The sequence below is a fragment of the Eptesicus fuscus genome, chromosome 1, assembly GCF_027574615.1.
Source record: "Eptesicus fuscus isolate TK198812 chromosome 1, DD_ASM_mEF_20220401, whole genome shotgun sequence".
Lineage (NCBI taxonomy): Eukaryota > Metazoa > Chordata > Mammalia > Chiroptera > Vespertilionidae > Eptesicus > Eptesicus fuscus.
In genome coordinates this window covers 123,904,651-124,016,181 of record NC_072473.1, presented here as the reverse complement: position 1 = coordinate 124,016,181, position 111,531 = coordinate 123,904,651, and the positions used below count along the sequence as shown (strand labels likewise).

Genomic DNA, 111,531 nt, shown 5'->3' with positions numbered 1-111,531 from the left:
ATTCGGTGACACATCTAAGTCAGAATGTAGTTATTGTTGCAAAAATATCTACAATAAAGACACACGAGGCTCCCGGTCAACAACAAACCAGAAGCGAAAGAAAGACATTTATCTTAGATGAATGTGCCCAGATTTCAGCAATCAGAAAAGCTGTTTTGATGTCCACACGCAGGTAGGTTTTGTGACATTTTAAAATGTCCAGTTGATTGCTGTTTCCTTCAGCCAGGGTGATAAACTAGATTCTTTGAATAACCTTGCTGATAAAAGTAACCGAAATCGCTTAACAAAAGATTTAACAATCATCTTTTCAAAGGCTCCAGTGAGATGGTGAAACGGTAAGGAATCCGAATCTAAAAAAATTAAGTCAAGACAGGAACCCGGAGAGGTAAACAGCATACCGAGGTTAACCTTCACCCTGAGGGTATCTGTGGACCCTGCTGACCTTGAGTTTTAGATTTTATGGCCTCTCCCCACGGCGTGAAGGTGAGCCATGCAGGTATGTCATCATTGCCAGGCTGAGCCAGAGATCCCGCCCTTCACCCACCGCATCTCCAGGAACGTGGCTTCTTTCCAAACCTGGGACGGGAGGGAGGGGCGCATGTCTGCGCTGCGTGCTTGTACTCACAAGGCAGCGCCACGTGGATTCGCAGCTGGAATGACAGTTCCCGGGAAGTCCAGACATTCCTCCCCCTGAGAATTTCGTTTGAAATGGTTCTGGGTTGGAGTATCCCTGGATCCTCTCCAGAAGCCAATGCCAATCCTTCCTGGAGGAGCCCACCTGTGATTCAGGTCTCAAAGTGTCCCCACTAGGGATGTGAGGGTGATCTGGCTGCGACATCTGTCACCCCATTGATCGCCAGGGTTGATTCGGCTGATCTGGCTGGCTAGGCGGGTGTCCCCCTCCTCCCTCAACGATCCATGTGCGTCCCTCCCGAAGCTGCACGCTCCCCCCAGAGGAGAGGACCGGTCTTCGGTCAAGGGTATACGAGTAGCTGCGCTCCCCTGCTAGAACCTCCAAACAAGCTCTCCAAGTGTCCCCACTAGGAAGTTCTGAGAAATAAAAGGGAAGAATAACGAAACAATACTTCTACCAGTGAAAAATGAAATGATTGAATTTAAAAAGTCACTGAAGGACTGCCACTTTGGGGAGTGATAAATTGGTTCATTCATACCTACCTGATGAGGACAATTAGGAAAGCTGGAAAAATAGCCTGGCCGGGTGGCTCAGTTGGTTGGAGGGTCATTCTGTACACCAAAAGGTTTCGGGTTCGATCCCTGGTTAGGGTGTGTATAGGAGGCAACTGATCGATGTTTCTTTCACACATATCTCTCTCCCTCAAATAAGTAGATTAAAAAAAAGTGCTTTAAAAGAATAAAATAACTAAGGATACATTGTCCAAAGATATAAATGACAATATGGCAGAGAAATGAAACTGTAAAAAAGAGCCATTTGAAAATTCTAGAAGTAAAAATGACAGTAACATGTGCAAACAGGACCAGATCTGGCTTCTTTCCCAAGCAGGGGGTGAGGTGTTCCTCATGTCCCTGTCCTTGAAGGACCTTCTTCCCCCACCTTTGTCACCATGCTATTCATTATGGCCAGTCCTGCAAGAGACCTGGTGCCAGGCTCTGCCACAATGGGGGCCACCCTCACCACCACATTGCCACACCAGGGAGAGGCAGACTCAGAGAGAGTCCGGGCAGGAATGTTGCCTGTGGAAGGAGGGTCTTTTGCTACAGTTTGTAATTTATTTTCTAAAGTCTATTGTAACAATTTATTTAAGTTTGAAAAAGTAAGTCATGCCATAATCAGTTTGGCTCAGTGGATTGAGCGTCGGCCTGCGGACTGAAGGGTCCCAGGTTCGATTCCGGTCAAGGGCATGTACCTTGGTTGCGGGCACATCCCCAGTAGGGGGTGTGCAGGAGGCAGCTGATTGATGTTTCTAACTCTCTGTCCCTCTCCCTTCCTCTCTGTAAAAAATCAATAAAATATATATTTAAAAAAAGTAAGTCATGCCCTACCCCCACTAAAAATAATTTTTCAAAGAGAGAGAGAAATAGTGGCTTAGAACTTTCCAAAAATGAGGAGGGGAGAGCTAAACTCAAAACAAAGATTAAGGAAGGCTTAGAAACTCCATGCAGAATAAATGAAGAGAAATGCACACCTGGGAACATCTGGGTAAAATAGCAAAAAATTATTAATTGTGAAATGTTGAAAGCTTTACATCTGAGATCAGGTACAAGGTAAGGTTACTGTCTAACACCAACTTTATTTGACATTGTATTTGAGTTCTGGCCAGTGTAGTAAATACAAAAATTTAGAAATTATTTACCAATGATATGATAGTTTATGTAAAAAAAAAAAAACACCCAAAGAATCTATAGATAAGTTAATTAAATAAATAAAATCTAGCATGGTTTCTGGATAGAAAATCAATACATAAAAATAAACAGAGACAGAATTTATAAAAGAAAGAAAGATAACACACTATCATAACACATATGACTATCTAAGAATAAATCTAATAATAACATGTAAGAAAATTATGTAGAAATGTATAATAGTTTGAAAGACATTGAAGGAAAGATAAAAAATAGAAATATAGTCTATGTTTCTGGACTGGAACATATTGTTGTTTTTTTAAAAATATATATTTTATTGATTTTTTACAGAGAGGAAGGGAGAGGGATAGAGAATTAGAAACATCGATCAGCTGCTTCCTGCACACTTCCTACTGGGGATGTGCCCGCAACCAAGGTACATGCCCTTGTCTGGAATCGAACCTGGGACCTTTCAGTCCGCAGGCCAGACGCTCTATCCACTGAGCCAAACCAGTTAGGGCGGAACATATTGTTTTCCTTTTAACGTATAAAAACATAACTTCAGCCCTGGCCGGTTTTGCTCAGTGGGTAGAGCGTCGGCCTGTGGACTGAAGGGTCCCAGGTTCGATTTTGGTCAAGGGCACATGCCTGGGTCGCAGGCTCCATCCCCACTAGGGGGGCAGGAGGCGGCCAATCCATGATTCTCTTTCATCAATGATGTTTCTCTCTCCCTTCCTCTCTGAAATAAATAAATTATATTTAAAAATAAATTAAAAAAACATAACTTCAAATTTAAGGTTACAGGAATAGTAGAAATAAAATAGAAAGGAACATCTTCAACCGGATAAACCCACAGCTAACGTTATACTTAATAGTGAAAGCACAACAATTTTCCCCATAAAGTCAGAAACAAGACAGAGATGTCTGCTCTTATAACTTGCAGGCAACATTGTATTGGAGGTTCTAGCCAGGGAAATTATGCAAGAAAAAGAAATAAAAGGCATCTAGATTGGAGAGGAAGAAATAAAACTATCCCTAATCACATATGACATGATCTTGAATATAGAAAATCCTAAGGAATCCACTAAAAACTATTAGAACTAATAAACAAGTTTAGCAAGGTTGCAGGATATTAGGTCAATGTGCAAAAACCTACTGTGTTTCTATACACAGCAACGAGCAACCCAAATATAATGAAGAGAACAGTTATATTTATCAAGAATCAAACAGAATAAAATACTTAGGAATGAGTTTAACATAAGGACAAGACTGTACAATAGTATAGTTTCGAAGGACATTAAAGAACATCTAAATAAGTAGAAAGACCTCCCATATTCATGGATCAAATAATTGATATTAAGATGGAAATACTCTCCAAATGGATCTACAGATTCAATGCAATGCCTATCAAAATATCAGCTGACATTTTGATAAGCCAATTCTAAAATTCACATGGAAATGCAAGGGATCCCGAATAGCCAAAACAATCTGGAAAAAGAACGCCAAAGTTGGAAGACTTGCACTTTTTAATTTCAAAACTTACTACAAAGCTATGGGAATTAAGACTGCATAGTACTGGCATAAGGATAGACTGATAAATTAATGTTCTAGAATTGAGAATCCAGATATCATCTCTTATGTTCATGGGCAATTAAGTTTTTGACCAGGTTGCCAAGACAATTCAATGGGAGAAACAATTGTCTTCAACAAATGGCGGGGGACAACTAGATATCCACATGCAAGAAAATGAAACTGGATTCCAACCTCACGCCATACAAAAAAAGTAACAAAATGGATCAGAAACCTAAATGTAAGGGATAAGACTATACTAGTAAAACTCTTAGAAGAAAACATAGGTGTAAATCTTTATGACCTTGGATCAGAAGGGAATGGTTTCTTAAGTTGTGACACCAAAAGCACAAGTGATAAAAGATAAAATGGATAAATTAGACTTCATTAAAAGATTTCTGTGCTGCAAAGGATACCATCAAGAAAATGAAAGGACAATCCACAGATCGAGGGAAAATATTTGCAATGTATCAGAGAAGGGACGTGTGTCTAGACCATATAAAGAAGCCTTATAACTCCACAATAAAAAGACAAATGACTCAATTCAAAAACTGGACAAAGAATTCAAATAGATATTTCTCCAAAGGAAATGTGCCAGAACCCAACTAGCACATGAAAAGATGCTCAACAGCATTAGTCATTAGGAAAATGCAAATCAGAATCATCATGATATATTACTCTACACCCACTGAAATGGCTGGAATGAAAAATGGCTGGACAAAACATGTTGGTGAGAGTACAGAGAAACTGAAACCCTCATACGTTGCTGGTGGAAATGTACAGTGGTGCAGCTGTTTTACAGTTTGGCAGTGTCTCAAAATGTTAAACATAGAGTTACCATGTGATCCAGCAATCTCACTCCTAGGTGTGGTCCCAATAGGTAAATTGTATGACCTGTGAATTATATCTCAATATAGCTGCTAAAAAAAGAATAGTAGATAGATTTCTTCTACACCCTTCATATAGATCTCTCAAATGTTGACATTTTACTGTTTGTTTTATTCTTCTCTCTCTCTCTCTCTCTCTCTCTCTCTCTCTCTCACATACACACACACACACACACACACACACATGCGTGCACAAAGATACACACAATTATTTTCTGAATATTTCAAATCAATTGAGATACTATTCCCATTTCTCTCTAAATACTTCAGTGTGTATTTCCTAATAACCACACTACAGTTATCAAAACCATTAAACAAACATCAATACAACACTACAACCTACAGATCTTGCCAGAGTTTGTCAATTGCCCCAGTGTCCTTTCTAGAAAAGCAGTGACTCTGATCATGCATTGCCTTCAACTGTTATATCTTAGTCTCCTTCATCTGCCTCAGTTGTGTTTTATGACATTGACACTTTTCAAGGGCACAGGCCAGTTCTTTTGTAGAATGTCCCTCTGTTTGGGTTTGTTTGATGCCTCCTCACCATTAGATTCAGGTTTTGTAGTGTTGGTAGGAGTGTCTGAGAAGTGATGTGTCCTTGGTACATCAGATCTGTAGGCACAATGATTGTCCTATTGCTAGTGATGGTCACATTGATCACTTGGTTAAGGTCATGTCTGCTAGGTTTCTCCACTGTCAAGTTGCTGTTGTTTGCTGTTATTTTTCATCTGTGGGGAGACGTTTTAAGACCATTCCTTATTAAACCTTCACCCACTAGTTTTTTTTCCACCCATTAATCATTTTTGCTTGAACCAAGCATTACTACGATGGTTGCCAAATGGTGACTTTCCAGTTCCGTCACTCCTTCTATATTTATGACTTGGCTTTCTAGGGTGAAGAAGAGCTTTCCTCCTCCCCACTTATTTATTTATATAAATACTAGAGGCCTGGTGCATGGATTCGTGCACTGGTAGGGTCCCTCAGCCTGGCCTGCGGAGATCGGGCTGAAACCAGCTCTCCAACACCCCCTGAGGGATCCTGGATTGCGAGAGGGCGAAGGCCAGGACCTCTAGTATGCATAGAAGATCTTTGGTTAATCTCTTCCTGCCCTCTCCCCTTCTCTCTTCACTCTGAGATTCATCAGTTTGTTCCATGTTTCCATAGCTGTGGTTTCCGCTCCTGTGTTGAGTGTCTGCCCCCTGGTGGTCAGTGCGCATCATAGCTACTGGAGAGCCGGTCGGCCAGTTGCTTAGGCTTTTATATAGCTGATCGCTTAGGCTTTTATATATGTAGATGGACTCAGGGATTTCTTACCTTCTGGAAGAACAAGATGTTCTAAGCTCCTCCAGACTTTCCCTGTCCCCCATCCCTAGAACCAGCCATTTAGCCTAGGATTCCTAGTTCATTTTGAGTGGATAATTGCACTTAGAAACCTATTTGGAAATTACACACACACACACATACACACATATACATACGTATATATATATATATACACACATTCATGCATATATGTAGATGTATATATACCTATGTGTGTATACTTCCACACATCTGTATTTATCATCTATCTATCTATCTATCTATCTATCTATCTATCTATCTATCTCATGTTTCTGTCTATCTATCATCTATCAATTATCTATCCATCCATCCATCTATTACCATGAGTTCCATGAGTTCATACTGACACCTCTAATTTCAGGTATATTTTACCCTTCTTTCCACTTGCTTACTTATTTTTTTAAAAATATTTTTTTATTGATTTTAGAGAGGAAGGGAGAGGAGGAGAGGAATAGAAACATCCATGATGAGAGAGAATCATTGATCGGCTGCCTTCAGCATGTGCCTTGACCAGGAATCAAACTGTGACCTCCTGGTTCTTAGAGGTCGCCGCTCAACCACTGAGCCACGCCGGCCGGCCCCACTTGCTTACTTGTAACATCTTTGTTGCTGAGAAAACTGGCTCCCATCCTCTACAATATATTTATGTGCTCGTTCAACCCAAGAACACTCAGAAAGTACTTTCAGAATTGTCCGCTCAAGGCTTTGCAAAAAAAGAAAACTACTCTTTAGAATCCAATATTGGTTTCGAGTTCCTTTGTCCTTAGCCCGAGGGCACATGGTCCAAGGACGGCATTGGAGAGGTCCCTGGGTTGGTTCCTCTCTCCCACTCCAGGGTGGGTACTGTATTGTGTGGTGCATTGCTTGGTCCATTTGTTTCCATTTGTATTTCATTTAGGACATTTCCACTCTCCTTGTGATTTTATTTATTTTAGATAATTTGAAGTTCAGATGCTCTCTGCCTTCCAGTTCTGCCAAGGGCATGGGTTTTATGTGGTTTTATTTGTTCTAGTCTTTATTTTTAAAAAAATTAATTTTTATTTGGAAGCTCGGTTGAGAGCTCCAGATTTACTTGGCTGCCATTACCTTGGCTACCCAGAATTCTCCCCCTAAAATCGATGCTTTGAATGTGCCAATTCTTTCCAATTTGATTTAGAAATCGAATGCAATTGTAATAGAAGGGCCACGTTTAAATGGGGGCAGGAGAAGGTGGTTCTTAAATTTATATGGAAGAGCAAACGGCCAAGAATAGTTTAGACACTTGCACACATCTGCATTTATCATCACTCCTTCTATGTTTATTATTTGGCTTTCCACTGTGAGGAAGGAGGTGGGGGGGGAATTGCCGTAGCAAATTCTAAGAATTGTTCTAAAGGTATCGAATTAAGGCAGCACAGCATTAGCGAAAGGACAGGCAAATAGACCAACGGGATAGAATAGAGAATTCGAAAACAGACAAGCCACATGTAGAAACTCAATTTATGACAAGCTGGTGGGAAGGAGATGTTTTTCCATAAAAAATGCTTGGACAAATAGTTGTCCATATGGAAAATAAAATCTGACAACATCAGCTTCTGGCAAGCCTGGGAAGCACAAAAAAAAAAAAAAAAAAAACACACTCAGATACTAAGGTGGCCTGGGAACTGATAAAACCACTTGGGAGGTGATTTGTATGTTCCTTTGCCAAGTGGAGGATGCAGATCTCCCGGGGCCCAGGGCGTTCTCCCTGGATGTGATCACCGGAGAAACTTGTGCTGGCCGTCAGGGCGCCTGTCCACGAACGGGCAGAGTTGCAACAGCATGGAGAGTACAAACAACCGCCTATCAGGCCGATCAGGGGGGGGCAGACTGGTGGAGATTAGTTCTGAAACAGAGCAGAGGCTCAGAGGACACATGGATTCCAGCTCTTATGGAGCAGCGGGGCCACGTCTTGGGAATTTTCATGTTCTACGTAAAAGCGCTTTGCAGAAGAATTCGAACAGCATGATTCCATTGAGGTAAAGTTCAAATCAGGTGAAATGAAACTATATATTGTTTGGGGATGCATACAAAGGCAGGGAAGCTATAAGTGAAAGCACTGAAGTGGAGAGGGGAGAGTGTGTGTGGGGAGGAATGAGAAGGTCCTTCACAGACAATGTCACCTTTCTTTTTCCCAAGCTGGGTGGTGGGTATGCAAGGGCTCATGGTATTGCTCTTTCTACTCACCTTTATTTTTTAAAATATATTTTTATTGATTTCAAAGAGGAAGAGAGAGAGAGAGAAGAGAGAAATATCAATGATGAAAGAGAATCACCTGCACGCCCCAAACTGGGGATCGAGCCTACAACCCCGGGCATGTGCCCTGACCAGGGATGGAACCATGACCTCCTGGTTCATAGGTCGACGCTCAACCACCGAGCCACACAGTTTGGGGCATGCATATTTTTAAAAACATGTTTTCATTGATTTCAGAGATGAAGGGAGAGGGAGAGAGAGAGAGATAGAAACAGCCATGATGAGAATCATTGATGGGCAGCCTCCTGCACGCCCCACATTTCGGATGGAGCCCGCAACCCAGGCATGTGCCCTGGCTGGGAATTGAACCATGATCTCCCGGTTCATAGGTCGACGCTCAACCACTGAGCCACACCGGCGAGGCTACTCACGCCTATTTTGTAACTTTCTTTGGCATCTTCTCAGTTCTAACAGAAACCATTTTAAGCCCCGAAAGTTCTGCTGAATTACCCATGGAGAGGCACCGTGAGCAGGCAGCGGCTGGGAACCTCAGAAGTTATCTTTGGGCCCTCGTGCCTCCCCAGGGAGCTTGACCTTGTGCTCTGACCCTGTAGTCTTGGTCACCGCAGCTGGTACCCTGGCTAGGCTGCCACCGTGGGCATGGTACTAAAGTGCTTCTGAAGCACCTGTTTGCTAAATTGTAGCTCAAGTGCCTCCCCTTCCTGGCCCCCTCCCCCACCCTGATCCTTAACTAGTGCTCACATGGGATCCAGCAGAGGCCCCGAGACCCTGCTGGGGGCCCCTGAGCGGCCTCCGTGCTGGGCCACGGGGTCAAGCTTGAGGAACGTTTGTACTTCCTCTTGAGGACCCTGCTCTGCAGCGAGGCCCAGCACCCCCCGCTCCTGGAGGAGAGAAGACTCAAGGTTACATCCAGCCACCGGATCCATTTGCCACCCCATCCACCCGCAGCCAGTTTGCCTAACAACCAGCTCACCTAATTACCAGGTCACCTCCAGGCCCCAATTTGGAATTCAAATGAAGGAACTTATTTCCACCGCTTATTCTAACAGCGACTCCAGCTTAATCAGTTCTCTAATGATCAATTTGCCTAATTAAAAAAAAATTAAGCATTTTGAAACCAATTCACCGAAGGACGGCTCTGTCACTACGGCGTGTTTGCAAGGACTGCTGCGCCGCTGGGTTACCGGTTACTGGCTCGCCCGCAGGCTGTTTTTTCTGCTTCTTTCAAAATCAGACTGCATTTAGCTGTAAACAGGCCTCCATGTTGCAGCGTTTTCTAGAGCTGCCCATTCGCCCTTGGCCTTAGAGTTGCCTGCCTCGGGTTGTCTCGTGAAGGAGCCGGTGGGAGCGAGGTACATGCTGTGTCACACAAGATTGAGGTTCACAAAGTAAAATGGGCTTGGGAGACAGAACGATGTGCAACATATCTTAATAAAATACACTGTGCCGACAACAAACAACTTTAGGAAAAGATCTTTAAGCCAACAGGCAAAAAAAAAAAAAAAAAAAAAAAAAGTCCTCCCAAGTGTTTCAGAGAAGAGGACATAGAAAAAGACAAGCAGGCCCGGCCAGCGTGGCTCAGTGGTTTGCGCATCGACCTATGAACCAGGAGGTAGTGGTCCGATTCCCAGTCAGGGCACATGTGGGCTTGATCCCCAGTGTGGGACGTGCAGGAGGCAGCGGATCAGTGATTCTTTCTCATCCTTGAAGTTTCTATCTCTCCCTCCCTCTTCCTTCCTCTCTGAAATAAAAGAAAAGATTTATTTATTTATTTTTTTTAAAGAAAAAGATAAGCAGAAGATGTCGCAAATGTGCTAAGCACCTTCCTGCCTTCTCTTGGCCTCTGGACCCAACGGCTTTGCTGTCAAAAGCCCTTTTTGATCCTGGGCAGCTCACGCCATCCTCCTCTTACGTAAAAATGGGGCAAGACTGCCGAGTCCTTCAGATAGTCGGAGGCCCGTTAATCCATGCGCTGTTTACTATGGAGCTGGCCCGGAGATCCACGTTAACTGCCTTAGAAACACGGATTAAAACAAGCTGCCCAGGAATGCTTTGTTATCTTTTGTTTGTTTTTGAAAAATCCTTACAATGCCAAACAGCTGGGAGAAAATAAGGCCCCGGCATAGACGTGGCCCCAGCCTGCTGCATCTGGAGGCCTGCACCCAAAGCAGCCCCAGCGCCTCCCTGGGACGTGTCCATGCCTTTTCCTAGGCCTGGAGGGCTCTATCTAGATCTCTAGATCCTTCTCTCCCTCCAGCGCCATCCCCTGGAAGGATTCCTTGTTCTCTTCAGGGAAGCCCAGTTCCAGGCTGCCTCCCAGGCAGGGAGAGGTGTGGGGATCAAGGTCTGGGGAGAGGGGGCATGCGGCCCTGGGAGTGGAAGCGCGTGCTGGACTCATGGGTGGGCGCCTGTCAGCCTGTTGGGGTTCCTGGAGGCAGCGGGCTAGCTGGAGGGGCTGCCCAGATGAGCCAGGAGAAACCGAGGATGTGTGCTGGGAAGGAAAAGTCGAGGCACCCATCCCCAGCTCCCCTCTGCCCCAGGTTGGGGAGGCTGCCCAGGCAGCTGGCCTTGCAGGGGATGTCCACCTAGAGAGGGGGCTGCGGTGTGGACACAAGTGGGGCGCCAAGCGGACAGGGCTGGCCAGCCTCAAAGAGTCCTTAGCAAGGAGGGGGCTGAGCCCACCCTGAGAAAGGGGTGACCCCCCCCTCCTTGGCAGAAGCCACAGGCAAAGATGGAGCACCCTCCTCCCCTCGACCTTGGGCCGGTGCCCGAGGAGGGGGGCTGGGAGGGGAGGGGAGGTCAGAGCACCCCGTCTCCATTCCGGTCCATTCTAGTCGTGGGGATGGGGAGGGGGAGCTTTGAGTGGGATGTGAGTCTCGGCTGAATTTTAATCACCCAAAGGACCAGAAAAGTTAATGGTTGGGGGTGAGGGGGTGGGGGCGGGGGGAGGTGCCAGCACACACCGTGACTGGCATAAACAAACCCTATTGTGAGTTCCACCAGTGGGAAGGCCGGTGGAGCCCCAGGAAGTGCCAGAGGGGCTGCAGGCCCAGGTCTGATCCCTTGTTCAGGGGCCCTGAGTGCCCCTCACAAGACCTTGGGGTGGCCTCCTTGCCCCTCCCCTCAGGATGGGGCCAGCAGGTGGGCCTCACCTGGGGCAGTCACGTGGGCAGAGCAGGGAGCGGCAGCTGAGTGCAGGGGCAAGGGGCCTCCTGAAGGCAGTCAAGACGGGCATCTGGGGGCAGGAGGGCAGCATCGCAATGGTCCCTCTACTTTCCTAAAGTGGAGCCAGGTTGGCTTTCGGCCCCTCCCTACCCCATCATTTAGGCTACGGGGGCAGCGTGGGGAGAGACTGTGTGGCCAGAAAATCACCAGGCTGGGATTTGGGGACAAACAGCAGGGCAGAGGTGAGAGGGTCCCTGAGTCCGCGCTGGGGCAGCCTGCAGGTTGCGAGACCAGAGGCCTCTTTTCCTCGCCCCCCCCCTCCTGGATGGGTGGTGGGCTGTCAGGGGCAGGCAGGCCTATGGGCAATTCCTGGGCCCTCGGGGCTTCCAGCTCAGACATCCTAGCAATTTCCTAGGTCCCAAACGTCAGGGCACAAAAGGGCCGGATTTCCGAGTTTGTTGTGCTGTGCAGGCTGGGGACGCCCCCCCCCCCCCAAGACACCCCTCCATGGGGAGCATGGCCAAGGGGCTCTCCCCTTGTTGTGTTTCTCTGGCCACCCCTTCCTGGGAACCCGTGTCCAGTGCCCAGTCCAGCAGTGCCTTCTCCCCGAGCCTGTGCTGGCTTTAACATTTTTTGATATTTTCTGCCGGAGCCTCTCGTCCAGGCCTCTTGATCTGTGTGCTCAAGGAGTGGGAACTGCCTTGATATTTACTCTCCGGCCAGTGGGATCTCTGGAACCAGGGTTTTTTGTTTGTTTGTTTTCTCGCCCGCCTCTCTTTTGGCCGCACCAGCTGCACATCCAGGCGGCTCCAGCATCCCATTGCGGGAAATGGCTTCCCCGGCACCGGCTGCCTGGTAGCTGAGTGGAAACCATGGCAACAGGAAGCGGGGAGGATCTTCCCGTCACCCCGTAGAAAGGGCAGCCTATTTCTGGGACCTGAGCCCAGTTATTCACTAGTTTTGCATTTTGCTGTGAATTTCAATGCTGGTGAGCCGGTGCTGAGGGCGCTGGGCCCGAGTTTGGGAGGGCTGATAAGTGACCTGCGCCCCTTCTGTCTCCAAAAGGGACAACTTGTGGCCCCCTTCGAGGCCGTTTGTAGTCACAAGACTTGGTCTCTAGCTCCCGATTGATTCCCTTCTTCAGCCAGAACAGGAGAAGATAGATGGGTGCCTGGGGGCGACTGAGGTGAGACCAGGGCCCACTGGGGACTCCCCCTCTATTCTAAGAGCCTGCTTGCCTGTTTCTGCCCACAAGGCAGGGTGAGGAGGCTCTGACTTGGGGAGACAGTCACATTCCTTCAATCTAGCGACAAGCGCCTCTCAGCACACGTACCCACACGCGCGCGCGCGCGCGCACACACACACACACACACACACACACACACACACACTCACGTGAGTGCGTGCAGGAGCACACGCACGCAGCGCCCTCCGGTTGTGTGGCTTTTGGTGCAGACGACTCTGCCCCCTAGCGGCAGACTGCAGACAGAGCGCGGGGCTCAGCGGCCCGCTGCCGCCCTGACTCACTGGGATTCCTTCCAGCCTTGACTAAGGTAAAGGGTCTTTGGAGATGAAAGGAGACACACAGGAGACTGATCCTCGGATGCTGGGTCCAAAGAGAACACCGCAGGCTAAGCTTGGGGCAGGACAGCATGGGAGAACGTCTGAGAAGGGGAGAGCAGCTGGCTCGGGTCTGGCTGTTCTTTCCACCCGCTACCCTCTCCTTGGGTGATGGCAGCTCAGGCCTGTCCCTTTAGGCTGCTCCAAACTGGGGACAACTCCTTAATGCTCCCCGCTTCACCAACACCCAACTCTTCACCCATTCTGGGGTGTTTAGATCCCAAATAGTTTTTAAAATATATTTTGATTGATTTCAGAGAGGAAGGAAGAGGGGAGAGAGAGAGAGAAACATCAATGATGAAAGAGAATCATTAATTGGCCACCTCCTACACGCCTCACACTGGGGATCGAACCCACAGCCTGGGCATGTGCCCTGACCGGGAATTGAACCGTGACCTCCTGGTTCATAGGTCAACACTCAACCACTGAGCCACGCCAGTTAGGCCCAAATAGTTTTTAAATAATTCACCTGTGGTAGGCAGAATTTTGGCGTCTATGAACTTTGCCCTCTTATGTCATACTCATGAATATGCTACATTGCATGGCCTTTGCAGATGTAATTAAGGCTACTAACTGATTGACCTGAGCACAGGAAGATTAGCTTGGATTATCAGCTGGGCCCCATGTCGGCACAGGAGTGCTTGCAAGCAGAGCTTCACTGACTGAGACCAGAGGGGAGTGAGAAATATTCAAGACAATGAGAAGGACTCCATCTGCCATTGCCAACTTGAAGATGAAGGGGCCTCGTGTCAAGGAAACTGTAACCTCAGTCCTACAACCTCAAGGAACTGGATTCTGCCAACTTGAATGAACTTGGAAGCAGAATCTTCTAGAGCCTCCAGATAAGAGTACAGCCCGCCTGACATTTTTTGTTTGTTTTGTTTTTATTTTGAAATTATTATAGATGCATAGGAAGTTCAGTTTAGTGAGGCCCTGTGTACCCTTCCCCCAGCTTCCCACAATGGTGACATCTTATATAACTACTAGAGGCCCAGTGCACGACATTTGTGCACTTGAGGGGGGGGTCCCTCAGCCTGGCCTGCACCCTTTCGCAGTCTGGGACCCCTCAGGAGATGTCCACCTGCCAGCTTAGGCCCGCTCCTGCCGCAATCAGACATCCCCCGAGGAGTCCTTAGCACTGCTGCAGAGGTGGGAGAGGCTCCCGCCACTGCGCTGTGCTCGCCAGCCATGAGCCCAGCTTCTGGCTGAGCGGTGGTCCCCCTGTGGGAGTGCACTGACCACCAGGGGGCAGCTCCTGCATTGAGCATCTGCCCCCAGGAGGTCAGTGCACATCATAGCAACTGGTCATTCCACCATTTGGTCGATTTGCATATTAGCCTTTTATTATATAGGATAGTGCAATATCAAACCTGAGACCCAGGCTATTACCTTCACTCAGGACAACCTCCTTTACCTTCTTGCTAGAGTTGCTCCAGGGCAGTAACAATCTAAGGGTTCCTTTCTGGCTTTTATTTTATTTTTTAAATCCTCACCTGAGGATATGTTTATTGATGAGGGAGAGAGAGAGAGAGAGAGAGAGAGAGAGAGAGAGAGAGAGAGAGGATCCTGTACATGCCCCAATTGGGTACCATATCTGCAACTTAGATATCTACCCTGACTGGTAATCAAACCCACGACCTTTCCATGTATGGAACATAGATCCAACCAACTGAGGCACACTGGCCAGGCCATGGCCTTTGTTTTAAAAAAATACATCTTTATTGAGATAAAATTTACATACCAATTCATCCAAAGTACAAAATTTGATAATTTTTAGAATATTCACCACTACCACCATATTGTGCAAGCATCGCCTCTGTCTTATTCCAGAATATTTTTATCAGCCCCCCCGCCTCCCGCCAAAGCCCATACCCATCAAGTAGTCACTCCCTATTCCCCCCTCCCCAGCCTTTGGCAACCATGAATCTCCTTTCTGTCTCTGGATTTGTCTATTCTGACCTTTCATATAAATGGAATCATACAATATATAACCTTCTGTGTTTGGCTTCTTTGAAGTAGTATAACATTTTCAAAGTTCATCCATGTTGTAACATGTATAGTATTTCATTCCTTTTTATGGCCAAATAATATTTTGTTTATCCATTCATCTATTGATGAACGCTTGCATTGATTTCACTTTCTGGCTCTCATGAATAAATCTGCCATGAGCATTCATTTACAAGATTTTGTGTGGCCATATGCTTCCTTTTCTCTTGGGTCTATACCTAGGAGTGGATCTGCTGTGTCATATGGTAACTCTATGTTTAACTTTTTGAGGAACTGCCAGACTTTTCCACAGTGGCTGCACCATTTTAAATTCCCACCAGCAATATAGGAGGGTTCCAATTTCTCCACATCCTTGCCAACACTTGTTATTACCTCTTTTTAATTATAGTTACTCTAGTGGGTGTGATGTGGTATCTCATGGTTTTGATTCGCATTTCCCTAATGTCTAGTGATGTGGGCACATTGTAGATAGTCTTCAGAGAAATGTCTACTCAAATCTTTTGCCTCTTATTATTTGGGTTATTTGTCTTGTTATTGAGTAGTAATGGTTCTTTATATATTCTAGATATAAGTCACTTATCAGCTATATGATTTGCAGATAGATTCTCCCATTCTGTGCATTGTCTATTTACTTTCTTGCTGTGTCCTTTGTTTAATTTTGTTGAAGTCCAGTTTATCTATTTTTTCTTTTGTTGCTTATGCTACTGGTATCACATGTAAGAAGCCATTGCCTCATCTAAGGTCACAAAGATTCGTGCCTCTGTTTTTAAAATATATTTTTATTGGTTTCAGAGAGGCAGGGGGAGGGAGAGACAGATAGAAACATCAATGATGCGAGAGAATAATTTATCGGCCACCTCCTGCACACCCCCCACTGGGGATCAAGTCCATAACCTGGGCATGTGCCCTAACCAGGAATCGAACCTGTTACCTCCTAGTTCATAGGTCGATGCTCAACCACTGAGCCACGCCGGCTGGGTTCGTGCCTCTGTTTTTAAAGGAGTTTTATAGTTTTAGCTCTTACATTTAGGCTTATGATCCATTTTGAGTTAATTTTTCTGTATGATGTGAGTTAGGGGGTCCAACTTCATTCTTTTGTTTGTATCTATCCAGTTGTCCCAGCACCATTTGTTGAAGAGATTTTTCCCATTGAATACCTTTCTTGTCACCCTGTCGAAAATCAATTGACCATTGCAGTATGGGCTTATTTCTGGGCTTTCAATTCTATTCCATTGATATATACACTGAGTGGCCAGATTATTATGATCTCTGAATTCATAGTAATCTGGCCACTCAGTATTATCTATATTAGAGGCCTGGTGCATGAATTTGTGCATGGGTGGGGTCCGGCCAGCCTGGCCAGGGGGAGGGGACATGGGTGGTTGGCCGGCCTGCCTGCTGGTCGAACTCCTGGTCGAGGGGACAATTTGCATATTAGCCTTTTATTATATAGGATATACACTGAGTGGCCAGATTATTATGCTTTCAGAGGTCATGATAATCTGGCCACTCAGTGTAATTCTATCTATACAAGATTGTGTCATCTGCAAAGAGAGAGAGTTTTATTTCTCCCTTTCCAGTCTGAATGCACTTTACTATTTTGTTTGCTTATCTTCACCCTAACATTGTAACTCTTTTGAGAGTTGCCTTCATATCACTGGAGGACTGGCTTCCATATCTGTTTCTTCATGTAGCAATTTAGACATTCTCTACTGCCTGCCTGCCAAGTGAGTTGAGGATTTGACTTCCTTGCCCAGTGAACAAATAGCAAATAGCAAAGACAAGCTCTATGACCTTACCCATCCTTTTCCCTGCGTCCCTTTCGAGGTGTGTGGCAGTGGTGCGCAAAGAATGACACCTGAGGCAATGGGCGCAGGTGCCCTTAGAGTAACCCTGCCAAATGAGTGTCCTGGGGCTCTGCCTCCTTCCCTACACTCCTTTCTACAGGAACTTGTACATACAATGGACCACCCCACCAGCTGGTTTTGCTGGCGTGGCTCAGGGGTTGAGCGTTAACCTATGAACCAGGAGGTCACAGTTCGATTCCCCGTCAGGGAACATGCCTGGGTTGCAGACTTGATTCCCAGTGTGGGACATGCAGGAGGCAGCCGATCAATAATTCTCTCTCATCATTGATGTTTCTATCTCTCTCCCTCTCCCTTCCTCTCTGAAATCAATAAAAATATTTCTTAAAAGTGTCTTCCTGTTTCAGAGGAATGTGTCCATAAACTTGGCTCATCCAGTCAGAGTCTCCCTATGGACTTTGTACCTTGGAGGTGGAGTTGGTCAGATGATGGTGGGCACACAGGAGAGTCTGGGCTATGCTAGCTCCATGGCCAAAAGAACAGGAGTAGAGAATTCAGGAGGAGGAGGAGGAGGAGGAGGAGGAGGAGGAGGAGGAGGAGGAGGAGGAGGAGGAGGAAGGGGAGAAAGGCAGTAGCTCTGGCCCTGAGCCTCAGCCTTCCCAACCAGTGGTTGAGCATCAACCTATGAACCAGGGCTTTGCTGGCAGTAACCCCAAGACACACCCAGAGGGCTGCAATTCCAGAGGGACAATGACAGTACACAGGAGAGAGGGGCCTGGCGAGGATGATGTCACTTTCCAACCTCAGTGGGGGTTACTTGAGGTAACAGGTAATGGCATCCACATGCTGGACGACCTTGATCTTCTCAGATCTGATCTCTTCATCTTCGTTCTTTCCATCTGTTTGACTCCCACTGCCCTGGGATGAAGGTCATGCCTTCTTGGGCCTCTTCTCTCCACCAACAGGGCTTCTGGGGCAGGGGGCATCTATTAGAAGCAACACCTTTATAGTGTCAAGTTCATCAGTAGAAGTCAAGGGGAAGACTTAACCACCCACTCCCCTGCCCCCTTGTATGAGTGTCCTGGGGCTGCTTCAACAAGTGACCACAAATCTGGGGCGCAAACAACAGGCATCTCTTCTCCCCCAGTCCTGGAGGCCAGATGTCTGAAATCGAGGTGCCTGTAGGGCCGAGCTTCTTCCAGACACTCCAGTGGAGGGTTCTTCCTCGCCTCTTCCAGCTTCTGGTGGTTGCAGGCATCCCTTGGCTAGTGGCCACATCACTGTAATCCCTGCCTCTGTCTCCACATGGCCTATGGGTTAAGGAGGTCACCTGTAAGATGGACTCTGGTCAAGATGTCCCCATCGTCCCTTACTACAGAGTGAAGGAACACTTTAGGCCTGGGTGATCCCCATCTCCGACAGCCTACTTAAGTTCCTCCCCCACAAGGAGCCTTCTATTTCAGAACTGACACTATTAGCCTCATTTTGAGGATGTACCCAACCCCCTCTGGTCTTCGCTACACTTCCCTGCACTCTCTGTCTTATTGGTACCCAGAGTCCCTGGGCCACCCTCACTGCAGCGGCACCACTGCTGATGTCCTGTGGCTTCTCGGCTTCTGCTCCGCGGGTCTGGGACTTCACAGAGCCTGGGCTCTCTGAAGAACTCCCTGGCTCCATCCCCATGTTGCCATCTCTCCGCCTGCACTGCTCTGCCCTCTGACCCGCTTTGCTGGCCCGCCTGCTGGCTCTTGTTTTTGAGACCCTCTCTCCCCACAGGAGGTTTTTTTTTTAAAAAAATATATTTTTATTGACTTTTCACAGAGAGGAAGGGAGAGGGATAGAGAGCCAGAAACATCGATGAGAGAGAAACATCAATCAGCTGCCTCCTGCACACCCCCCACTGGGGATGTTCCCGCAACCAAGGTACATGCCCTTGACCGGAATCGAACCCGGGACCCTTCAGTCCGCAGGCTGATGCTCTATCCACTGAGCCAAACCGGTTTCGGCAGGTTTTTGTTTTTGATGGCACAATTGTTTCTGGTAACTTTAAAAAAATATATTTTTATTGGTTTCAGAGAGGAAGGGAGAGGGAGAGAGAGGGAGAGAGAGAAGCATCAATGATGAGAGAGAATCATGGATTGGCTGCCTCCTGCAGGCCCCCTCTGGGGATCGAGCCCTCAACCCAGACATGTGCTCTTACTAGGAATCAAACTGTGACCTTCTGGTTTATAGGCCGATGCTCAGCCACTGAGCCACTCTGTCTAGGCTGTTTCTGGTAGCTTTTAAACTAACAGCTTTATTGCCCTAGCCTCGTGGTCGGCAAACTGCGGCTCGCGAGCCACATGCGGCTCTTTGGCCCCTTGAGTGTGGCTCTTCCACAAAATACCACGGCCTGGGCGAGTCTATTTTGAAGAAGTGGCGTTAGAAGGAATTTAAGTTTAAAAAATTTGGCTCTCAAAAGAAATTTCAATCGTTGTACTGTTGATATTTGGCTCTGTTGACTAATGAGTTTGCCGACCACTGATCTAGCCGATTTGGCTCAGTGGATAGAGCATTGGCCCTCGGACTGAAGGGTCCCAGGTTCGATTCCGATCAAGAGCATGTACTTCCATTGCAGGTTCAATTCTTGGCCCTGATCAGAGCATGTGCAGGGAGGCAACCAATTGATGTGAGATATCTCTCTCTCTCTCTCTCTCTCTCTCTCTCTCTCTCTCTCTCTCCTCCCTTCCACTCTCTCTAAAAATCAATAGAAATATAGATCCTCAGGTGAGGATTAACAATAAGAAAAATAACAGCTTTGCTGAGATATAATTTATGCATTTAAACTGTACAATTCAATGGTTTTGAGTATATTCAGAGTTGCGAACCCATCATTATAATTCCAGGGCATTTTCATCCCCCCCCCCCAAAAAAAACACCCTGTGTCTATTGGCAGTCACCCCAATGCTTCTCCAGCCCCTGAGCCCCGGGCAAGCACTCATCTACTTTCTATCTCTGGATTCATAGCAGCTGCTCGGGCATAGCTATTGCTGGGGTGGGCTCTCTGCCCTCCTGCACCTCCTGGGACTCTTGCCACCTCTCCTGACGTCCAACTTGGTCCCACACAAGATCTTGTGGGTACTTAGAGCTGGCTCCATCTCTCTCCTCTCTCCTCTCTCTCTCTCCTCTCTCCTCTCTCCTCTCTCCTCTCTCCTCTCTCCTCTCTCCTCTCTCCTCTCTCCTCTCTCTCTCTCTCTCTCATATCTTCAGCCCGGCCAGCGTGCCTCAGCACTTGAGCATCGACCTATGAACCAGGAGGTCATGGCTCGATTCCCAGTCAAGACACATGCCTGGGTTGTGGGCTCAGTCCCCATTGTGGGGTGTGCAGGAGGCAGCCGATCCATGATTCTCTCTCATCATTGATGTTTTTGTCTCTCTCTCCCTCTCCCTTCCTCTCTGAAATCAATACAAATATATATTTTTAAAAAACCTAAATTAAATCTTTATTGTTGAAAGTATTACCTATGTCCCCTCCCCCCCCATGGACCCCTCCTAGGCCACCCCACCCCCACTCCGCATTTTTCTCTATCTTGAGCCTGTTTTTACTCAAAACTCTGAAAAAGGAAATAATCCCAGGCAACAAATTAACAAAGAAGCATAATCCCCCCAGTGTCCTCACTTGTAAGGAAATTCCCAGCGTCTTTAATAAAAGTGAACCCTGACCTGCCAGGTAAAGGGAGCTGCGTGCTGGCAGCTGGTCCGGCTCCTGTGGGGCTAGGGGAGGGAAGGGCCCCGATCAGACTTCACTCTCACAAAGGTTGCTCTGTCTGGAGTGTGGGGGGGAGGGGGGAGGGCAGGCTACTGAAGGGAGACCCTGTCTGCTTTGTCCCAGCGCCAGGCCTGATCACGGCCCACGTGGGCACTCAGTCAACAGGGAGGGAGAGGGGGGGGGGCGTCAGGAGAGCCTGCCCGCGCCCACAAGGGGCAAGTGTGTAGGGCAGGAGGGAGCGTGTCCTGGCCACTCTGTGGGAACAGGATGGACCCCCCGCCCCAGATTTGGCTTGAATGTGGAGACTGGTGATGCCACACCCACCAAGAGGTTATGAAAAGGGTCCCTCCTCACATCCCGAGCTTTCTGGCGGAGAGCAGGGCAGGTCCCCACGCTGGTCAGAACATGGCTTGAGAGGTCACGGAAAGGAGACGGGCGGGGCTCTTTGTCAAGGTTGGGGCTGGGGCCGGTCCTGTATGTGGTTTTGAACTCCCAAAGGAGGGAGCACCCAGGCTTTCTGGTCAGCTTGCCCAGATGTGAGCTCAAGGGGGGTGGGGGTGGGCAAAGGGATGAGGCATCACAGCTGTGGGCAGCCAGCCAGCAAGACAGCAGAGTTGGGAGCCAGGATCTTGATTTTGGAGCGGCCCACGGCGAGGGCTGCCGGGAGGAGGCAGTTGGGAGGTGGCACATGACCTTGGCGGGCACTCTATGGCCTGAATGCGTGCGTCTCCCCATGCCAGATCATATGGCGAAACCCTAACCCCAAGGTGATGGTGTTGGGTGGGGGGGGGCGGGGGGCTTTGGGGCTGATTAGGTTAGGAGGGCAGAGCCCTCAGGAATGGAATGATGAGATTCCAGAGGGACCCCTTGTCCCTCCCACCATGGGAGGACGTGGTGAGAAGAGGTCTAGCTGCAACACAGAAGAGGTCCTCACCAGGACCCCATCATGTTGGCACCCTCATCTTGGACTTCCATTCCCCAGAACGGTGAGAAAGCAATTTCTGTTCTTTATTAGCCATCCAGTGTGTGGTATTTTGTTATATAGCCTGAACCGTCTAAGATAAGGATGGGGGTGGGGTGGGAGACAGTCTCATGCATCAGGGGCCGGATTTGAGGGACCAAGGGCAGAGCATGCGGGAGGGCATGGAGTCCAGGGACACAAGTGGTTCCAGAGACTCGGAGCTGAAAAGGGTGGCAGGGGCGGGGAGAGGGACCCGGATTGAGGCTGCTGGGTTTGCTGATGGCGGGAGGGGAGAGGCTTGAGCACAGAAAGTGCTGGTGGAAAGGAAAGGGGCAGCCCTAACCGGTTTGGCTCAGTGGACAGGGTGTTGGCCTGCGGACGGAAGGGTCCCAGGTTCGAATCCCGTCAAGGGCATGTATGTGCTTGGGTTGCCGGCTCCGCCCCAGCCCGGGCGCAAGTGGGGGCGCGTGCAGGAGGCAACCAATCCATGTGTTTCTCTCACATGGATATTTCTCTCTGTCTCTCCCTCTCCCTTCCACTCTCTCTAAAAATCATTGGAAAAATATCCTTGGGTGAGGATAAAAAAAAGAAAGAAAGGAAGAAAGAAAGGAAAGGGGCAGAGGTGGGAAGAAGGGGTGAAGTGGAACTTGGTTCTCAAGTATTGAGAAGGTTCCAAGGACAAGTGGTAACTGGACTTGGACGAGGCTGCTCCTCGGGCGGAGGCCCCTGGGGAAGATGGGAGAGGCTCGAGCACTTCGGATATCGTCCCATCTTTGAAGATCTCCCAGGCCTAGCCCGGCTGGTGTGACTCAGTGGTTGAGCTTCGACCTATGAACCAGAAGGTCACGGTTCGATTCCCGGTCAGGGTACATGTCCGGGTTGCAGGCTCAATCCCCAGTGTGGGACGTGCAGGAGGCAGCCGATCGATGACTCTCTCTCATCATTGATGTTTCTCTCTCTCTCTCTCCCCCCTCTCTCTTCCTTTCTGAAATCGATAAAAATATACAAAAAATAAAAAATAAAAATATGTTAAAAAACAAAACAGCCAAAACCGGTTTGGCTCAGTGGATAGAGCGTCGGCCTGCGGACTGAAAGGTCCCAGGTTCGATTCTGGTCAAGGGCATGTACCTTGGTTGCGGGCACATCCCCGGTATGGGGCGTGCAGGAGGCAGCTGGTCGATGTTTCTCTCTCATCGATGTTTCTAGCTTTCTATCCCTCTCCCTTCCTCTCTGTAAAAAAATCAATAAAATATATTTAAACAAAACAAACAAAAAACAAAACAAAACAGAGATTCCCAGGCTTTCCTGGGACCCTGCTGGGCACAGCCTTCCTCTGTGCCCTGAATACCTCTTCCTCTTCTCTGCTTCCTCTGAGCTTCAGCCTGATCCCCTCCTTCCCTCCCTCCCTCCCTCCCTCCCTCCCTCCCTCCCTCCTTCTCTCCTTTCTGCCCTCCTTCATGTGATCCACAATAGCAGGATGGGCCCCAGGAGGAGGGTTAGATAAGGCATTGTGGCAAATACCATACAATCCTCTTCTGATACGATCGTCTGCCCCACCTCTATTGCTTGCCTTCTCTGTGCGGGGCCTACGGATGATCCCTGGGGAACGTCAAGGGTCCAGGAGTTGGGGAGAGAGGGGGCATGCCACATTTGGGAGTGGTGACAGGTGACAGGGAAGGGAGGGTCCCCGCAGTGGGTGTGCCCTGCTGGTAGGAGAGGGGGTGCTGCGTAGGGGTTTGCGGGTTCCCATGGGTGGCTAGTGAATTATTCATTTGTCAACCACTGCACCCAGGCTGCCTGCCAGGAGGATGCCCCGTGACCCAGGGCTTGAAAAATTAATGTGTTCATTGAGTCATTCCCTCGACTCACATCCACGGGCACCTACTGCTTGCTGAGCCCCAGCCTCTTCACATCACGAAAGGCCCAGGGGAGCAGCGAGAGTCCCAGCTGCGCTGCTTAACTGGCGAGCACAGTGGGCGAGGAGGTGACAGGCCGGGGCCAGAGGAAAGAGGGCTACGGTTTGGGTGTGGGCACGTGTGTACATGTGTGCACCTCTCTGTCAGTGGTGGGAGTGCCTGATGGGCACGTGTGTGTTTATGTGTGAGTGCATGGAGAGCAATGCGTAAAGTGCATGAATATGGGAGGCTGGGATCCCCAAAGACCCACAGCTCCTTTAGGTGGGTGCTCCAGGCTCTCTGGGTTTCAATCTCGGGCTGGGCCAGAGGCAGCTGGGGAGAAGGATGTGGGGCAGGAATTCCTTCACTGGGCTGAGCATGCGCAAAGACCCTCAGCTGGGGCTCCATCATCGTCAGGGAGCTGCCCTAGGTCCTCGCCATGAGTGGCAAAGTGGTGGCACCTGAGGCTGGCGACCCCACAAGGACTGGCATGTCAGACCTAGGCCGCCCATTCAGCCTCACATTTTAGGAAGCTTGCTCGGGTGGCTGACATTGTGGGCTAAGGAGTCGCGCCCCCAAAAGATGTGCCCACGTTCTGATTCCTGGAACCTGTGAACGTGACCTTATTGGCAAAGGGGTCTTTGCAGAAGTAATGAAGTTAAGGATCTTCAGATGAGACCATCCTGGATTACCCTGGTGGCCCCAAATACAATGTGTCCTTATGTGAAGGTGGAGGCAGAGATGGGAGTGATGTGGCCACAAGCCAAGGGATGCTTGAGACCACCAAAAGCTGGAAGAGGCAAGAAAGGTCCTCCCCCATGAAAGATGAAACAGAGGGCCGGAGACCATGGGATACCAGGACACAGGCTTTATTGGAGAAGACCCTGCCAGGCTACCTTCCAAAGAGAAAGAGCACATGCGCTGGGGTGAACAAGCCTTTTGAGGGGAGGAAAGGAAGGGATGGGGCTTAGGGCGCTCAGCACACGCTGATTGGTGGTTTCATATAAGGCACATGATTAGGCACCTAGGGACTTAGGAATCAGGGGCTTAGGGTATTTGGCAGGTGCTGATTGGTGGTTCAATGTACAGTCCACATAAGGTGTTCAGGAGTGTCCGGCTGCAGGTGGAGTTTACGTCATACTCCATCCATCTGTTGGGGGAAGGGAGGGTCTATCACCCCAGAACTTCTGGAGGGGCCATGGCTCTTCAGGCACCAGTTTCAGACTTCTGGCCTCCATAATTGGGAGACGGTAAACTCCTGTTGTTTTAAGCCCACAGCTTGTGGTCATTTGTTTCAGCAGCCATGGGAAACAGCTGGCTGATGTGGATAGAAGACTGGGGGAGCTGGTGGGGTGGGGGACTGAGGAGGGGAATGAAGGCTGGGTGGGTGGGGGTGAGTGGGAGGTGGAGCCATCAGGAGGTGGAGCCTTGTCACCCAGGCAGAAGGGCTTGGGAACAGTGACTTTTCCTCTCAACTTCCCAGCTCTCTCAAATCAGCAATGATTTGACTCCATCAGAATGACCCGAGTGAGGCTGCGAGTTCCTTTGGTGCGCCACACACACACCTATAACGCCCGATGCACCATTTCCTGTGTGTGCCAGACACCAACGAAACGTGGCATGGCTCTGTGAGTTGAATACTCAACATTCATCCGGCAAACATGGAAAACTTTCTACTGCGGGCCGGGCTGGAAAGGCGAGCAGCAACCAGATCCCCAAGGGCTGCGGGGCTGCTGCAAAACAGAGACAAACACCCCTAACGCCCTCATTCTGCGCGCAGCACCTCCTCCGGGGCTCATCTGCCCGCCAGGGCACTAAGGCAAACCTGGATTTGGCTTTTTACGAAACTGACACTGGATCACACGCCATTTCCTGTTGGGAGCCGCCCAAGTCTCAGCGTGAACTCCCGTAAGCGCCCTGCGCCTAGGGCTGGGCTTGGCAGACGCTCCCCGTCCTACACTGCGCTGGGCCACCAGCCCGGAGCGACACCTTAGTCGGACCCCAGCTCAGGTGCCTGGGGGTGACCTCGTTGCGCCCCAGAGGTTCGGGCGTGCAGCTCCCTTAGGTTGGGGACTGGGCTGCGGGCCCCACGTTCCCAAGGGCAGGGCTAGAGGCAAATGGGGGCGGAGCGTGCGGGGTCCCAGGGCGTGACGTGCCTCCTGGAGGCGGGGCCTGCGTATTCCGGGGGCGGACCTGAGGCTTTCGGGGGCGGGGCTCAGGGGGCGCGGTGGGCAGCCAGGGGTGCGAGTGGTCAGGCTGCAGCGGCCTCTGCGCCTGCGCCTGCCGGGGCTGGAGCCTGGGCCCGCTCCTCCTCCCGCCTTCTGCGCGCCGCCGCGCGCTCGCCCCCGGAGGGGGGGGGGGGAACCGGGGTGGCGGGCCGGCCCGGGCGGGGCGGGGCAGGTGGGGCCGCCGGGCGGGGCAGGGCGGCCGCGCCCGCCGCTAGGACCCCCGCCGGCGGCGGCCACGCGCTGGGGACTCTTGCCCTTCCCGCCGGGGGTCTGGGGCCTCCGGGCGGGGCCCCATGGAGGACCTTAGCCAGGACAGCTGCGGAGGGGAGGACGCGGCGCCGGGCGCCAAGGGGTGGCCCGCACCCCAGGCGAGGGTGCACTTCCGTGTGACAAGGTTCATCATGGAGGCAGGTAACCGTGGCGGGGAAGAGAGTCAGTCCCACGCGGGCGGGATGTGGAGGCCAGGGTCTGCGGGTCGAGGCCAGCGTTGTGGGGGGCCCCCGATCCCCGGAGGAGGGGACCCTCACCACGCGGAGCCCGCGTGGCTGGGCAGGGGGAAGAGATCGGGCCTGAACCGGGCCTCTGCCTTCCGCCACGCCCTGGGTACTAGGGCTTTGAGTTGCGAGGCAGACGCGGGCATTGTCATTTCACCACCCTGCGCTCAGGCCCAGAGAGAGGAACTGGCCCCAGCTAGAAGGTGGCCGAGTCGGGGTGCCCGCAGCTAGTTGAGTGTACTGTGCCTTTTGCCACTCCTGTCCCGCCGCACACAGGGACACTGCATGGCACTTGGTTGCGCCGAGCCTTTTGAGCACGTGCTTGCAGAGGCTTGTGACAAGCCTTGTTAGAGAGATCCTGTCACACCGGGGACCCAGGGCGCCCACGGTGGTTTTGGGCGCCCCTGATCCCAAGTTAGGCAATGAAACAATCGGATTCCTGGAGAGACATTGTTCAGCTGTCAAAAGTATCTAAATCAGCTGGCAGACGGTTGCTTTCTACGTTTGTTACTTTGTGTGCACTTTGAGGGAGAGGGGGTTGGATGGGTCTCAAGTCAAGGCGGGCAGTTTGTGGAAATGATGCAGAACCATAATATTTCTAAGAGTTGCAAAGTGTATCAGGAAGGGTGGCAGTGTCCCCTCAAATGCTCTATTCATCTGCTCCGAGGGTCCATGTAAACCAGGAAAGCAAGCTGCCTTTTGAGAGTTGGCTGCATAAAACAAGACTTGGTGGAAGGTCAGATGAGAAAAACCACCGTATTGTCATCTCTGGGAATAAGGGATCCTATGTAGGAACTGTTGATGTAACTGAAATTTAAATATATTTTTTAATATTTATTGATTTCAGAGAGGAAGGGAGAGAGAGAGAGAGAGACAGAGAGAGAGAGAGAATCATCAATCAGCTGCCTCCTGGGCCTCACACTGGGGATCGAGCCCGCAACCCGGGCATGTGCCCTGACTGGGAATCGAACCGTGATCTCCTGGTTCATAGGTGGACGCTCAACCACTGAGCCACGTGTTGGCCAGGCTGAAGTTTAAATCTTGAAATACTTAAAGCTCTTTAGGTATCACTTTTGAAGGACTTCTCTATTAAAACGTATTGCCTATACCTTTGCCTTCTGTTCGAAGCTGAATACTGGTCCTCTGGAGATGTTCCCATTCTCAGCCCCGGAACCTGCAATTGTTGCCTTATGTAGCAAAAGAGACTTGACAGGTGGACTTAAGCATCTTGCGCAGGGGGAACTATCCTAGATTATCTGACGGGCCTGATATAATCACACCCATCCTCAAAGAGAGAGGCAGGGGAGGGACAGGCAGAAGAGAAGGCCGGGTGATGATGGAAGCAGAGTTAGAAGGTGCTACACTGTCTGTTTTGAAGGTAGAGGAGGGGGCCACAAGCCAAAGACTGCACGTGTGTCCAGAAGCTGGAAAGGGCAAGGAAACAGATTCTCCCCTGGAGCTTCCAGAACGAACCAGTCCTGCCAAACACCTTAAGCTTAGCCCCCCAAGTCTCATTTTGGACTTCTGACCACCAGGACTGTGAGAGGAGAAAAAAGTGTGTTGTTTTAAGCCACTGAGTTTGTGGTAACTTGTTAAAGTAGCAGCTGATACAGTTTCTCAGGCAGATTATTGTTGGTGGTTCTCCACCTTCTTTTAATTTATTGGCTGCCATTTAACCTTCTCTTGTGAATCCTGGTCATTTGTTTTGGTTCTCTGACCCATTGCAGTGATTTCCTTAGAAGCTCTAAGGGTGGAGTGGAGGGAGAGCTTTAACCCGGAAGCAAACCACCTTGTTATGTTTTTGTTTATTTTGTTTGCCTGTTTGTTTTAGAGAGAGAGAGAGGGAGAAACATCGATGTGAGAGCCGAGCATCCATCAGCTGCCTCCTGCCCATCCCGTTCCTGGGATCAAGCCCGCAACCAGGCATGTGCCCTGATGGGAATCGAACCAGCAGCCTTTTGGTGCATGGGATGACACTCAACCAACTGAACCACCCGGCCCGGGCAGCTGTGCTTTGTTTTTGGAGTTCTGTTCCCTTGTCAGTGTGTCAGTTTTCCTCCCTGGGCCTGGCTGTGGCTTTTCTCCTGCTGTACCTGCAGCTGCCTTTGGCAGGCACTCTGCTTGCCTTTTCTAACCTGCAGACTAGGAAACCGGTGCTGAATAAAACCTTTAAAAAAAAACATATTTTATGGGCTTAAGAGAGGAAGGGAAAGGGAGAGAAAGACAGAAACATCTATGATGAGAGAGAATCATTGATCAGTTGCCCCCTGCACGCCCTACATGGGGGATCAAGCTCTCAACCTGGGCATGTGCCCTGACTGGGAATCGAACCGTGACTTCCTGGTTCATGGGTCGACGCTCAACCACTGAGCCACACCAGCCGGGCAAGTATAATCTTTTATTTGGGGGGGGTTAAATTGCTCTTTTAGAGAGAGAGGAAGGGAGAGACAGAGAGAGAGAGAGAGATAGAGAGAGAGAAGGAGAGAGAGAGAGAGAGAGAGAACATCAATGTGAGAGAGAAACAGCAATTGGTTGCCTTCTGCACACGTCCCAACTTGGGGATGGATGGAACCTGCACCCTGGTGATGTGCCCTGACTGGGAATTGAACCCCCCACCTTCTGGTGTATGGGACGATGCTCCAACCAACCGATCCACACTGGCCAGGGCCTGAGTCTAATCTTTACACTGAGTGGCCAGATTATGATCTCTGAATGCATAATAATCTGGCCACTCAGTGTATATCCTATATAATAAAAGGCTAATATGCAAATTGTTCCCTCGACAAGGAGTTCGACCAGCAGGCAGGCCGGCCAACCGCCCATGTCCCCTCCCCCTGGCCAGGCTGGCCGGGCTCCACCCATGCACGAATTCATGCACCAGGCCTCTAATATATATATATACATACATACACATACACACATACATACACACACACACACACACACACACACACACACACACACACTGAGTGGCCAGATTATTATGAATTCAGAGATCATAATCTGGGCACTTGGTATATATTGATCAATTGATTGGATTTGTTGGGGTGACATTGGTTAACAAACCCCAGGACCAGTAACCCCAGGACCTGTGGTATCTGTCTGATGCTCAGAGGCCGTTTTTTGCTCCTGCCATCTTGGCAGGATTTTGGTTAGCTGAGCAGAGGGAGCGGTGCTGAGCTCTAGTTAAGCGCTTGCTGGCAACACACACACAACAGTGGGGGTGGTCCTTTCAGGATGCTGTGCAGAAGCTGCGATGCCAGGAGCTAACTGGGCAGTAGTCTCATTGCTTCACCTGTGTGGTCTGCAGAGCTGAGGCTGGGGGTGACCTGGGGGCGTGGGAGAAGGGCAGGGTCTGCTGAGTGACTGGAGCTTTGAGCACAAGCCTTAGGGGCCTGTTCGGCCATTAGAGTCTGAGAAGGCTCCCTCTAAGCCCCTCAGGCCGAGGACTCCATGAAAGACCCACCCAGTCTCTGCTGGCTGGGCTCCAAGGTCTTGGTCTTGTCCCAGCAGGTCTGTGCCTTAGGGCGCAACCCAGCAGCTCCCCTCACCCTGGAGGAGGGGGTGGGCACTGGGTTGAGGTATCTCCTGCCTATTTTCTCTCGGTAGGTGTCAAGCTAGGGATGCAGTCCATTCCCATCGCCACCGCCTGTACCATTTACCATAAGTTCTTCTGCGAGATCAACGTGGACGCCTATGACCCCTACTTGGTCGCCATGTCTTCCCTTTACTTGGCTGGCAAAGTGGAAGAACAGCCCCTGCGAACACGTGACATCATCAACGTGTCCAACAGGTGACAGCTTCCGGGCCCAGGCCTTTGGGGACACTTCCTGGTGTCCACCCGATGGGGGAGGGCAGAGAAGGGTCCCACTGTGCCCTGCCTGCGAGGCACTAGCAGTCACGCTTCGAAGGAAGCACCTGGGTGGCCTTGAACCCGGGCTGGAAGTACTAGCAGCAAAGGTGGCAATGAGCCTGGTCGGCTTGGCTCAGTGGCTGAGCGTTGACTTATGAACCAGGAGGCCACAGTTCGATTCCCTGTTGGGACACATGCCCGGATGATGGGCTCTATCCCCGGGGGGGAGGGGGAGCATGCAGAAGGCAGCCGATCAGTGATTCTCTCTCATGATTGATGTTTCTAGCTCTCCCTCTCTCTTCCTCTCTGAAGTCAATATATTAAAAAAAAAAAGTGGGCATGAGCTGGTGTCAGAAGCCTGGAGGGGGTCTGTGGGAAAGAAGTTTGGACCAGATAATGGGAAGCCTCAAAGGCCAGGTGGAGTGGGGAGGGGGTTGGTATGAAGAAGTCTGGGTGTCAGGGTGAGGGAGGTGAGGGAGGCGTGGCTGGAGTAGAGGGAGCTTGGAGAGATGTGTTGAACAAGTTCATCTGGTCCAGTGGTCGGCAAACTCATTAGTCAACAGAGCCAAATATCAACAGCACAACGATTGAAATTTCTTTTGAGAGCCAAATTTTTTAAACTTAAACTTCTTCTAACGCCACTTCTTCAAAATAGACTTGCCCAGGCCGTGGTATTTTGTGAAAGAGCCACACTCAAGGGGCCAGAGAGCCGCATGTGGCTCGCGAGCCGCAGTTTGCCGAACACGGATCTGGTCCATTGGACAGGAAAGAGGTCAGCCCATCATACAGGGGAGTATATGGACCCAGCTGGGCAAACGTCTTATTTATATTTATTTATTTATTTATTTTTAAAGATCTTTTTAATTGATTATTAGAGAGAGAGGAAGGGAGAGGGAGAGAGAGAGAAACATTGATGTGAGAGTGAAACATGGATCGGCCACCGCCTGCACACCCCCTACCGGGTATCGAGCCCACAACCCGGGCATGTGCATTGACTGGAATGGAACCAGCGACCTTTCTGTGCACGGGATGATGCCCAACCAACTGAGCCACACCGGCCAGGGCTCCTCTTATTTATATGTAGACTAGAGGCCCGGTGCACGAAATTTGTGCACGGCGGGGAGGGGGGTGGGGGGGGGATGTTGTCCCTCAGCCCAGCCTGCAGTCTCTCCAATCTGGGACCCCTCAAGGGACCTTCATTTTTTCCTTCAAGAGTGTGGTGGAAAAACCCTAGATTACCTTCTTGGAGTCTTATAACCCAAATTACCAAGAACACTGCAATTGGTGGCCTACAGGGAGCTTAGCCAATGAGTTGTCAGAAAAGGTATTTACTCTCAGAATGGTTTGGCTCAGTGGATAGACTGTGGGCCTGCAGACTGAAGGGTCCCAGGTTTGATTCCTGTTAAGGGCATGTACCTTGGTTGGAGGCATATCCCCAGTGGGGAGTGTGCAGGAGGCAGCTAATGGATGTTTCTCTCTCATTGATATTTCCAACTGTCTATCCCTCTCCCCTCTTCTCTGTAAAAAAAATCAATAAAAAATTTTTTTTAAAAAGGTGTATCCTCTGCAGCTCATGCAGCCCCTGGGTTGTGTCCACTGGGCTAGGGGCATGTCCCTGCCACCCGGTGGTGGCTGCCGGGGTCTCCGCACACCCCAGAGGCCAGCAGCCATCCCCCTGTGGAGGGTGCTAGGCTGGGGGTGTGGACACAGACCACCACTCGGTGCTGGAGCTTGGAAAGCCTCTGGGGCGGGGCGGGGTGGGAACATCCCCGTCTCCAAACGCCCCAAGGCCAGCAGCCAGCCCCACCATGGGCTCTAGGCTCAAGTCTTACAGGTACCCTGGGCAGCACGCAGCGGTGGCCGCCAGGGTCTCGGCACACCCCAGAGGCCAGCAGCCAGGCCCCGGTCCTGGGCGCCTGGCTGGGGGCGTGGCCCCAAACTGCCGCTTTGTGCGGGAGCCTTTGCAAGCCGCTGGGGGTGGGGCGGGAACATCCCAACGTGGGGATGTTCCCACCCCGCCAGGTGGCTTGGCGCCTACACCCATAGGCTCTGAGTGGCCAGGGGGTGTTCTGGGACCCCTGCCGCTCAGGACCTAAGTGCGGGCCTACAGGCTAGGAGCGGCCTGGGTCCAGAGGATGTTTCCTGGACCCAGGCCTCTCAGCGCCCGCATATGCAAATTAACCACCATCTTGTTCGTTCTGATTGGCTGTGGGCGTAGCGAAGGTGCGGTCAATTTGCATGTTTCTCTTTTATAAGGTAGGATGGTGAGAGAAACCCAGTCAGAGCTGCTAAGGAGTGTCTCTGGTGTTCCTGTAAGGCAGGGGTGGGGAACGTCTGGCCCGCGGGCCATATAAGGCCTGCAAAATCTTTTGGTCTGGCCCTGCCAAGGCATTAGGGCTGAGTTAATGAAATGTTTGACCAAATAAAGCAGGCTCATCTTTTTAAAAATATTTTTATTGATTTCAGAGAGCAAGGGAGAGGGATACAGAGATAGAAACATCAGTGATGAGAGAGAATCATTGATCAGCTGCCTCCTGCATGCCCTGCACTGGGGATCAAACCCGCAACCCGAGCATGTGCCCTTGACCAGAACCAAACCTGGGACCCTTTAGTCCGCAGGCCAACACTCTATCCACTGAACCAAACCGGCTAGGGCTAAAGCAGGCTAATTTTTTTAAAAAATTTTTTATTGATTAAGGTGTCACATATTTGTCCTCATCCTAAAGCAGGCTAATTTTTAAGTGGATCATTTTGTATGGCCTGTGCATGATGTAATAAATATCCACATGGCCCTTGGCAAAAAAAAGGTTCCCCACCCCCTGCTGTAGGGGAAGGATGTGGGGTCCAGCCAGTGGGCAGGCTGCGTCCAGGCCCTCAGGACCCAGGAGAAAGTGATTTATGGAAAGTTACTGACTAGCGGGGCCTCTTAGCCGTTCCAGGAACTCTAATCATTAGGGAAGAAAACTGTTCTGTGCTGTTTCTCTTTTAATAAACAGGTTAGAGAAAAAGCACTCCCCATCCACTAAAAGCACGGCAGGTTCACAGTGTACCTCAAAAGACTAAGAGGAAAACAGGAGAGGGCGGCAAGGGAGGGCAGCGGGAGTCCACCCGTAATTGCCAGGCCCCCAGCAGGGGGCACTGGCAGAGGGGAAATTGTATTGATCGCTAACTAGACATGGGGGCCAGGTGAGGTTCTGTGGGAACTGGAAAATGAGTGAGGAGCTAGGAAGGATGAGTCATTGGCAGAGAGGTTTTTAGTTTATTTTTTTAGAGAGAGTGGAAGGGAGGGGGAGAGACACAGAGAGAGAAACATTGATGTGACAGACACATTGATTGGTTGCCTCCCACATGTGCCCCAACCAGGGCCGGGGATCGAGCCTGCAGCTGAGGTATGTGCCCTTGATTGGAATCGAACCTGGGACCCTGCAGTCCGCAGGCCAACGCTCTATCTAGGGCCAGAGAGCCTACATTTATACATTTTTAAAAAATATTTTTTTTATTGATTTCAGAGAAGAAGAGAGAGGGAGATAGAAACATCAATGATGAGAGAGAATCATTGACTGGCTGCCTCTTGCACACCCCCTACTGGGGATCGAGCCCACACGCCGGGCATGTGCCCTGACTGGAATTGAACCTGGGACCCTTCAGTCCACAGGCCAATGCTCTATCCACTGAGCCAAACCAGCCAGGGCCTACTTTATATTTGACATCTTGCTGGGTGATATGGGACAGCCCATCAGGACTAAAACTAGAAGCTGGCTTGTCTCTTCCATTGGTTACTGTTTTTATCCTGTACATTAGACTGTAGATGAAGAACAATTTATAAAAACAGAAGTAGCCCTAGCCAGTTTGGCTCAGTGGATAGAGCATTGGCCTGCGGACCCAAGGGTCCTGGGTTCGATTCTGGTCAAAGGCACATACCTCAGTTGCAGGCTCCTCCCCGGCCTGGGCCATGGTTGGGGCACGTGCAGGAGGCAACCAATCGATGTGTTTCTCTCACATCGATGTTTCTCTCTGTCTTTCCCTCTCTCTTCCACTCTCCCTAAAAATCAATGGAAACATATCCTCGGGTGAGGATTAAAACAACAACAACAACAAACAGCAACAACAACAAACAAAACAGAAGTAGAATGACACTATGTTAATCGTAGGGCAGAAGGATATTGGAGTTTAGATCTGGACATCACGTGACTTCAGGGACATCACGTGACTTCAGGGACTGCTCAGGGCCACTTCCCTGGCTGCCGTAAACACCGCCATTTCTCCGCAGGTACTTCCACCCGGGCAGCGAGCCCTTGGAGCTGGACTCCCGATTCTGGGTGATCCGGGACAGCATCGTGCAGTGCGAGCTCCTTGTGCTGCGGGTACTGCGCTTCCAAGTCTCCTTTCAGCACCCACACAAGGTACGGATCTCTATGTTCTTTATACCGGAAGTGCACCCCTCAAATCCTTGAGAGCACCTGGGGGATGTTAGAAGGGCAGGGTCCCAGCTGGGCACCGGGGCTCCCGATGGCACGCAGTGACGGGCTCAGGCAGCCTCTCCTGTCCCACTCGTGGAGTTTTCTGTGGTTCTGCCTTTCTGCCTGCTCAGCTGTGGCCACGAGCCGGGATCCGGGCTGTCCTCTGAAGCCCTTGATGATCCCGTGACCCACATATACTGTGCGCTCAGTGAGCCACACGAAACAGGCCTGGTTTGTGACCTGCTAGCGTTCCTGTCCCCAAGAGCGCTGCTCTGCCTCGGAGTTTGCATCCAGTTCAGTTTTTTTTTTTTAAATATATTTTATTGACTTTTTACAGAGAGGAAGGGAGAGGGACAGAGAGCTAGAAACATCGATGAGAGAGAAACATCAACCAGCTGCCTCTTGCACACCCCCTACCGGGGATGTGCCCGCAACCAATGTACATGCCCTTGACCGGAATCGAACCTGGGACCTTTCAGTCCGCAGACCGACGCTCTATCCACTGAGCCAAACCGGTTTCGGCCAGTTTTTTTTTTTAATTGATTTTTAGAGAGAGGAAGGAAGAGAGAGACAGAGAGAGGGAGAGAGACATTGATGTGAGAGAGTCACATCGATTGGTTGCCTCCCACATGCGCCCCAGCTGCCAGGGATCGAACCTGCAACCGAGGTATGTGCGCTTGACCACTGCGCATATCGGCACACTTTTGACTGCTAGAACAAATAAATCCCAACGGAAGAACTGTTTCAAACAGCAGCAAAAAGAACACGTTAAACCCTTAAAGCACTTGGCCATTGTGGGTGGGGGTGGGGGGGGATTGGGGGGCTCTGTGCCAGGATTTTGTTTCTTTGTAATTGAATTTTGATTGAGGTAAGTGTAGATATATAAGCAGTTGGAAATAACACAAGAGACTCCCCATTTAAGATAGACACTTCGCCCTGTCTCGCTGAATGGAAACATTTTGTAAAACGAATACATTGTAGCAGCCGGGGCGTGGACATTGCTACAGTGCCCCGTTCCTGGTGTTACCTGGTCATTACTTGTACTGCGCTGGTGCCATACAATATAATTTATGCTCGTGTGTCATGTATCCACCACCCCAATTAGATACAAAATAACTCCTATCACCTCAAGGATCCCCTCATGTTGCCCTTTTTTTATAATCTCACCCCTCCCTTCCACACCACGAACCTACTCCTGGAAACCCCCCAGCGGCAATTTTGAAAGTTGAGTTTCCTGGCGCCGGCTCGATGCAGGGGCAAGGCAGGAGGGCTGGAGCCCCACAAGGCAGGACTTACTGGTGTGTTCAGTTGAGCAGGAGGTTCAGGCAAAGCAGCCGTCTCCCCAGGGCGGGAGCTGATATAACTGAACTGGAAGTTCATTGACGAAGAGCTCACAGCCATGGGCGCTGTTGCAAAATGCAGTCACCTGCCGCTAGTTCCCCCGAAAGCAGGGTCCTGTCTCGGCTGGGCACATGGGCGCCACGCTCTGTTCTGTAGATGAGGGTGCTGTCTCCGGAGCTTATGTTTGAGGGGGGTACGGGGGACAGGGGTGGGCAGTGATGCTGACAGTGGCCAGAGCAGGGCCATGTGATGGAGAAGGATTTCGCGGGGGTGGCCATTAAGAGTGGTCCAGGCAGGTTACAGGAGTGGGGCCTGGGGGACAAGCGTGGGTGGGCACGGGGGGCCTGGGGCAGGAGTGGAGATGATTTCAGGCTGAGGGATCAGTGGGTGTCAGGGCCCTGAGCTGGAGGCACCTGGCGGTCAAACACAGCAGGGAGGTGGGGTGCGGGCGACGAGGCCGAGAGGGAGGCCGGGCTCGGATGCCAGTGGAAGGCACTGGGGCTTTATTCTAAGTCAGTGGTCGGCAAACTGCGGCTCGCGAGCCACATGCGGCCCTTTGGCCCCTTGAGTGTGGCTCTTCCACAAAATACCATGTGCGGGCGCGCACGTACAGTGCGATTGAAACTTTGTGGCCCATGCGCAGAAGTCGGTTTTCGGCCTGGGCGAGTCTATTTTGAAGAAGTGGCGTTAGAAGAAGTGGGGGTGTCGGTCCGTCGGGTGACGGGAGATGCCGCGCATGTGGCTCGCGAGCCCGCGGGTTGCCGACCACTGTTCTAAGTGACACAGAGCACCACTGGAAGGCGTGCTCAGGAGGTGACTCGGGCCGATCTGTATTTTATACGCATCGAGACGGCTTTCGGGAGAGTGGCTGGCGGGCAGCGGCAGCGCAGTGCCCCACAGTGAGGAGGCGGGTGACTGGGGGCCACAGCCCTGCGAGCCAAGAGGCTGACTGGCGTGTCTTTGCAGTACCTGCTCCACTACCTGATTTCTCTCAAGAACTGGCTGAATCGTTACAGCTGGCAACGGACCCCCATCTCCGTCACTGCCTGGGCCCTGCTGCGGGACAGCTACCACGGGGGGCTGTGCCTCCGGTTCCGGGCGCAGCACATAGCGGTGGCGGCGCTCCACCTGGCCCTGCAGGTCTATGGGGTCGAGGTGCCCGCCGAGGCCGAGGCCGAGAAGCCATGGTGGCAGGTGAGGTGACTGCTCAGTGCACTGGCATGTGTCCCCCTTTCCTTTGCCTCAGGACTTCAGAAGTCCCTGTCTCTTCGTAGCGATGACCCAGCAGAGAGATGTGGGCCACTTGGGAACATGGGAGCTCGAAAATGCCCTGTCATTTCTGAGTTGAAGGCAGGGACGCTCCCCTTGGCACTGTGGGCGTTTGGGGCTGGGCCATTCTCTGAGCTGAGGGATCCTGGGCACTAGGATTTTGAGCAGTATCGCTGGCCTCCGCCCACTCAGAGCCAGGGGCATCTCCCCACTAGTCATACCAACCAAAGATGTCTCTAGATATTGCTAAGCGTCCCGGGGTAGGGGTCCCCCTAAGTTGAGAATTACTGAGCTCAGTCAAACACTTTTATTGAATGGAGTGGATGCTTGTCATAGGTCAGAGGTTAATAAACTTGGCTTCGCATCACAAGAATGGGGGGGGGGTGCTGTAAAACAGCGGTCGCCAACTGGTGGTCTGTGGACCACTGGTGGTCCATGAGGTCTGAAAAGTTGGCAACTGCTGCTCTAAAAAGATGGAGGGATGATGGGTAGGTAGATAGATGATGGAGAAAGATAGGTAGATAGAAGATGGATAGATGGATAGATTAGATAGATGAATGATAGGTAGATAGGTAGAGAGCTAGTTAGATGGATGGATGGGTGAGTAGATTAGCTAGATGATAGGTAGAGAGAGAGGAGATGATGGTGGGTAGGTTCCCCTGCCTCCCCTAGACCTGCTGAATCCAAAGTGACATTTGTAGAGGGCAAGGTGACATCTGTCCATCAGAAGGGCTATAGTCAAGGACTTCTGCCCTCTGTCAGATTTCCCCCGAGTGGTCCCCTTATTTTAGAATGGGATTCTGAAACCATTTTCTGTTTTTTTCTTTCCCATACTTGGTCTGCTGCTCCTCTCTTCATAACACCTCATTGTCTAGCCTTGGTCTAAAACAAGCATGTCAAACTCAAAGGCTAACACGGGCCACATAAACAAGGTTGAAGTGTATGTGGGCCACAAAAAAAACCCAAAAGCTTCCATTTTCATAGAAACATAGGTTTATTTCAATAGAGACACACAAAGGGCTGAAATACATGAGTCATCGTTAACATAAAATAATAGAACATTTTAATAAAAAGTAATATTTTTTCTTGAACATTAACTTACCAGACACTGAATAACTGAACAATTTAATAAGTGTCACGCAAATATATCCATTTTTTTGTTCTCTGAAAGTGAAATATTTCCTGTTGTGCACACCAAACAAGTTAGTCCAAGACTAAAGACATGGCCATGGGCTGCTAAAATATTCGCTGCTAGTATTAGTGGAGAGAAATGGTGCGCCTGCGTGTAAGGCGCGTAAGGGAAATGAATGCAACACGATTATAGTCACCAGTCATTAGCAAACATTGTAGTTTGTTATTAATAATTTATAATAATAAAAGCATAATATGCTTATTAGACCAGACGTCCTTCCAGACGAAGCCAGGGCTGCGAGGGCCTAGGCAAGCCACCACAGCTGCGAGGGCCGAGCCCTTTGCACGAATTTCGTGCATCGGGCCTCTAGTTATGTATAACAGGATATTGTAAAAATTAAGTTACAAAATTTTTATTAAAACATTTCTTACATACCATTATATTGGCTAGGCTGCAAAAATATTCGTTGTGGGCCGCATGCAGCCTGCTGGCCTTGAGTTTGACATGCTTGGTCTAGAACAGTGGTTGGCAAACTGCAGCTCGCGTGCCACATGAGGCTCACGAGCCGTGGTTTGCCGCTCTGTTGACTAATGAGTTTGCCGACCACTGACCTAGACTCTCGATTCCAGTAATTACAGGCTGTTGTTGTTCCTTGTGATTAAGCCCCTATCCCAGTGGTCAGCAAACTCATTAGTCAACAGAGCGGCAAACCACGGCTCGCGAGCCTCATGTGGCACGCGAGCCACAGTTTGCCGACCACTGGTCTAGAATAAGGTTCTATGTAAGCAGAATTCGAGGTAACCGGAGGTGTCTCCTTTTGGTGTATCCTCCTCCTGCACAAACCCACAGTGGCCAGAAGTCTTCTAAATGCGTCATCGATGATCTGTTTCCCATAAGGGAGTGTGCCCCATGGGTGCCGTCCTGGGCCAGCTCCTCACTACCCCTCTCCCCCCTCTCCCCCCCTTGCAGCTCTTGGCTTACATGGGCCCTCCCCCTTCCTGACACTCCCTCCCCGCAGTCTGCTTGCCCTCCATGGGAGTCCACAGTTTTTCCTGCTCTTTGCTCTGCTGGCTTTTATTGTCTACCGAATTCCCCCCACCGCCCCTCGCCAGACTATAAGCGCCTGGAGGCCAAGGGGTCTTGTCTGCTTTATCAACTGCCTCGCGTCCAGTGCCTGGACCTGGCACATAGTAGGTGCTCACATGTCTGAACAAATGTATCCATAGTCTGATCTTGGGCCAGATGCACCCCCATAGCATGGCGATGGAAGGGCATCTGTATGCACAGCAAGTATTGCTCCACGCATGGGCTTCTCGGGGCTCCCAGATCCCATGCCTGCAGTGTCCCTGCTCTGTTGCAATCAGGTGGTGGCAGAGGACCTGCCAGTCCCTGGCCCTGTTTTCTCAGGATACCTGGTGGGCACGGAGGCCTCAGTCCCTCAGCTGCTTGGATCTGCAATGTCGTCACTGGTTTCCACTGTCCCTGCGTCTGTCCTCTGTGTCTGCCTTCCTGCACTCCTTCCTCTTCACTTGCTCCTGGCCGTCCCTGGGCGCCACTGTACCACCCGCCTCTGCTTCAGACTCTCGCTTCATGCTCTAGGCTCTCGCGAGAGAAAGGCGCCACGGAAGCGGCTCCACTAAGACCCTGTTTTCTGGGCACCACAGACTTAACCAGTAATTGTTACAACTGGGAAGAAGCGGCTTCTTCGGGGTGGGGCGCTCAGGTTCACCCAAGTCTTCACCTTTTCTGGATGATTCCGGGCCTGGTGCACTGTGTGCATCCTGGGCACCCTGTGAGCGCCAGCTCCCCCTGGCGCCTGCCTGCCCCGTCCTGACACTCATGTCTGATCTGTAAACACTGTCTCTGCTCGCATGCTCTCCGCCGCCACTGTTCGCAGCAACCGCCTCTCTGTTGTCGCTTGTCTGCTGGGGGCTGGGGCTCCGCCGTGCAGTCAGGAGGCTTAGCAAAGCTTGACGCGTTTGCCCACCAGAAGCCTGCGCTCCACGGTGCCTGCGGCCGCCGGCCTCTGTGCCAGGCCGTGTCCAGCCTCTGGGTCCGTGAGGCACCGCCTCCAAGTTAGTGTGTGGGAGTGCGTGTCAGTTTCCGTCCTCCTTAAGGCTGCATACTAGGCCATGGTCTGGGTGGACCACATTGCGTATGTCCAGCCCTCCATGGAGGGGCGCTTGGGTGGCTTCCAGCTTTTGGCCCTGGACTACTTTAGTTTTTTTATTTTATTTTATTTATTTATTTTTTGCCTCAAAAAGTGACATTTACTCAAAGGAAAAAAAAAGAAAAAGAAAAAGAGAAAAAAAAATGACAAGATGTCCATCCCTTGGCACCCTTCCCTCCCCGCTCCTGCTCCTCCTCAGCCTGCCAAGGACTGAGAACACTGGCTGGGATGAGGTAGCAGGCCAGCCCCTCTCAGATGAGGTCAGCAGCATTGAGGGGCATCCTGATGGAGGTGTAGAACAAGCATGTCAAACTCAAAGGCTAACACGGGCCACATAACCAAGGTGGAAGTGTATGTGGCCACAAAAAACAAAAGCTTCCATTTTCATAGAAACGTAGGTTCATTTCGATAGAGACGTGCTGAATACAAAGGGCTGAAATGAATCATTGTTCACATAAAATAATAGAACATTTTGATAAAAAGTAGTATTTTTTCTTGAACATTAACCTACCAGATACTGAATAACTCTACAGATTAATAAGCGTCACGCAAATAAACCTATTTTTCTTGTTCTCTGAAAGAGAAATATTTCCTGTTGTGCACACCACACAAGTCAGTCCAAGACTAATGACGTGGCAATTGGCTGCTAAAATATTCGCTGCTAGTGTGAGTGGGGAGAAATGGTGCGCCTGCGCGTAAGGCGCGTAAGGGAAATGAATGCAACACAATTATAGTCATTAGCGAACGTTGTAGTTCGTTATTAATAATTCTGTATAAAGAAAGTTATGAAATTTATATTAAAACGTTTCTTACATACCATTATATTGGCTGGGCCGCACAAATATTCGTTGTGGGCCGTGAGTTTGGCATGCTTGTTGTAGAAGGTCTTGATGTCTCGAAGAGTCCTCTTGTCTTTGGTCCTGGACTACTTAAAAAAAAATTTTTTTATTGATTTCAAAGAGGAAGGGAGAGGGGAGAGAGAGAGATAGAAACATCAATGATGAGAGAGAATCATTGATCGGCAGCCCCCTACTGGGGATCAAGCCTGAAATCCGGGCATGTGCCCTAACTGGGAATCAGCCGTGACCTCCTGGTTCACAGGTCGACGCTCAACCACTGAGCCACACCAGCCAGGCATGGACTACTTTTTAAAGGTCACTTCTCGGCTTGAGGTCTCCAGGAGTACACAGGTAGTGGACCCTGCCAAGCAAAACTAAAATGAGTGTACAGCCCTGTCCGGTGTGGCTCAGTGGATAGAGCATCAGCCTGCGGACTGAAAGGTCCCAGGTTCGATTCCGGTCAAGGGCATGTACCTTGGTTGTGGGCACATCCCCAGTAGGGGGTGTGCAGGAGGCAGGTGATTGATGTTTCTCTCTCATCGATATTTCTAGCTCTCTATCCCTCTCCCTTCCTCTCTGTAAAAAAAATAAATCAATAAAATATATTTAAAAAATAAAATAAAATGAGTAGACACGGCGGGTGCAGGAGAGACGGGGCGCAGCTTCCAGGTCCCGGCACTGGTGTGACAACGTGCACGGGCGCTGCCCTCAGGAGAGCATCCCGGAGCAGCAGTGTGCAGGGACTTTCCTGGGAGTGGGTCCTGCAGGCCTGGAGCGCCCACATGGCTGACCGTGGCCTCAGTCTCCAGCCCCTGGAGGTCAAGGTCATATGTTGGGCCCAACCCCCCTCCCCCTCAGAAAGCACTGTCAGCATAGACTACCTGCAGGGCGCTCGCCCCGGCAAACCAAGGCCTCCTCCTCAGGCAGCGCTGCCAGGTACCTAGAGGTCAGGTACCTAGAGGTCCCTCCCAGGAGCTGAGGGCCAAGGCCAGAACTTCCCTGGGAACATGCAGGGTCAGCCCTGAGCTGCACCCCATCCTTGATTTGGGCCCCTGGGGACTCGCCTTACAATTTTGTCACCTCTCCGGCACAGTTAAAGGGATGGCTGGTCCACCCTATAGAGAAGGGGCCAGCCTAGGTTGAGGTGGGGTCCAGGTGACCCAGCCTGCTTATTTCTGGAAATGGACTCCCACCCCTTTCTCTCTTAAGATGCCCAGAGACCCCCCCACCCCCGCCCCTGACCTGAGAGGGCCCGGGCGGGGATGGTTGGGAGGCAGGAGCATGTGCTCTGGGCCCAGCTCTATGACCAACTGCCTGTGGAACCTGGGACAGGCCCCCTCTCCTGTTGGAGCCAGGTGATCACCCAGGCCTTTTCCATCTGGAATGTTCTCTGCTTTGTGATCAACCTTGGCAGATGGGGACTGAACTGGCTATGCAGCGAGCTGCCGTCACCTCCAATAGCAAGTCCTCGTGCCGTCCACCCCGCCCCCGTGCAACGCGACTCGACACTTAGCGACAGGATCCTCGGTTCACACAGAGGGAGTCTAATCAGAACCTGTTTTCCTTCTCCCTTCTAGGTGTTTAGTGAAGACCTTACCAAGCCAATCATTGATAACATTGTGTCTGATCTCATTCAGATTTATACCATGGACACAGAGATCCCCTAAGGCCCTGGTCCAGGCCAGCCCAAAGAGAAGCCTGGGACGCCCGGCGGCCAGGGGGCGGCGCCACCACATCGCCGTGACCGCCGGTCCCCAGAGGACTGGCTGGGAGGACTGGTTTTGTGCTGCTGGAGACGGGCCGGTGAAGGCGATGACATGCTGCCACTTTGATTCTCAGGCTTTGACTGTCCCCGGCAGCCATGGTCCAGATGGTGGACGGGAGCAGCACCTCCCGCGGGCAGGAGCGTGCTGTGGGCGGCTCTGAGGCGTCCGGGTCTGCTTTTGTCCTTTGGAAGGACGTAGACTGCAGTCGAGGTTTTGGGATCAGTGGAAGGAAAATCAAAGAACGGATGGGACTGTGTACCCCAGGGGATTTTTTTTTAAAGGCCAGATTTATAGAAAGTATAAATGAATTAACATAGAGGAAATTTTATTTTGTTTAATAAAAGATATGACAAACGCACAGAGTTTCTTTGCTTTGTAGCCAGTGCTGCCGAGGGCGGTTAGGGGTGCTGTCCTGGCTTGGTTTCCCCTCAAATGCTCTGCTGTCCACGTGGGATTGTCCCTGGTGCTCCTGAGATGGTGCTAGGGCAGGCCCTGCATCGCCTCCTGAGGGCATGATGGCACAGCGCATACCCATGTCATGCTGGTGTCTTAAAGGAGCCTACGTGTCATCATTCCTCCTCCACTGGGACATTCACAGGGCTTGGGCTTGGCAATCATCCTGCTTGGTGGAATGAGCATACATTTTGGAAAGGGGGCTTAGGGATTATCATTTGGGTTAAAAAAAAACAAAACACGCCAGATCTGACTAACATATAAGTAGGAAGTTATACACTTTTTTCTAAGCATTAATAAACTTTTATTTTTTAATCACCTGAGGATATGATTTTTTAAAATATATTTTTATTGATTTCAGAGAGGAAGGGGAGAGGGAGAGAGTGATAGAAACATCAATGATGAGAGAGAATCATTGATCAGCTGCCTCCTGCGTGCCCCACACTGGGGATGGAGCCTGCAACCCGGGCATGTGCCCTGACCAGGAATCAACCAGTGACCTCCTGGTTCATAGGTCGACGTTCAATCACTGAGCCATGCTGGCCAGGCAAACTTTATTATTTTTTAGAGCAGTTTTAGGTTTATAGAAAAAATGATCAGGAATTACAGAGATTTCCCCCAAACACACACACTGTTTCCCCTCTTATTTCCTTGCACTGGTGTGGTACATTTGTTACAATCGAGCCAACATTGATACATTATTATTAAAGCCCATAGTTTACATTAGGGTTCATTCTTTGGGTTGTAGATTCTATGGGTTCTGACAAATGTATACTGACATGTATCCTTCATGACTGTATCATACAGAAGAGTTTCACTGCCCTAAGAATCACCTGTGCTCCATTCATCACTACCTTCCTCCAAGTCACTACAACCAGTGATCGTCCAAAGCTCTTATGCTTTGTCTTTCAGAAGTTCATATAGTTGGAATCACAGAGGATGTAACCTTTTCAGGTTGCCTTTTTTCACCGAGCAGGATACCGAGTCTAGATGGGGAGTCTAGAGAATCGCAGAATCATGACACCCCATCCCCATCCTGACTCCCACTCAAAAGGCACCTCTTTTTTTTTTTTTAAATCCTCATATGAGGATAATTTTTCCATTGATTTTTAGAGAGTGGGAGGGAGAGAGAGAGAGAGAAACATCGATTGGTTGCCTCCTGTACTGACCAGGCCTGGGGATCGAACCTGTAACGGAGGTATATGCCCTTGACTGGGAATTGAATAAGTGACCTGTGGAAACCTCTTTCATGTCCCGCGTGATTCAGGGTTCCGGTTCAGGGTTCGGGTTCTGGAGAAGGCCACACACAAATGAAAAAGAGACTAGAAAAGCATTAATTTGGGAAATGGGGGCCAGGCGGAAGTCCACCTCTAGTGGGAGGACTACTCCTCGCTCTGGCTTTTCCATCCCTTTTATTAAGATTAAAATGATAGGATACACCCATATGCCCTGGGCAGGAAACTCCAATAAAAGCCAATCAGTGAATTTAGGACTAACAGGTGGGGGCTGCTTCAACTACCAATATCTAGTAATTAGCTCTGACCCTTTAGAGCAATTAAGGCTGACCAGCCCTCCGAATTCCCTGTCTACAGCTCTCTATTATTAAAACAATGATCGGCTTCCGGCAGTGACCTTCTGGTCTATGGGTGGATTCTCTAACCATTGGGCAAGATGGGCCAGGGTGGCACCTCTTTTAAAAAAATAAATATGTTTTTATTGATTTCAGAGAGGAGTGGAGAGGGAGAGAGATAGAAACATCAATGATGAGAGAGAATCATTGATCAGCTGCCTCCTGCATGTTCCACACTGGGGATTGAGCCTGAAACCTGGGCCTGTGGCCTGACAGGGGTTGATGCTCAACCACTGAGCCACACCAGCTGGGCTCTCCATGAAGGATGGTTCTTGGGTGCATTAGAGAAGCAGACCAGCCTGGGTTCTCTCTGGGAACCCCCACTGGGCTCAATGCACACTGGTGGGACCATCCTATCAACACATGATGGCATAGGGTCTGGAGGACTGTCCCAGGCACTTCCCTTCATTTGGGAGGTTGTTACCAGGGGAGTGTGGGCTGTGGACACTGGCTGCCATGCCCGGTGTGGGGATGGCTGGAGTGCCTGGAGCCCACCAAGGTGCTTTGGAGCTCTCCTCCCTGGTTGGGGGCACAAGGAGGGGTCACACACTCGTGACCAGTCAGGCAGTGGGGCTTGCTTGAGTTTACGAAGTGACCGTGCTATTTATCTTCAGGGTCAGGGATCCAAGCACGTGTCCCCTTTTCTTCTGTGTCCTTCCCACATGTGTACACCCAGCTTTGCCGGGAGCCCTTGGAGCACAGGGCCGGCGCCCAGGCTCAGGGCCCAGGGCTGGGACTCTGGGCTTGGAGGGTAGCAGGTGAGGGGCCCAGCCCGGCAGGCCTCTGAGAACAGCTTCAGCGCTCTTGCCAGTCCTTTCTGCTTCTGCTGTTTAAAAAGCACTCGCGTCCAGCTGGCGTGGCTCAGTGGTTGAGCATCGACCTATGAACCAGGAGGTCATGGTTCCATTCCCGGTCAGGGCACATGCCCGGGTTGTGGGCTCGATCCCCAGTGTGGGGCATGCAGGAGGCAGCTGATCAATGATTCTCTCATCACTGATGTTTCTATCTCTCCCTCTCCCTTCCTCTCTGAAATCAATAAATATTAAAAATAAAATAAAATAAAATAAAAAGCACCTTGCCTCTGTCATGCCCTTCTTCCCTGAAACCGGGCACAAGCACCCCCGACCCTCCGTCCCCCAGGCCTTGCCTGTGCTGTGTTGACAGGGCCCTGCCCTTGGCCAGCACTGACTATTGATTTGAATGGAACTAAGAGATGGATGTGTCACTTTGGGATTCCCTGTCGTCTCGGCCCTGGCGAGATCACAAGCTCCGACAGAAGCTTCCATTTCTTTGCATCTCCTCAGGTTCAGCTCCAGGAAGGCAGCTGCCCCATGCACTTGACCGGAGGCCTGCTCTCAGCTCTCAGAAGGCAGAACCCCTGCTCTAGATGGGAGGGCTCTCCAACTATGCCTGCTCCAATGTGTCCACTTCCCACATCCGGCCCAGGGCAGGTCAGAGCCAAGGGGATGGTTGGGTAAAGCTCCCTAAGGAATCAATGAGTATCCCCACATGCCGTTGATAGCTACCATGCTGACCCAGGAGAGCATGGCCTAGAAAGCTTTGGGTGGCGGGGGCTAATGCAGTCTCTGTGAGGATTTTGTGGGTCTAAGTTTTCTTTCCTTTCTTTTTAATAAAAAATATATTTTTATTGATTTCAGAGAGGAAGTGAGAGGAAGAGAGAGATAGAAACATCAATGATGAAAGAGAATCACTGATTGGCTGCCTCCTGCACACCCCCTACTGGGGATTAAGCCTGCAACCCACGTATGTGCCCTTGGTCGGAATCGAACCTGGGACCCTTCAGTCCACAGGCCGACACTCTATCCACTGAGTCAAGCCAACCAGGGCTAGGTTTCCTTTTCTTATGACAGAATACCAGGTGAATGGCTTTCTCTCTATGGGACTCAGTTTCCCACTTTTTAAAAAAAATGAGTTTTCTTGATTTCTGAGAGGAAGGGGGAGGGAGAGAGATAGAAACATCAATGGTGAAAGAGAATCATTGATTGGCTGCCTCCTGCACGCTCTCTCTTGGGGACTGAGCATGTGCCCTGACCGGGAATTGAACTGAGACCTCCTGGTTCATAGGTCGATGCTCAATCACTGAGTCACACCAGCCGGGTGAAGTTTCCCAATTTATAAGTTGAGCAGGTTGGACCAAATCATCTCAGACTGTGATTGCTATTTTGAAATCTCTTGACAAAAAAAAAAAGGGGAGAGGAGAAAAGCAATAATAATAATAATAATAATAAGAAGAAGAAGAAGAAGAAGAAGAAGAAGAAGAGAAGGAGAAGGAGGAGGAGGAAAAGGAGGAAGAAGGAGGAGGAGGAGGAGGAGAAGAAGAAGAAGAAGAAGAAGGAGGAGGAGGAGGAGGAGAAGGAGAAGGAGAAGGAGAAGGTCCCTTGATCTGTTTGTGGCCTGTCACACTGTCCTGGGGACTTGCTAGCTTTGTTGAGCCCTTGGAAGACCGGGTTGGCGTCCAGGCTCAGGACCCAGGGTTGGCCTCTGGGCTTGTCATCTCAGTGTGTGTCACTCTGTGTGTTTTCCTGATGTGACCGGGGCTGGAAGCTCCACCTTCAGCATGTGTTGTCACTGGAGTAGAGATGAAGGGAAGGTATTGGGATGTATGTGATACTGTCCAGGAATATGTGACATGCCAGTCCTGTTTTGTAAGGATACTTGGACACAGGATATAAATGTGGTTTTTGTTTGTTCATTTGGGCTTCCTATTACTGTAAAAAAATAATGAGGATTAAAGATATATAATGTCCCCTCTCCTTTATTTTAGTGTCAAAAAGATCAGCAACAAGCCCAGCCAGCGTGGCTCAGTGGTTGAGCATCGACCTATGAACCAGGAGGTCATGGTTCCATTCCCATTCAGGGCACATGCCCGGGGTTTTGGACTTGATCCCCAGTAGGGGGCATGCAGGGGGCAGCAGATCAATGGTTCTCTCTCATCATGGATGTTTCTCTCTCTCTCCCTCGCCCTCTCCCTTCCTCTCTGAAATCAATAAAAATGTATTAAAAAAAGAAGAAATATGAAAATAATTTAAATAAGGTCAGCAGTGAGAGATTGAGAAGATTGTCTAGGACCAGAAGCTCCCAAGAGCTTTTCAATCCAGAGCACATCTTCATGACTGTAAAGTGATGAGACTTACTCGGCATGTCAACCTGGTAGAAGGAAGAGGGCAGCCAGGTCCTGTGAGGGACTTGGTCCATCTCTTCATTTCCAACTGTGATGGGGTGAATGGTGTCCCCCAGAAGAGGTGTCCACATCCTAACCCCTAGGGATGGGACCTTATTTGGAAATCGGGTCTTTGCAGGTGTTGCCAAGGTGATATGAGATCCTACAGGAGTGTATGTGCGTGTGTGTGTGTGTGTGTGTGTGGGGGGGGGACTAGTGCAACATGACTGGTGTCCTTAGAAGAAGAGAGGAGACACACAGAGAGGGAGAAGGCCATGGAAAGACACAGATGCACAGGGAGAAGTTCATGTGACAGTGGAGGCAGAGACAAGTGATGTGACCATAAGCCAAGGACTGCCGGCCACTAGCAGAAGCTGGGAGAGACAAGGAAGGTCGCATCCCTCCAGCCTTGGAGTAAGCACGGCCCTGCCCACTCCTTGATTTCAGACTCTTGCTTCCAGAATTATGACAGGATAAATGTTTGTTGTTTGAAGCCCCCCAGTTTGTGAAACTTTCTTATAGCAGCCCCAGGAAATTCCTCCACGGGCCTTCCCCAGGCTACCAGGACACACCCTGGCTCCCAGGGCATCATTGGGTGGTGAAGACGGTGTCAGCTTTGTGGAGGGATGGGTGTTGTAGTGTTTCCTTGCCCCAAGCCATTTGGTTAAGTACCATTTCCCTCCAATGTCATATTTGATAGTGTGAATCCATGGAAAAGAATCCACAGACACAAATGGATGATTCTTTTGGGGGTAGCAAAATATCTCTCCATCAAGTGCTATCGTGCTATGGCATTTGGCTCAGTCGAGACTTACTTAGCTTCATGGTTCAAGGTGGACTCACACATCAATGAAGAAGCAAGGGCTCTTTGTTATTTGTTTGCTGTTTTTAGCTATTTGTCTTTTTTTAGAAATATAGATTCTGGTGGTTGAGAGGGAACGGAGAAGCTATTTTTCTCCTTTCCTGGCACCTTCCCTGGAAAATGCATCCTCTGGCACTGCCAAGTCTAAAAGGGTGACGTGCGCAGTGGAAAAATAGGAATACGAGGAAATGAGATGCGGGAGTCTTGATGCTGTCACCGCAGTGGTCATTTGCAAGTCCCAGGTCAGAGCTGACTCTGTGACTCTGCTGGGCGCAGGCCACAGATCACAGATGTCCCCTCGCACAGGTGTTCAAAGACACCTGGTGAGTGAAGGAATGAATGGGTGCATGACCATGGAGCAAGTGAATGAGTGAAATAATGGTTTTTCTTGCCATGGCTTTGGGTTAAAGAGGAAGTCTGATTGGAAGCCTTGGGTACGGCTTGGTGTGTGTGGGGGTATAAAATAGTACAAGTGCTGTGGTAAACAGTTTGGCAGTTCTTAAAAAAATTAAACATATAGTGTTACTGTATAATCTAGCAATTCCAACTCTGAGTATGTGCCCAAACAGGTTGAGAGTAGGAACTCAAACACATATTTGTACACCAGTGTTCACAACAGCTTCATTCACAGTAGTCAAAAGGCAGAAGCAACCCAAGTGTCCATTGTTGGATGCATGGATGGACAAAACAGAGGCTATCCATGCCATGGAACAGGGATCCTCAAACTTTTTAAACAGGGGGCCAGTTCACTGTCCCTCAGACCGTTGGAGGGCCGGACTATAGTTTAAAAAAAACTATGAACAAATTCCTATGCACACTGCACGTATCTTATTTTGAAGTAAAAAAAAACAAAATGACAAAAATACCCACATGTGGCCCGCGGGCTGTAGTTTGAGGACACCTGCCATGGAATGTCATTCACTCTTGAAAAGGAAGGAAATTCTGCCCTAGGTGGTTTGGCTCAGTGGATAGAGCATTGGCCCACAGACTGAAGGGTCCTGGGTTGGTTCCAGTCAAGGGCATGTACCTTGGTTGCAGGCTCCTCTGCAGCCTGAGCCCTGGTTAGGGGCTCATTTGGGAGGCAACCAATCGATGTGTCTCTCTCACATTGATGTTTCCGTCTTTCCCCCTCCCTTCTGCTCTCTCTAAAAATCAATGGGAAAACTATCCTCTGGTGAGGATTAACAAAAAAAAAAAAAAGGAAGAAGAAGGAAATTCTGATACATGTTTCTACATAGATCAGTGGTTCTCAACCTTTCTAATGCCGCGACCCTTTAATACAGTTCCTCATGTTGTGGTGAGCCCCCAACCATAAAATTATTTTCGTCACTACTTCATAACTGTAACTTTGCTACTGTTATGAATCATAATGTAAATATCTTTGTTTTCCGATGGTCTTAGGCGACCCTGCTAGCGGTTCTCAACCTGTGGGTCGCGACATTAGAACCACTGCTGTAGAGCCTAAGACCATCGGAAAACACAGACATTTACATTATGATTCATTAACAGTAGCAAAATTACAGTTATGAAGTAGCAACGAAAATAATTTTATGGTTGGGGGTCACCACAACATGAGAACTGTATTAAAGGGTCGCGGCATTAGGAAGGTTGAGAACCACTGACATGGATGAACCTTGAGGATATTGTGCTAAGTGAAATAAGCTAGTCACAAAAGGACAAATATGATTGAATTCTGTGAGGTTTCTGGAGCAGTCAAACTCATAGAGATAGAAAGTAGGGCGGTTGGTGCCAGGGGCTGGGGGAGGGTGCTGGGGAGTTAGTGTCTAGTGCGGACAGAGTTAGTTCAGTTTGGGAAAATGAAAAGTTCTGTGCGTGGATGGTGAGGATGGATGCACAGCAATGTGAATGTGCTTAATGCCAGTGAACTGGTTAAAGTGATTAAGATGGTAACGTTTATATTGTATATCTTTTACCATAATAAAAAGAAGAGGTAACCTGGCTGGCGTGGCTCAGTGGTTGAGCGTGAGCCTATGAACCAGGAGGTCACAGTTCGATTCCTGGTCAGGGCTCATGCCCAGGTTGTGGGCTCCATTCCCAGTGTGGGGCGTGCAGGAGGCAGCTGATCAATGATTCTCTCTCATCATTGATGTTTCTATCTCTCTCCCTTCCTTTCTCTGAAACAAATAAAAACATAGTAAAAAAAAAAAAAAAAGAGGGAGTCTACCCATGTGTCAAGGTCCTGGTGTTGGGCTTGATTTGCTGGTGTTGGATTGTTGTGGTCATCTCTGGTCCCCCACCTTCCTCTGAGGACACATCAGGGAGGACATTCAGGCCAGGCCTTTCCAGGTCAAGACAGTTAGAGGACCACTGTGCAAACCTCTGCCAGGAGCGCATCTGGCCCCACAGGGTGGGTGAACCCCTTCGATAGGATCAAACGGGCGGCCATACACTCAGGGGAACCCCGCCACTCCCGGGGCTTGGCTCAGCAGGCGAAGCAGACGAACACACCTCTCTTTCGTTCCAGATGAGAATCCACCAAATAAATCACACGCGTTACCCAGACCAGGATTGTAGAAGCCTTTCATTTTTTTATACACAGAAATTTTGGTCTATTCTTTAATTAGGAAATTCAACTACAGACTTTAAATTAGTATGCATCTGTGGTGTTCCTCGTTAAGATATTTTTTTTTTGTTCATCTTTATAACAGGCAGATAAAAATGTAAAACATATTTAATAACTGAACACGGTTGACCAAGCCATTCCATATAATATAATGTTTTATAGAGAGGGGCTCCCTGGTGACACAGGTCCCTCGGTCTGAAGACGACAGAAGCCAGAGCAATGAGCCGAGGTCACAGCCCCCCCCTTTTCTGAACCACACACCCCACGGAAAGGCAACCTAGGACTAAACAATCGACATGTACAGTAGGCAACTTTGTACAGCAGCAGCGAGGGTGCTTTAAATATATGTGGACCGTCAGTTCTACCAGTGTATCTACAACAGAATGAAAAGAAGCCCATGGGTGGAGCGCGATGGAGCTCATCTTCTTCAATGGAAACCTTTCCAACTTGACTTCTTGGTTAAGAACACAGACCCTCACCAAATTGAGTTGCCCTTTTTGTGGTGGTCGAAACAAGGACATAGGGAACAATGTACACATGGGTGACATTCTTGATGTGCCCTTTGGAAGAAAGGGATGGCTTTAAGTTATCTGGAGCTGGCATTTGAAGTGGGATTTTCTTTTTAAACCGAAATTCCTTTGCCCGAGGTTTGACTACTCCTGCTCAGGGGTGACGTGGCATCCATGCTCACGGCGCAGCCTGAGCGTGTTTTGGCCGCCAGCGCGGATGCTCACGATGCAGGTGGAGGTAAGACAAGACCCGGCCGGTGGGGAGCGCATGGGGGGCGTGATGGGCGGACCAGCCTTGCCACCAGTCCAGCTGCTGCTCAACTGCTGAGCGTGCCCATCTGCACCTGCAGTTTCCATTCTGACCCTCTGTCCCTCAGTCCCCAGCCGCCCCCCAGTGGCTTAGCCCCAGGCCCCAGTGACAGGCACACGGAGGAGCTGTGCTTGGACCCCGACTGTCTCCCTCTGGGAATCATGAGACAGGTGAATTCCAATGTTAAAAGGATCTCTGCTTTCTCTGCATTTCCCTCCCTGGCTAGGGTGCATTCGGGGAAACTGAGGCTTGGCACACTGGGTGCCCACACTGCAAGGAGAGGCTCCCGAGGGAACCATCTGGGGAGCCCAGGCCCAGCTCTCCGTGCCTGCAGATCAGGTGTTCGGCCCACGTGGTGAAGCTGACCTCCTCAGCCTTCCAGACTCACGAGAAAGCGCCACAGGTGGGATTAGAGCAACTGCCACGAGGTGCCATGGCTCCCAGGGGCTTTGCCTCGGCATCTGATTCCCTGATGTCGCTGTAAGTGGCTGCAGACACAAATCCATGCGGTTGTGGGTACTAGTTGTTGAACGAGAAGACTGGGGTCAGAAGAGCGCTAGGTGGGTTGTGACTGAGAACTTTCCGAGCAGTGTTATGGGAGCCTCGGCAACTACTTGGCATTTGCCAAAGCAAAGAATGGGAGTCCGGTGGGAGGTGCGAGAGGGCTGGGTCCGTATTGCAGCCACATCAGCTCCTCTTGGGTTTTGATGGTACCTCTTCTTCCACTGGTTTCTGTGTGACTCTTGTCACTCCTCCCCCCATTCTGGGTCCCCACATGGGGTCAGAGGCAGCCGGGGGCAGAGCTCTTGAACTTGGATTGTGGACAGAGAAAGCCCAGCAGCCAGAATCCAGCACTTGGAATTGAAGTTGAAATCAAAGGAAACTGAAAGCAAAGTGCCCCCTTCTACCTCCTGGGAGGGATCATCCTCATCAATACTTTGGTATTTTCCTTTTAAATAAAAATTCCATCAAAAGGGATATTCTTTTTTTCCTCTGTAGGCAGAGGTCTCAAAGTGCAAATGTTCCAACTGTAACCGCTTGCACCTTAACCTCGCCCTTCCCCTGACCTTCTGCTGGGAATCGTGATGGTGACCTTGCCCGGGATGGTGCCAGGAGGAGGGAGGGTGGGGGAGGAGAGGGGAGGAGGCTGAGAGCCTGGGGCAGGGCAAGCGACCAAAAAAGAGATTCTTGCAGTCTAGTTCCCTGAACAAATCAACCTGCCACAATAAATAATGAAATTTCAAAAGAAGAACATCTGCTAAGAGCAATGGAAAGATCATGCCGATAAATAGTTCCTTATTCCTTAAATATGCACGTATATGCCTATACGCACACGCACGCACACACACACAGACTGCATGTGTCCCGGGGATGGGGTGCTTGGCGGTTCGCATACGTTTGCAGGCGGCTCTCTCGGGCGGGCTGTCTGGTGAGGGGCATCCTTCCCAACCTTGCAAAGCAGTGCTCGCCTGCTTTCCTGTTGCATGAATCTGTTGATGCAGTGGCTCTCCAGTGGGTGCAACAAAGTTGCCAAGAAACCGAAACCAACCCCGTGCCCCACCGCACAGCCCGATGACAGAAATCTGGTGGCACTGTAGTTAAAAAAAAGCTTCGATAGAAAAAAGTGGGGAACACGGCTCTTCTTGTTCTCTAGGTTTTCCTTTGCTCTCCTCCTCCTCCTTCTCCTCCTCCTCCTCCTCCTTCTCCTCCTCCTCCTCCTCCTCCATCTCCTTGGTCCCAGGTAAGAAGCCTTGAATTGTTTGGCTTCTTGCAAGTGCTGTGCGAGCGAGCAACGTGTCCAGCCGCTGTGGCTGTGCCCTCCTGCTGCAGGCCTGTGTGTCCCGCCTGGGTGCCCGTGTGTGCGGGGGTGGGTGGGGGGGGGTGCGCGTGCGGACAGCAGTTATGCTTAGAGGGACGTCTCCACGCTGTGGAGCGGGCTCCCGGGTCTGGAAGAAAACACTGACGAGGTAGCTGACTTGGTGCCATGCGTGGTCAGGTAGATGCCGCTGTCTATGGCGTTGTTGTTCTGGTTGGGGGAGGGGGGCGGGGGGGCCCGCAGGCGCTCCTCGTTCTCATCCACGTCCGTGTCATCTATGAGCGGGATGTTGTGGGTGTAGTCATTGATCAGGAATTCGGGCGTGGCCATGAAGTTATGGATGGAAGTCTTGGATTCCGGTTTCTCCAGGCCTTCGTAGAGCGAGCTACGGAATGCTTTCACCACTCGGATCTGGAGCAGGAGGTGGAGGGACAGGGGCCCGAGGGGGGTGGGGAGGGGATAGTGGAGGGAGGGAGGGAGCAAGGAGGGAGGGGAGGAAAAAAAGAAAGAAAGTAGACAATCAATGGCAGGCCAGGTGCTGGCAAGTTCCACCCACATCCATGGCATGGGGTCACCGTGTGACAAATGCTCATCCATTGGAATGGACCGGTTGGGGTGGCTCTGCCTGGCTGTGGTGAGGGTTTCAGTTTGGGTCTCAGTCTTGTCAACTGACCCACATGCAGGACATGTGGCGGTGGCTTTCCTTAGGCTGACCCGGGCAGATATTCTGGAAGCCCTGAGTGACAGAAGCACCGGGCTCTTGGCTGCCACCTCCCCTTTCCCTGCGCTGGGGCTCGACTGGATTAGGTGGCCCCTGGGGTCTCAGCCAGATCTGAACTCCAATTTGGTGGAACAGAAAGGTGATGCAAAAACGGGAGAACACTAGAAGAGGGCTCCTCGCCTTCTCTTACCAGAAAGTCTACGGGTGCATTGCCAACCTTTCTTGAGTGGGTCTCCCTGCCTGGCTTCTCTAGGGATCTCTTTGCTTCCCTCCCAGCTCTCTTGGCCATTAGCCGGCACCCACCATGCCCATGCCATTCAGCCATCAGCGTCCCTGCTAAGTTCAACAGCGTTTCTGTGTCTCCATCTTTTTCGATCCCTCAGGGACACTCAACACAGCCAACTGCTCCTCTTTCTGGAAACTTCTGGCTTCCCAGACATTGCCCATGCCTGGCCCCCTCCTTCCTCGCTGGCTACTCTGACCCCATCTCCTCCATTGCTCCTTCCTCTGGCCTGGCCCTGGCCCTCCTCTCTGTGCACACCCCCAGGTCCACCTCCTGGGGCATAGCTCTGGATATGGCTCTGGGACTCGCCTGATTATAACCAGGGCCTGTGGCCCAGGCCCTTCTTCAGAGCTCCAGCTCCAGAGCTTTCCAGGCCCCCATCTGGAAGCATCCAAGACTGAAAATGGCTCCACTTTTGAGTGGCACCCACTAAACCTGTCCTGTCCTGTCCAGATGCTTTGATCCACGCTGGCAGTTCCTTGTGTCTCTTTACAGCATCTGGCCCGAAGTTTGGTGCATTTGACTGGCTCATCTTTTCCTTAGCAGACCCTTCCATCCACGCATCTCCTGCCACCAGAGGCTCTTTGCAATCGGGTGCTGCCTGCCCCTCCAGCCTTTCCCATGCTGTGTTCCTCTCCTCCTCTTCGCTCTCCAAGGCAACTTCTTTCTGTCCTTCTACTCTGACTTTTCTATGCCTCCTTCCCTGGCCACCCCGCTAGCATCTGCAGACCTCAGGTCAACATAACTCCCCACAGGGAAGAGCTTCCCACAATGCCCTGCTCCCCCCGCCCTGGCGGCCCTCTGACCCTGCACCTCCCACAAGATCCTGCTCCCAGAATTAGCCACTGGGTCTCTCTGACCCCTCCCTTCACTGGTGCTCCACCCTCGCTTACACATGGGCTCAAGTCTCATCGGGCTTCCAAGCCACCGAGTTGCTGCCTCTCTTTGCTCACTTCCTGGCCCGCAGCCTGGGCCCGAGCTGGCTGGCCTTCTGCTGGGATGGGGAAGCCAGCCCCGCCTTATGTAAGAGGGTGAGCACCACGTGAGTCCCAAAGTCATTCCAGCCCCAAGGTGCTAGGATTTGGTTTTCTTGGTTTAGATAAGGTGTTGGCGAACTGTGGCCCAAGGGCTAACTCTGGCCCTTGGCCTGGGTTTGTAAATAAAGTTTTATTGGTACAAAGCCGGCACTCTTCATGTATGCATTGTCTATGGCCGCCTTCGAGATCCAAGGGCATTGTGTAGGTGTGACAGAGACTTGGCCTGCCAAGCCCTTTTTTTAGGAGAAGTTTGCTGCCCCCCTCATTTAGACCATGAATCACGGTGTTGACAATGAGTCCCTTTCAACCCTCAGCATCCGCCAGGTGCTCCTAGATCACTTTAAACCAGGCAAACCTCACAGCCTCTCAAGTGCAAAACACTGAGCCAAAGAGATGTATAAAATGGGCATTTTCTACCTCCATATATGAAATCAGGTTAGGATTTTCTCTGAATTTGGTGAAGCCACATCTTCTGGATGGCAGACGGCTGACTATTTGTACCTTAATTCCCCCCAGAAATCGAGAATCATTTGCCAGGTTTAATAAAAAGAAACCGAATGTCCTTCTTTTGTAGCCATTGTAGATAGACTTCACTATTTGGGCCTTTTCTGCTGCAGAATTCAGGGGGAGCCACCATGACATCTGTGGTGGCTGCGTGCTGGTGTGGGATACCCATTTCAAGCGGTGGGCCACACCCCCAAAGTCACAGAAATGAGAGCAAGTTGCTGCCTGTCAATGTTGCCCTTGACCCTGGGGGGGGGGGGGGCCCTTTCGTGGTGGTTTTGCCAGCCATGATCCTGTGACTCTGGCTACACCCTTTCCTCTTGCTGTGCCCATCCCCTCACTCGGAGCTGGGTCACGTGATCAAGCCAGGGCCCTGCTCAGACCCTCCTCTGGTCTCCGTGTGCCTGGTTGAACTCCCAAGTCTTTGCCCAGGAAGGGTAGTCAGCCCTCCCCTCCCAGCTTCTGCTGCTCTAAACCGGAAGTTTCCTCCAGGGCGCTCCTCCTGGGTGGAATCAGAGACTCACTTTGATGCCTGTCTTGTCCCTGGCTTTGGGGGAGGGATTGGGCCTGCCTATTGCCAGAACCTGGCACCGAGCAGGCTCTCAGTCACCAAGAGGGGGGTCCAGGGCTGTCTGCTCAAATGTTCCGCTGCTGGGGGCTTTCAGCTGGTCGGCAGGTTCCACTCCCCTGCGTGCAAATCTCAGGCTATTAACAAAGAGGTTGACTTTTGTCTTATGATGGGGGGGGGGCGGGGGGGCGTTTCAGGCCACTCAGCACTGCAGGGCATAGTCCATTCCCGAATCACTGGCTCGGTGAGAAGTGGCAAACATTTCTAAGAGACGCCCGCCCTGGAGGCCCAAGCTGGTACACGGGTCCCAGGGATGTCCTCACAGCGCGTGGAACCAGTACCCTTCCCCAGCACATGGCCCTCACTGCCTCCTCAGGCTCCTCTCCTGGCCTGGGGTAGTCCCAGGGTGGGGTCCTCAGGCCACCCCTCCATCTCTACCACTTCTACAGGGACCTCAGACCCTCAAGGCTGTCTGTTAATGCCACCTACAGCCCACAGGCAGCCGTGATGCCAAGCACACCCTGTACTGCCACCACCCGTGTCCGAGGCCGGGGCCCGCCCCTTCCCAGTGCGCTAGACGTATGTGCCTGCTGCCCCTCACCTCTCTTTGGATGGCCAATGGCCATTGAAGAAGGCTGCGGAGCGCCCTCAGCCTGGCCCTGCCCACTCTGGCCCTCGCTTAGCCTTCCGGTCCCAGGGCAGGGCTCCAGCTGTGCCCCATGGGCCCTGGTTCCCAACCTCTTCACGGGAGAACCTCCCACTGCAGGCCTGCCAGGCCCTGGAGGCCCCTTGGGCTCCACCAGTCCTGAGGGCAGAGATTCCACCTGCCTGGACCCTCTGTCTTTTCCTGGGTGGCAGGCATCCCCTCTGACTACTGAGTCAGGCCCTGCCCTCCCCCACCTGGCCCATGGGGACTTCAACCACCCCAGCAGGAGAATTTTAAAGAAAAAGGATCCCTGCTGGTGTGGCTCAGTGGTTGAGCATCGACCTATGAACCAGGAGGTCACAGTTTGATTCCTGGTTAGGGCACATGCCTGGGTTGAGGGCTCAGTCCCCAGTGTGGGGCGTGCAGGAGGCAGCCGCTTGATGATTCTCTCTCATCATTGGTGTTTTCTCTCTCTCCCTCTCCCTTGCTCTCTGAAACCAATAAAAATATATTAAAAAAATAAACTAAAAGGAGACATGGAAACAGTCCCCATTAAGGATGAATGACTGAGGGTGTGACTGAGGCCTCTGGGAAGGCCAAGGAGGATCCAGCTGGGCTGGGGTTGGGGGGCTCCCTGTGTCACCTTGACTGAGACACGATGTCCCCCCACACCTCTGCTCCCTCCTTTACTGCCTGGCCCTGGACCCACTCTAGGATGTTGCCCAGCCACCTCCCTGTCCCTTGTCTAGGTTACTCATCTGTCCCATCTTGAAAGAGACCCTCTCTTAGTGCCAAAGTCGCCTCTGGCTGCTGGCGATGGCTTGGAGACAGTTGTTGGAACTCACAGCCTCCATTTCACCCTGCTTTCTACTGCCTCCACTCCCTGGGGACCCCCCGCTGGGCACCCAGGGCATCCCCTTACCATACCCCTGTTTCCCAGCCTTCCTTGGGTCTCCAGGTCCTCCTTTTTCCTCTCCCCATCCTCTCACGACCAAGGGCCCAGGGCTCATCTTTGGGCCTTTTGTCTACACCAAGCATGTCAAACTCGCGGCCGGAGGGCCGCATGCCTCGTTTAGGCAAGCAGCCTGCTGGCCTCGAGTTTGACATGCTTGGTCTACACCAGGCGTCCTCAAACTACGGCCCGCGGGCCACATGCGGGTGTTTTTGCCATTTTGTTTTTTTAGTTCAAAATAAGATATGTGCAGTGTGCATAAGAATTTGTTCATAGTTTTTTTTAAAACTATAGTCCGGCCCTCCAACGGTCTGAGGGACAGTGAACTGGCCCCCTGTTTAAAAAGTTTGAGGACCCCTGGTCTACACCCATGCGTTTCCTGCTGCTCAGATCTGCCCTGCTCAGGACCAGATCCCCACCAGCCCCTCCCACCGCTCTCTCCACACACTCATAGCTCCCCCTGCCTCTTCCACTGCAACCCACCCCCATGCCTCCTCCTTGGCCTTCCTGCTGTTGCCCTCGACCTCCAGAGTCTATTTTCAGCACAGCAGCCTGAGCAATCCTTTCAAACAGAAGCCGGAGCCTGCTACACCCGCCACTGATCCAAGCCCTTCAGTAGCTGTGCCTCCCACGAAGGAAAACCGGAAGTCCTGACAGAGCCTGTCTCAGCCCTTCTCCTCCTCTTCCTCCTTTGCTGTCTCCAGCCTAGGCCTCCTGGCTGTTCCCCAAGTGTGCCAGGCACACTCCTGCCCCAGGGCCTTTGCACGCCCTCTGCTGGGAAGGCTCTTCCCCAGTGAGCCCCGCCCCAGCTCCCCTTCACCTCGGTCCCTCTTTAAGGTCGCAACCCACCTGACCCCTCGGCACCCCTGCACCACTTCTGATCCATTTTCTCCCCAACAGGGCTCACCCTTAAACAGCCCACACATCCAATTATCCTCTCCTCTGTCTCCTCTCTCTGGAACACAAGGCCCCCAGGGGCAGGGGTCTGTCTGTCTGGCTCACTGATGTCCCCAGCACCTAGCATGGCACCTGCAACCAGCAGGGGTTCAGAGGCGAGTGCTGAAAGCAGGGGGCCCACCTGGCCTGGCAGTGTCTTCCACGATGGCTTTGCCAGCCCAGGGGCTCTGTACCCACATCACTAGCTAGCTTGAGTCCCCCCTCCCCCCCCCAAGCCATTGCACCTGCCCAGGGCGTTCTTCCGCCAGACCCTCCCCTGCAGGCCTGTTCTCCTGAGTTGGCACTTGGTTCCCATGTCCAGCCCCTGTCCTGGACACAGCCTCTGTCTAAAACAGCACTCCTAACGCTCTTCCTGCTCCGCTTTCTTCTCTTCGGAGGCTGTGAGCATCTGACTTCGTGTAAACTGGCTTCTCTGCTTGTGTTTACTGCCCAAGCCCTGCCCCACACGTCAGCCCTGGCCTGCCTCCACCTGAACTGGGAGTCCCATTGGTGGGGACGGTGGGGGACGCTCCAGACTCACAGGACCACCCACGGCTGCTTGTGTCAGACTCTGCAAGGGGACCCTACTCCTGCGGAGGGGGTGAAGGTCCCTGCTTTTGGGTGGACCTTCAATCCCTTGAGTTGGCGATGCAGGTGGGGGTGGGGGTAGAGAAGGGCCGGGGAAGCAGGGAGGCAAGTCAAGGACTGAGGGAACGCCCACCCCATTAAAGAAATGCAAAAAGGAACCGAAAGGAAAGAAGAGAAGAGAAAAACAATAGCAAAGGCTCCTGAACAACGATGACAACAGTCACAACAAAAACTATGCCTGATGCCTTCTGGCCTTGCCCCGCTGTGCTGTGGGAGAGGCAGGCTCTGGGGGGTCCCCACGCTCTCTGCCCTCTTCTCACTGAATTCTTCTGACTCCTGCTACGCCCTTCCGCTGCTCTCTCAAAGCCCCCCACATTTGACCAACATGCCTGTCTCTGTACCAACCACGAATCCAGAACCTTCTGCAGGGAGAAAGAACCTGTGGCCTCCCCTGGCATCTGAGTTTTGGATTTAGAGCAAATTCTGGACGCAGCAGCCAGGGGGCGCTGTGGGAACTGTTTCCCAGGCCCAGACACCCCTCCGCCCCTTGCAGGTGTGAGCATGAACCACGACTTGAACACAACACGAAGAGGTGTGGGGTGACGTGGCCACGATGGAAGGGGCAGCAGGGGGAGGGCTCCCTGTCCTCGCCATGGGATTAGGAACCGTGAAAATGCAAACTTCAAAAAGCTGGCCCTTTCCTGAGGGAATTGAACCCAAACCAAATCACAGACACAGCTTTGTGGATGTCCGCAAGCCAAAGTTGTGTGCAGATTGCCCCCTAGCCGGTGTGCAGGCGTGTGTGCCAATGTAAGCAGGACGTTGCGTTGAGCTGACCCACGCACGGCGAGTCCCGGGCTTTTCAGGGGATCAGCCGCGCCTCTCATCCTGGCCATGTCCAGTTGCAAGGCCTCGCGTCAGTTTCCTGAGCTCCCTGGGCCCTGGGAGTCAGCCTAGAAGTGCCTACTGGGGAGGGCTCAGAGCAGGGCTTCCGGGGTCTGGTCTAGGCTGTGAGCTGCCGTGTGCTTTTAGGAATTGCCCGAAAGTCCCTTGCCTGTGGTTGCAGGAAGGCTCGGGACTGGCAGGGCTGATACTGTTCCTAGCGTGGAGACCATGCCCAGTGTGCAATAGCCAAGAAAAAATGCCAATATGCTTTTCCCAGAAACCCGAGTGGGGAGACTTGGCTGTAAATATATGAACTTCCTGAGGAAGGAGCGAACAGGCTGCCGCCCTTGAGTGTGTGTGATGAGCGTGTTCTTTCTGGGCTCCGGAAGGGTGTGTCCAAGGCAATCCCGGGCCCTCACCTGGCCTGGCTTTGCCAAGTTGGACCGAAGGTTGCAAAAGCCAATGAAAATAAAGCAACTGCTGCCCGGCTGCTGTGGCTCAGTGGCTGAGCATCGACCTATGAACCTGGAGGTCACGGTTCGATTCCCGGTCAGGGCGCATGCCCAGGTTGTGGGCTTGATCCCCGGTAAGGGGCGTGCAGGATTCTCTCTCATCATTGATGTTTCTCTCTCTCTGTCCTCTCCCTTCCTCTCTGAAGTCAATAAAAATATATTTTTAAAAATTAAGCAACTGCTGTGATCTGTTTGGGGCACGGTTAATCAGAACTAAAGAGCCCCAAGGGAGCCCTTCTGGCCACATCTTAGCAAACGCACTGCCGGCGCCTGTCCCTTTGGCAAGGCCGGGTCAGGAGCCCTGTCATGAACCACTGTCACAGTAAACGTTCGAGTATAGAGGCCCGGATGTGGCTTCAGGAAGGCTCAGCTGCCTGTTGGCATGGGAGGGCCGTCGGGGCAAGTTGGTGGGGAGGGGGCTTTGGATGTGTGGCCGGGGAGGGCCTGCCGGGGTGTGTGTGTCTGTGTGTGTGCCCACTCACACCTGGAGGCAGCCATCTGGCGCCTGGACTTGCCGCTCATCGCTGGCCACACCTTAGGGCCATGGTCGGCAAACTGCGGCTCGCGAGCCACATGCGGCTCTTTGGCCCCTTGAGTGTGGCTCTTCCACCAAATACCACGGCCTGGGCGAGTCTATTTTGAAGAAGTGGCGTTAGAAGAAGTTTAAGTTTAAAAAATTTGGCTCTCCAAAGAAATTTCAATCATTGTACTGTTGATAATTGGCTCTGTTGACTAATGAGTTTGCCGACCACTGCCTTAGGGGATCCTGACACTCAACTGGGGAATGTGATTGGGGCAGGAAAGGGGTGACTGACGTACCAAGAGGGGATAGGATTTTGTACTCCTTGGTTTAAAAAAAGACTGAAAATAGTTATTATTAAAGAATGCTCTCTCCTGACCTACTCATATGGGCCAGCCTCAAGGCCACAGCTGAGGTCCCATGAGATGAGGTGGTGGCTATGTATGGGAAGGTGCTACACGCTGGCCTGAGAATAAAGCAGCCATGATGGGAAGTGGTCCCCAGGCCAGGGAGGGTGGAGAAATGGCTGAGTGAGTAGCAGGGAGGCAGCCAAGGTCCCCCCCCCGCCCCACACTGGGAGGTCATTGTGTGTGACTGAGGGAGGGTGTTGGGACTCCTGAGTGGGCAAAGATGCGCATGTGCGCGCAGGCATGGGGTGCCCAGGGGATCAGAGGTCGGCTATGAAGGGTGGGTAGGTGTGGATGTGGGCATGCTGAGTCCCAAGATTCATAGCCTCTCTGTTCTCCTGTGGTCACCCCTCCAGGGATTGCTCCTCTCCCTCTGGCTCCAAGGATAAGCTCCAGATACTCCCTGCATTGACGCTATGTGCTGGGGCCTGAGGCCACGGATCGCTCTGGCTCTCAGGCTCCTTGTCCACACCCTGCACTGGGCTTTCCCCTTAGAGGGCCTGAGGCTCCCACCGGAAGTGGTGTCGGCCCAGGGGCCCGGGTGTGTGGAGACACTTGCCCCAGCACGTGGGACAAGTGTGGACTGGCTGGGAGGTGGGCAAGGAAGACAGGAAGCTTTGCACAATCACGGGAATTTTCCTCGGGGAAACCTTGTGACCTGCGACCACCATCCCTCCTACAATGCTGCCTCTCGCTTAGGCTGGGAGCTCTGTGGTGGCCGGCACCCTGCCTTCCTTCTGGCAAGTTCCAAGAGAGGGTGATGGCCTTGGGCTAGCCCCAACCGTGCTAGGCCTTCCCCGAGGAGGGTGCTGGCTTTGGTGATTTCCTGGGGTCCTCGCAGCTCGGACTGGGGGCCGGTTCAGAGATCCAAACCGATCTGCCACGCGGTGATGGCACGGAGCAGTTTGGGTCGGCGGCTTCCAGAAACAGGTGCATCCCCCGGTGTTGCCTGGTCTTCCAACCAGCATCTCTCTCCACAGTGGGGTCCTTTGTTTCTGAGGTGCTGCCACTTAACTGGGGTGAGCCTTTTAGGCCGACCCTTGTGAGTCAGGACATCGGGACGCCCTTGCTGTCACAGAAGGTGCTCAGCTCTCAGCGGGACTGCCACCTGCTCCTTGCCCAGAGGCACGTGGTGTGGAAGGGACAGTGGCCCTTCGTCTGGCCACGTGCTATGTAGGCTCCCCTGGAGTGGCTCGCGACCAGGGGGAGAGGTGGCTCTGCTGGGCTCCTGGAAGTGGGAAGATGGGGGTGGGGGTGGGGGACAGGTGGCTGCAGAAGAAAGGAAGGTACTAGGAGCTGAAGAAGAGGAGAGAGAGAAGCCGCCCCCTCCCTTCCCCCCCCCCAGGGAGTGAGCCAGAGGAACTCAGAGGGAGCCAAAGCCAGCAGGCCTCGCCAGGAGCACAGAGGGGAGGCCCGGGCTGGCGCACTGGTGGGAAAAGGCCAGCGCTATGGAGAGAGCCTCAGGGGCATGCGCAGTGGGGTCCGTGTTGGCTGCTTTCCTCACAAGTCAACAGACAGGCAGGTGGATAGACAGGAAGGGCAGAGAGAGATGGCAAAGGGACACGTGGAGGAAGTCAAGGGGTGGGGGAGAGACGGGTGTAGGTCAGCGTGTGTCCCTCAGGCAGACCCGCGTCCCCTCGGGTCCCCTTGTTCTCAGGAAGGAAGGTGCCGCCCAGCCGGGGCTTGGCTGAGTCTCAGGAGGCCGTGACCACTCCTGTCCTTAACTGACTGTGGCCCAGTCTCTCTGGGATGAGGCCACAGCTTTTCAGTTCACCTGTGACATCTGTTGGCCACTAGCTGTGGCCCAGCGAGTGTGAGAGGGAGATGGGCGAGTGTGTGCCTGCGGTTTGGAGAAGGGACGTGTGTGTTTCCAAAGGGGACAAGGTGGCCCGGCGGGGACCGGTGAGGCTCACATCCCTTCCTTAAAGGGTAGAGTGGCCTGAAATGACAGCTTTAGCAAGAGGAGGGAAGCCCCTCCCCGCCCCCACCCCAACTGGGACCTCTCACCAGTTCCTAAAAAAAAAAAAAAAAAAAAAAAAGAACAAAAGAAAAGGAAAAAGGACAAGACAAGACAAAGGAAACAAGGGAAAGAGATGAAATCAAGTAAAAGGAAATCCCAGGGTCTGGTGGGGGAAAACGGCGTGGTTAATGGTCCCATCTGCGGGCAAGTGGTGTGCTCACCGGGGGAGAGCTGCTGGTCTCACTGGAAGGAAAGGAAAGAGGAAGCATCGAACCATCCCGGCAGGGGCTCTGGGCTCATACTCGAAGGTTTACTGTTGGGTTTTGGAAAATCTCCAGTTTGTTACAAGAAGCAGGAGGCTCTGGGTGGGAGCAGGGGGCCCACACCGTTCCCTGGGCTGGCGGGTTCCATGGTCTAGTGGCTCGCCCTTTGTCTTTGTGAAAAGATGTGAGTAGTTACGGGAGTTTCTACCTCTCCAGGCCAGCCCCTGGGTTCTCTTGAAATGTGACGGACACGGCAGAAACATGGACCCTATAGAAGGGAGCTGATTTCTCCCAGTTTCTCAAAGGGAGGAAGAGAAAGGGTGGACCAGATCGGAGGAAGACCTGCCCATGCCCAGGCCTGTTTGGAAAGAGTGATGGTACGTTGGGAACTGATGGGAATGGAGGAAAGTGCAGGCTGGGGGCGTGAGGGAGGCTCCAGCTCGAGGTAGGCCTCAGGCACCTCTAACCCCCGGGTGGGGAGGGCTCGGGGCAGGGCCCACGGGGCAGGTAGCACCCGAGCAGGAACAGCTGGCCACCACCAAGCCCGTCTAGGAACACGTGACAGAGGTCCCCCGAAGCTCACATCAGGCCTAGTGCCTTGGGAAAGCACCTCAAGGCAAGTTCTGAAAGCTGACACTTGAGTCCCAAATAGGAGGGCTGGATTCTTCCGCTGCCCGTGATGCCCCGGAGGCACCTGCCATCCCCTCCAGCCCTGGAAGGTGACCCTGAGCCTGCTTGCCTCCCTTTCGCTGCCCCACCGAACACCGACCGAGGTCCCCCCTCCACCCCCGACACCAGACACCACCAGAAAGCAGCCCAAGTTCATGAAGAACCGTCGGCAAGTGCAGACAAGTTCAAGAAAAGAAAAACCAATGACAGAAGGAGCACTAAATGCAAACCCAAAAAAAAAAAAAAAAAAAAAAAAAGGACAGAAGGTCCAGCAGTGCCATGGATTCAGTACATTTCATAAGAGAATATGGCTTTGGAGAGACACACCATCTGGGCGGGAAGGACTGGACAGGGCAGTAAAGGAAGAACGGAAAAGCCACGGTGAGCGGAGGATGCAAGACTGGAAAAAAGAGAAGGAAGAGTTGGAGAGGCTTTTTCTCCCCCAGAGATGCCATTTATGAGAGAAAAGGGGACTCAAGACTCACTCCCAGCGGCACTGGTGGGATTGGCAGCAGAGAGAATTACGTGAGTAGGGGTAGAAAGATTGGTTACGTCATGGAGCTGGCTGAGGACCGAAGACCGCCGGCGCACGGCACCCTGAAATGAACCGCTTCTCTTGAAGGTACTCACTACCTCCATCTGTGGGAGAGAAAATGAGATAAAGTTTGGCTTGCACTGTTGTCCGGGCTAGCGCGCGGGGGTGGGGCTGGGCGAGGACAGGGACCACACTGGACACATATCGTGACAGCAAAGCCTCATCTAGGTCGCCCAGCTCCCTGGCGGGGCCGTGGCCGTGGCCGTGGCCGTGGCCGTGGCCGTGGCCCAGGCCGGCCTCTGTGTCATCCACCGAGAGAGGGTTTTGCTGAGCAAATTGATTAGCACTCAGAAGACTGGGAGGGCGGGCGGTTAACAACCAGGCACACTGCAAACGTTTAGGCATTTGCATTCACAGTAAGCTCATGGCAAGCCACTCGTCAAGAAGTACCTGTGTCTGCCATACTTTGTTATCCTAGGTCAGTGGGTCTCAACCTTTTTTTCCGCCCCAACACACCTGAGGGATATGACATGCTCCTATTAGAAATAAGGCTTCTGGTGGCACCGCAGGGGGACAGGGGCCCTTCCCTGGGCCTGTCCTTCGTTTACCCTGCACCTCACCCTGCCAGCCTGCCCTGCCCTGCCCTGCCCTGCCCTGCTGGGAGGTGTGGTCATCATGCTTCTCCTAAGATCATCCAAGTGATCGAGGGGCACCCAGGGGAAGCCTTGGTGGAAGAATGGATTGAAAAAGAGGGGGAGCCTGGCCAGTGTGGCTCAGTGGTTGAGCATCAACCTATGAACCAGGAGGTTCAATTCCTGGTCAGGGGCACATGCCTGGGTTGTGGGCTCCACCCCCAGTGTGGGACGTGCAGGAGGCAGCCAATCAATGATTCTCTCTCATCACTGATGTTTCTCTCTCTCTCTCTCTCTCCCTTCCTCTCTGAAATCAATAAAAATATATTAAAAAATGAAAGATAAAAAGCGGGGGAGGGGCCACAGGCAAGACAGGAGGGAGAGCAGAGAGCCTGGACTCTGGGGAGCAGACAAGGTTTTTTGCTTTGTCCCCCACCCTTTAAGTCCAAAGGGAAGTGGGTCTTTGGAAAAAGAGAACCATATGGGTGAACTTGCTGGGAGTCAGGTGTCTTTGGACTTCCTGATCCGGCCTTGGACAGGCATGGGGGCTGGCAGGGATGGACAGAGCCGGGTGTGGGGCTTCCAGGAACTGCAACTGAGTGGCCACAGTGAATGCCTACCGTTGTGAGACCATGTGCCTGGATTCTGGGAGGCCAGCCGGGGTGGCCCGCTTTTGGCCACCTCTTTGGGAATGCCCTCCGTGTGGGGGTGGCTGGGGGAATCTTGGGTCTTAGAAGGTGGGTTTGATTTGTGGAAAGTGCTCTGGAGCTCATTGGATGATGTGAACAGTGAAGCAAGTATGCATTTCTGGAGCCTGGAATGCACTGTCGATCTGATTTGGGCCCAACGACCTGCCCCACCTTCCAGCCCCTGCGGTAGCTATGAGGTGGCCACCAGGTTCAGCGGGGTATCTGACATGGGGCAGGCTCCTCGGAAGAAGGCAGCTTGAGTGTGAGACTCCCCCTACCCCAACCCAAATGAGCACGCCACGGGAAAGACTTATTGTCATGGATCTGGCCGCCGAGCCCCCCCTTCTGCCCAGCACATCCCACTCTTGAGTAGGGGACCCTCAGGACCAAGACTGAGACCCGTGAGTAAGGCACGCTGAGCCCCGTGGGGGTTTGGCACACTGCTGGGCGTGCCTCCATACACTAAAGGAAGATGACCCATGACCCAGGCCGTGATGTCGTCGTCCCTTTGGGGGAGGGGAGGTGGCTCCTCCCTACATTGAGCAGATGCTTCTAAGGCTATGGACGTAGGTCTGTCTCAAGAGGGGACTCTTGCTGTGGCAAAGGTGACGAGGGAAGGGGAAGATGCCTTTCTTGCCTCTGATTTGGCCTCTCCATGTGGTGTCCAGATGGGATGATGGTACCAGGCAAAATACTGCAAAATTGTCACCCATCCTCCACCCCCGGAAGCCCAATTGCTGCCGAAACTTCTCGTTGGTTCATAGAGAATGTGCAACACACCGCGGCATGAGCGCTCCAAAAAGCTCCGTGCTCTGGGTTTCAAGGATTCTCTCTTTATTGTGGTGCATTCATATGTTAGTATGAAATGATGGTGAGCGCAAGTAGCAGGTTAGAAATGCCCCCACTTAGCAACATGAAGAGCTGTGCTGGCCTCCGAAGCCTGGGCAGGGATTTTGTGGCTCACAAAATCCAGAAATCTAGGGCCAACTACCCAGACAATGTTTCTCTTAGCTTGGGGTGTACATACAACCCGGGGGAGCTTTATTTCTGTTTTTTTTTTTGTTTGTTTGTTTTTTCAAGCAGGCAGTTTGAATCAAAAAGAACAGACACTGTTGAAAAGTGAGCTAAAGTAACCAGTCGGTTCGGCATTGTTGAGAAGGGTGGTGAATCTGACGTGACAAGTTCAAGATCTCACGGAGGAAGGAGTGGATCAGGGCGCGGAGACTTGGGCCCCAGCAGGCCCACGCTCTCACTGGGTGACTTTGGTTGAGTCCCTTCTCTCTGGGCCCTGTTTCCTCTTGTGTAAAGCAGGGATCTGACCGGCCAGTGTCTACATGGACACTGGGAGTCCCAACAGCCTGGAAGTCAAAGACTGCGACTGCGGGGACCACTGTACTAGCCAGGCAGCAGCGCCTGCGCAGAGCCCACAGGCACACAGGATGTAGACGCACAGGTGGCAGGGGCTGACCTCCCCTGAGATGCCTCACATCCGGGCAGGGTGGCTGTCTCAGCTGCTAGAAAAGCTAGGCTCTACCTCAGGTTCACTGATGGACACGAAATGGGCTGACCAGGGCAGGCAAGGTGCTGCTGCACTCCCTCCCACCCCCACCCCTGCCAACGCTCTGCATGATGGACAAGAGCCCGTCAGGGCCACGCCAGGGTGGGTGGGGCTTATAGCTGAGTGGCCAGAAGGCAATGGGGAGACCTGGGCATCTGGCTCCAAAGGCTACTCCTGTTCTGCCAGGTGCTCAGTGTTCTGCCCGACCTAAGACATTCTTCCCTGGCCACATGGCTTAGGGACTTGGCACAGAGACCTGGCCCCCTGCCGCTCCACTGCAGAAGCCCCTCGGACCCCTGGGGAGCCCCTTAAACATGGAGTTCTCTGGTGCCACCTCACCCAGCCCTGAAGCACCCTGAACTCTGGGGGCGGTCCTGCACGCTGCAGCTTTGGGACACTCCCTGGGGGAGTCTGCTTCTCACTGACTCCAGCGCCCTGGGCGGGGTGCACAGATGGCTGGCCATGGGGAGAAAGAAGTGCCGTGAGTGTGTGTGCCGCGCATCCACGAGGGTCCACGGTGGCGGAGGGAGTGGACTCTGAGAAGGCTTCACAAGGCTTTGAGTGGGCAGCTGCAGGATGAGGGGGGCCCCCCCGAGGGGACACAGCGGGAGCTGGGGAGGCCTGGAGCCCGGACCGGCGGCCAGCACGGAGGCGCAGCGAAGCGGGGGAGCGGAGCGCACATCTGGAAAGGCAGCAGGGGTCACAGGGGCGCAGGGAGTGTGGGGTGACACCAAGAGGCAGGGGCTCGAAGGCCACTGTCTGGACCCTGGACTTCACCCTTAGGACAAGGGGGAGAGGCTACACGGGCGAAGGTGTGGAGAGTGGCGCTGGAGGGGCGGAGCTGAGCAAGGGCTGGCGGAGCCGGCAGGAGGCTGGGAGCTCGTGGCCACAGTTGAGACTGGAGCCTGGGGAAGAGAGGAGGGGTGCCTGAGGTGGAGACCCATGACCCCCCAGGCGCTGTGCGGAGCAGCTGCCAAGCTGTGTGCACCGAGAGGTAGCACTGGGCCTGGGGCTTTGGGCACACTGCGTGGAACAGTCTTTGGGACGAGCCTGTGGCGATGTGTGCTGGGCTGGAGGGCAGACATGGAGAGAGATGTGTCTCAGGTCCTGCCCAGGCCGAGGGGGTCCAAGTTGCCTAAACAGACTCTGGAGAAGGGCCGAGCAGTCCGGGGTCCTTCCTTCTGGTGGGACCCCAGGAGGAGAAGCGATCGGAGCCAGGTCAGGGGCAGTGGGGCTGGGGGTCCTGGGCTGGAGGTGGGGGGGTGGTGGGTGGTGGGGGAAGCAGGAAGCCCAGGAGGGGCGGGGAGTGGCTATGCTGAGCAGAGGCTGTGTTGTGAGGGGCCTGGGGTGGCAGCAGGATTAGGGACTTGCATTCGAGGAGGCCGCGTTGAGCCGATGAACCATGCCGAGGCCCGGGTGTGCGGGGAGACAAGAAGAGGCTCTGAGATGTCCCTGGGGCTCTGGAGTCACAGGTCAGGAGCTGGGGGGCTGGGAGGAGGTGAGCTGGGGCTGCAGGGCTTGTGGTCTGGGCCGAGCCCAGGGTGGGTGCTGGGAGGCATCTTGGCGAGGGCACGGCGCTCCGCGGTTCTAGGCTGGACGGAGGAGGCGGTGGTGAGTGAGGGGCGCCGGGAACTGGCCGAGAAGAGACCAGCATCCTTGCGGCCTGGTGGGGCAGGGTGGCGGGGGCTGGATGGAGCTGAATGAACGGGACTGCGGGTGACTGGAGGGGGCAGAGGGCTGAGGGTCAGGCAGGATCCCTGATCCGCACATGGGGCAGCTCTCACCCGCTCCTCCTTCCTTCCCTATCGTGTCCGACGCCCCCGGGTCCGGGGGGGATTTTCAACACACGAGGGCCACAGCAGGGTGGACCGATGTCTCAGCGGGAGGCGGGGGTGGCAGGCGGGAGCAGAGAGCGAGGTGGAGAGGGGACAGCAAGCCGCCAGGGACAGCAGGGATGACGGCGCTTCCGGAAGGGCGCTGGGAAGAAGCTTCGAAGCAGGAAGGAAGGAGGGACAGCCTGACCCCGAGAGCCGGGAGGATGCCTTGTAGACCTTGACGTGAGCCTCTGGGATGCGGAGGGCAGAGGCTAGGCTGCGATGGGATCACAAGTGAGCGCGTGGGAAAACCATGGAGAGACAGCGAGTATGGAACATTCTGGCAAGAAGGCTGGCTTGGGAAGAGCTGGGGGCAGAGAGCGGGGCAGGCCCTGGCGGGCGGGCTCTTGTGAAACCTTGGCCAGGGCTCACGGCTGGGCAGTCGTGGCTGCGGGACTTTGGTCGAGGACAGCAGCCCTGATAATTGTAGAGTGGGGTGACCAGACAGGACCAACTTGGGGGCCAGAGTCCATGTCCCAAACGACATCGTTCCACGGAATCCCCAGCATAACCCAGTGAATGGTGAGCTGGCATCTCGGTCATCCCCAGACTGTCCCTTCCCTGTGACCTGGGGCAGTTCTCGCCACATACAGCGAGGCCCAGCAGCTCCTCAGAGCCCCCAGAGACACAGCGACTGGTCACAGTGCACACCTGCAGCTGACACCTGTCCCCACCACGGGAGGGCCACCTGGGCCACCTCAGTGCCACAACTGCCAGCGGGTCTGTGTGTGGATGGCATAGGGACACTAGCAACTGCCCTCAGTGATCGTGGCCGCGAGACCCAAGGCTTTGCCTGTCTCGTCCCGGGCTCAGCGCGCCCATTCGCTGACTACTGCTTTTGCTTGCCACCCTCCGGAAGCAGAAAAGCCGAGTGGCCTAGCGCGTGGCAGCTTACCTGCGTCTGGATCCGGTTGAGGCCCCGGAACCAGAGGATTTGGCCTCTGCGGAGCTCCCGCTCAGCGTGGTCAATTTCTTCTTCCCCCTCGGCCAGCTCCTCATCAGTCATCTCGTCCTTCCCAGGCCCGTGCCCCGCCTCCTTCAGGCACTTGAGCTGGCTGGTGGGAATCGTGGCGATGACCTGGGGGCCAGAGGCGAGGGACAGCAGGCGGGGGGTGGCCATCAGAACAGGGCTGGGCTTTTCAGGGCGAGAGCTCTGCTGGGCCCAGAAGGGACCCAGGCTGCCCAGCTCCCTCTGACAATGGCTGAGGCAGGTGTCCGTGTATCCCCACACCCAGGACTGGACATCCCTTCCTTGTCCCGGAGGCTTCGTGCCTGGGCCACTTGTGCCTGGTTGCCAAATCCACACTCTAGAGGGAGAGCCAGCCTCTTTCCTCTGAGGGGCTTGGTTTCTCGTGTTCATCAAAGAGAGCCGATCCAGCCTGGCCGGTGTAGCACAGTGGTTGAGCCTGGAGGTCACGGTTCGATTCCCAGTCAGGGCACATGCCCGGGTTGCCGGCTCCATCCCCAGTGTGGGGCGTGTGGAAAGCAGCTGATGAGTGATTCTCTCTCATCATTGATGTTTCTATCTCTCTCTCCCTCCTCTCTGAAATCAATACAACTATCTTTATAAAATAAATTTAGAAAAAAAAAGAGAGAGCAGACCCAGAGCTGGCCCTGGGGCAGCTGGTGTGCATGCCTATGGCTCCTCCTTGTCCCCCAGCCAAGCAGAGGGCCATAGGAGCAGCTGGCGCAACCTTCCCAGGTGGTGTGTGAACTAAGGGATCTGCCTTACCAGACTGAGCTCTGGCCTTGGCCCTCAGCTCCTGGGAGGGACCTCTAGGTACCTGACTTCTAGGTACCTGGCAGCGCTGCCTGAGGAGGAGGCCTTGGTTTGCCGGGGCGAGCGCCCTGCAGGTAGTCTATGCTGACAGTGCTTTCTGAGGGGGAGGGGGGTTGGGCCCAACATATGACCTTGACCTCCAGGGGCTGGAGACTGAGGCCACGGTCAGCCACGAAGGCGCTCCAGGCCTGCAGGACCCACTCCCAGGAAAGTCCCTGCACACTGCTGCTCCGGGATGCTCTCCTGAGGGCAGCGCCCGTGCACGTTGTCACACCAGTGCCGGGACCTGGAAGCTGCGCCCCGTCTCTCCTGCACCCGCCCTGTGTCTACTTGATCTTGGACTTCCAGGCCCTATTGCTGTTGGAGAATAACCTGCGCTGGCTAAGCCGCCCAGTCTGTGGTATTTGTTGTGGCGGCCTGAGGTGAGTATAACACACAGGACAGGGTGGATCCTGGGCTCAGCATCCTACGTACGCAGTGTTCTAGATTCCGGAGAAACACTTTCACAGGCCCGGGTGCCCCTCCCTTTCTTCCTGACTTAATCATCTGGTTCTGTGACACCCCCCCCCCCCCCACCCCAAACACACACACACATGGCTTTGACTGCAGCCCACAGAGCTCGAGGTTTCAGGGTTTCACTTTCCATCAGCTCAAAGTATTGCCTCATTTCCCTCACATTTTCTCTTGCCCGTGGAGGATTTAGCAAGATGTTGTTTGTTTTCGGATAGGTGGGGATTTTCCAAGGCACCCAGTGTGAAGGGATGATTCTCAGGTCCTAGCATGAAAAGGGGAGTGATGGGTGGTTTTGCCAAGGCCCTGTGACATTCCCGCCGTGGCCCTTTACCTTCTTTCTGCTGACACTGTCGCTTGTGGCCTTGCCACCTGAGTCGTGGCATGTCCCACGTCTGAGCCCTGCTGGGTGGTGCCACCAACCTGAATATGCCACATGCTTTCCCAGGCTTGGGCTCCAAGGCTCTGGAGCTAGGAGCAGGGGCAGGGGCCCTCAGCTGCCCACCATTCCCTGGCCTTGTGCCCATCACCAGGACGGCTGCAGAGCAGATGCGAAGGGGGCGGGACTAGGAAAGCTGATAAGACCGGGGGAAGGGGGCGGGACTAGGAAAGCCAATGAGACGGGGGAAGGGGGTGGGACTAGGAAAGCCAATGAGACGGGGGAAGGGGGTGGGACTAGGGAAAGCTGTTGAGACTGGGGGAAGGGGGCGGGACTAGGGAAAGCCAATGAAACAGGGGGGAGGGGGCGGGACTAGGGAAGCTGATGAAACAGACACTCACCTGGCCCCAGACCAGCTCCCCAACACCAACAAACAGGCACCAGAGCCACTGCTCCGTGGACAGTGGGGAGCAGCTGAAGGGCTTTCCACCAAACTGGACAATGACAATCTGCAGGAGAGGGTGGGAGGGAGGCGGGTCCAGCCGGCACACCTATTCATACCACCCTCCTCCTCTAGCACTCGAGGCCCATCCCATCCTGCCCTGCGGGCTGGCTCCGCCCTGCTCAGAGGCTCAGAGAGGCTGTTGCTTTTCCCAGGCAGATGGGCTCAGCGGGTGAACCGCATTTCCAGCTTCTGTAAATTTGATTCTTTAAGATTTACGCGGTGTGCATATGCTGGACACGCCTTGTTCTGGACAGCCCGGGGCACCCCAGAGTCACCTCGCCAGGCCCCCTGCTCCCTCATCGCCTCCTCCTTGAGAGAAAGTCTCCACCTAGTAGCGAATTTTTAAAATACCGACCAACCACCTCCACCACTGGGCTCTCACATTTCAGGCCACTTACACCCCCGCCCGCCCGCCCCATTCACCCAGGGCCAAGTTCCAGACAACCAGGGACAGCCCTCCCCCCGCCACCCTGAACCCTAAAATCACTTGTACTAGCCCGTCCTCAGCCTGCTCACCCCACTTCACAGCTCCTCTTTCTTTAAAAAAATTTTTTAACCTTTATTGTTGCGAGTATTATGGATGTCTCCTCTTCCCTGCTATTCCCCCCTCCACCCGGTTTTTGCCCAGCTTCAGGCCTTCACCACCCTATTGTCCACAGACAATGCATATATGCATATAAGTTCTTTGGTTAATCTTTTCCCGCCCCCCTCCTTTTCTCTGCCCCCCCTTCCCTCAGCCTCCTGACTGGCCCCCGTGGCCTCCAGAGCCGGGCAGACCCCTCCTCCAAGAACTGTGAAGGACAAGTATTCTGGCCTGTGGGCCTCACTATATGTCACATGTTTTATGAATATACCCTCTGTTCAAATGCTCAGCCCTCCTGGGAAGCAGACTGGCCAGCCTGTCACAGCACTGTGGCAGGCAGAGGCCTGTGTCAGCACTGGGGACAAGGGCACCTCCAAGGGAAACGGCCGTGTTAGAAATGGCCATGGCAGACCCATCGGGACCTGTGAGAAGTTCAGGTCTGAGGAGGCCCCTTCAGCCCCTGTGGATCCAGCAGCTGGACCCAGGATGAGGCCTGTTTTGATTCTAAAGAAGCCAGGCCAACCCTGGCCTGTTTGGCTCAGTGGATAGAGCATCTGCCTGTGGACTGAAGGGTCCCAGGTTCAATTCTGGTCAAGGGATCCTTCCGGTCAAGGGCATGTACCCCAGATGCAGGCTCCTCCCTACCCTGGATCCTGGTCAGGGCACGTGCAGGAGACAACCAATCGATGTGTTTCTCTCACATCGGTGTTTCTCTCTCTGTCTTTCCCTCTCTCTTCCACTCTCTCTAAAAACCAATGGAAAAAATATCCTCGGATGAAGATTTTAAAAAAAAAGAAAAAGAAAAAAGAGGCCAGGCTGGCCGATGTGGCTCAGTGGTTGGGCATCGACCTGTGAACCAGGAGGTCACGGTTCAATTCCCAATCAGGGCACATGCCTGGGTTGTGGGCTTGATCCCAGTGTGGGGCATGCAGGAGGCAGCAGATCAATGATTCTCTCTCATCATTGATGTTTCTCTCTCTCTCTCTCCCTCTCCCTTCTCTCTGAAGTCAATAAAAATATTAAAAAATAGTAAAGAGGCCAGTAGCAGGGGGACATGCTCCCCGCCTTTCCCAAGAGTGGCCCACTCCCCCTACCTGAATGGCGAAGGTGCCCAGGACGATGGTGCAGAAGATGGGGTTGCCGAAGATGCCATGGAAGACGTTGCGCTCGCCGTGGATCTTGCGGGCGTTGATCTCGTTGAAGAGCTGCATCATGACGAAGGTATTGAAGATGATGGTGTAGTGCTCCGAGGGCGGCGAGTGCAGGGGCGCGTTCCTCCCGCTGTCGATGTCGAAGAAAAGCTCCCCTGTAAGCCAAGGGCCACATGAGAGGAACAGGGCCCCGAGCCAGGCACAGCCCTTACCCCTTGGCGAGACAGCCAAGGTCAGCGGCAGGACCTGGGCAGGGGTGAGGGATGGCACCAAAACCTGAAACCTGAGTCTAGGAATGAAGAAATTAAGACAGGCCTGGCCGGCGTGCCTCAGTGTTTGAGCATTGACCTATGAACTAGGAAGTCAGTGTTCAGTTCTGGGTCAGGGCACATGCCTGGATTGTGGGCTCAATGCCCAATGTGGGGCATGCAGGAGGCAGCCAATCAATGATTCCCTCTCATCATTGATGTTTCTATCTCTTTCTCCCTCTCCCTTCCTTTCTCTGAGATCAATAAAAAAAATATATATATATTTTTTAAAAAGAAGTTAAGTCCTAGCTGTTTTGGCTCAGTGGATAGAGCATCGGCCTTCAGACTGAAGGGTCCTGGGTTCAATTCTGGTCAAGGGCAATTCTGGGTTGCGAGCTCGATCCCCAGTAGAGGGAGTTCAGGAGGCAGCCGATCAATGATTCTCTCTCATCATTGATGCTTCTATCTCTCTTTCTCCCTTCCTCTTTGAAATCAATCCTATCTAATAAAGAGGGAACATGCAAATTGACCATCACACCATCACAAAGATGGCAGTGCCCATAGCCACAAGATGGCGGCGCCCAGTCCCCTCAGCCCTGCTGGAGTCCCCCAGTCCTTTCAGCCCAGCTGGGGGAAGGGCTGCAGGCACACAGGGTGCGGCCAGACCCACCCTCAGCCTCCCAGCCTCCCGAGGCCACCTGAGGCTCAGGTAACCAGGGCCAGACGAGGCTTGCGCTGCTGGCAGTGGCAGCAGCAGAGGTATGATGGGGGCGTCGCCTTCCCCTGATCGCTGGTCACCTCCCGCCCCTGAGGGCTACAGGACTGTGAGAGGGGGCAGGCCTGGCTGAGAGACCCCCCTCCAGTGCATGAATTTTCATGCACCGGGCCTCTAGTAGAAATATATTTGAACAAAGGAAAACAAAGAAATTAAGACAGAGCTCTGGCACATCTTTTCTCATTTGCCTGCTGGGTCAAGTTGGGGGTGGGCTGGGAAAGACACAGGGGGCTGCAGGGTGGAGGGCAGCCCAGCCCTCCTTTGCCCTGCCCTGCCCTAGGACAATGCAGCTGGGCTAGGCCCTTGGGCAGGCCACAGGGCTCCTGCTCCCAAGAAATCATAGAAAAGCTCCACAGAGGGTCCCCAGATACTGACATTTGGGGGCCCCCGCTGTGACTCCTGCACACTGAGCTTTGATTCTGCTCCCAGGAATATGGGCTGAAAACCTCACCTCACCAGGCTCTGGAGTACTGTGATGGGGACCCAGGCCACCCATAGTCCAGGGTCGCAGATACATGGGGAGCACCCTGGTGTAAGGGAGAGAGGCCACAGACACACAAACCAGCAAACCCACCCCCAGTATAATGAAAGGAATCTGCCCTAGCTGATTTGGCTCAGTGACTAGAGCGTACCTCCATTGCTGGCTCAATCTCAGGCCCTGGTCAGGGCGTATGCGTGAGGCAACCAATCAATGGGTGTCTCTCACATGGAAGTTTCTCTCTCTGTCTCTCCCCCTTCCCTTCCACTCTCTCTAAAAACCCATGGAAAAATATCTTCGAATGAGGATTAAAATGAGGCTCCACAGAGCCTACCCGACACAGAAGAAACTCAGAGGAGGACTGGACAGCCAGCACTGGCACCAGGTTCCCAGGAGCAGCTAGTGTGCCGGAGGGCTCGGTGCCCTCCATGTCTGGGCTACAGGCAGAGCCAATGCCTGGGAGCCCTGTGATTATCGCCCTGAGCACCCTCTGCCCATCCTCTCCCCATCAGTTCTTCCCTTTACTGTTCACACTCCTGTCTCTGCCTCTCTCCCCTCCCCTGCCCTTGCCCCCTTCTTGCCCCCTTCTTGCTTTCTGACCCCCTCCGCCTTCCTCTCCTCCTTCTCTTTTATCCCTTTCCCTCCTCTCCTTCTCCTCTTCATTTCCCCTTCTGCGCCCCCTCCTCCTCTCCACCCCTTTTCTCCTTCCTCCTTCTTCCCCTCTTCTCCCTTCCTCTTCTCCATGCCTCCTTCTCTCCCCTCCAGCCTCCCTTCTTTGTATTTCCTCTTCTACCCCCCCTTTCCTTCTCCTACCCCTTCCTCCCTCCCCCTCTCCCTCTTCCTCTCCCCTTTCTCTCCTGGTCCTCCTCCTCTACAACTTCCGGCAGAAGCGCTCTGGTCATTGTCTCCTGGAGAAGCAAATAGTCATGGGGTGAGTGGACAGGTGGGTGAGTGACCTGGTCTGGGTGTATGTTGAGACATGCCACCCGCTCTATGGAGCATTGGACAGTTTCTCAGAGGCTCAGGGGCCTGTGACACCTGGGTGGGGCACACACAGAGGGGCAGCAGGGAGGTGAAGGCCAAGGGGTGGGTCCTGCCTGGAAATCGAGTCCCCAGGTGCTCATCTGTGCCTTCCACCCCCAGACAGGGCGGGAGCCCAAAGGGCCAGTAGCAGCGCAGTATGCCCAGGGCCAACCTACCCACGAACAGCAGCGTGAAGATGATGGTGAGCTGGTAGACCGCGTGGCCCAGAATGTTCTTCATCATGGTTCGGGAGATCAGGGGCTTGTCCCGGCCATATGGCTTCCGCAGCAGCAGCGAATCGGTGGGCGGCTCTGTCGCCAGGGCCAGAGAGGCAAATGTGTCCATAATCAAGTTCACCCACAACATCTGCACGGCTTTGAGAGGAGAGTCCTGTGGAGAGGAGGCAGTCACCCCAATGTGGTGCGGGGAACCCTACAGGCCCACAGCTCCTGGGAAGCAACTGAGCTCAGGGCAGTATCACTGGAATTTTATTCAAGTGAAAATGCAACAAATTCGACCTTCCTATAAAACGCGACATCTCCATTCCCGTGTTTCCTTTTTGAAAAAAATATATACTTTTTATTGATTTCAGAGAGGAAGGGAGAGGGAGGGAGAGAGAGAGAGAAACATCAATGATGAAAGAGAATCATGGATCGGCTGCCTCCTGCACGCCCCACACCTGGGATCGAGCCCACAACTCGGGCATGTGTCCTGATGGAGATTCGAACCGTGACCTCCTGGTTCGTAGGTCGACGCTCAAACACTGAGCCACGCCGGCTGGGCTCCATCCCTATGTTTTTCTAAGATTAGTTGAGAGTTTTCACTGGGCTGATTCCTGCTCTTAAAATGTTGCCAGTCTCCTCTTCTTACCTGGTGGCAGTGATCTAGAAGGTGTGGCCCAAATTGTTAGCAGGAGGTTGGCAGTTGCCCCAGCCTGTGAAAGAGCCTGACTAATGGGTGATCTCCCAGTCCCCCACATTCGAGGAACAGGAAGAGGCAGAAACTCTGCACCGGGCCTTCCTTCTCTTCCTCATCTCTGAGTTGTTGGTTAAAAATAAGACCCACAGAAGCTAGACACCAAGAAGCCCATACTGTAGGATTCTGTTCTCATGAAACTTCCAGAACTGACAGATCCGCAGAGACAGAAAGCAGATGAATGGGTGCCTGGGGCGGAGGAAGGGGAGAGTGGGAGTGGTTGCTTAGCAGGCAGGGTGATGAAAACGTTCTGGAATGAGACAGTGGTGATGATTGCACGACATTGTGAATGCACTAACAACCACGGAATGGTACACTTTGTAAATGGTTAAAATGGCGATTACGGTGCAGTTTGTTATGTGAATTTTATCTAAAAAAAAAAAATCATCTCTGGCCCTAGCCGGTTTGGCTCAGTGGGTAGAGGGTCAGACTGAAGGGTCGAAGGTTTGATTCCCGGTCAAGGGCATGTACCTTGGTTGCTGATTCCCCAGCCCCAGTCAGGGCACATGTAGGAGGCAACCAATCGATGTGTCTCTGTCACATTGATGATTCTCTCTCTCTCTCTCCCTCCCTCCCTCCCTCCGTCTCCTCCCTCCCTTCCATTCTCTCCAGAAACCAATGGGGGGGAAAATCCTCATGTGAGGATTAAAAAAACACACAAAACCACCTGGCCAGCGTGGCTCTGTGGTTGAACATCAACCTATGAACCAGGAGGTCAGGGCACATGCCCAGGTTGCGAGCTTGATCCCCAGTGTGGGGCATGCAGAAGGCAGCTGATCAATGATTCTCTCTCATCATTGATGTTTCTCTCTCTCTTTCTCTCCTCCTCCCTTCCTCTCTGAAATCAATAAAAGTGTGTATTAAAAACAAACAAACACAAAACCTCTGAAAGTGAGACAAGTTCTGGACACTCACTAATGGGGAGAAGTGGACTATTGATAAAGGCGAAGAGGCTCCTTCAAAGGTTAAACACAAGTTCCCAGAGGCCCCAGCACTTCCACTTGTAGGTCTAGACCCAGCAGAACTGAAAACACCAGTCCACATAAAGCCACATTCATGCGTGTGCACAGCAGCGTTATTCACAGAGATGCAAGCAACCCAAATGCCCATGGACGGAGGGATCAGCGCACGACGCGCTGCAGCCATACAATGGAACATTATTCCGCCACCAAAAGGCATGAAGTCTGGATCCATATAATACAGTTGGACCTTGAAAACATTGTGTTAAGCGAAAGGAGCCAGACACAAACAACCGCATTGTTTGATTGCATTTATACGAAATGTCCAGAATAAATAGGGAAGTCTGTCGAGAATAAATAGGGAAGTAGATTGGTGGGTACCAGAGGCTGGGGGAGGTGGGAGGGGGAGTGCTTGCTAATGGGTACGGGGCTTCCTTTTGGGATGATGGAAGGATTCTGGAACTAGATAGAGATGATAACTGCACAACACTGTAAATGTACTAAGTGCCACTGCATTGTACGCTCCCAATTAGGGAAATTTTTTGGTATGTGAATTTTATCTCAGTAAAAATTAAATCAGCAAAGGAAACACCTGGCTCTCCCAACCTGGAAACCTCAGGTGGGAGCTCTTTGCCTGCCACACTCCTGCCAGCAGGGCCCCTGGGCTTGCTCTCCGCACTGGGGTCCAGATATACGGGGCAGGTGGGGCCTCAGAAACCGGCTGCCTCCTGCAGGCCCCAGGGGCTGTGGGAGGAAGATCCCAGGGTCCTCCTTGGGCAAGGCGGTCCGCAGTGCCCACCTGAGTAATGCAGGCGCCCGTGAAGGCCACGATCACGGCCACCACGTTGACCGTCAACTGGAATTGCAGGAACTTGGAGATGCTGTCGTAGACGTTGCGGCCCCACATGACCGCCTTGACGATGCTGGTGAAGTTGTCATCAGTCAGGATGATGTCTGAGGCCTCCTTGGCCACGTCAGTCCCTGCGATGCCCTGGGGGGGCGCACACACGCACACAGTGTCCATGAGCCCATTCCCCACCGCCCTTCCATCACCCGGCCCACCTGGCTGACTCCCTACCGCTCCCTTCCAATGGGGCTCCCCGCAGCTGGGAGCAGCTCTCATTTCATCAACATGTCCTTGTACCACAAAGGGCAGCCTGTCTCACAGCTTTGCTCATAAACAAAGAGGGTGGCCCTAGCCGGTTTGGCTCAGTGGATAGAGCGTGGGCCTGCGGACCGAAGGGTCCTGGGTTCGATTCCCGTCAAGGGCATGTACCTCGGTTGCAGCTTTCTCCCCGGCCCTGGTCGGGGCTTGTGCAGGGGGCAACCAATCGATGTGTTGCTCTCACATCGATGTTTCTCTCTGTCTCTCCCTCTCTTCCACTCTCCCTAAAATCAATGGAAAAAATATCCTCAGGTGAGGATTAAAAACAAAACAAAACAAAACCAAGTGGTCATGATGAGCGAGAAGGAAATCCAGGCATTCCGCAACTTGCCTTACCACTAACTCCCAGGTTCCTGCATAGAGCTGATGTCCTAGAGACACAGGCCCTGCCAGGCATGGTGAGCTGGGCGGGCATCGGGTGGCTTACCATGGCGAAGCCCACGTCTGCCTTCTTGAGTGCTGGCCCGTCGTTGGTGCCGTCCCCGGTCACGGCCACCACCTGCCGCTGCTCACCAGTGGTGCTGTCAATGATCCCTGAAACACAGCAGGGCCCATGTGACCAGTCCGGGGCAGCAGGGGGACAAGGGGGCGGTTGGCTCTGAAAACCCTCTGGGATTTTGACTGTGCCTCCCACCCCAAACCTCTGTGCTCAAGTCTCTGTGCCTTGACTGGGAGCCCCGCCCCCTCCTCCCGCTCAGTTCCATCACCCAGTGAGATGATGCAGGGTGTTGTGATTTGGTAGAAGGCAGGAGCCCAACCTGGCCCGAGTGGCTCAGTGGTTGAGCATCGACCTGTGAACCAGGAGACCAGGGTTCGACTCCTGGTCAGGGCACGTGCCCAGGATTGTGAGCTCAATCCCCAGTGTGGGGTGTGCAGGAGGCAGCCGATCAATGATTCTCTCTCATCATTGATGTTTCTCTCTCCCTCTCCCTTCCTCTCTGAAATCAATAAAAAAAATATTTTTTTTACAAAAAGAAGGAAGGAGCCCAGCACCATGTGACTTGGATAAATGTCTCCCTCTCGAGGGCCTCAGTTTCCCCATCTGTTACCAGAGGCTAGGCTCGACTGCCATCTTCCATTCACGTTGTTAGCCCAGAGAAATGGAGGACTGAGCTCTGGTATGTCAGCCCTTGCGGGGCCTCCATTGTTTTCCCAACGAGTAAGCTGAGGTTCAGGGAGGGCCAGTGTCTTGCTTGGAGACACAAGCCAACTTTCCAATCGCAACGGGTCCTTGGCTCTGGACCACGTCTTAGGCAGGCCCTGGAGACCCATTTGGGAGCTTGGCTTTGGGTGTCTGGGAGCAGAAAGCATGCAGGGGTGACAGCCACACCCAGCCAGCATCATGCCACCCGGGGCAGGGGCAGGGGCAGGGGCAGGGGTGAGTGAGAGCGAGCTCGCTCCGTTACCTTTGACCAGAGTGTGCTTGTCTGTGGGAGATGATCGGGCGAGGACCCTCAGCTTGGGCCACACCTTGTCCAGACGCTCTTGTTCGATCTGGGAGGGGGAAGCACACAGCCCCTGCAGAGCCTGGCGGGCAGGCAGGGCTGAGCAGAGGCGGTGGGGGAGGGTGGAGAAGTGGCCAGAACCCTGGACCTGGACGGAGCCGAGCTGAGCCAGCCGCGCAGGCCCCTGTAGAAGGGCAAATGGGCTGAGAACTACCTCGCCTTTCTCGTTGCGGATCCTCCGGTTGAACTCCTTCCCCTCCAGGCACAGGAAGTCCTCCCCGGGCTGGATGATGCCGCACTTGGCTGCAATGGCCCGGGCTGTGTTGATGTTGTCCCCAGTCACCATGCGGACTGTGATGCCAGCACGCTGGCATTTGCGGATAGCTTCAGGGACCTGGAAATGACGATTGAGGTGGGCGGGGCCATCAAGGCAAGACACTGCTGTGTCCAGCCTTTCCTGCACCCAGATCTGCAGCACCCCCTGCCCCCACCCCCATGGTCCTGCGCAAGGACTTCTGCTGAGGGGAAGGCCTGAGAAATCAGGGAGAATGGCTTGTATATTCTACCACCGCCATCAGCCTAGCCCCGTGGTCGGCAAACTGCGGCTCGCGAGCCACATGCGGCTCTTTGGCCCCTTGAGTGTGGCTCTTCCACAAAATACCACGGCCTGGGCGAGTCTATTTTGAAGAAGTGGTGTTAGAAGAAGTTTAAGTTTAAAAAATGTGGCTCTCAAAAGAAATTTCAATCGTTGTACTGTTGATATTTGGCTCTGTTGACTAATGAGTTTGCCGACCACTGGCCTAGCCCATAGTGGGCAAGGGCGTCTCCCTCAGTCCCTCGGCCCGCATCCTCCTCAAGGTGCCTCCTTCACTGTGCTGGGCTCCTGGGACTGGCAATGCCTCCGATCTAGGCCCTGATACCGCAAGCAAGGCTAGGAGAAGCTACTGGAAGCTCTCTCTAGTGTCACTGTCTGAGTTGTGGATGGAAAGGTGACTATAGAAGCATGCCAGCTCTGTCAGCCTCATTTTCCATTGTGATATATAGGGACCCAGAGCTGCTGAACTGTGATCAGGCCTGGTGACCAAGCCAGCTGGCCATGGTGGCTGTCAGTTAGCTCGGGAAGAATGAGAAAGGAACCTCTGTCCCCCAGCCACCCTGCCAGACAGCAGGGCCCACTGCGGGGCTGTCTCTTTGGGCCTGACTTAGGGCAGGCTCCAGGCTGTCAGCTGGCTGGTGGCCACACTCTGAGCAACTCTCTCACTCATCTCCCCCCACTTTTTTTTTTTTTTAAAAACACACAATATGAAACCTAAGACATTTACAGTTGCAGGTTTTATAACTCATTAGAAGAAATGAAACATTGCTTGGTTACGTGGCATACATTTCCGTTTTCAAAATATAACACTAGCCCAGCCAGCATGGCTCAGTGGTTGAGTGTCGACCTATGAACCAGGAGGTCACGGTTCAATTCCCAGTCAGGGCACATGCCCGGGTTGCGGGCTAGATCTCCATGGTGGGGCGTTCAGGAAGCAGCCAATCAATGACTTTCTGTCATCATTGATGTTTTCATATCTCTCTCCCTCTTCATTCCTCTCTGAAATAAAAAAATATATATATTTAAAAATATATATATATATATCTAGATTCTGGAAAAGAGAGTGGAGGTGCTTCTGCTCCCAAACCAATGCGGAGGGGGCTCCCGAGCCCAGAGGCTACAAGGAGCTCTGAGCGGCAGGCTCAGGGCTCAGGAAATTGGATTAGGAGGTTAGGCCTAGTAGGTCTGTGAGATGCCCGGATGCAGCCTGGGGACCTGGCTCCCTGCTCTGTTCAATGGACCCAGCACATCCACCTGATGGGTGCTCAGTGCTTCCAGCCAAGACAGAGGCTGTGAGAACAGGCTGGGCCAGAGGAGAGAGAGCGGCCAGGCCTGGGAGCCCAGGGACAGGGGGGTGAGCCTGGGCCACCAGGTGGTGGGGAAGCGACAACACAGCTGAGAGACCCCAGGGGCAGTGGCCTGCAGGTGGACACGACCTTGAGAGGCCCCATATACTGGTGGCCCCTGAGGTCATGGGGAGTGGCTATGATCTCAGCCAGGGAGAGTGGGCATGAGAAAGAGGGGGGCCCGAAGCCCAGTCAGAGGGGCTCCACTTCAGGGCTGTGACAGTGACCAGGAAGGGGGCTTGCCTTCCGCACCCCTAGTCATGTGCCTCAGGGGACACCGTCTGCTCTCTGCAGCTCGTGGGGTGCTAGATGATGAGCTACCTGGAGATACTCCCCTTCTAGGGAGTTCCCTCCAGTCCCTGAAGCATCTGGAAGCCACCCTCTGCTGCCACCAAGTGGCCATGATGAGCCTTGCTCCCCTGCTCCTTGCAGAGGGAGACCCCTCCCTCCCAGGGCACCCTCTCCTTCATCAGGCACTGTCCTTTCTCACTTGCCTCCTTGTGGCCCAGCCCGCTCACCATGAATACAGCCTGCCTCCAGACTCCCTGTGACCTCCTCCCAAGGGCTGAGACCTCAGTCCTCCTCTGGCTGCAGTCATCTGGGTCCCCAAGGTTTAGTAGAGACCCATCCACCCTCCTGCCTGTACTAGCACCAGGACTCTGCTGGGCCCTGGCCTCACCCCTTGGCCCCTACCCCGCTGGCTGGTCTCTGCAGGCCTTCGCCTGGCCTCCCCAGCCTGACCTTGGCAGCGCCATCTGCTGTGCAGATCTCAAGCCCGAGATGCTCTTCCTTTCCCTGGACGCTGTCACCCAGGTTCCTTCTAGATTTTTTGTTGTTGTTGTTAACCCTCACCCAAGGATATTTTTCCATTGATTTTTGGAGAGAGTGGAAGGGACATGGAGAGACAGGGAGAGGGACATCAATGTGAGAGAGACACATCGACTGATTGCCTCCTGCATGCGCCTGACCAGGGCTAGGGATTGAGCCTGCAACCGAGGTACGTGCCCTTGACTAGAATCAAACCCGGGACCCTTCAGTCCTCAGGCCAACACTCTATCCACTGAGCCAAACTGGCTAGGGTTGCTTCTGGATTTTAAACAAGCATCCATGGGCCCTAACCGGTTTGGCTCAGTGGATAGAGCATCGGCCTGTGCACTGAAGGGTCCCAGGTTCGATTCCGGTCAAGGGCATGTACCTTGGTTGCGGGCACATCCCCAGTAGGGAGTGTGCAAGAGGCAGCTGATCGATGTTTCTCTCTCATCGATGTTTCTAACTCTCTATCCCTCTCCCTTCCTCTCTGTAAAAAAATCAATAAAATATATTAAAAAAATAAAAATAAAAAAATAAACAAGCAGCCATCACTGGCAGCTGCTACAGCTGGGCCTTCATTGTACCCTTCAAGGCACTTATGCCCGGGTTCCGGATTTTCTAAAATGAAAATTTACCACAATAATAACATCCCACTCTGAGAAGGATACTGAACAGGGGCAGGGCCGGGCCTCACCCCACCCATGTGCAGCCGCTCAGGGCAGCTCCATGTGCCTCCGTCCCCCCCCCCCCCCCACGGTGGACTCATTGGCGCTTCTGTCAACAAGCCAACTCGAACCTGAAGATCTGCAAATACACCTAAGGTCTCCAGCCTCACATCTATGACTCAGCTTCAGTTTGATCAACAAATATTTCTACCAGAACTTAGGGCTCCTTGGGCCAGGGAACCAGGCCGGAAGGGCTCCTTGCGCTGTGTGGCCAAGAGCTGTTTCACACTCACACCCCTTCATCCGGGCAAGTGGCTGAGGAGGAAGGGGAGGCTGGGCTGGTTATGACGGCATGGAAATGGCCTTGGCCAGGGCCCTGGGAGCCAGGGGGTGTCATTTTCCTGGTTGTGTGATGTACTCAAAGGCTCTCCAGCCTCTGGCAGCGTCACACAGCCCCAGAGTGGAAAAGTCTAGAGCTGCCACTGTACTGTAGGCACCTTCCAGGAAGTCAGGGGGGACACCCACCAGTTCTGTGGGTGTCACGGCTGTTGAAGTTCTAGTTGCCACCCTCTCTCACCTGGTGGAGGCAGGGCCTGAGCAAAGCATGGAGGCCAAGCAGGAGGGGCCTTCCAGCGGGCAGGACAGAGCCTCCTACGGGTGCAGGGTGAGAGGTCAAGTGCGCCGTAGAGGCTCTGATCTGGGGTGTGGTGGCTGTGCCCCTGGAGGACCTGAGGCTCTGTCGTCACCCACCTTTCTGGACTCCTGGGGGCTACCAGTTTGCTCTACCTCTACCTCTGGCAGGAAGGGGTGTGACAGCCCAGAAGGGAGCAGAAAGAGGCGGTTCTCTCCTTGCATTTAGGTCCAAAGGCCACACCCTGGGGGCCAGACGGGAAGAAGGGCTGCCCCTCCCCCGACCCCCACACCCTGGGCCTATCCCAGAGGAGAGCGTGCCTACCTCGGGCCTCACGGGGTCCTCGATGCCCACAATGGCTATGCAGGTGAGGTCGCCCACAACTTCATTCTCATTTTCCCAGTCCGGCTCCTGGGCGGCAGAGAAGTCCCGGTAGGCGATGCAGATGGTGCGGAGGCCATCACAAGCCATCGGCTCGATGATCTTCTTCACCATGTCGTCCCGGTCCCTGGGGCGGAAGCTGCGCAGTTCCCCGTTGCTGTTTAAGATGTTGGTGCACCTGCGGCAGAGACAGAGCAAGGGGCGATGAGAGTCTGGGTGGGCGTCAGTCTGAGCCTCCATCTGACTCAGCGGAGGCCTCTCCAAGGAGGGAGGCCATCTGCTTGTGTGGGGCCGAATAGTGTGTCCCCCCAAATTCATGTTCTTCCCAGAACCTCGAATGGGACCTCATTTGGAAACAGGTTGGTTGCAAAGCTGAGGTGACACTGGATTAGGGTAGGCCCTCAGTGCAATGACTGGTGTCCTAATAAAAACCCTGGCCGGCGTGGCTCAACTGTTAGAGTGTTGGTTTGGGCACTGGAGGATTGTGGGTTTAAATTCTGGTCAAGGGCACTTACCTTGATTGCAAGTTCGATCCCAGCCCCTGGGCTGGTCGGGGCATATGTGGGAGGCAACCGATTAATGTGTCTATCTCACATCGATGTTTCTCTCTCTTCTTTCTCCTTCCACTCTCACTAAAAATCAATGGAAAATTAACCTCACACCTTGGGTGAGGATTAAAACACACACACACACAACACACACACACACACACACACACACACACACACACAACAGAAGAGGACACAGAGGTAGAGACCCACACGGGAACAAGGCCATGTGATGACAGAGGCAGAGACTGGAGTGATGTGTCTACAAGTCAAGGAATGACAGGGACTGTCAGTGACAACAGAAGCTGGGAGACACACGAAAGGACCCTTCCCTGGAGGCGTTGAAAGGGAGCGTGGCCCTGGCCACATCTTGGTTTCAGACTTCAGGCTTCCAGAACTGGGAGAGAATAGATTTCTGTTGTCTTAAGCCATCAGGTTTATGGTCTTTTGTTCTGGCAGCCCCAGGGGCTGAATGTAAGCTAGGAGACCCCTGGGAGGCCAGAGCGCAGGGCTCATCACAGCCCCTCACAGACACCATGGCTTTAGGACAGGAGTGTGGCACATTGGCCAAAACTGAATGCCAGGTAGTGGGCCATGACAAGGCAGCAACCTCGGGACAAGCTCTGGTGACCCTGGAAGCTTCTCAGAGGGCCAGGATGGGGAGAGCTGGCAGAATTCAGGTGTAGAAGAGGAAGGAGCGAAGGAGCCAAGGGCCCGGAGGCAAGCGTGCTAGAGGAGGGGTGAAGGAGAGGAACTGGCTGAGGAGGCCCGGGGGAGCCATGATCACAACAAAAGCTGGCACGGATTCACTCGTGTAATTCTCACAACACTCCCAGGAGGTAAGTATTCCTGTTATCTCCATGCTACAGGGGAAACCGAGGCCCCAGGTGGGGGAGTAAGTAGTTCATGTTCACACAGCCCAGTGCCCAACTATAGCCCTCTTCAGTACTTCTCCAAATCCAGCTACTACACTCAGTAGGACCCAGATGGGATGAGTTCAGCCTTTGAACCATACTGGGGAGGCTGTGCATGGGGAAAGTTTTGGGGAGAGCATTTTAGGTGGGGCAGTGGTCATCAGAGGTCAGGACACAACCGGTGGGGGGTGGGGGCTCTTGGTCATCCTACGGGTTCTGGGAGCCCCGGATGTCCTCCTGAGGACTACATCCTGAAGGCCCTGGAAGGCTGGCTGTGTGCACAGAGGCACAGTAAGATCTCGCCTTAGAAGGCGGCTCTATAGTTGCCCAGCTGGCGTGGCTCAGTGGTTGAGCATCGACCTATGAACCAGGAGATCATGGTTCGGTTCCCAGTCAGGGCACATGCCTGGGTTGTGGGCTCAATCCCCGTGGGGGGCATGCAGGAGGCAGCTGATTAGTGCTTCTCTCTCATCATTGATGTTTCTATCTCTCTCCCTCTCCCTTCCTCTCTGAAGTCAATCAAAAAATATATACTTTTAAAAAGGCGCCAACATCAACAGTCTTTAGGGAAATACTAATCAAAACCACCAGGATATCCCCTTTCACATTCTTAGGATGACAATAAGGAGGAGGAGGTGGAGGAGGAGGAAGAAGAGGAGGAGGAGGAGGAGGAGGAGGAGGAGGAGGAGGAGGAGGAGGAGAAGAAGAAGAAGAAGAAGAAGAAGAAGAAGAAGAAGAAGAAGAAGAAGAAGAAGAGGAAGAAGAAGAGGAGGAAGAGGAAGAGGAAGAGGAAGAAAAAGAAGAAAGTAACATAAGTTGGTGAGCATGAGACGTCGGAACCCTCCTGCGTTGCTGGTGGGATGTAAAATGGTGCAGTTCTGTGGAAAATACTATGGTGGTTTCTCATTAACCTAATCACAGAATTACCATGTAAGCCAGTGATTCTACTCCTAGGGATAGACCCAAGAGAAGTGAAAACACCTGTTCAAACCAAACTGCACAGCAATGTTCAGAGCAGCATGATTCACAGTAGCCAAAAGGTGGACACAGCATAAGTGTCTGTCATGGATGAGTGACAAACCAAATGAAGTCTATCCATGCAATGGAATATTATTCAGCCCTGAAAAGGAATGGAGCAGTAATCCATGCTATGACGTGGATGAACCTTGAAAACATTATAGTTGAGTGAAAGAAGCCAAACACAAAAGGTCATAGGATTCCATTCACGTGAAATGCCCAGAATAGGCAAATCCATAGAGACAGAGAGACTAGTGGTTGCCAGGGGCTGGAAGGTGGGGATGGGAGTGACAGCACAGGGTTTCCTTTGGGGGTGATGACAATAGTCTGCAATGGCATAGTGGTAATGGTGCACACCATTATGGATGCATTTAATTCCACCGAACTAGACACTTTAGAACAGGGGTGGGGAACATCTGGCCCGCGGGCCATATAAGGCCCATGAAATCATTTGGTCTGGCTCTGCCAAGGTATTAGGGGTGAGTTAATTAAATGTTTGACCAAAGAGAGCAGGCTAATTTTTTTCCTTTTTTTTAAAAAAATATTTTTATTCATTTCAGAGAGGAAGGGAGAGGGAGAAAAAGACAGAAACATCAATGATGAGAGAGAATCATTGATTGGCTGCCTCCTGCACACCCCACACTGGGGATCGAGCCCAAAACCTGGGCATGTGCCCTGACCAGGAATCAAACCGTGACCTCCTGGTTCATGGGTTGATGCTCAACCACTGAGCCATGCCAGTTGGGCAATGCAGGCTAATTTTTAAGTGGATAATTTTGTATGACCCTCAAATGATGCTATAAATATCCAAATGACCCTTGGCAGAGAAAAGGTTCCCCACCCCTGCTAAAGTGATCAAAATGGCCAATTGGATGGTACATCTACACTGAGTGGACAGATTATTATGATCTCTGAACACATAATAATCTGGCCACCCAGTGTGTGTGTGTGTGTGTGTGTGTGTGTGTGTGTGTGTATGACAATAGTCTGCAACTGCATAGTGGTAATGGTGCACACCATTGTGGATGCATTTAATTCCACCGAACTGGACACTTTAAAGCAGGGGTGTCCATATATATACACACACACACTAGAGGCCCAGTGCATGAAAATTCATGCACTGTAGGGGGGTCCCTCAGCCCAGCCCGCCCACTCTCACAGTCCGGGAGCCCTCAGGGGTGGGAGGCAACCCAGTGATCAAGGGAAGGTGATGCCCCCATCACACCTCTGCTGCTGCTACTGCCATCAGCGCAAGCCTTGGCCGGCCCTGGTTACCTGAGCCTCGGGCAGCCCTGGGCGGCTGGGCAGCTGCCATCCGAGGCCTGCCCGCGCCTCAGGCTGGCCCTGGGTAGTGGGGGACTGAGGGCGGGTCCAGCCACACTGTGTGCCTGCCACCCTCCCCCCCTCCCCACAGGGCTGAAAGGACTGGGGGACTCTGGCAGGGCTGAGGGGACTGGGCGCTGCCATCTTGTGGCTATGGGCACCGCCATCTTTTTCATGGCGTGATGGTCAATTTGCATATTCCCTCTTTATTAGATAGGATGTTAGAGGCCCGGTGCATGAATTCGTGCATGGGTGGGGTCCGGCCAGCCTGGCCAGGAGGAGGGGACATGGGTGGTTGGCCTGCCTGCCTGCTGGTCGAACTCCTGGTCGAGGGGACAATTTGCATATTAGCCTTTTATTATACAGGATATACACTGAGTGGCCAGATTATTATGCATTCAGAGGTCATAATAATCTGGCCACTCAGTGTATTTCAGCACAACAGTGATACCAGAATGCTTGTATGTTTCAGCTGGCCCCCAGCCCCTGGTGCCCCCAGTCCTGGGCTCGCTCCCGCAGCCCCCTCACTTTATTTATTTATTTATTTATTTATTTTTTCCCCCTCACTTTTTCAGCAGGATCTCGGAGGCGCCCTTGCTGAAGAGGCGGAAGCCACCGTCCGGCATGCGGATGACCGTGCTCATGGACTTGCGGACCGAGTTGAAGGTGTACACTTTGTAAAGCTTGTCTTCCGGAATCCTTTCCCGCACAGGCTGGAAGTCCCGCTTCAGGTCCAGGACGAAGCCCAGCAGAGCGCATTCCGTCTTGTTGCCCACTTGGCGCGGGAGGGCACCTTCCTTCTCTGGAGGCTGTGAGGCGAAGCAAAGCAGCATGGCACTGGAGGCCCATGTCCACCCTCCTTGCTCCCCCTGGGGCCCCAGCGCAGCCACGGTCACCACGTCTTTAGGATGTGGTGGCAGAGAGCCGAAGAGTGCCTTTGGGGTGGACTAGATGGGCAGGTTTCACACCACTCGTTGGGCTTGGAAGGGGTTTCCAAAACAAGCAGCGAGGGCAGGAGTACTGGGGCCAGGGATGAGGGAAAGGTGACCACTACCCCAGATATTATTGTAGCTCTGGTCCAAAGTTCTCAAAAGCCTGGCCGGTGTGGCTCAGTGGTTGAGCATCGACCCATGAACCAGGAGGTCCTAGTTTGATTCCCAGTCAAGGGCACATGTCTGGGTTGCAGGCTCGATCCCCAGTAGGGGGCGTGCAGGAGGCAGCCGATCCATGATTTTCTCTCATCACTGATATTTCTCTCTCTTTCCCTCCCTTCCTCTCTGAAATCAATTAAAAAAAAAAAAGTTCTCCAGAGAGCACAGTGAGCCCCGGACCCCTTGTCTCGTCCCAGCCCTGCTCTTGGCTCACTAGTATTTTGCTGGTGTAGGCACTGTTGATGGAGATGGCGTGGACCAGGAGGTCGAGGATCTTGGGGGTCAGGGCGCTGGGGGCCGGAATCTCTTTGTAGTGGGTGTCCCCGAGGTAGGACTGGACCACGGTCATACGGTTGGTGGTGAGTGTGCCCGTCTTGTCCGAGCAGATGGCTGTGGCGTTGCCCATCGTCTCACAGGCGTCCAGGTGTCGGACCAGATTGTTGTCCTTCATCATTTTCTGGAAAGGGCACGGACATCCTGGGTGACCCTGCTCTGGCCCACCAGCTTTCCACGTGGCACTAACACACTGGAGGCTGACAGCGGCGCCCAAGGCACAGCTTGCAGTAGCTGCAGGGTGGCGGTCAGACCTACGGTGCGGCCTAAGGACCCTACTGGGGAGGCTGAGAGGCTGGCTCTGGCAGCTGCTCTCCCCAGAGCTCACCCGGGGCCTCCCTGCTGCCCAGGACTACACCCCTGCCCACATGCCCTCTCAAGTCATGTGCTGGCCCTGCAGCTTTCCCCCAATCTCTGCCCTGCGCCACCCACTGTCTCCCAGTGGGATCTCTCCTGATCATCCCCCCACCCTCGCCCCCACTTCTGCAAGTGGCGCCAGTTCCCTCCATTCCCTGGCCCCTTTGTGCCCCCTGCTCTCACCCTGTAGATGCCAAGTCTATCCCACTGCTCGCCTGCTTCCTGGCTCGTGTCATTACGCCCAGGAAGCTGGGTGGGGAAGGATGGCCAAGTTCGGCTCCGGGTCCCAGCTTAGCCTCCCCGCTCCGCCCCTGAGCAATGGATCCCAAACTGTCTCCAGTCCTCCCTGCGTCCGGCATGCTTACCAGCTTCACAGCCCAGTTTCGGGTTTGTGTCCTGGTCTCACGGGGTTCTTAGTTCAACGACTGTGTTTCGTATTATTACCTTGACAGAGTAAGCTAAGGAGATGGTGACAGCAAGAGGCAGGCCCTCGGGGACAGCCACAACCAGCACAGTGACACCGATGATGAAGAACTTGACGAAGTACTGCACGTAGACCGGCGTGCACTCTGCCAGCCACACCTGGCCTTTCACCACGAAGGTCTCAATCACGAAGTAGAGGACCAGGATGATGACGGTGATGGCGGACATCACCAGCCCTGCCCGGCCACAAGAGGCGACAGAGGGTGGGAGCAAGAATGGGGATTGGCAGGGAGGGGAAAGAAAGGGAGAGAGCAAAAGGGAAGGAGTAAGGGACGCTGCAGCTGATGCCAACCTGAGCTGAGCTGAGTTGGGGGAGGTGCTCCCTGCCTCCGGCCCTATGGCGGGTTTAGAATCTGTGCTCGCCAGAACGGGGCTGGACCAGGCCCTGATGGCCATCACCAGCCCCTGGCCTGTCCCCCTGCTGTCTGGCTCACCCCACCTGCCACATCCGTTTCCCACTTGCTCCCCATGGCCCTGGTGTCCTCCTCACCCGATGGGGCCCCCGGCCACCGCTCTGCAGCCCCCACCTGCTTTCCCGATCTGCACGGCCAGTTTGGTGAGCTTGCCCTGCAGGACCGACTTCTCCTTCTTGGGCACGCTGGCCTTCTTCTTCTCCCGCTCCTCCATCTCCCCGCCCTCTGCGCTCTTCAGCGGCTGCATTTCCATGGCAACTGCCCCATCCTGCTTCTTGGCTGCACACAGAAGAACCCCACAGCCAAGGTTAGGGCCCGGCTGCTGGGGTGACAGCTACAGGGGGCTTTCACAGGGAAAGACATGCCACACCAGACCAGAGAACACAGGATTGGGGCTGGGGGGGGGGGCGAGTTCTCCGATTTCTGAGTGTGACTTGGCGTGGGGCTTGCTCCTCTCTCTCCTCGGTCCTGGGCAGCCCAGGCCCTCCTGGCTGGGATGGAGATGGTTCTCTTGAGGCCTCACAGGGGACGGGGGACAGACACAAGCACGAGTAACTTGGGCACACAGACAGGGTGGTAAGTCCTGTAACACCCCAAATCTCAATGCCTGAGAGCAGAGGCCTGGGGTTCAAGGAACATTCCAGAACCCTGAGCTGACTGACTCATTGGCCCACCGGTGTCCAAGCCCCCTCCCCACTCTGCTCAGGGGTGCCCAGGAGCCCCTGTACGCTCCTCTCCTGCTCCCTGCTCAGGCTGTTCCTTTTCTTGCCTATCCCCCACCCCCATATATTCTAAAAAGGACCCAGACCACCCTGCATGCTCTCAGCCATATGGGCTGCCCTGGGCCTTGGACCTTCTACCCCTCTCTCCATGGAACTACTCTTTTTTAAAAATATATATTTTTATTGATTTTTTTTTACAGAGAGGAAGGGAGAGGGATAGAGAGTTAGAAACATCGAAGAGAGAGAAACATCAACCAGCTGCCTCCTGCACACCCCCCTACTGGGGATGTGCCCATAACCGAGCTACATGCCCTTGACCGGAATCGAACCTGGGACCCTTCAGTCCGCAGGCCGACGCTCTATCCACCGGTTAGGGCTGGAACTACTCTTTTGTTCCTCTCTTCCAGCCACCTCCCTGCCTTCTCTCTGGAACAGGCAGCCCCCTCGTGGCTCCCCCAGTGGCCCTGCTGCCCTTGATGTAGTGATGGTGGTGGTATGTCCCCTACCCTGCCTCCGTCACCTCTATCGCCTCACACACTCTGTGCCCTGAGGGTCTCCAACTGCACTGCCTCAAGTGACCCAGAGGGGGCACCCAACCCTGCCACTCATCTTCCCACCTCACTGCTCTTGTCCCCACCCAATGGGGCTCTGAGTGCTCCTGCCACTGCCTCTGAACACATCCTGCCACCTCGCTGTGTCAGATGCTCCCCTGTTGCTTCTGGTCTTCCCACCCATTCCTTCTTCCTTGGCTGCCTGAGACCACTCAGCCATGGCTTCTTCTTTCCTGAGCCTCAGGCCAGAGCCCATGGCCTCAGCAACACTCAAGGCCCCACCCAGCTGGGCCACTATAGCCTCACGCCCCACTGACTGTCACTCCCTGCCCCAGCCCTGGACCCTAGTCATCAGGCTGTCACCCTGTCCCAAATGTCTTGGTCCCTGGGTCCCACGCTGCATTTTAAATATTTTTTAAATTGATTTCAGAGAGGAAGGGAGAGGGAAACAGAGCTAGAAACATCAACGATGAGAGAGAATCATTGATTGGCTGCCTCCTGCACGTCCCACACTGGGGATCGAGCCCACAACCCAGGCATGTGCCCTGACTAGGAATCAAACCAATGACCTCCTGGTTCAAAGGTTGATGCTCAACCATTGAGCTACACTGGCCGGGCCCACACCCCTGGTCCCTCTATCTGGATGGTGACCTTCCTGAGGATTGGGGCGGTGCTTTATCCACCTTTGGGTCCCCAGTGCCTACGAATGACCGCTGATAAGCCTTCATCCTGGCCACAGAGGCTCGGCTCCCAACCAGCATGCGGGCTGAGAGGAGAGTGGGCCCCGGCCCCTTGGATGGCAGCTGAACTGGGAAACCCACGGGCCTGATCAGGCTTTGGGCAAGTCACCCTGTCTGAGCCTCAGTTTCCTCACCAGAATGCCAGCTCACAGGTGATCCTTGCACACTCCTGGCGGGGTCTGCAGGGGGCCGCCCTGCCCCACTCACCTGGTGTCCAGGTGCTGCTCCTGCAACTTGAGGCGGGCAGCCCCCCACCCCGAGTCGTGCCCTCCGTCCGCCACCCCATCCTGAGCACAGGGCGCGCGTTACCTTTGGTCTGGCTACTCTCCATCGCCCCATCCTGCTGCTTGCCTACAATGGAAAAGGAACGACAGACACGGAGACTTGAGAACATCCACATGGCCCTGGCACACGCACATGCACACGGGACAGCAGGGTGCACAGTCCAGCGGCGAGCACAGGGGAAGGCAGGAGAAGGAGGAGGGCCCTGTCCTCTCCAGGCTCACGTGGTGCCCTCTCGCCACCTCTCAGCACATGGCACATGGGCGCTGCAAGCATTTGGGTTTCCTGAGCAAGGCCCCTAGCCAGGGCTCCTCACTGGCCTTGACCCCCCAGCCCTCCAGGGAGCCCTACGCCAGCTCTCAGTGGACCCTGGGTCACGTGTGGCTGGCAGTAGGAGGTTTCTGGAAGGGTTGTCACCATGGGGTGTGAGAGCTGTCAGGTGTCTAGTCCCAGCTCTGCCACCTGGAGCAGGGCCCCCCAGTAGGGATATGCAGCCCCCAGACCCAGCATGAGGAGTTTAGCTAGATGGCCGCTAATCCCTGGTGGCCTGCATATCCACTTTCTCTGCACCTTGGCTTGCAGTCAGCTCTATGTGTAATATATATATATATATATATATATATATATATATATATATATAATTTGTTGAGAGGGAGAGAGATAGAAACATCAATGATGAGAGAATGAGAGAGAATCATTGATTGGCTGCTTCCTGCACGCCCCCCACTGGGGATCAAGGCCGAAATCGGGCATATGCCCTGACTGGGAATCGAACCGTGACCTCCTGGTTCATAGGGTCGATGCTCAACCACTGAGCCACGCTGGCTGGGCTGTGTGTACTTTTGAGGGACAAAGGAAACCCTAGGAATTTGCCGGGGTCGGGTGCCAGTCTGGGCACTGGGCCCTTATTGCTGGAGGGAGCAGCTGGGGCATGGAATATGGGCTGGACCCCAGGTGGGGGCTCAGGTGATGGGTGCACCCGAGGGCAAGGACCCAGCCTGCCTCCTCTGTAGCCCCTGTAGCCATCTACTGTGACACGAATGCAGGAGCTCCCTGAAGCTGCTCTGTGACCATAAAGCCTGAGCCTGGGTGACAGAGGCTGTGTAGTGACAGATTCCCAAGGTCAAGGTAACCAGCACTGGTTGCCCCTCGGTTTCCAATGGCTGCGACTCTGGATGGGGGCACAGGAGATCTGACAGGAGAGGGAGCCTGGCCCTGTGTTTGGGGCCCGGCTCTGTACCACAGCGCCCCCTGGAGGCCACACGTGAGCTGGCTGGATTCAGAGATGACCTGACCTGGGGTGGGAGGGGCTTATGGGCTGACCTGTTCATGGGCTGGGGATCCATGAACACAGGGTGCCAGGTGACTCCCAGGCAGTAGGCTCTGGTCTGGGGGCCCCAGGGAGGAGGGAGAGACCCCTTGCGGGGTAGGATGGAGTGTGGGTTGGATCCTCTCTGCCTGGGACCCCTGAGGGGGTGCAGGGGGTTCAGAGGTGAAGGAGACTTCTGGGTGGAGGGGAGACATCTGTAGACATGCGGTGACAAGGCAGCACAATGAGGGGGTGTTGCTGGAAGCCTGGGGGCGAAGGGCCCCAGAGGTCCCAGGCTGCAGACAGGGCCAGGGGAGACCCATGGAGGAGGGAGGGTGATTTGGGGTGAGGGCTACAGGAAGAGGCAGACTAAGCTCAGCCTAGGAGGGACAGAAGCCTAAGGAGGGGAGGATGAGGGGGAGGAGGGCACCCGAGGAGAAGGGTAGCTAGGAATGAAGGCCAACAGGTAAGAAACAGGTGGGGAGACAGCAGGTGGGCAGGGAGCGGTGGGCAGATGGACCGGTCAGGATGCAGCGAGGGCCAGGGGGAGGCGCTGGGCGTGGCCACCTCCCTGTCTCCACAGTGGTCCTTGGGCTGAGACGTCAGCGAGGGCTCTTGGGTGCTGCTGCCCCCTCCCCTGAGCCTGGCCAGCTCTGCTCCCTCTCCAGGACCCCCTCAGAGTCCCCCTCCTTCAGGAAGCTGGCTGGTGGTGGTGCCCCCTCTTACTCTTAAGTAGCCCAGCCTGGGGTGCTGGAGAAGGGCAAGGAGGAACCTGGGGGGTTGCTGGAGGGGTTTTGTCAAGGTCAAACGGGAGGGGGCCTAGGAAGAAGTGTGGGAAGGGTGCCCTACTAACTAGCTACCAGGGTGTTGATGAAGGACCATCAGGCAAAGCCAGCTGGGCTTCCCTGGAGAGAGGCTCACTATGGAGAGACATGGGGCCAGTTGGCTGTGAGGGGTGGGCCTGGCCAGCCAGGAGCTGGAAGATGCCAGGAGGCAGGGCCCATGGAAGCTTCTAGACCAGTGGTCGGCAAACTCATTAGTCAACAGAGTGGCAAACCGCGGCTTGCGAGCCGCAGTTTGCCGACCCCTGTTCTAGACAATGGCAGTTCATCCATCTCCTCCCTCACCACCTCCAGGAGCAGGGTAGCCAAGGGCTGGGGACACTAGCACGTCCTTCCTTGTGCTGACCTGTCCCCATGTTGCTGGGGCTGGGCACACCGATCCCACCTGCTCTTCAGGCCCAGTGGCCTTGACTGACTGAGGTAGGGCCAGTGATTGGCGGCCCTATGTCCCTGCCCAGCTCACCAGCCCCAGCATCTCACTGGGGCCTTGGCTGCAGGCTTGCAGTGAGAGTTCTCCCCACGTGTATGGGGAAGTCTTCTTCCGGTAGAGGCCCTGGTAGATCCCTCGGGGGTGAGGCACATCTAGAAAACTCCGTGCCCCACTTGCTTTGACCCCAGGCCCGGGAGACCCAGGTCAGCACGGAAAGTCATGAGCAGGTGGAGACACTGTCATGGAAGAGAATAGGATCCTGACCCGCGGGACCAAGACAGGGGGGTGGATGCTGAGGGCAGCTGTGAGCCCTGTTTGAGGACTGGAGGGGACACTGGCCATGCCTGGGGCTCAGAGCAGAGGCAAGAAGAGTCAGCAGGGAGGCCGCGGTGGCTACAGAGCTGGCTTCTCAGAAGACATTTGTCCCTTAACGCTGCTTTCCCTTGGGGGGAGGACCCCTGCCCATTCTAGCTTCCTCTGGCCCTGGGCATCCTTTGGGAGGGGGTACTTTCTGCTTGGGAGCCCTCCCTCTTGGCCTGCATGGCCTGCCTTTCCTGGCTTCCATGTTGGCCTGGGACCCTCAGCACTTTACTATGGTGGTTGGGCACCCCTGAGGGTGGGCAGCATTCTCTTAAGATCCTGTCACTCTGACCCCATTCCTACCAAGTAGGGCACTCCCCCACCCTGGCACACATGTCTCCATGCCTTTGGGGAACAGCCATCTGAAGGAAGCTACTCTTACACAGAATTGGGGGGGGGGGCTGACCTGCTGGCTTTGGGGTAAAGACCCCAGAAGAGAGGACCCCAAAAGAAATCAGAAGCGAGGGTACGGCTGTCTCTCCCAGAGCCAGAGCCAGAGCTGGAGCCAGGGATGGGCTAGCGGGGGACCGCCAGCAGCAGGCAAAGAAGAGCGAGCGAGCTGCGTAGAAGGGGTGCCAGCCCCTCATGGGCCCTGGGAACTGGAGGCCTGCATGACCTTACCTTTCTTATCCTTCTTCTCCTCCTCCTCTCCGCCAGCTCCAAGCAAGGTAAAGATGATGCCTGTCTGGGAGTTCACACCCACAGCTGTCACCACCATTCTTCCAGAACCTTCCATGACATGAGTGCCTGGCACAGCCAACACAGAGAAACCGAGACAGACATTCGCACCGCCGGGTGGGAGGCATGCTCAGCACCTACAGGTTCTGTCCCGGGAATCCCAGAAGCAGGACTCAGCGTCTGGAGGCCCCTGGAGGCTGTGTTGACCCTAAGTCTAGACCAAAACCTCCTCCCTGGCTTGGAGCAGCTCCTGTCCCAGAGGCACGGGGTGAGCCGCTTGCAAGACCCACCTCCAGCCTCTCCGTCCTGTTGTAAGCACTGCATTTGCCACTGGGATAAACACTGGGCTAAGACAGAACCTTCTGGAAAGGGAACCCTGTCCTCACTGGCTCTTCTTGGGGGTCTGGCTTAGAGCACGGCACTGTGCTGACCCAGAGTCAGCCCCCACCTCTAGGGGCTTCCTTCAGGACACCCAGTTCCTCCGGCGTTGGAAAGGCCATGCCCTTCCCTAGGGTCAGAGCGCCACCACCACGCCCCCTACAGGCTGCTCTGGCTTTGAGGGGGGGTGAAGTCTTCAGCCTCCCTAACCAGAAGGGCTACTCAGGGGGGCTGGTTGTGGGGGTTGATGGGCCAAATGGCTTCCAAGGCTCCTGGGTGCTGGGCTGGTCCAAGGGGTGGTGGCCAGCCACCTCCCAGCTCCCCCAGGCTGGGCTGGTGCCCTGAGGCCTCACCTGAGAGCAGCATGGGGTCTTTGTCGGCTGACTTGCGCACGTGGTCGGACTCTCCGGTCAGGGAGCTCTCGTCGATTTTGAGGTCATTGCCTTGGATGAGCACGCCGTCGGCAGGCAGCAGGTCTCCTAAGGCCGGCCAGGCAGCCAGAACCACAGGGCTATGGGTCCAGGTGGCCTTCCTCCCTGCTGCCTCCTGTCTCGCCCAGGGGAGGTCCCCTCGGATGCAGAGCCCTCTTCCTCCAGCCTCTTCCTTTCTGGGGGACCCACCCACGCCTAGCCCTGTGGTCTGGGTCCCGGAGAGTGGGGACCACAGAGGCGTCCTGCAGCGCTGGGATAGCCCTTGGCAGGCCGTGGGGACAGCCTGTTTCCTGGGGCCTTCTGCCCACGATCCTCACCTCCAGCCTCCCACAGCTGAGGCCCATGTGCTCCTGGGGAGGTCTGCAGTGGGGGTCGGCGGGGGTGGGGGGCGGTCTCCTCCGGCTTACACTATCCCCAAAATGAGAGCTGAGCTTCCTTTTGCAGAGTGAGCAATGATGGGCACACTCACCATACTTGACTTGGGCGATGTCCCCCACCACCAGCGCGGCCACAGGGACTTGGAGGAGCTGCCCGTTCCGGATGACCGAGAACTTCTGTTCCTGCTCGATACGGCTCTGCAGGCCTCGGAACTGCTTCTCCTTGCTCCAGTCATTGAAGGCCGTGACCAGCACCACGCAGATGACAGACAGCAAGATAGCTGCCCCCTCGATCCAGCCAGCCTCGGCCTCCCCTTCATCTTCTGCCCCAGCCGACACATTCCCGCACGCTATGTAGGGCGACAGAGGAGAGTACAAAGGTGGCAGAGGGTTGCCCCAGCCGCTGGGGTAGGGACAGCCTATGACCTCGCCCCTCATTTCAGGTTCCACCCTCCCCGCTCCCTGCCAGCCGTTGTCCCGTGCTGCTGTCCTGGTCCTGCCCTTTCTTGCCAGGCCCCCCTCCCCTCCCCTTTGGGCCCTTGCCTCACCTTCGCTCTCCTCTCCAGGGGGTGCGTAGAACGAGAGGCCCAGGGACACGATGGCAGCCACCTCTAGGATGATGAGGGTGACGTCCTGCAGGGCCTCCCACACCAGCTGCAGGAAGGTCTTGGGCTGCTTGGGAGGGATGAAGTTCTGGCCATAGATCTGCCTGCGCTTCTCCAAGTCATTGGCGTTGTCGGCCAGGCCTACACCGGAGAGCAGAGGCAGAGCATGATGGGAAGGTGGTCGGCAGCCCTGCCCCCACGTGGCCCTGCTCCTTCTGCCCCTGCTCCCAGGAAGCCTGTCTCTCCTTCTAGACCGAAAGCACCAGAAAGTGGACACTGCACTGGCCTGGCCAACCCTGGGGGCATGTATGTGGGGGTGCCCAGCTGCCCGGATAGCGTGGGCATGTAGCCACTAGACAACGCGGAGCCCCTAGCATGTGGAAGGGCTGGGCCATCCTTCTGCTGTGCCTGGGGAGGTCTAGGGACTATGATGGGATCTTGTCAGTCTTGCTCATGCCATCGAGCAAGGGCCTGGCACCCATGATGTCTGGGAGGGGTACAGAGACTCCTCCCAACCCCTTGCTCTCGTGGCCTGCCCTCCGGAGGCAGCTGCTTCCTTCCCAATGCCTTTAAAAAAAAATAGCCCTGACCGGTTTGGCTCAGTGGATAGAGCGTCAGCCTGCGGACTCAAGGGTCCCAGGTTCAATTCTGGTCAAGGGCATGTACTTTGGTTTCGGGCACATACCCATTGGGGAGTGTGCAGGAGGCAGCTGATTGATGTTTCTCTCTCATCGATATTTCTAACTTTCTATCCCTCTCCCTTTCTCTCTGTAAAAAATTAATAAAATATATATTTAAATATATATATAATTGATTTCAGAGAGAGGAAGGGAGAGAGGGAGGGAGGGAGGGAGAGGGAGAGAGAGAGAGAGAGAGAGAGAGAGAGAGAGAGAGAGAGAGAGAAACATCAGTGATGAGAGCGAATCATTGACTGGCTGCCTCCTGCATGCCCCCCACTAGGGATCGAGCCTGCAACCCAGGAATGTGCCCTGACCAGGAATCAAACTGTGACCTTCTGGTTCATAGATTGACCCTCAACCGCTGAGCCACACTGGCCAGGCTTCCCAATGCCTTTTCCAGACCTCACAGCAGTGCCAGCCTCCATCTCTGAGCTTGGGGGGGGGGGTCACAAGGAGGGCAGGACAGGACCCCCACTGCATCTGCACACTATACAGTTGCTGAATGTCTCTAAGGCTAATGGACTTGTCAATGGTTTACACTCACTCCATGGTATTCTCAGGCCACTAGGCAGAGGACAAGGAGGGTGAAGGCTGGGGAAACCGGGCCCCTGTGGCCTGAGCAGACGAGACACTGTGACATGGGGCTGACAAGTTGAGAGGGCCCTGAGCCAATGGTACTAGAACCCTAGGATGCACCTCCACACCCTGGACAAGCTGTTGTGTGGGCTGGGAGGGAGAGTGGGCCTGGTCAACGCAGAGGCTGAGAATTAAGGGCTACAAAGGGGCTAGCCTGGCATCTGGAAGCTGGACCCTTACTTCTCTTCCTGGGAAAACCCACTTCCTGTCCGGGCCTGTCCCGAGGCCCCTGGGTGTCTGCCTCAGGCTCATGCCAGAAAGTACCCAAAGTTTCCATGTAGCACTGGCATCCAGGCCACTGCCTCCCAAGGCCAGACACCCACTTGGCCATTGTCCCCAGGGGCAGGCAGATGGGATGACGGAAGTCCCCTGGCCCCACCCTCAGCCCTCAGGATTCGCCTTCCTCCCAGGCTCATCTGTCCCCCGCCCTCCTGTGCCCATCCCTGCCCTTGTCCCCCAGCCTCTCTCTAGTCTCTTCCCCGAGTGCCAGGCCCACACTGACACCTGGTGGACAGCTGGTGACTTGCAGTTCTTAGCCCTGAGTAGCTGCCACTCCCAGTGTCTCTGTCAGGGACAGGGGCCAGGGGCGGCCCAGAAGGCCAGGTCCCAGTCCATGGGGTGCTCCCAGCCAGCTTGGGGAGGCACACAAGACCAGGCCCCACGGGACTTGAGGACAAGGAAGTGCTAAGTGTGATGCCGAAGGAGTGGGGAGGAGGAGGGTGGGTGCGCCCTGGGCAGGGAGAGAAGGCTTCTGGGGATGAGCAGTGTGGGGCCCCTTGGAGGTGGAAGGACTGATAAGGCGAAAGCCCACAGCCGGCACAGGCTTGGCACGTCTCCTGAGTGAGGCGGTGACCACATGCTGTCCTCCCCACCCAGCAGAGCCGCAGCTGTCCCTGCCCTTCTCCCCCTGGCCTCATTGTGCCGGGCCAGCTGTGGCTCAAGTTTCTGGAGTCTGCAGCTTCCCAGTTGGGTGTCTGGGAGAAGCTCAGGACCTCAGCTCCTAAGGGCCGGGGACCCACCTGAGAGCCTGTGCCCCATTCCTGCCCAGGGCCTGTGTCCTTGAGCCACAGGAGATAGAAAAGGTGTGGTCAGGGCCAGGGAGGCATTTGAACTGAACCCTGGGTCTCCCAGACACACACCCAGGGTCTCCCCTCCCCCTGCTCGAGGAAAGGACATGGATCTGAAGCCCGTGAGAAGGACAACCCCCCACCCAGAGCTTATCGCCTGTGGCGCCACATGGATCTACATCCCGCCGGCCTCGCCCCACAAACCCAGCTTGTCCCCAAGAGAAGCTGGGCCCTCAGGGGGCCTCGTCCCTAGGAGCTCCCTCCCTCCCTGCTTCCCTTCCTCCCTCCCTTCCTCCCTCCTTCCCTCTCAGCCTGTCCCTTGGCCTTGGTTTGCCCTTGATGCTGCAGCAACGCTTCTCTCGCCCTTGCCCTAGACCAGCTGGAGGCCTTGATCTTCCTGTGGGCTCAGGGGTCCCGACAGCTGAAGCAGTCACGGGGTGGGGAGGCAGCTGCAGCCCCTCTGGTTCCAAGCATGCCCTGGCCTAGCAGGCCCCCGAGGGCGGCCCAGGTCCAGGGTTCGGGGACAGGGGCCGCCGGTTGGCATGGACACAGATGGGCGCCCTGCCCAGAGCAGAGGCCAGATGCCATTGGAATTGGATTAAGACCACATCGTGTGGCTCCAGGCTAATCCGCCCCCTCCTTCCCATGATTGCCGGTGGAGGCCAGACAGGGGAAGGGCCAGGACCCAGGTCTCCCAAGCAGGCCTACTACTGAGCTTGGCCTAAGACCCAGGTTCCTTGGCTTCTGGAATTCTCCTGGCTTGCTAAAAGTGCCCTCCCTCAAAACACCCTACACCTCCCCACCCTTCCCAAAGCACCACTCTGCCAGTATCCCCAGTCTGCCCACCTTGGTGGGGGTTTGGTGTAGGGCCTGGGGCACAGCTAATCTGGCCCCTCCGACAGGCTCAGTCCACTGTGACCGAGCAGGAGTGAGTGGGGGTCTGGGTGAGAACTGGGGGACCAAGTCAGTAGGTGTTCTAGGATCCCACACTTGCTGGAGGGCCAGTCACCCATTCCTGGTGACCAGACCTTGAGGGCTCCAGGGATTGAACAGCCGAGGGGTTGGTGGTCGTCGTACCACTCATCCTTCGGGACACAGACCAGGCTTGGCTGGGCCACCCACCTGGGCACCTGCCCTTCTCCATTCCTGCCCCTCCACAGGCACCGGGTGCGCTCCAGAGCTGCTGGGGCAGAATCAGGCAGGTTCCCAGGGGCCTTGACATTTTAAATATTTAACAAAGCCTGACAGGCAGAGGAAAGAACTGCCAGCTGAAGCCCATCTGCTTCCTTTTATCTGGGGGAGGCCAGAGCTCTTGTGGCTAAATGGCCCCAGATCATGGGGGAGGGCAAGGAGGAGGGAAGGAGAGAGAACCTCTGGCCCTGAGTCAAACCATCTGCCCCCGTGACACGCCGTGTCAGGCTGGGCCTCTTCACAGTGCAAACCAAGAGAGACCCAGGAAGTCAGGGAAGGCCACCCACCTTGGAGTTCCTGACCCGGTCAGGTGAGCGCCCTCCCACCTGGTCCTCGGCCCGCTTCCTCCCCGGTGGGCCATCTCTACTTCCCAGGCCCAGCCCATGCGCCACCACAGACACATGGGACCAGGGAGCAGGAGACAGACGATGGCCAGGGCCCTGGGAGACTGATGTGATGGCTGAGAGGAGAGCTGTGAGATCCATCAGCACTGGCCCAGCATCCCTGCCAGGGAGGTGCCCATTGGGCCGGTAAACACTCCAGCTCTTGGAACCTGGGACCCAGCCTGGCTCCTGGTGGTCCTGGCTTCTGGGCAGACCCAGAAGGCAGGACTGGGGGAGGCTGGCACAGGGCAGGGCAGAGTATCGCCTTCGGATCAGGAGGTGAGGACCTCAGGGCAGAGGAGGGGACCCAAAATGGCAGCCAGGCCTTCATTCTTAGAACCTTCTCTAGGCTCCTTGCAGCACATCTGTCTCAGGCTTGCTCCTCTTTGGTGTCACCAGTGCTACCTCCACTTGGCACTCTGGGCACCACCCCCTCAGACCCCACTGTCCCCAAGCCATGCCCTCCCTTGCCTGGGAGAGGCCCCCTGCAACCCAAGCCCTCAGAGAGCCCCCATTCTGCACCTCTTCCTCCTTGTCTGGCCCCGATTAACTGGACACAGTGCTGAGCACATGGGGCACTGGAACACAGAAAGGGGCCATCCCGCCTGCATGCAGGCAGTCTCCTCCTTTCTCCTTTTCTGTCACTCCGTTTCTATTATTCCGAAGAAGAGACCAGAGCGGGGAGCCACTCATTATGAAGGTGCAGGTGCAGGGGTCCGGCCACAGCTCCTCGAAGACTGCAGGTTGCCCAGAGGGTGACCTCCTCACCCCATACAGACCAGCTCCTGCTCAGGGGGAAATGGCCACCAGGGGAGGGCATGGTCAGGGTCAAGAGTGCCTCTAAGACCCGGCCAGCATGGCTCAGTGGTTGAGTGTTGACCCATGAACCAAGAGGTCAGGGCACATGCCTGGGTTCCAGGCTCCATTCCTAGTAGGGAGCCTGCAGGAGGCAGCCGCTCAATGATTCTCTCTCATCATTGATGTTTCTTTCTCTCTCTCCTTCTTCCTTCCTCTCTCTCTGAAATCAATGAAAACATAGTTTAAAAAAATAGTGCCTCTAAGAAGGGGACATCCTCAGGAGACCCCTGGAGTGTCCGGTGACACATGGCCCAGAGTCCCCTGCGATCAGGTGGCCGTGTCGGGTCTCTGCTGGCAGACTTACCCTCTGTGGGCGAGGTCTTCAGCCTCCTGCACAGCCCGCTGACGTCCCCATAGGCTTCTTGGACCTTCTGCAGGGCTTCGGCCCCTCGGAGCTCCATGAGGGAGCGCAGTTCAGCCAGCGTGCACCCGAAGCCGCCTGCATGGGGGGCCTCCCGCTGCTGCTGGGGCTTGGGGTGGAACTCGATGGAACTGTTGGCCATGTCACCCATCCTGCCTGTCACACTGGGAGGAGAGGGTGCTGGGCCTTCTCACAGGTGCAGCCTCAGTGTGGCCTAGGTGGCCACCTGAGGTGCCAATGCCTGGGGGAGGTGTAGTGGAAGTGGCGGCGGCAGGGAAGTGGCCAAGTATAGACACCTGGGGAGAAGGAAGGGAGAAGAAGCCAGGGGCACAGTTGAGGCAAAACCAAGGTCCACTCTTCTAGAACATTCTCCATAAATCTGCACTCAGTCCAAGTCATGACTTGCTAAATACCGCTAAATACAACATCCTCCCTCCTCCCTCCGGTGGGCCAGTGACCCCCACGCTCTGCCAGGCTCACCTGCCCGGGCCACCCCTTACTCCTGCCCACCATGAGCACCCAAGCCGGGAGGGTGGGACTGATTAGTGAGGGTCTTGCCCCTCCTCCAGCGAACCGACCAATCCATCACGCTCCAGCTCTTGCCTGATTAAGACTCGCCCTGTGGGGTCCGCATGCTATAAATCCCGGCTCAGCTTCTGCTGCTCACAGCTCACAGTTTCAGGCTCAGTGATGCACAGGGGTCCCGGGAGCAGGCCAAGCCATGGACAAGGCCAGCTGAGTGCCAGGTCAGGGTGTCTCTGCTGCCCTGTGGGTACCTGGGAAGTGAGGGCAAAGAAGAGAGGAGGCCCAGAGGAAGCGGGAAGGGAGAGAGGGAACGGGGAAGGAAGGGAGGGCGGAAAGGAGGGGATAAAGGGAGTAGAAGTGGGGTGGGGTGGGGGACAGGGCACACAGGAGAAATCAGAAAGCAGCCCCAGGTCTGTCGCCCTGCCCCACAGCACAGTGCTACCCCCCCCACACACTCCCTTCGCACGGAGAGCAGCCAGCTGACCCTTGGCCACAACATCTTCACTCCTCTGCAGAGCATCGTGAAGTTGTCCCCATACCCCACCGCCACTGCCCACACCTGCCCAGGGTCTGGCAGTTTGGACCACAGGGGCCTGCTGAGCCTGCTGGGCTTGCCTATCCCCGGCCTCTAGCTTCTCCAGCTGGTCTTCCTCTACCTCTCCTTCCCCGCCTGTGGCCTGCCTGCGCATGAGTGGAAGCATCCACCAAGGCCATGCGCTAAGCTCCTAGGGCTGAAGTAGTCTCCGTGCACATGGCCTTGGCCTTCACACCAGCGGGGGCCTCCTGGCAACGTGGCTCAGCTGGGCCTCATGCCTCGCCTCTGAGGATTCTCCTGGAGGCAGAACTTGGCCACCAATCCAGATTTCTGATCTAGAACCGCCCATGGAAACACAGTAGCCCAGAGCTCTGTGGCCTGCTGCTCTCAGGAGAGCCCCTGCCTTCACTCAGAGCCTAGTGAATGCACCACAGCTCTCAGGGGCTTATAACATGGTGGGGCATCAGTTCCTCCGGATGCTGGCCCCACCTGCCAAGAAAAAGCACGTGCACCTAGGGAAGTCCTTGCCCGAGACGTCTGGGAAGTAGAGAGGCGCCTCAGAAAAGGCTGCCCGTGTTTTAAAAGCCTTCATTGCCGGAAGATGCAGAAACCAAGTGGCTGACCCACAAATGTGCTGTCCTCTTCCACACCCACGCATCTCTCCATTGTCCGTCCATTCAGTTCGCCATCTGACAAGTCTTTACTGAGCATCTACTACATGCCTGTGCCGGGGACAGATGGGTGGACAGGACGACAGAAGGGTGGACAGGACTGAATGCATTTCCATGCTCTCCATCTGCCTGGGAGATGGGTACATAGCAGGTCCCGCTGGTGAGAAACCAGTATCAGAGCGATGGGGGTGCAGTTTCAGTTGGGAGCAGGGGTCAGGGAAGGGGCACATTTAAGAAAAGATCAGCTCGAATGGTGTGGCTCAGTGGTTGAGCGTTGACCCATGAACCTGGAGGTCATGGTTCAATTCCCAGTCAGGGCACATGCCCAGGTTGGGAGCTCGATCCCCTGTGTGGGGCATGCAGGAGGCAGCTGATTGATGATTCTCTCTCATCATTGATGTTTCTATCTCTCCCTATCCCTTCCTCTCTGAAATCAATGGGAATATCCTATATAATAAAAGCCTAATATGCAAATTGACCGACTGGCAGAATGACCTGTGGAACGACCGGTTGCTATGACATGCACTGACCACCAGGGGGCAGACACTCAAAGCAGGAGCTGCCCTCAGCCCACAGGCCCCAGGCCAGCCAAGGTGGGTGCCAGCAGGGGCCCCCCTGATTGCCCCGTGGATCGCCCCACAGATCAGCCCTGATCGCCAGCCAGGCCTAGGGCATGCACAAATTTCATGCACCAGGCCTCTAGTGTTTAAATAAAAAAGAAAAGACTGAAGCAAGTTGGTGGAGTGAGCCATTCTTCTGGAGAGAAGAATGTTCTGACAGCAGGAAGAAGGCAGATAATGGGACAGGTCAGTGGGGGAAGGGGCTGCAGATCACTTGGGGCCATGAGTGACATGGGCCACCACTTATCAGGGGGCTAGTGGAGAGGAAGGCGGGAGCTTCGGTGGTTCATTCTGGGAGAGGGCGGGGGCCATGGTGCTGAGCCTGGGGCTGAGGATGACTGGGTGCAGCACAGCACTGGGATTTGAAGGAAGCAGAGCTTTTGTGGTGCATGGGGCAGGCTGGGCTCCTTTTGGGGTGCTGTAGGAATGCACCCCACCCACCCAGGTGGGACACGGCAGGAATCACTCTGCCATTTGAGTTGAGGTGGCAGAGCCATGAGGCCACCCAGGTCTCTTGCCTTTGACCACAGGCCTTGGCGGGCCAAGGAGACAGCGATGGAAGCTTTTGATTGCCACCTGCACCCCTTGGTCCTCTGCAGACAGCATCATCTGGCATCTCCATTCTGCCCCATGCCCTTGTCCCCTCCAGCTTCCTTCCCCCCTTCTGCCCCCCCGCCCCTGCCACTTCGGACCTTTGCTTAGCCTTCTGGCTGCTGGAGGGATGGGCAGGGTCTGGTTTACCTATGCAGACACAGGCTCCAGCCAGCATTGGGCCCACAGACACCCTGTGAGTCGGCTTCCTGGGCTCAGCTGTCATCCAAGTCCTAGGCAGGCAGGGCTGCCGGGAGAGGACCGAACAATTGGTCCTGTGAGGGCCGGGGCTGGGTGGCAGGGGCATCCAGCATAAATGTGAGCCAGTTGTCCCTGAGCAGAGTCCCCAGGCCATGCCAGCCCTGCTCATACTGGCTGAAGAGAGTGGTGGGCATTCACTCCGGGCCCTGGTGCCCTTGGCAGGCAGGCCACTGGTCTGCATTCGGAGACCCGCCACATGTGGCCAGGGCACCAGGGCCAGCTGTGCGCCTGTGTGACCCCCATGGAGCTGCCTCAGGACTCCATAGGGGCTCTTTCTAGAAGGGAAGCAGATGAAGAATGTTGTTTCTTTGGAACCTTTTATCTTTTCAGCCTCTACGCCCACTTGGATGAGCGCCGACTCCTGCCACATGGCACTGGTGGGCTCCGGGGGTGACAGAGGGAATGATGCATAGTTAGGTGGGATCATCCCAGTGGCTCGATGGAAATTCCTATTCCTCGGAGCAGGGTACCTTGCAAGCCGGCAGCATAGCATCCCTACCCCCCGCCCCTCCAGGGTTCATCCAAGGCCAGCTCCGTCCTCCCCCTCCAAATCCCTGCCCCTGCCCCCCAGTGTGGCCCTGCCCTTGATTAAGCAATAGCAGCCCAGACGGAGCCACGCCGGGTCCTTGAGCTACTCCTAACTCGTGAGCTGTCTTTGCTGGGGTTGACTGGGCCCACAGTGACTCATGATAAGGGGACTGGGCGAGGAGGTGAGGTCTGGCTGAAAGCATTTTTGCCCCTCTCGGCTGGCCCTGTGTCCCTCCATGCTTCAGTGTCCCCTGGCACCCTGCCTGCACCCGCGTCGCTTGCTCCTTCTCCCTCATCCCCAACCAAGCAGGTCCCATTTCCCATCTACCATCTAACGAGTCTCCTTCCAGTTGGGTGGCTTGTCACCAGCCAGCTGTGGGTCACTACCTTCCCTGGTTCAGGCATTGTTAGTCTCTCTGCCTCCACACTGCCCTGGCCTCCAGAAAACCACACCCCCTGTTTCAATCCCCTCACCCCCCCCCCCATCAAGCCAAAGGCCTCCTTCCCTCAAAGGCCCTTCTAGCTCTGGCCTGTTCAGCCGCGCCCTACACTGGCCTGCCCACGGGCCCGCTCGCCCTGCTGCAATGAGCAGCCTGCCAACTCCGAGCTCCGCACGCGCCCTGCCCTGCATGCCCTCTGTGCCATCCCCACCTGCAACGAATTCGAGTGGCAACTCCAATAGAACGTTCCCCAGAAACTATCTGCCCACACCGAGTCTAGACTCTCATGACTGGGCCGCCTGTTGTCTTCTGCTTGACATTGCAACAAGCTGTGAGCATGTC

General features: G+C 54.0%; 2 protein-coding genes across 20 annotated transcripts; one reads left to right on the top strand and one right to left on the bottom strand.

The window, feature by feature from the left end:
- Positions 1-25,949: 25,949 nt before the first annotated feature.
- On the top strand, positions 25,950-48,182 carry CCNQ (cyclin Q). 4 transcript variants are annotated; one of them, XM_054718243.1, is made up of 5 exons: positions 25,950-26,197; positions 29,890-30,073; positions 34,404-34,536; positions 46,498-46,644; positions 47,979-48,182. In XM_054718243.1, the coding sequence occupies exons 1-5, from the start codon at positions 26,080-26,082 to the stop codon at positions 48,024-48,026; spliced, it is 630 nt and encodes a 209-aa protein (XP_054574218.1). In that variant the 5' UTR covers positions 25,950-26,079; the 3' UTR covers positions 48,027-48,182. The 4 variants fall into 4 exon arrangements, with proteins under 4 accessions (XP_054574218.1, XP_054574212.1, XP_054574215.1 ...); XM_054718237.1 differs by lacking the exon at positions 46,498-46,644 and adding an exon at positions 36,901-37,128; XM_054718240.1 differs by lacking the exons at positions 46,498-46,644; positions 47,979-48,182 and adding exons at positions 36,901-37,128; positions 42,982-43,465.
- A 6,363-nt stretch (positions 48,183-54,545) lies between these two features.
- On the bottom strand, positions 54,546-107,169 carry ATP2B3 (ATPase plasma membrane Ca2+ transporting 3). Of its 16 annotated transcripts, none has more exons than XM_054718137.1 (21): positions 106,962-107,169; positions 101,786-101,983; positions 101,330-101,587; positions 100,783-100,908; positions 99,974-100,120; positions 96,460-96,501; positions 94,252-94,416; positions 93,686-93,900; positions 92,766-93,008; positions 91,968-92,209; positions 87,542-87,776; positions 83,385-83,564; positions 83,132-83,219; positions 82,153-82,259; positions 81,360-81,551; positions 78,803-79,016; positions 76,046-76,257; positions 74,265-74,372; positions 72,090-72,272; positions 66,459-66,545; positions 54,546-54,866 (listed from the first exon to the last, which is right to left on the bottom strand). In XM_054718137.1, exons 1-21 carry the CDS (start codon positions 107,167-107,169, stop codon positions 54,546-54,548), a joined length of 3,771 nt encoding a protein of 1,256 aa, XP_054574112.1. The 16 variants fall into 16 exon arrangements, with proteins under 16 accessions (XP_054574112.1, XP_054574110.1, XP_054574118.1 ...); XM_054718135.1 differs by having other exon boundaries at positions 66,432-66,545; positions 99,995-100,120; XM_054718143.1 differs by having other exon boundaries at positions 99,995-100,120.
- Between the last annotated feature and the right edge of the window lie 4,362 nt (positions 107,170-111,531).

What these genes read in the sequence shown, in the direction of transcription:
- ATP2B3 (XM_054718135.1), bottom strand. Translation starts at nt 107,169, where the DNA reads ATGGGTGACATGGCCAACAGTTCCATCGAGTTCCACCCCAAGCCCCAG. An exon ending in CCTTAGCTTACTCTGTCAAG is followed by an intron (nt 93,009 to 93,685) that starts GTAATAATACGA and finishes TGCCCTTTCCAG; the next exon opens with AAAATGATGAAGGACAACAA. An exon ending in AGGACCCCGTGAGGCCCGAG is followed by an intron (nt 83,565 to 87,541) that starts GTAGGCACGCTC and finishes CGTCATTTCCAG; the next exon opens with GTCCCTGAAGCTATCCGCAA.
- CCNQ (XM_054718230.1), top strand. Translation starts at nt 26,080, where the DNA reads ATGGAGGACCTTAGCCAGGACAGCTGCGGAGGGGAGGACGCGGCGCCG. An exon ending in ATCATCAACGTGTCCAACAG is followed by an intron (nt 30,074 to 34,403) that starts GTGACAGCTTCC and finishes ATTTCTCCGCAG; the next exon opens with GTACTTCCACCCGGGCAGCG. An exon ending in CCGAGAAGCCATGGTGGCAG is followed by an intron (nt 37,129 to 42,921) that starts GTGAGGTGACTG and finishes TCTCCCTTCTAG; the next exon opens with GTGTTTAGTGAAGACCTTAC.